Below are 121,896 nucleotides of genomic sequence, written 5' to 3' on the forward strand. Positions count from 1 at the left end.
TGTTTTCCAGCCATATGGTGCCAGTCTCAAAAATTCATGTCTGAATCATTTATTTTTAATAAGTAAATATCTTCCTTCTATCTCTCCTTTATTCCTTAGTGGGACAAGAACCAATTTTTTTTTTTTTTTTTTTTGTAATAGAGAATGAGCTTCCCTGTCTGGCTCCCTTGGATTTCTGGAAGTTTTTCCTTGAGAAGTCTTGCCAGAAGGGGAAGGCAGCCATGCTTGTCCCATCCCATGGGGTGGCTCAAGGAAGTGCCACTCTCACCTCATATGCAACACAGGGCTGCTGACAAATATCCCTGCTGAAGCGAGGAAGTCCCTCAGAAACTTCATTTATGTGATAACATACTTTTGTTACAATATATGTGTCCAGCTCCTTTTACAAAGTTCACTGTGGTTTTCTTTCTGCTGCTGTATTGCAGCACCTTGGAAGACACACTTCATCATCACTTCAGCGGCCCTGCTGTTCTCCAGGTTATCTGCCACCATCTCTTACAAGCTGGAAATGAAACCTTTTATGTCATGGAAGGCAATACACAGATGGTGTATGTGCCTGGATGGGTGTGGGTTTAAGTGCGTCTCCTGTTTGGGTGCCTTAAACTCACCAGCTACACGAGAAAACCAGCACTGCATCTGCCCTCCCCTGGCTCCTCTCACTGGGCTTCACCATCTTAGTGCTAAAATATTCTCCCAACAGTAGGCTGAAAGCAGTGGTGGGAAGGTGCTTTCACGTCCAACCTGATGCACTGAGTCTGGGCAATAAAAGGGCCCGAATTACACCCTGCAGCTGGGTTGTTAACTGCAGCGATTAGATATGCACCTGCATGTGTGAGCAAGTGGATGTATCCAACTTTGGGAGAGATTTTAAATAGGCAGCTCTGGCAATCCTCTCAGTTTCTCTCAACATGAGGATATTCTGCTTTACTGGTTTATTTTTGGACATGCAGGCTGCAGAAAAAGGAATTTTGTTAATAGAGGCATGCAGCCTCATTTGTGAAAATAACTTCATAAGTATGGGAGAACATTGTGCTGTTTTACTTAAATCTGCACATGTTTTGCTGACTTAGAAGTTGGTACTGCATTTCAAAGACTAACTCACTAAGCCTGATTGGTGTCCTTTATCTTTTGATGTTTAAGAAGTTTTTCTTTCCAAAGTCTTCTTTTCTTTCAAGGCACTTCAATGAAAAGTCTTCTTTCACCCACCTTCAGAACTGCACGTAGCATCCTTCAATTCTCCCTGATTTATCTTCTGTATTCTCTTGACTCAAGACAGATCATAAATTTACCCTAATTTATGATCTGGTATATATATATATATATATATATATATTTGTGGTTTTTTTCCAATTCTGCATTTTCTGAGACATTTATTTCACCCTAATGAAAATAATGTATCTACTTGGGTATGCTTGTCCCTCTGAAAGTAAACTGTGGTGGCCTACCATGGCCACAGGGACAATAAATGCATCAGCTGGAAGCTGAATCAACTGATTCCTTGCTGATATTTCATCAAGCATCTGGACCTTTTTATTTTTCCCTTGAACTACTACTACTTACATGTTCAAGTGCAAAAAAGTGTGTTTAAAAATAAAGCGAAGGGTCAAACTCTGACCTTGTCTTCTGTGGGAACTGCACTGACTTGGTGCTCAAGACCATGTTCTGGTCAGAATTCCAGAGTAGAAAGAAGAGTCTTTTTTATTTTCTTTTGATGCTTTTTTTGGTGCAGCAATAGCTACAGGCTAAAAGATCCACTTATGACTTGTTTGAAGGCTTTAAAACAAACCACAGTTTTCAGTGACAGTTCTGGGACTTGTACATCACTTCATTTTTCTACTTTTCTTCTAGCTTTTTGTCACCAAAGGTTTTGGCAGGAAAAGAGGATTATTATTACTATTAACTTTAAAGAGGTCATCTGCTCCTGCTTCATGTGTCTCTCTCCTGAAACCATTATTTGCTGTTTGTGACATCAAGTTGTTGCTGTGGTAGCAACTCAAAAATAGAAGAACATGACATCATGCAGGGAAATAACAGCTTATCTGAGGAACTTTTATAGGTGTCCTCATTTTCACTTTTTGTTTTCCCAAACCCTGATTTTAATCTGTTTGCCTGAAAAAATAATTTTGCAGACAATAAGCATCCTACCTACCTACCTACCTACCTACCTACCGTGTCCCTTGCTGACGTGTATGGCTACCCCGAGTTTTCCTGTTTCAATATGAGATGTTCAACACTGGCTAAAGGTTTAAGCTCCCAAATCAGTGTTCATCACAAAAATGCAACTAGATCCTGAGCCACAGATTCCCTGGCAAAATGCTCCACTGATTGTGACTTCTGCCAGGGTGGGATAAAGATTAGTTAATTCCATTGTAGGACCCAGGGTGCATTCTGTCTTCCCATAATTCTCAGTTTATCTGAATATGGGGAATAGGGAAAGTTTGGACAAGATGCTGTGCTTGGTGTTTCTCCTCCGTCGGGGTGTCAGAGACTGGCTACAGCAGGAGGGGCAGAGGTGGATAAGAGGCAAAGCTTCTTCATGTAGGACCAAGAAACCTCATGAGTGATTGGTCATCTCTCTGGTCCTCAAACTCTGAACTGAGATGATCACCAGGTTAGAAACAAGAAGCAAATCAAGAGCCAATGAGTTCCCTCCAAAGGTGTCATCTGGGCTTTTTCTGCTGACATGCTTCTTACTCTGGCACTGTCCTAAGCCATTAGGACCCTCATTGCTACCTTTCTGTGGTCTTTTGGGGTGGCTGTACCATACTTTATTTCTGCACCAAAGATTTTGATTTTCTCATGGATTAATGAAGTGTTTTGTGGCAAAGCAAGGAAAGGGTGTAGGTCCTTCCTTTATATGGTTGCCTGTGACTGCCAAAAACTGGATTGAATCACTCAACAGGCTTCTTCCAGTTGTATTACTGATACTAGTAGTTCAGGCTGAGCTTGTAGGAGAATCGAGTTTATTGCCCTGACAGTGCTTTACTCGCTTTCAGACCTGGGTTGGGAGCAGGACTCTTGTAATGGGTTCTGAAAGTTGCAAGTGACCCAGAGGAAGAAGCTGAAGGGAGCAGTCTACTACCTGAAGTCCACAGACATTGGGGATTTGAAGCCTTTTGACTTTGCATCCCAAATTCTTCTTCTGAATTTGCTTTTTTAGAGAAACACTTTCTCATTCTCCATGCAGCAATGGAGTCCCTTTGCATATCACAGTCTTAAACTTGGCTGAGGCCTCTCAACACTTTAATCATGAAACAGAAATTCAAGAATCAACAGTGAAGACTTTTGGCAGCCACCACAATCCTGCAGATACAGTCCCTTCCTTATTTTCTCTATGAATTTGCTGTGGAATTTGGCTGAATTGGCTGTAGGATTATTCCTTCATGCTTTCTTTTCTACTGAGGTTTTAGAGACATCATCACAGTTCTACTTATCACCGCCTCCATGCCCCTGCTCCTCTGTTCATCATGTCTCTTTCATCACCTTTCATCAGGCAGGATCATGCAGTCTCTCAGACACTGGACATGTAGAGGCATCCTCACCCCACAGACATTTAACAGGTCTGCAGGGCTGCATTACTATTCTGGCCAGGAGGCATTACCCTGGCATGGGAACTGGAGAGCAAACAATCAGGGCACATGAAGGGACTGAGGGAGAGTTACCAAAGCTGCTCTTCAGTGCCTCATCATGGATTCACATGGCCAAATGGGTCTGAATGCAGCATCAACTATGACAGACCAGGGGTACCACCTGCACTGCATCCTCAGTGCCTCTGAGTGTCTCAGTAGCTTTTCTAAAGGGGAAAGCACAGGGAACTGTGGTGCAGTCTTCTCAAGGTAGCCCCATGGAAGGTCTATGGGAGATGGTAAGATCCATGCTGGTCCTGTGGTAGTGAGCCCTGGCTTCTGGAATGACTTATAAGGAAGGAAGCCACCTCTGTCTACAAAACAAGAGAAGAAAATATGAGTCAAAGTGTTACCACAGCAATTTTACAGGCCTGCCTTAGAGATAGCTTGATAGAAAAAGCAGGAACTAAAAACACACACTATAATGGGAAATAGAAGGTTTAGAAAACATCAATTGGGCTGCAGAGATAAAGAGATGCCAGTGAATGTATTTTAAAGATGGGAGCTTTATCCTCATCTTTTTTATCTAATAGAAAAGCTGATTGCATTTTCTTTCATATGAAAAATCATAGAATCATAGAATGGTTCAGGTTGGAAAGGACATTAAAGATTATCTCATTCCAACACCCTCCCCACCATGGGCAGGGACACCTTCCTCTAAAACAGGTTGCTCAGAGCTCCATCCAACCTGGCCTTGAACACTTCCAGGAATGGGGCATCCACAGTTTCTCTGAGCAAGCTGTTCCAGTGCCTCACCGACCCCACAGTAAAGAACTTCTTCCTAATATCTAATCTACACTTGCTGTCCTTCAGTTTAAAGCCATTATCCCTTGTCCTGTTACTACATGCTCTTGTAAGAAGTCCCTCTCCACCTGTCCTGTATGCTCCCTTTAGGTACTGGAAGGCTTTTATAAAGTCTCCCTGGGGGCTTCTCTTCTCAAGGCTGAACAACCTCAATCTCTCTCAGCCTGTCTTCACAGGAGAGATGTTCCAACCCTGTTATCATCTTTGTGGCCCTTCTCTGGACTCATGTCAGCAGGACCACACCCTTCTTATGTTGGGCCCCCAGAGCTGGATGCAGCACTCCAGATGGGGTCTCGCCAGAGTGGAGGAGTGGGGCAGAATCCCCTCCCTCGCCCTGCTGGCCACACTGGTTTTGATGCAGCTCAGGACACAGTTGGTTTTCTGGGCTGCAAGTGCACATTGCCAGCTCATGTCCAGCATTTCATTCACCATTACCTCTAAATCCTTCTCCTCAGAGCTGTTCTCAATCCATTCTCTGCCCAGCCTGTATTTGTGCTTGACTTACCCCAGCCCAGGTGCAGGACCTTGGCACTTGGCCTTGTTGAACTCCCTGAGGATGGGTTCACATGGTCCCACCTCTCATGCCTGTCCAGATCCCTCTGGATGCCATCCCTTCCCTCCAGCATGTTGACCACACCACAGAGTTTGGTGTTGCCAGCAAACTTGCTGAGGGTGCACTCGATCCCACTGTCCATGTCACTGACAAAGGCGTTAAACAGCACTGGTCCCAGAATTGGCTCCTGAGGAACACCACTAGTCACTCTTCTCCACTTGGGCATAGAGCCATTGACCACAACTCCTGGAGTATGACCATCCACCCAATTTCTTATCCATCCAGTTGTCTATCCATCAAATCCATGTCTTCACAGGCTACCTGTTCTTGTTTCCACCCACTCTAGGCTTCCTTTTTGTGTTTGAGTTTGTCCAGGAGCTCCTTGTTCATCCACACAGGTCTCTCTCTGGTGTTTCTGCCTGACTTCCTCCTTGTTGGAATGCACTGCTTCTGAGCTTGAAGGAGGTGATTCTTGAATATCAACCAGCCTTCTCGTGCTCCTCTTCCCTACAGTGCCTTATTGCATGGTACTTTATCAACCAGATCCCTGAACTGCCAAAATCTCTCCTGAAGTCCAGGATAGCAGGAGTATTACATGCCCTCCTCACTGCTTTGAGGATCTTGAGTGACTTTCATGGTCACTGCAGCCCAGGCTACCCTTGGGCATCACATTTCCCACGAGCCTCACCTTGCTGGTGAGAACCAGGTCCAGTATAATATCTGTCCTCGTTGGGTGCTTATTAAATTTTCTTGTTTCGTTTCTTTTCTTCTTTGCCTCTGCCTTTGGAGCTCCTTTACTCAGAGTTTGGATTAAAATGCAGGAGTTGCAGAGTTGTTCTTCAGACTCAGATGTTTATTATTTCTTATCTATGGTACAGCTGCATGGAATGTGCCTCTAAGTTAACAAGATGGAAATGGCCTCTGAGTGCTACCTTCCAAGGTCTTTTAAATCCCTAACTGTCCAAATATGGAATGCCAACTCATTTATTTTTACTTATAATCCAGTAACTAATCATTTATATTCCACATTGCAGTTTTTTTGAACCAATACCAGATCACGCAGGCATGTGGAGAAGAAGGAAGAAGAACGAAGAAGAACTAACCTACACCCGAAATCCTCCATCTTGTTACGTTATCCCAGAAACCTAAATGTCCTACATCTCTACATATTCCACCCAGTTATATAACTTTAATTAGACAGCAACAACCTCAGTGCTATCACATAAAAAGGGAAGCCTTTCCCAAGGCCCCAGGTCAAATGCATTGTGCTTCTGAGGATCGCTGCCTGTCAGCACTGAAATTCTCTGAACTCAAGGTTCCAACAGGTGCTCTGTCACTTGGAGGAGGAAGTTATCATCAGTGCATTCAGGAACCATCTGAATTGCTCACACCCTGCTGTGTTTTCTCTCCAACAGATATCAGGGTGGTCAGAGTCCCCCATGAGGACCAGTTCTTGTGAACATGAGGCTGCTCCTATCTGTCTATAGAGGGCTGGGTCTTCTAGGTCAGGTGGCCTGTAGCAGACCTCCACCGTACTGTCACCTGTCCCTGCCCTCCCTTTGTTCCTGACCCATAATTTCTTGATCAGCTCTTCATCCATCCCCAGGTGGAGCACCATTCCCTCCAGCTGGTCACTGACAGAGAGCAACACCTGCTCCTTCATGTCCCCTGCCTGTTCCTCCTGAGGAGCCTGTATCCTCCCATTCCAGCACTCCAGTCACAGGAGCCATGTCTCCATGGTGCTGATAAGGCCGTAGCTCTGCAGGCACGCACACAACTCTAACTCCTCTCATTTATTCCCCGTGCTGTGTGTTTGAACAGAGGCATTTAAGCTGGGCCCCCTTATGAACATGACTTACTGGCTGGGGCGGCAAGAATTCCTTTGTGCTGCCCTTCAGGTGCTCACCTGATGACTTGTGATCCTTTTCCAGGCTTTGGGCATCTCTTGCTGGCCCTGGCATCAAACTGGAAGGGATGCATTGAGGTTCTCCTCCCTGAGAAACTTTATTTTGACAAACTTTTAAAACTTTGTTTAACTTCAAGTTTAATGAACATTTTAGTTTAAATAAAACAAACAAGTGAAAAGGAGGGAGTAGTAAACTGTTAGCTGCCTATTTAAAAACAAGGAAGCTGCAAACAGTTATTCCAAAGGCATTTGCTTCATCCTGCTCACTAACTTGTAACTCAAGTGGAATAATTAATTAATTTGAGGCACTCTGAAACATGCAAATGCGTTTCTCAGCATCTCCTGTAATCAATCACTCTACAGGGAGACAATTAATTTATCAAAATTAGGAATTCCTGATAAGGCTGTTTCACAGTTCCCCTACCTTTAGAGAGGAAAACAAAACAATAATTAAATAAAAGGGAGAATTTCTCCAAAGCAATGACTCCCCAGCCAAATAAAATTGAACCTCTTGTGGTAATGAGTTTATTTTGGACTTGGTGAGGAAGGTGGTGATCTCCAAAGGCAAGCAGCTTCCACAGACACCAGTGCCCAGAAACTGTATGAGCTCTCAAACTGCAGTGTTGTTGCTGGGTGTCAGCACTTTCTCCTAAGCCGTTTAGCAACACTTTGAAACACCAGCTTAATTTTAAACTCACTTGCTCACTGATTGTGGAGGTGGCCGCAGCTACATCTGGGCAGCTGCTCCCTCCGCCCGTTGGTGTCACCCCCAGGACGTGCTGGAGGTCACAGTCCCCGCAGCAGCCCTTGTTGAAGACATGCCTTTTTCCTTGGCCCTGGCAGAGGGGGAGCCACCAAGCCTGAGGCTGCTGAGGATGGCTGCAGGGCTCTGCCGTCTCATAGGCTCCAGCAGCTCTTAGGTGCACATTCACTTACAAAATTTGATGTCTTCATGGATGCTTATCTGCATCTCAGCTCAATGGAACCCCCAGTCTGGGGCTTTTGAGTAATCCTACTCAAAATTTTAGATAACAATTTATAAAAGTAAGAATAGGAAAATGAACTAATCAAATGCTTGCCTTAAATTCGGTTGAAATCAGTAAGGCTTTTCCTTTGAAGCCGTTAGGATTTTGATTTGGTTCTTGAGAAAATTGGTTTTTCCATGAAAGAAACACTGGAAGTGTGTTTATTGCTCCTGCATTCATGTATGGGATTCTTCCACATTTTCTCTGCATAATGAAGAATTATAGACTTATTCCTAATCAGTTAGCAGCAAGGAGGGAACATCCTACAGACTAGGCTGTATCAGAGAGATAATGAAACCCACATGACATTTCAGGGCAAGCTTTGAAAGCCTTTTCCTTAGATAAGCTATCATGCTCTTTAAGCAAAATTGTTGTGACTATGGGTTTCCCCCCACCTTGATTTTCATTAACATAACCATTTGCATAAAAAGCAAAATTCTTGTTTCTGAAAAATCCATATTCTCCTGCTGCTTGTTTCCCTCCGCGCCCCCAAAGTTTCCATTCTCTGTTGGCAACTTGATAAATCACTTCCACTAAACTCAATTATGGTATCACCAACACAGCTTTATCACTTCAGGTGATAAGGAATAACCAGCAAGCACAGCCACAAAACCTGCAAGAATACAGATTATGTTTCCATGTCATTTGCTCCATTAACAGCTTGTATGGAGTGTTTGGAAAAAAAAAAAGGAACAAAAAGAAGACATGATAGAAAGAGATTATATTCTTTACATATCTCAGATGTTTACAGCCGAGGTAATGCATAAATTATGAGCCTCAGGTAGGGCCTTCTGAGAGCAGTGGAAGGACTTTCATCAGCTTCAGTGAGTTTCAGATAGAACAACGCATTTAGAGTGAAGCAGAGTACCATTATATAATGACAAAAATTGGAAAGAGAAAAAAAAAAAAGCAGCAAGTGAGAGGAGAAAAAAGGCTGCAGGCATTTTTGCTGACTTGGATATGAAGGTTCACAGCAGAAGCCGAAAGATCCATATCTAAATGGAAATGAGGAAACCACTACATCTGAATGAGATTTTGCTGATCCAGTCTAATTAACCTGGTAATGTTCAGATACTTTAGTAATTAAACTTTAACTTTAGAAGGTAAATTGCTTCTTAATAAGTTCCTGGGATTTACTTTTGGCATGGAGAACAACAGTATTCTTGTCTTCTACACTACAAGAGTCTGGAGCATGATTCTGACAGACATCATTATAGTCCAAGCCACCACCATGAACAGATTTCAAGAGGAAGAGACCCCTCTTTAACTATAGCCAAGAAGACCTGTGCAAAAAGAAAAACATTAAAGAATTGTAACTAGCAAAATTTCATCTAGTATTTCAATCATTAAGTGCTACAATCAACTTGTGCTATAAAGTAAAATGCATTGTGGGAAAGTTAGGGGATGAAACTACAGAGATAATGACAGGTTACTGAGAAAGAATAATGTGTTGTTAATAATTGCCATCCAAACATGTTTAAATATTTCTAAAATAGAGGCACATTGCAGTTTGGAAAATATAGGGATTACCTGTAAGACAGGAGAACCTGTCCCAGGCAGGCTGTGAGAGTGATTATGAATAGCCTCCTCAACACAGCTTCCCAGGGCAAGGTTGCACTAGAAGAGGAGCATCAAAGAGAAGCAGTCACATTGCTGTTTGTCTGTGCAGCATGCACAAGACCAGTCTGGAGAGAGATATCCACTTATGAAGTCCATGCTGCCTGAAGAATGAGGAAATGAGTCCACGGAAAAACAATCCAGGTGACCCTCAGCCTGGAGACCAAGCCTTCCCAGGTATGACTTGAGGGAGAAAGGCTCTTGTTCTCACCTAGGAGGAATCTTAGCAGCCTTATGTTCTTGCAGACCAAAAAATCTATGATAAGATAATGGTGGGATGGTATAAAGTTACAGACAAGGGGATAACAAGATCCCGTGGGTAGAAATTTAAGTCAGATGAATTCAACCTTAACACAAGAAGTAATCTCCTACTGCTAAAGTTAATGGGATGTTGCAGTGTCTGAACAGGAAAGAAGGTGGGTGCTTCTGTCAGTTTGTGATAACACATGCCCTTTACAACATGCTGCTCTCTTTGGATCAACTGCACATAATCCATACAGAGTCACAGAGGGGCGAGTAGGCGGGAGGGACCATGGCACAGGTGTCTTGGGGCGACTTTATGATGTTGTATCCCCTATCTCTGCTCTATGCCCAGAAATTAACTTTGTGCCTTTCTGTGCCTTTAAACTGAGCCTGAGAGTGGGGAGAGCAGATGTTCACGGACACAGATACACACTCCTCTGCGTTCTGCTGCAGCAGCAAGAGTGGAGGAAGCGCCCTGCTTGCTTTCCAGCCAGCTTTCAGCTCCTCTTCTCCGGAGGGAGACAGAGAGTTGAACTTTGTTTTCCTGGGACTTCGGTTTTTCCCTTCTTCTCTTCTGGACTGTTTCAACATCAGAACACACTGGGAGGATTTTCCACCGAGGCCCCGGCAGTGGGCCCACACCGACCCAGCTCCAAGGAGGAGGAGAGAGACCACATCTACAGAAGGACTCTGAAATCTTCCCAGGTTTCTCTCAACAGCAAGAGGTTTTTTTATTTAGCATTATTATCCTTTTCCTGTGTGTTTGTTAAATAAATAGGTTTTTTATCTCTTTCACTTTCCTCCAATGAATTTTTTTTTTTCCTGAACCTGATGGGGGAGGGATGGTTGTAACCTGCCTTCTATCAGGGGATATTTTCCTCCAAATTTGCCCAAGTCGGCACAACAGGGCATCAGGTGCAGAGGGGATATTGGGGCAGATGAGATCTGGTACAGGCACATACTTGTTATTTGTACTGCTGCAGGTGGCTGCATGGATGAAAATGCACTGATTGCTCTCTCTGGTGCCTCCTTGCTGCATGGATGAAAATGCAGTGATTCCTCTCTCTGGTGCCTCCTTGCTCCACAGAGAGGCTGGGAAAGGCTGCAAGTCAAGGCAGTGCCAGCATGTGCTGATAGAGCCATTAGTGCAGTGATACTCCCTGCATCCAGGCTTCGTGCAGTTGCCTAGGGGGTTCTGGGGGGATATTTTTATCCTGCCAACGTTTGCCCATTATATATGTATTTCAGAGAAAGGCAGAAAGAGGAAATTTAACTCCAATGGGGCACAGCAAATCCAAACAGGGTGGATCATAGCACACCAAGGCAATCATTTGGTGCTGGGAGATGATATCAAGACCTCTTTTGCATTTTATTTAGCCCATTGACAGATACAGAACTGGGTCAGAAGAAACCTTTGGGTAACATCTGCTGGTGTTCAGCATTCTGAGGAGAGGCCACCATGGGCATGTTGACTCCTGCTACCCACTCCTGTCTGGCGCCACCACAGCATCCTTGGCTGATGGAGCCCAGGCTTTGCTTTTGTCTCCAAAGAGGAGCGGGCCAATGGGAGGCAGTGCCATGAAGGGAGTCATCTTGGGTTTCCTGCCCTTTGGGTACCTGAATGCTGAACAGAAATGTTTTCAGTTGAGAACTGGACTCATCCGGCTTCCTGCTGAGCCTGGGTGCAGCCCTTTAATTAGTGGGAAATAATTGCATTCAGCAGAGGAAGAGGCTGTCAAGTAGCATGGGAAAAAATATTTTTGATTTAGCAGAAGTCATTTTAACCTGAGGTGTCCTATAGGAAGTAGATGAAGATATGAAGCCAGCATTTCTGAGAGCAGGATATGTTGTCTTTTCAAAAACATTCCCCCTTCACTGGGGATGTGTCCTATTGGGACACTGGCTGAAAGACAAAAGATGAAAGGCTGCTGAGTCTGAGGTTTCCTACCAGCTGGCACCACTCCACCTTCCTGCTGCATCAGATGGGTGGCAGCAGCCAGTGGGGTGGGATCTGTCAGGGCATGTTTAGGCTGGTGTTGGACCTGAAGAAGGCTCAGGATGTGCAAAACCTCTTGACTTACTTGCTTATCAAAGCATTTAGGCTGAGCTTTCTAGAAGAAGCTGGCACAGACTGAGCTCTGCTCAGCCCCACCAATATCCAGGAGGAACTGGGCTCCTCATTTCCTGGACCTCTTTGAAAATCCCAAACTTCCTCTCCCCTCCTGTCCCTGGGGGCTGGGACCATCTCGGAGTGCTTACTTATGACTTATTTCATAATGTAGCAAAATAATAATGATATGGCAGATCTTAAACTCACTAAACTCCAACAACTAGTGTAATGTGGAGTTTGAAGAGCTGGCGATCGTAAATGGTTAACTAACAAGTGTTTACAGTGCCTCATGATAGTTGCTGGCACTAAGACAAGGGCAGTAAAAAGTGGATTAGATGAAGATAAATGTGAGACACAGGCAGAAACAAGTACTCTAGCAGATGTGTGTGGAAATTAATGGGGTGGTGATAATAACAAATTCTGATTCGCCACACAGTAAATGTGTCTCTTGATAATCGGTTTCCAGCCGAATACCAACCAGGCATGCAAGAGACAGAAACCTAAATGGGGTGACATCTCCACATTGCCAATGCATTGGATGGACACAGAAAACCTCAAAAAAGATAGCTGGAAAAGTTGAGTTTGTTTGGTTCCCTGCAGTCTTCAAGATTTTTTTTTCTGGGTCTGTGACCAAGTCTCTTGACAAATAAATCCCCAGGGCTACCAGAGAAAGATTTCTCCCAACTCAAGCTGAGATCTTGGCCATGCTCCAGCTACTGCTACAGATGTCCTGTCTGACGTGGGGCAGGCAGTCACCACTGACTCCACGTCTGCTCATCTACCAAACTGGGATGTGAAAGCTCCCACACAGCACAATGCTTTGCCAGATGTGTTGTTGAACTTCATGTGTTTATGTTTGCAAAGAGAACATAGGATGAAAGGCATTGCAGAAATGCAAGACATGATTTGTTATGATTTAAAAGCCATTCTGGTTTAGCAATGCTGCTTTCAAATATTTGCATCCTGCAGGCATTTCCAGATAAGAACTTAAGGCCAGCTTTTCTTTTCCAGTACCAATTTTTTTAAAAAGCAGAGTGGCTTTGGAAACGGAACTTTGAGCTTGCCTGCTGCAGCCCGTGTGACCACAGGGACCAGACTGTGACTCCACAGGCATGGAGGCATGGAAAGCAGTCCCTGCTCTTGCCTCTCTTCCCATGTGAACAGACCCTGTTCCTCCCCCAGCTTCACCATGCACACCCATCCTTGCAGGCTTTGCAATGAAGGTAACACAAACCGAGCTGGGACATTTTCCCAATGTGTGGAGCTGGGGCTGTAGCAGGGCAGGGAGGGGAGGAGGGCAGGAAGCCCTGAGACTGGTGTCACCATGGTGGAACTGTAAAAAGGACCCACCTCATCACTGGTACTTGGAATTTCTTCCCACTCACCTGAAGTTTGGGTGAATGTGAGAATAAATCCTGTGGGATGTCTATGAGCCCCTGCTAAAATCCAGTAATTTGAATAAGTACAGGGGACTAAAGACAAACACAATGGAATTAACAGGTTTCTGTCCTACATCCTAAAATAAATGACATTTTCCATTCCCAGTGAAGGTAGCAAGTACCTCCTTGCTCAGTGTCTTCCTGCTGAGAACCCTCTGGCCACATGTGATGGTGCTGCTCAGATACTCTGGCTCCTGGCCTCTTTTTCCTGGTGTCCCCATCTTCAGGCACATCAGTCCTGGGCCTCCTTGCCTCGGGCTTGGATAGTGAGGGGTCAGCAGCTGAATGCAGTGCCCAAAAAATCCCTGAAAGCAGTGAGTGGGGACCTGCTGACTCCAGGCTACCAACAATGCAGCCCAATCAAATGCATCTAATTTCCCAGTCAGTGCTTCTTGCACACATGACCTGTTAAAAGGATTAAATTAAAAGAATTCCCAGAGCTAATCTAGAGATGATATGATGAGAGACAGGAGCTCAGGCACATCCCAGAGGTGACTGATCAGGTTTCCTAGGATGTATTATTTATGGGGCCATCTGCTTTAGACAAGCGTTGAAGTCTGAAGGGGAGGAGGATTTTGACAGAATTCACTCATTTAACTGGGACAGGGTGATGGTGGAAAAGATGCTGTGGTTTCTCACCACTCCACCACCCCTCTCCAAAAAATGATATTGTAGTTATTTATTCAATAAAGCTGGCAGCAGGATACCTGTGTGTCGATGCCTTCAACAAAATGCTGCTGAGCTCTGAGAGCTCACCCGTGTCCTCACAGAAGGGGCCATTCCTAGCAGGGGCCATTCCTAGCAAGGTCCATTAGCATAAGGGAGAGAGGTGCAAGTATGCTCCAGTCTGAGCTACTGGTACTGTGAAAAGTACTGGAGTATAAACAGAGCCATGACTGGAATGTGAGGAGGCAGGGGGGCAGCCAAAAAGAGGCAAAGTCAGCAGGAGAACAGGAAGAATTTCCCCAAAATAGACTATTTAGTTACTATATAGCTCAGTAACTGCAGGATCTGTTTACAGCAATTACAGACAACACAAAGCAAAATCTCAAGTGTAAAAAAGGAAACTGTCTTTCTTTCTGATTTAGGCTGATGTGCTATTTAAATAATATGGGTCAAGCAATCTGAAATAAAATATCTTCATGAACAGAATTCCCTTCTGTCCATCTCCCACAGTGCTAAAAGTAGCCACCTTCTGCTGACATTTCCCCATCACATGTGCATTACCAGATTTCTAAATATCGATGCTTCCTCAGGGTAATGTCTAAGCCTTTCTTAGTGATCAGGAGTGAAAGTCATCTCAAAGCTTTGGTTGGGAAAGTTCTACTAAACCTTTACACAGAAATTTGCTGGAAGCTACCTGTCAGTTTGCTGCCCACTTTCCAGTAATTCAGACTAATGACTCGTCAACACCCCCTTTTTTCCCCCTTTGCATCTGTCTAGAAGGAGCTTTCTGCTCCAGTTACTGGTTTAATAACACAAGGCTATGTACTGGGGCAAAATTCTCACACAGTCTTACTAGATTTGTCTCATGACTATTTTCCTAATCCTTATTTTTTAGTTTTTGAAAAACATTATCTGAGTGATTGGTTCTAGCTTATAAAGATTTGTTCTTCTGAATTGGGGTATTGCTTCAGAGCTGTTCTTCTGGCCACTGGGCTTATGCAGGAAAGTTTTGATTACAAAAAAATGCTGACTTAGAGTAATAGGCTATAAGAAAGGTGGCTGTGAGTAACATCAGAAATCCTTTTATGCAAAGTTTTTGCTTAGCTGAAATTTAGGTTTCTGTATTATGGAAGGTTTCTCCCAGAGTTGCTACCTATCAGTGTTTTACCCAGACAGACAGGGAACTAGACTTCTGTCTGATATCAGCCACATGCTGAATGTTCCGGCTGAAAAACGCAGCCTGCAGAAGGAGCCTGGATTAGGCCATGTGGCAGGGTTGCTCTTGCTCATGAGCTTCACTGAGGTGCCTTTCTGGTGTAGCTTCCATCTCACTTCACCCCTGGCAGTGGCACACTGGGGCATCATCAGGCTCTTCTGGCTGGGACAGTCATGAATCATGGGAAGAGGGAGCAGCAAAGCGCCCCCATGAGTTGCCTTCAGCCACAAGCGTAACATCAGCTACACCTCCATGAGGGCCTGTGGCAAAGGGCTGGGTGCCCTCAGCATCCCCTGCTCTGTGGCACCTGGACAATGAGGGTCAGGGTGCTACGAGCTGGGTGTGTACAGTACAGGGAGTCGCATGAAGCCCCATCCGTGGGGCCATGCAGGCACGTGTCCCCTGCGTACTGCCAGAGGTCCATGAAGGCAGCTCCTTGGCACATGCTTCAGTCTAAATAGCCAGCAAGGTGTGTGCAGACAGAAACCTGCATGAGGATGAGTGCCTGGGAACAAGCAAGGGCATGCACTATCTTCTGGCTGCAAAAGTTGGAGTCAGCAAGGTGATAAAAAGCAACCAAGCCACTGAAGTCCCTTTTTGTTCCCATTGCTGTAAAAATAATACTAGTAGCAGATTTGTGTCCCCATCTCCCAGCCCAAAAGTGTCCCAAGGACTGGATTCCTCTCCCAAACTACTCTGGTTGGCAGCCCTTCATCTACTTCAGGGAAATTACTCACAAAAGACAAGACTTTTGGGCCAGACAGAGGGCCAGGGATTTTAAAGCCCTTGCAGGACAAAATACTGGAGGGGCTTATCTTCTGTGTGGCTTTTGAGCAGGTGTCTCTGCAGAGGCTTCTTCATTGTCCAGGAAAATAGGCTGAAATGTTATGAGAGCTTCTTAAGGAATACCTACAGCAAGTGAGCCTCCCTGTGTGCTGGTACAGCCCTTACCACAAAGCGTCTTGCTGCTGCCACTGTGCAGTTAAAGCAGGGGTGAATCTTCCATTACTGCTCAGTTAGTTTTTGCTGGATTATTCTTCTTCCAGCTTATTTTTCTGATGATCTAGTGAGTTAAACTGTGCAGGTGAAGACACGTGGTGCTGGAGTCAAGGTGGTATAGGTGGTGAGAGTAGCTCCTGGAAGGGATGAAGGGAGGACAGAGGCTGTTCTTGGTGGTGAGACATCACAGTGTGTCTCAGTCTCATCTGACTTGGCTCTCAACACTGCATGGTGTTTTCCTGTCCCCTGTACTGTCAATGAGAGGGTGAATCAGGGGATTGAGTGAAATGATGGGAAGGTTGTTTCTACCTTTTCCCTTGGGGTATTTGCTGCCAAAGCTCCTTCCCTGATCCGGACCACTGCATGGCTCTGTGAAGAGCTGTGTGGGCAAACACAGCAATGTGGGGAAAAGCAGGGCAGAGTTTGCTTAACCCACCTTTGCTGTTAAAAATGCATTCACCGCATCGGAGCTTCACAGATCAGCCCTGAAGCTAAATTTTATTTTTCTAAGAAGGCATCTCCTCGAGTAAGCACTGATGTTTTCTGTGGAGTCAGCAAAGAAAAGAAAAGGCTTTTAGTGGCTTCCAGGTGCTGTTCATTTAGGTTTAAAAATCTGTGCCAGGTGGACTGGGTTTTGCTGAGTAAACAGCAAGCCCCTGTGGTGGTACTTTTGAGGTCTGCATGATCATGTTATTTCCAAGTGGTGGCAGTAAGTAGAGCCTCTCCTCCCAGTACTCCAACATAAATGTGGACATGTGGCAGGCTGCCTGGAGGTGAGCCCCACGTGCAGTGTCTGGGCCCTTATGGACTGCATACAGCTGCTTTGCCACTGTATGTGATGGTATGTCCCATAAGCATGAATATTCACCCTAATGTGGCCAGACATCCTGAAGTATGATCCAAAGGGTACGTCCATTTCCACTGAATGTCTGGCTATGTGTCCTGTCTTAACCATTCTAAAAATACATAATGTGCCTCTAAAATACAGCTGTAACTTCATCAAATGTTTGTTTAAATTGATTGCAATTTCCTTGGGCCATTTGCAACATTACTGAGATGTCCCACTAAAAAGAAGAGCTTTTTAATGTACAGATGCCACACTCATTGTCTGTTCCTTGTTAGTTACATATTCAGATAAGTTAATTTGATATTATTGACGTCCATCTTGTTTATTCCTCCTGGATCATCCACAACAAGAGGTTAAAACCACTGCACTTGTGGTAAAACACAGTTTTGCTGCTGCAGCCTTGTGAAGTTTTGAGCGAAAATGGGTCTTTATGAATCTCAGCCTTGTTCCCTGAAGTAAGGTGAGCTTGCTGGTCATGCCTTTGGCCTCTGACCCTCCTGCTGACCCCAGGTGTGCCATCCCTTCTGGGTCTCAGCTCTGCTGCACCAGCACATACTGGTTCCCAGCACCTGCAAGGAATTAAAGAGCACTAAAATACTCCCTGGAGCTGGGCGCTCATCGTATAGTACAGCCGACACAAAAGCTGAAATTCCTTTCACATGAGAACATGGGTACATCTGCTTGCAATCATCTTCCTCCAGGCAGCCGGCCTGATCAAGGAGAAATGTGATTCTCCACACTTGGTCCAAGGAGTGCTGGGTAGACGCCTACAGCCAAGGGGCTGGGATTTGGGAGACAAATAAACTCGCCTTTCACACCCGGCATCCCCAGCAGTCCCGTGGCTCCCGCGCTCACAGCCTTGGCCGCTTCTTGCCCTGCTTGCAGGAGGCAAGGCATGCTGAAATAAAGAGAAACTTGTTCTGTGGCAGGAAAGGTCGTTTCTTCTGGCCAGGCATTCCCATCCTGGGAAGGAGACAGGAAGCATATTACATTAAAGGTAAACTGATAAAATATTTGTCTGCTGGAGGAAGGGGAGGAATGTAAAAAAAACATGTTAGTGTTCTTTCGAAAAAATTATTGTGGCATCTTACTCCTTCCCTGACAACAACTGTGGGTGTCATGAAATGTTTCAGCCTTCAGTGATGTGTAGGCTTATGCAGGGCATTTTCCTTGCTGCAAGGATGCTCTTTGTCTGTGCATGCCTGCATGTGTACACACCGGGGTGTGAATGTGCTCCCTGCAGCGGAGGAAACAACTGAAAGTGTTAGAAATGAGTGGACATAGAGGGCATATTAGCAGAGTCTCTGGGAAATCTATTGTTTGTTATTACTTTCTTTGTTGCAGCTGACCAATGAGAAAACAACTAAAAAAATCACTTCTTTGATGAAATGTGCAGTTTGTAGCACAAATGTCTTATGGCTTGTGTACTTCTGTAGATTTGTCACATTCCATGTTAAAACTTGTTTTTCATGCTGCTACACAAGAGGACTGAAGAAGTAATTTATAGGTACAATTAAGAATGCCATGTTTGGGGAATAAAGGAAGAGTATTTGCAACAAAAGCAAGTTTGACAATTGAGTGGCTCAGCTTCACTCTGATTCCTGAAAGCAAGCTGAAGGCAGCAGCCACAGTGTACTTTTAATTTTCAAATCTGATCATCCGTTAATATGTTTGTAAAGGCTTGGTTGCCCCACCTCCTCAGGCTGGTTTTTACCAGCTCAATAGCCCAGGTAGCCTGCAGACCTGAGCCAGGTTTTCAGAAGACATTAAAAACTCAGTGATGCAGTTGTAGCTGCAGTGCTCCAAGGACACGTGCGTCCCAACCCAGCCACAGCATCCCTACAGCTGGACTGATTAAAATGGTCAGAAGTGACAATTCACCACAACCCTGCAGGAAAATGCTGTGCTGCAAGCTGGGCAAGAGGACCTGGGGCAAGGCAGCCTGCTCTGTGTATGCTGTTTGGAGGCATGTGGTTAAATCAGGCATGGTGTGCTCCCAAACTCTTTGAACCGAACTGTTGCTAAGACCTGCTAAGGTCTTGGTTTCAGACAAGCTATATTCTTGGCACCAAACAAGTGCCTAATAAAGAGGACAGTTCTCATGAATGAGTCTTACTTTGTACATTTTTAAGAATCTATCTTGTTTAGGGAAGTTTTGGTTGGGTGGAAGAACATCACCCCTTAGCAAATGCAGAGAACGGTGATGGACAGATAATGTTTTAAAAAAAAAAATTGGCTAGCAGAGGTTCTGCATATTTGACCATTTCAGTTTATTCACATACATTCATGTACACATGCAGAGTTTTAAGGTGACCGTAGAATGATCTGTGCTAGTGCATGAAAATTCAAAGGGAAACATCTGTCATTAAAAACAATAGGAAAAAGCATTTATTTAGCGCAGGCTGAAATGCAGAAATGTTTGCATGCTGTGTTTGGCTTGATTTACTATAGGGAAGAGTTAATGATGTACAGAAGTGTTGTCTGTAAGAAACTGTGCAGGGCCTGCTCTTTTCTGGGGCTTCTCACGTGAATGTTCATTGGGTATTGCAACACACTGACACTCTGTAATAAATCCACCATGTTTTTTAAAGGCCTCACACTCAATGTATTTTTTAAATACGGTTTCGTTCCCTGTGAATACTAATGTGCCTATACAGAGATGAGGAGCTTTCCAGCGACAGACACAGATGGGATGCCTTTAAGGCTGTGTCAGTGGCCTCTGAAAATATTGATTACCAAGTGCGGTTACTGAGACAAGATGCTGAAGCCTTTGGAAGTGAACAGTTAACAGAGCGTGCATCAAACCTGGATTTTCAGTTATAGGAGGATAAGCCCTTATGTCAGTCCTTCCCTGTGTCAGCCACTAACTGATGGTTGGGTCTCAGTGTAGCTAAGGGAAAAGGCACATCTGTGTTCCTTTGCTTTGTGAAGGCTGTGCTTACAGAGAACATTCTTACCACTCACCACACAGATTTCATCCTCAGCAGGAGGCACAAGTGCAAGTCTTCAACTTTGGGGACTAAATGGAATTTGTCAAAGCCTTGAAGAATCAGGTCTCATTCTTGCCTGTTGGTCTTTCTAATGTTATGCCACTGCTTTTGTCTCCTCTGCCTCTTACTTGCAGCCTCTGTTCCTCATAGCACTGTCATCAGCTGCCATCCTGTTTCAGGTATTGCCTGAAGCCACTGCTGAGCAATTGATGGGAAAACAATAATGGTTAGATTGGAGGAAAGTTTGCTTCAGCAGGCATTTTTGTATAAATTCAGAGAAATCAATTTTGTAGGTGACTTGTAAATGTACAAACCCTACACTACCACCTGTCTTTTCCTTCCTTTTACATCCAAGAGAGATGCATTGATTTTAAGGCTAGAAGACATCACTCTGGGCTGACCATGTGCAAAATTCAGGTACTCTGACATCCCTGTATAAAATTATGTTTCAGGATCAAGAAGAGTACCTGTGACAGAGACTGTCTTTTGACAAGGAGAAAAAACTCTCCTTGATTTAGAAAGATCGTGTAGTCCAAGGCAATTCTTTTGAAGTTGTTCCGGTGTTGTTAACATCCGTCTGATATTTCCCCTTAGACTCTGAGCCCATTACACATCCAATTAGGCTAAAAGTGCTTCAGAAGGGAGGCTGCTCCACTACCTGCAAATTCATTGTCCATGCACAGAATTCAAATATCAGTAAGCAAAATGCATTTGTTTCATAATTGTAATTGTTCTTGTCATAAACTCAGCCTCAGATTATTTTGGATAATTTGTCCCTGAAGCTGCCTACATAGTCTGGGAAGGAAATAGGAAGATACATTTTCCAACATATTTGCTATGCAGAAAATGTGCTTAGACCTTTGATTAATATTCCTAGTTTGTATTGTTTATTTACACATAAGAGTTTAGTTGTCTGTAATGAGAGCTTATTTTTAAAAGAAAATATATGATGTTTAAGTGGAAACTGCAGATGAATTGGAGAGAGACACCTCAGATGAAATAATAAGAGGTGGAATTTGTTGAAACCAAAATGAAGGAATTCTGTCAGCCTTTGTTTTAATCTGTTCCTTTTTTTAGCCTTGCCTGGAGTTGCCTGTGCGCTCGCAGGGAAATAAATCTATGCCTTGGGCAGTGGGATCTCTCCATGGCTAGGGAGACTGATTGATTGTTTCATATATTGAGACTGTAGGTTTGATGGGAACTCTATAGGAATGGTGACAGCAGTGGAGATTTGAGGGTTTCGGCTTCTTTATTAAAATACATGCCTTACAACATGTGTTCCTTCTTATAAGATAAAAAGTCCTCTCTCCACTGTGTAGTTCTGTCTTCTTTCTGCTGTGTGTTTCTCTTCTCTTTTGTGTATTTCTCTCCTTCCTCTCCAAACATCTCAGTATGGATTAAGTGCAAAATAAAATTAGTAACTCATGTAAGATTAGTATTATGGAAAAGCTTTTCCATGGGCATATTTAGTGGCTTTGTAATGATTCAGTGATTTGGTTGTATTTGGTGCTTTTTTTTCTAAGTGCAAAATAATTTCTCATAACATGGCCTTCTCAAACCCCATGACAAAAATTTCACATGAAATTATCAAGGGTAAAATGTTGGTTTTACTAAACCCAAGGACTCTTAGATTTAAATCAACAGAACCAGGACTTTTCTTATCCAGGTGCCTAAAATTTGCACAGTGGCCAACCAGGCTCAATCTCTGAAGAATGCACTCCCATGATGGGTACAGTGTTTGATTTCAAAGTATGGCTAATCTGTCATTTTCTCTTCATTGAAAAAAAACAAACAGCAGAAAGCTTCCTATCTGCTCCTATCTCCTCCCTGCTGTCCAGGGAAGCATTGGAGTCACCATCCCTGAAGGCTTTTAAAAGATGCATGGATTTGGCACTTAGAGACATGGTTTAGTGGTGGACTCAACAGTGGAAAGTTTGTAACTGGACTCCATGATCTTAAAGGTCTTTCCCTACTAAATGTTTCTATGATGTGGTGATCTTCCCATCTCTGGTTAACAAGTGATTATCAACAACTGAAATTCAGAAAGAACTTCACAGAAAGGGTTGTTAAACACTGGAATGGGCTGCCTATGGAGATGGTGGAGTCACCATCCCTGGAGGTGTTCAAGAAACAACTGGACGTGGCACTGCATGGTTTAGTTGACCAGGTGGTGATTGGCCAGTGGTTGGACTTGCTGATTTTGGATCTAAGGACAATATAACATCAAAGTTATATTGCTGTCCCTGCATCTACATTAACCAACATAAAAATGAGAAGTTTAAGTGACCATCTTTAAGAAGATGTTTGTATTCCAATTATAACTTGAGTAAAAATAAACAGTCTAATACCACTGTGTGGCCTCTCCCAATCTATTATAGAGTCATTACTGTGCTTGTGCCATTTCTGCAAGGTACAAGAGGTTCTCAAAGGTTTGTCTGTGTGTTTACTCACTGCTGTATGGCTAAACCCTAACCCGGACACACACGTGAAAGAAAGACATTGGTGGCATCAGGGCATTACCCAGCTCAGGTCCTCCCCAGTTCCAAATACTGTTCAGGAATATGTAGTAGACTTGCAGCCCATTTTAATAAATAGTTACCAGGTGAAAGCATCTTTTCATTGTAGCCATTAGGTGGTAACATTACCTAATAAAAAGGCAGTCACTGTCCTTCACTCAGGGACAGTACTACAGATCTGCCATGCGGGATGTGAAAATGCATTAAACCAGGACAACATTCTTTAAAGCAAAAATCACTGTGGTCCCCTTTAAAATAAAAAAGGAGTCGAACACAAAGATTTATAATGGCAGGTCTTGAGAGAAGAGGAGGGGAAAGAATTTTGTGTTGGTTTTGGTAAAAGTAAGTGTTTGAATTGCTCATTCCAACTTGAAGAATGACATCCTCAGAAATCCTCTTTCTGAAGCTGATTAACTTTCAGATTAAAATTGATATCTGATGCAGCCCAGAAAGTGAGAGATCTCACCCAGACCATGGCTGTCTTGCCTACCAGGACATTTTTGATGGAAGGGAAACAGCATGCTGGAGATAGATGGCAGCATCTTAGCTCCTCTGTGCCATCCTGCATGGCAGGAGTTCCAGGGCAAAAGAGCAATTATGCCGATGCCTTGAGGAGTGAGCAGGAACTCCGGAGGCCTGTCTACACTAACAAGTGCAGGCAGGTTCTTCTGCTTGGTTGATGAAGAGCCAGCATGAGTTCAGGAGTTGTGCAGTCCTATTAGCATGAGGAGAGCTAATGTGAGCTGGGCCAGGCTCCATGCTGTGATTCGGGATCAGAGACCAGCAGCCTTCCCTTCTGTCGCTCACCAAACACAGGCCCAGGAGAGCAAAGAGATGGGGATGAAATGCCCACCTTTCCAGGGGAGCCATGTTTTTGTACAACAGTGTTTTGTGATATCCAGACGTGGAGTGGGATTTAATCTTCCTGACATAAATGGCATTCCGTGGGGCTCTTGTGATTAAAAATGCATGTGTGCATGAATACTTGCAGGGAGAGTGCCTAAATGATCACAACAGGCAAAAAAACCTCCCCTCGAATTTCCATACCCTGCAGCCACCCACCCTTTGAAGTCACTGGCATCCAGGGACAGCTGGGTGCAGTGAGGCTTCATGGGGGAAGATTAAAGATGTCATGATCTCTTACTCAGCAGCAGCAGAGAGAGAGTACAGAGAGTGCATTCTCGTGGAAACAAACCGAACAGTAAATCAAAGAAGTAATCCAACATCAGATGAGCAGAGGCACAAGCTTGTTCACAGGCAGGCCATTGGTGAAACTGGGATGCACAAACATAAAGCAGAGCCAGCAAGAGTGGCCACAGAGCAGATCAAGAGAGGTGTAAGGTCATATGTGATAAAGTCAGGAAGACAAGTGAGGTTTCTGCTCTGATAACCTGAGAATGACGCTCTAAGCTGGGATGCACTGCATGTTACTAAGTCGCCCAAGGGCTCATGTTTGACCCGAGGAGAGAGCAGTCACCTGCCCTCTGTTGCAGGTGACTCTGCTGTATTTCATATTTCAGCCTCAGGCAGGCTGGCAGTGCTGCTGAAAACTGCAGCCCGTGTGATTCTTACCTGCCTGAGAACACAGGCAGGGGAAAACAGGTTGTTTTGTTTATGCTGAAAATGCCTGCATACTCCAGGCGATGTTCCAGCTCCTCTGCTTTGAAACGTGGGCTTCACACTGAGCCAAGAGTGGCAGCAGCTCTCTGGGGTGTTCCCCTTTTCCTTCCCCATCAAAATGCACCCACTTTCTACCATTTCAAATAAACCCCCATATTTTTATAGCACATACTCAGCAGGCACATGCTGTGTCCCTGCAGGTCTCTGAGGCTCCTGGCCATGCTGGCGAGGTTGCAGTGGAGATGCACAGGGCTTGCCAGAACATTGCTGCAGGCTCCTGGTGCTGTGGGGATTGAGGCACAGGGAGGGAAAGCTTGGGCAGACCTATCACAAATTAACCTGTTACTGTGTCAGGCTCTTTGCTCCTCAGAAGGCAAACCTGTTCTGCTAGTAAACTTCCCTGCACAAGCTGAAATCCACTCCGGAACATGCCCACATTTAACCAGTGTCATCACTAAGGGGTCATGAAGATACTGATTTGTCCTGCAGGGACCAGTTTTAGACACTGCAAAAGCCTCAAAATGCATGACAGGAGAAGGAAGAAATCAGGTGGGATGGGATCTGTGCAAGTCAGATTGCCTCTCTTTCTGCAGCCATCTGCTCTGGGAACAGTGCTTACCAAGCAGCGAGCTTCGCCAAACCAGCTTCCTGGTGAAGCCTGAGGAAGGAAGTAATGCTGTCATGATGAGGATTTGGTTGAGGGCCCAGGAAGACAGGGCAACCAGAACGGAGCTTCTGGGATTAGTGTTGGACACTCTTCAGGGAAGGGCTGGATCACTGGGAACAGTGGCACGGGTGACATGATGTAGTACAAGGTCAGACAGCTTTTTTTATTATATGAATAACACCCACACCCTGAGAAAGCCCAGAGTTTTGGGGAAAGAAGAGAAACATGTACAAACCATTAGGACAGCAATGATGTATAGGGATGCTAACACCAAATTGTTACATTTAAGATTTTTGAGACTTTGCATTTCCTAATCTTTGAGTAGGTGCAGCTTGTTTGTTGGGTGGGTCTGTCTTTTTGTTTGTTTGTTCAGGGTTTTTTTTAAGAAAGTGTGTGTGCATCCTGGATGTGAATAATAAAATAAGGCAATGAACACAAGTAAAAAAATATCTCAAAAATGAGAGTTCAGAAAAAAAGTTTTGAAGCATGAAAAATAGGTATCCCAAATGACAGCAGTAAAGGAAAGAATGATTTGAATGAAATCAGGCCATGTCAAAAAGACAGGTATTAATGTACTAGAGTCCCTTTCCATCTCCCTTCCTGTTAAATCTGACACGCAGACTTGCTATATGCTACCAGCTTTATCCTAAAAGTATGCTGGAGGCAATGAAAGAGAAAAAGGAGAAGGATTTCTTAGAGAGAGAATGTTTTTATCCCTCTGTGGAAAGGAAGCAGCCATGATCTGATAACATTGCTGAACTAATCTGCTTCTCACTGAGTTTATCACCAGAGGAATAAGGTTAATTCTGCAGTGAGGGCAGCGAAGTGCTGTCAGTCAGTGAAGGAAGGAGGATGGACAGACCAACAGACACCATTTCTTACGTGGCAGGCTGTGACAGAAGCTGAGAAACATATCAGCAGTAGCCAAGCAGGAGAAAAAAATCCCAACAACTTTATTTTAAGCTGTTTTCTATGGAAAATATGAGCTCTAATATTCATTACTAAAATGGACCAAAGAAACAGTGCAACCAGTTGAGATGCAATGGCTGAAATGTGTCCCAAACCATGTGCCAAGGTCAATGAGACTCACAGCTGACAACAAATAAACTTTTCCTGAAGAAAAGGTGTTTGCCCTGGGACTTTGGGCTGGTCCTGTCACTGTCAGTACATCTCTGGGGCAGAGATGAAACTCAAAATATTTTGGAAAGAACTGACTGATGATTTAAATATTCTTCCTTCTGTTTGGAAAGAAAACAGGACTCCTGCACTTTTCTTGGAATAGTGTGCAGAAAATGATTCAGAGTGCCAAGTGCCTCTACCCTAAGGCAAGCGACCAGGACAATATGGCTGTGAGATTTGTAAAAACCTTATTAGCAGAAAGTAATCATTTTCTGGGTGTTAGGAACACTGTTAAAGGCTGCTGTGTTCTTGATCAAAGGGATGATTTTAGTGGATTGTTAAAATCTGCATGGTGCTTCTTTGCAAAGGATGAAGTGTCATCTCCTGCACTCCCTGGCCAATTTCCAACTCATCTATTTTCCTACTAAGTTATGCTGATGTTGAGCCTCATTATTTTGTCTTAAGTCTCACTATATTTGGTGGTGGGGTTTTCTTGGAAATCCAGCTTTGGTAGTCCTGTGATTATATAAGCATTTAATCTACACTGTATTCAATAACATTATTGTGTTGAAACATTTAAAATCATGAAGTCTAATAAAGAAAGAGGGAAAGAAACCAAGATCAATCTTTTTAATGCATTTTTTTTGTGCTTGGAATTACTGAATACCCTTGAATAGCCATTACTGACACTCTCTCTTACATTTTAATGAATAAACCACAGTTCTCTCAACAGCTGCTGTGATGAGAGGCAAAAGCAGAGGAATCTCTGCTATTCAGGGATTTCTTTGTACTTAATTTTAGGCAAAATGTAGTATAATAATAATAGTAATAGTAATGGTAAAAAAAACTCGGAATGCTTTGAGCCAGAGATTGCCCCCCTCTCCGCCCCCCCATTTAAATCAGATCACTTAAAGAGCCACACATGCCCACACCATTTCAGCTAGCTTAAGTTTAAACTGCTGGGCTTTAAACCAATGTGCATAAACTCAGAGATCACACAGATGAAATGGGGTTGCCTGAGTAGTCAGCAAACCTGCTGCAAGTTGAAAAGCTGTTTAAAAATCTAGGGCCTTCTTTGCTTACCCCAAAAGAACACACTAAGTCCTGCAGGCTCCAAAGACAAAGCTGGCCAGTAGCAGACTCGGCTATCAGAATTTCTTTAGTGAGCTCCTTGCCTTGCTCCTGACTAGTTTCTCAAAGTCAGGTTCAGAGTGGTTTCCACTGGATTGCTCCCAAATTTTTGCCTCAGTCTTGCAAGACCGTAGTCCTCAGTCAAACCCCATGCCATGAAAGTAATGATCCTGCCAGCTCCATCCTGCTGTCCTGTCGCAGGCGTCCCTCCAATTCGTGATCTTTGTTATGCTGAGGGCTTGATGGAGTTTACACCATGTGTGAAAGGGGCCCTGCTCACTGCTCCTCATTCCAGAGCTGTCTGGGGAACAGTCCTGCTGACAGCATTAATTAACATCTTTCAATAAAATTTTGACATCAAGGGTCTACTACTGTCACCAGTGGTGATGAAAGACCTTTAACCGAATGACATCATTAGTGCAGACTTGCTTACCTAACGCCCTTGGGAATGCTGCCCAACCATGCCAGCAGAGAGCTTCCAGCACTGGTGTGCCAGTGGAGGCAAATCAAGCCCTAAGACAAGCCTTAAACTCCTTCAAGCTGAAGAAAGGGAGGTTTTAAAGAGAGCAATGTCACTGCTGATGGAGACATCCAAGGAAAACACTGCAGTTTCCAAGCTGTACACACAGCAACTGTGGTTTTCATGGCAAATAACAGAAAGGGGTACTGCAGGCATGTCAATAAGCTTGGATATTCACTTGGGGGTAAATACTTGGAATAACAATGCAGTAGTTGCAAGCTCAGCAGAAAAATATGTCTTACTACAATACCAGGGCAACACTGCCTTAGTCCTTAAAACAACCTGAAAATAAAGAGATTGCTACTGGGAAAACACCAGTCACCTTTCACCCTTGCCTTTGAAAAGAAGTGCTGTTATATTTTTCTTTACTTTATGTCAAAAACTTGTGTCCCCTGAGCTGAGAAAGTGACCTCTTCTCAAAGACACTGCACTCAGTTTAAACCTGAGCATTATAGTCATCTGTCAATCACTTCTTCCATCACTAGAGCAATGAATTTCTACAATAACCTTGTACTTGAGTCAATCCATTCTCTGGGTTTCACAAGATTGCATTTTATCCCAGCAGTTTCTTGAGTCATTATGATGTACTTGGTATCCAGAGGAGGTTGTGTGCTTTGTATTTCCCTGGACCAGAGCCACAAAGCACCTGAAGTTCTACTGAGCCCCAGCTCCCACACAAGGCTTGTTACAAACCAACCAGCTGAACACAACACCCTTTGCCATTACCAGTATAGCAGTAAACCATGAATATTCATGACTAATTCCCCTAGTTTTATAAATTAACTCCATCATAGCTTTTTCATGTAGCCTTGCATATGTGTTCTTCACTTCTGTCCCTTCTAGCTATACTCTGCAAGTAACTATCCCAAAAGCTCTGGTGGTTTTAGCAAACAGGCTGTCAGCGTTAAGCTGATGAAAGAGCGCATTGATTCAGGAGAAAGGGCATTTGCTCCAACACACGGTGTTGTCTGCTGACACTTGAAGCATGGGGCTACAGGGAAAAACCACTCAAAAACAGTGACAGAAAAGACAAACTAGTTCTGGTTCACATTTGCATGGGAGTTGAGCTGGGACCCCAGCCTCCAATGGAAGTTCTTCCATTACAAGGATCGGGATGGTGCTGCTCCCTCCTGCTCTGCCTCTGTGGGAGGATGTGGCTCGTGCAGAGAGCCAGAGGCACTTTGGTTGAAGCTGTTGTTGCTGCCACTTGGGTTGGGATAACAGAATCATAAAATGGTTTGGGTTGGAAGAGACATTAAAGATGATCTCATTCTAATCCCTCCCCACCATCAGCAGGGACACATTTCCAAAGATCAGGTTGCTCAGAGAACCCCATCTAACCTGGCCTTGAACACTTGCAGGGATGGGGCATCCACAGCTTCTCTGGGCAAGGAGTTCCAGGGTCTCACCACCCACACAGCAAAGAATTTCTTCCTAATATGTAATCTAAACCTATCCTCTTTCAGTTTGAAGCCATTATTCCTTGTCTTGTCATTACATGTCCTTGTAACAAGTCTTTATGAAAAGGATGAGCAGAGTTGCCTCAGCTTTAGCTCAAGGGTGCTGGGGGATGAAGGGCAGCAAGGGAAAAACTTTGAGCACAGATCCAAGTAATTTGTTTCAGAAGAGGAAAGACGTGTGGGGCAAACAGGAGTGATTTCCTGGAGCGATTTCCTGGAGCAGCATTCAGGCTGGGGCTGGGGCACTGCTGAGGGACCAGCCCATGCTGGTGATCCTTCTGCATTTTACAGTGAGTGTAAAAAGCCAGCCATGGGATCTGGTCCCACCCCCACAATCAGCTGTACCCGTATGGCTCCCTCACCATGCGCTCGTGGCTATGTATATGTACACACATCCATATTCAGTATATGTATTTATATACAGTTGCAATATATAGACTGTGTGCTCTGTGTGTGTGTGTATTCATCTGCAACTGATCTGGAACCGATCCTTCTATCAGGGAGCCAAGGCCCCAGCACTTGCCAGATTTCTCACAAGTAGTTTACAGAGGAAGCTCAGCTCTCCCTTGCTCTAGGCTGGCACAGGTTCAGCAAGAAGGTGAGATGCTCATTATGGTCTCCTGAGTGCTGTGGGTCTCTGCTGCGAGGGAAGAGAGAGGTTTGTGTCTAAGGATGGGTAAGGAATTCATTAGGAATTCATCTGGGGTGTTTCTGGCATCTGCAGGGGAAGGAACTGATAGAAGATTAATTCATGGAGGGAAGGTTTAAGTCTGAATCGGGAAAAGGCAAGAGTATGTTTAGACACCATTAGAGTTATGAAACTGCCGAGCAAGGGCTCTTAGATTGTGAGTTTAGCTTTTGGTCCCTGAGTTCTTACAATAAACTAAAACTGTCCGTATGCAGAAAAAAAATTTCCAAATTATTTTTTAAAGCTAATCAGTTAAAATACATTGAGATTTTCTGGGGGTTTGGATGGTGGGAGAAAGGGGGACAGAGAAAACCCTGAACTAAGTTACCTTTGGTTGATTCTGTTTAGTTTTTCCATCAAGGCAATCTCTCAATTTCCCTGTGCTGTTCCAAGGATCTGACAAACGGGGTTTATATCGAGAACGATGTGCAGTGACATGCCACAGCCATTTAAATTTTTTTTTAACTCCCCTGTCAGAAAAGCCTGCATGAACTGCTGGAAGGTCTTTACCAGTCTCACTGGATTGATTGTGTGTAACTCCAAAAAAAAAGTGCTTCTGGGAAGCGGCCGAGCACCCGGGTGGGTGCCTGGTCCTGCCCGCAGGAATCTCGCCCCGCTCCGAGCGCAGGGTGCGCATTCCCACGGGATCCCGGGCTGGCTGCCGGTGCGGGGAGCGCTGCCCTCACCCCCCCGGCCCGGCCGCATCCCCGCCCCTCCCCGCCCGTCGGACGGGCCCTTCCCTTCCCTCCGCTCCCGCTCCTCCGTCCCTCCCTCCACCTCCGTCCTCTCCGTCTCCTCCCGCACAGGTGGGACTCCTCTCCTGGCCGCCCCTGCCGCGATGCCGCCGCCGTGTCCCCGCGGGGCCCTGCCCGGGGCCTCCCTCCTCCTCCTCCTCCTCCTCCTCCTCCCGCTGCTCTGCGCGGCCCCCGGTGAGTGAGCGCGGCGTGCGGGATGCGGGACACAGGGAAAGCATCACCCGGCACGTCCTGGGGAGCGGCAAAAAGCCTTCCCCCGGCCTCCCGCGTGGGTGAGAGCCTTGGGACGCTGCAAATCTTGTGCAAGTTGGGCATCTTTTTAAAAAGGTGCTTGTTTGCCAGTGACTGAAGCACTTCGGAACAGCCGAGCACTTGTAGGTCTTCTGTTGGTGCTGCCCGTCTGGGGATCAGCCGGATGACTGCTTCGATGTGCTTTGGGGCAGGATGCCAGGCACAATTTTGGGGCAGCCTGATTGTTAGCACAGCCCTCACCCAGTGACCAGGGACTTCCAGCATTATCATGTTGCTCTGGGTGCTGGTACTGGCACCAGCTGCAGTCTTCTGATGGAAAATATAATAATTTACTTGGTGAAGAAGGCCATAATTGGGTTTCTCTTGCCAAGAGAGCTGGGGAGAGGATGCTGGAGTGTCAGAAGCTTCCCTGCAGTGTATATTGTGCTCAACTGTGGAAAGGGGAGCAAAGAGAGCAAGTTTCTCCTGGCAGAAACTTGTCTGCTTTGCCTGTTGAGCTGACACTATAACAAAAATACTTCTGGCAGTTGTTGAGAAATAATCTTTTGTTGTTGTTATTTCCTCCTTAGTAAATGTATGTGTTTTATTTGTCTAGATGTTTCAAGGGGCAATAAGCTTAAACTGATGCTTCAGAAACGAGAAGGTAAGTAAAGAGACAGCAAAGTGCTTTCCTTTGTTTTCCTCTGACTCGGTTGCTGTCAGCCGAAGCTGCTGATGAGCTGTCCCTGTACCCCCAGCTCCTAGACTGCCGACAGAGCAGGAAGCTGCAAGCACAGGGACACTCTCACCACGGGCCACACAAAAACCTCCTGCTCAGGCAGAGCCTGTGCCTGCGTGCCCGTTTGGGACGTTGGGCTGGAGGCTCTGCTTCCCACAGCTCCCTCTGAAATCTGGGGTTCCCAGCCTCAGGCAGCATGCCTGCCTTTAGCTCTGCACAGCGTGCAGCACCAACCTTTTCCAGTGTATGCATGGCAGACGTGGCATTTATCTGGTTTATTCTAGGAAGTCACAAACTCTTCCAAGGAATTATAATGCATGGAAATACTGCTGGCTCAGGCACAGAGAAGAAAATGCGCAAACCTGGATTGCCTATGATGCCTTGACTTGCTCTTTTTATCTTGGCCCTATGTGTGCTTCCTTTTTGGAAGACTGCTCTCTTACAGGAGAGATGATGGCCAAGGGCCCAGCAGTCAGAAGCATGGAATGGCTCACTGGTTGAGGGAAGGTGGTGGAAACTAAGCCAGCTGGGAACAAGCTGCACCATGGCAGATGAAACATCCCAGAAGTTTTGGCCAGCTCCCCTCAGCCTGCTCTATGGCTGAAGCAAAGAATTTACATCCCCACAGAGGGGACTCCTACTTTCTGCAAGGCTTTCTAATTTCTTACTGAGTTTTTTTTTCTGGCATCACTCCACACCTCTTACCAGCACTAAAATATAAATCCCACCCACCTCTCTTGTGTGCGGGTTCCTTGCATCACCATTCTGCAGTGCTTGTGTGCAGATAGGAATGACCTTCCTGCACCACAGCAGTGGCCACTTGTTTGTTCAGGTCCCCTGGGGAGAGGGACTGCCTGGGAAAGGCTCTTGGAGCATGCAGACAACATGGCTTAGAAAGGAAAATCTGCAAAATTGATGATGGAGGGAACATGCAGCCCCTTTAATTCCAGCCTTGCTCCCCTTCTCTGGTTGGTTTCTAAAGCGAGCAGGCCAAGTGCACAGAACTGCTTCCCTTGCTGGCAGCATCCCTTGTGCAAGGGCTCATTCATGGGACATTTGCTCAGCTATCCCTCTTCCCAGTAGTAACACCCAGTTCAAGCTCATGGTGAGTTATCAGTTTCCAGCTCATCATTGCAGGACAGCCTACTATTTCCCACTTACTGCAACACTCATCTATCACTTTTATCTCCAGAATCTCCTTCTCTCTGTAGTCCTTTTCCTTCCTCTGTGAGTCTGCCCAGCTCCTATTTCAGTGGTTTTCACATCTCCACTTGACGTCTCTGTCTACCCCAGCCTCTTCCCTCACGTCCTCCAAAATTCCCATGCACACCCGTGTTCCTGATTTCTCCCTCATTGTAATGAACCATCTGAAGCCAAGACTCCTCCTACTCCTACACACTTCTTGTTTCACAGCCAGATAACAGCCATGTTTTATCATTTCTGTGTGTGGCCTGAGGCTGGCCAGTCACAGAATCATAGAATTGCTAGATTGGAAAAGATCTCTAAGCTTAAGTTCAACCATTTACCCAGCACAGTCATGTTCACCACTAAACCATGTCCCTAAGTGCCACATCTATGTGTTTTTAGAACACTAGCAGGGATGGCAATTCCCACCACTTCCCTAGACAGCTCATTTGAAAGCTTGACCACTCTTTAAGTGAAGGAATTTTTCCTAACATCCAATCTAAACCTTCCCTGGCACAAATTGAGGCCATTTCTTCTCATCCTGTGTAGTCCTCTCATCCATGCCTTTGGGAGGTGCATCGATTTGTCCAGCAGCCACGGCAAGCTGCTCTTAGGCATGGAGCAAGCCAGATGGCATGTCTGTGTCTGGCAAGGTGAGGGCATTTCCATGCATCCCCCACACAGGGTGCTATGAAAACTTGATGGGCTTTTATTTTCAGGCATACAGGGCATTTAGTAGCACTCATTTAAATGCTACTTTTTTACACATCAGATTCAAAAATCCATCTTTTTATGGGTTTCTGCCTTCACTCTGTTAGCAGTGTTTCTCCAGCTTCCTCAGTCTTTTTATCTTCTTATCTTTATCCCAATTACTGCAACTCCAGCACTTACGGCCAGTCTCCTGTTCTCTCCTGAAAGCAAAACACATTATGTATATGCTCATTGAGTCTGGGTGTTTTTATTTAAGTTCTTCAGTATGCTGCTGTACTTGTGCTCAGAAATGCTTTTCGAGAGTCCAGGAGAACGAGGGTAGCTGAGAAATCCTATTACATTGGTGATTCCTGGGTTTATTACTGTTGCTCTGCTACAGGCACTGCACTGGCAAGCACAAAGGTAATGGCATGATGTGAGAATAATTTTCTTACTTGCTGCAAGCAGTATGCTTCAGGCTGACCAAAAATTTCCTGGCATGCCTTTTGTGGGGGGAATTAATTTCAGCCCCTGCTGCTGTGAAGCCTGAGGTGTCAGCAAAAGCAGCCAAGGAGTTCCTGAGCAGCCTGAGACGCCAGAGGCGCCAGCTGTGGGACAGAAGCCAGCCCGACGTGCAGCAGTGGTACCAGCAGTTCCTGTACCTGGGCTTCGATGAGCAGGTATGAAATGGAGAGCAGCATGGAGAGAAGGCGGCTTATAAAAAAAAGAGGGATAATAGACAGGGATAGAACAAAGGGGATTGGGTTTAAATGAAAAAAGAAGAGATTTAGATTAGATGTTAGGAAGAAATTCTTTACTGTGAGGCACAAGACCAGGATGCCCAGAGACGTGGTTGATGCCCCAGTCCTCTAAGCGTTGAAGGCCAAGTTGGATGGGGCTTTGAGCAACCTGGTCTAGTAGAAGGTGTCCCTGCCCAGATTTCTTCTCTTAAAGTGGCAAATGTCACACAGAAATATAAGCTCTGTTACTTGTTCGAGATCCTTGCATTATTACATTAAGATCCTGTATGGAGTTCCTGCCTGCTATCAAACTTAAGCTTAATAAATTGCAGCTGGACACATGAACATAGTTTGCTTTGTGAAATAGGTGGCCAGACTCGAAGCAATCACTCGCATTTCAGGAAAGTAATTTGTCAGCCTCAACCTAATCAGCTTCTAAGCATGCTGAGAAATCCAAACCAAGCTGGCTGTGATTGGCACTCCTCAGTGAAATGGCACTGACATTACGCACCCAACGCAGGCTTGTGCCTCCACAGCGTGGGCAGCTCCTGACCATCATGAACACTGGCAGCTGTGCCTCCACTCTACATGTGAAAGGAAAACCACTGGATAATGTTCAGCCAACCTCCCTTCAAGTGAGAAGGATACATTTTTTAAAAACAGTTTATTTGTAAAAACACTGGAGTGGAATCAAACTCTGCACAAAGCTCTACTAAATAGATGCTGGAATAGGGCAAATAAAGTGCATTTGGTTGCGGTCCCACATGCAGAATCATTTCTGCTTTTAATAAGAGGTAAAAATAGTTATAGATGTTGAATTCTTGGCTTCCATCAGCTGCATGAATATGTTTAATGAGATTGCATTGGCACAGGCAAGCTGGAATATATTTTGGACCTTCATGCTATGTGGATTGCTTGGAAGATGAATGCATTCATTTTCAAAGCTGCAACAATTAGAAAAATAATCCTTTGCTTGAGTTGAAAATAATGAAGGGTACTTTTTTCTAAATTCTCCTGGATATTCTGTGGATAAAAGTCATTTCTTAACAGCATGGCTATATCCCCCTTCACTAATAGGAATAGGAAAAATAGGAAAAGTGGTTTTATACATCAGAAACTGAAGACTGGGGGCAAATACCAAAAGTAACAAGGACAAACCATGCAGATAAAGTGAATTCTCCTCTGAGTTCCTGTATACATTTCAAAATCTGAAATGAGGCCTGTTGTGGGATACAATGAATCCACTTAGTAGCTTTTCTTGAGTATTAAGACACAGTTTTAACAATGAAATAACTGTTTGTTCCAGCAAAGGACTTGGTCCATACTTATCCATTGTGTATTTTGCAAAACTTTTTTTTTTCCCCAAACCTCAGCCAAAAATATTTCCAAAGAGTAATTCAGATGGAAAGGCTTTGGCTTGGCAAGTATTTGATATCCTTGCACACTATTTTTCCTCTGCTGTTGGGAGCAGAACTGAAGTGCTTATTGCATTTCCATAGCTGGAAGGCTGCACTGTACCTTCGTTTTCACCCGTGCAAGGTGGGAGTGAGAGATCATAGACAGAAAGCAAAAGCCTGTTGTACCCCAGTCAGGGACATTGTGACTAAAGGCACAGGACAAGGGAGAATGGAACCTTTAGATTTTTAATTGTAAAACACTGACATAATTCTGCAGTCCACCATTGACAAGGTAATATAAATGTTAAAGGTGCTTAGTTCATGTTTCAGGTGACAGCGCTCTCAGTTTCAGCACTTTGCAGTGGGCAGGGGATGTAGGGCTGGGTCCCAGGTGGGGCTAGGCAGGACAATTCCTGCACACAGGGTCCTGATAATCCCATAGAGAAGGTGAGTACAAGTCATAAAACCCCTTAGATCTAAAGATTTCCTTTATGACAATGTGCAAAGGATTATAATTTCTGAAAGAGGCTCTTGCACCACTTCTGTTCCATCTTATCACTGTAGTTTCAGGCTGGAAAACAAACGTTCTCTTTTTTTTCTGGCAGAAATTTGAAGATGACATCTCCTACTGGACAAACTTGGGGCGTGCCCGTAATGAGTACTATGGTGGGTACTACCAGCACCATTACGATGAGGATTCTCCCATTGGCCCACGAAACCCACACTCCTTCAGGCACGGAGCAGGCGTCAACTACGATGATTACTAATGCCATTTATCCTACTATAGCTGTGCCTGTAGGGCTGCACTGGGTGAGGCTGAGCCCTCCCTCAGCCAGAGTGACCCCGCTTTTTCTTCTATTCATGTCAAACAGCAAGAGTAAAGGAACAGCCAGACTTTGATGAAAGCAACATGACTTTTTAAAACTATCATTACTTAGTAGTACACTATATATGAAAAGTGTTAGAGAAATAAAGCTTTTTTGATAAAATAAACAGGTTGCCATTATTTAGTAGACTTCATAACAGCAAGTTTAATCCTAACTGTATTACTACAGATTCCTTTTTAAAGGGCTTTTTCATTTGCTGTCCTACAATCAATTGCAAAATTACATTGTATCATCTACTTTGGCATATATAATACATAATATAAGCCAGTACATTTAAGATGTGCCTGCCCATTCACATTCCTATTAACAAATAAACCAAATTATTCTTGGGAGAAAAGAAAAAAAGGATTCCTGTCAATTGAAGTGCTGCCTTGTTGCCTCCTCTGCCGTTGCCATACCTACAGAGTGCAGCCCTCCAAGCCTGACGAGGCACTCCTGCAGCTCCTGTTGGGTCAAGGACATAGATATTTACAAAAGCTAAATTCAGTGCAGAGGAGCTTGCCTACCTACAAAACCTGTGAAAGGATTCTCCAGGGAATGGGCTCAAGGCAGGAACTTGACTTCAGCAGTAATTGCTGAGGCGCAGAGCATCCAACTCGAGCGGCCCCAACCCCTCCCAGGCATGATAACCCAAAGGTTATCTTTGCTGAATACTCCCCTTTGTGTCCATTCCACTTAGTGTCAAGCTTTCAGCCTAGCTCAAAATAGGGAATAAAACAACAAAGTAAGCTATTTAAAATGAAGTTAGTGTCAGACAGCATCCAACACAATTCCCTGACATCATAATTTCCTACTGCAAAATTCCCTCTGCACCAATTCAGACTGGGACATGCACATTAGGCTGAGCATCAAAATATATCAGAGACTGGGTATCTGTTAGTGAAACACAGTGGATTAAAGGGGGATTTTTGGTGGTACCATGTACGTTAAGAATCCCAAAACATAACCCATTTTTGTATCACAGCAATATCAGCATAGGAAGGAGATTTCAGCTGTCAGGGGCTTCAGGAGGAGCTCAGCAGAGGAAAGCACTGCTGGCACTTGACAAATGTAGAGGACAGGGAAGGGGCAGGTGAGGAAGGCTGCCTCCTCCATGACTTCTGGAACTGAAGAATCAGGATAAAGAGATTAAATATGTTCTACCAACTATAGCAGTCAGAGAAGGCAGCATGGATGCTTTAGCAGTCTCTCATCTAAAGCTTACAGGAAATTTCCAAAGCATGGATCATGGCAACACCACTCTTTACACTTCACTTCTTTCTTTCATAACTCAGAGTGTATTTCCCAATCTTTTGCTGAAAACCCTTGTTTTGTGACGGACTGGTGTCTAGGAGATGCAGCCCAACACTATCCAGCTCCCTGCAGGAACACTTCCCAGGAGACAGCTCTTTGCTGAGAGAACCAAACTGAACAAACACAGTTACTTCTCTGCACACACGCATCCACGCTAGTCTAACATGCTCCAAACCCTCAGCCTTCCCTAGGCTTAATCTTGGCAGAATCCTTGCCAGTTTAATTGGCTTAAATTGGTGTGTTTCCTCACTACGAGAGCCTTTATTCCAAATATGGAATAATCACATTCTGAGTCAAGCACAGACTCTTTTGCACAGTTGGAAAACACCTATTCCTAGAAGAATATTTTCATTTTGTGTATTATCAAAAAAGTACGCTGAATTTGGCAACGTTTGAACCACACTGACAATTTCCATCATTTCCCAGAATTTACAACTGGGAACTCAGACCTGCTGAATAAGGAAGAATAAAAAAAGTGCTGTAAATAAAGACCATCCCTCCCTAGGCCTTTGTAAACTCTGTCCATTCCTGCAGGCTGACTCAGTCTAGTCATCTGTGCCTTTCAGGCTCACAACCAAGTCTACGGTCTCTGTCTTCTGAATTCTCCAAGAGAAAAAATAAAAAAAAAAAGGTCTTTTCCATTATATTGTGTTGCAGGGTTCAGGAGTGGGACAGAGTTAACTTTCCCTGTAAGAACATGTACGATACCATGTTCTAGATTTGTGACTAAACCAGTGTAGGCAGGACACAAATGTTTTTGCTTTTGGGTGAACAGTGCCTGCACAGCCTGTTTTTCACACTGTTCCCCAGCAGGCAGGCTAGGAGTGGGTGAGGGGCTGGGAGGGGACATGGGTGGGAGAGCTGACCCAAACATTTGGCCAATTCCAAATGATATAATGACTTGCTCAACACTAAAAGCTGGGAAGAAGACTAAGAGGGTGGGGGCTTTACCTTCCAGGGAAGCCATTCCTGAAAGATGGGGTGAGCACCAGTCTTGCTTAGGAGAGATGGTGAGTGGCCTTTGCATCACCTGGGTTTCCCACTTCTTTGCTTCACTCATTAAAGTACTCTTACCTCAGCCCTCAAGAGTAGTCATTCCTGAGTGTCTAATTCTCTCCTGTTGGGGCAGGGGGAGGGAGTGGCTGTGAGGGCACTTTGCTGCTGGCAGGGGTCACCCACCACAAGGCAATAGCTCTGAAGTGAAGGCACCATCCTTCTTGCAGAGGGGTGCACCTGCTTGCAGTGCACCAGTTGCAATGATGGAAAACAAGCAAGGATGAGCCATCAGGCTTGGGCAAAAGGAAGAAGACTACTGGGGAAAATATTTCATCAGATATGCATGGAGTACTTCAAAGTTTAATTTCCTTTGACTACTTCTGTCCCAAAACATAGACAGAACTGTGCACCTCCTCTCAGCACTTCCATTCTGCTATGCAGGCAGCACAGAGCCCTTCACGTCACCATCACCCTCAGCCATCCCAGCACTGACATCATGTAACATCTCCAGCAAGACAGAAGAGCAGCAATTGTTCATTGTGGCTCCCTACAGAGCAGGAACAGCTTGGCCATGCTCCAGTGCTTCATGTTTCAAAGCCTGATGCTGCAACATCCCCAGGTTTGCTGGTGTCAGCCAGGCAGATCCATCAGACTCACAGGGCAGTGCTGCCTCCTTTGCTGGTAACGCCTGCCAGCAAACCCTTCTGCCAAAGCATGGAAGCATTGCTGCTGTGTCCCCATAGCCACTCTCATACACTTCCCCAAGCCCAGACCGAGATCGTTCTCTCCAAATTCAGTGTCTTCAGCAGCAGCCTCTTTTTTTTTTTTTTTTTTTTTTCTTTCTTTTTTGGAGGGTGACAGGTCATCATTCCCTTTAAGTTCTTACTTGTGACACAAACTTGTTTGGGTTGGGGGATTGAGGACTGTTTCCCAGGTGGAAGATGTCACCTTCTGTGCTTAAAGCAGCTTTCTCTGCAGTGGGGTGGACAGAGCCCAGACTGCTGTGCATGGCCTGGACAGCACTTAAGGACACTGTTCCCTGTGGCTTTGTGCTTTGGACCTTCCAGCTGCTTCACCTGTGGTATGGACCACGGCATTCAGAGGATCCTGCTCCTTGCTGAAGAGCATGTCAGCATCTAGGGAAAACACTGCAAGAATAAACAAGCTGGTGCTTGTCCCAGGCTGTAAATGGCAACAAACCAAGATGTAGTAGGGTCCCTGTTCAGGCACCAACTTGCCACACCCATGCTCATGAATCAGATGCCGAGGCAGCGCAGCTGATCCCCGAGTGTCCCACAAGGAGTCTGCTTAGGGCAGAGCACGGATAGCTCTTGTGTCCTCGCTCAGCACCCGAGGCAGGTGTACACGCACACACACACAGGCAATCAGCAGGCAGTACTGGAGGCAAAGAAGTCAGATGGGCTCTTTGTGTAGAATTCCATAAGCAGGGTTTATTCTGAGCATAAAGGGATCCAGGGACAAAGAGCCCAGATTATGGAGGGTCCAGGGATTAAATACAGGGAGGAGTAGGGGCGGAAAAAGGGCCAGGGCCCAATGGGACAAGGATCCAGGGGAGGAGCGTAGGCAGGACCAGGATGCATAAACCAATGGGAGAACACAAAGGGAGGGGTTGGAATACAAGGCCAATGGGGTGTCAAGGAAAGGAGAACGTTCTGGAACTGGAACTATGTAAGGCAGAAAGAGGTGGAGGGCCAATGGGCCAACCATCAAAGGATAATCTGCATAACAAAGGGTAATCTACATAACAAGAAAGGAGGCCTAAGGGAAGTCACCCTAACCACGGAGGCACCTCTATACACTGACATCTGCCCACCAGGGTACTGCCGCTGTTTTAGGGCCTTGTGGCTCCTTGGTCAACTCAGTGGTAGCCTGGACCACTGCAACAGACAAAGACTTGTCAGATTTGCTATTATGAAACAAACGAGAGGACTGAGACAAGGAACAGAGAACCAAAATCTGGGTTTTTTGCAAGAAATAGTTAGTGTTATTTTAGCAAAGCCTCCCTGTTGCTACAGAGTTGCACTCAGGAGCCTCCTGCCATACAGAAGGAGCCCTGCTTTGCTTCAGAACTATTGCTGCTCTTCCTGGTAGCTCTAAGGAGTCAAGAGCTGCAAATAAGGCATTCTCTTTGGTCACCTGAAATCCCTGCACAGGGAAACGCTCACATCAGAGGAACTACGGCTTTGTGGCGGCTACATTCCCAGCAACTTCAGGGAAGGGATGTATGGTTGCTAGGGCTAGCAGTGTCGAGTATACAGTTCCCTTGCTGTTAACAAAGCATCTTCTTCCTGTGGACAAGTGGCCCCTGACCAGCCCCTAACAACCCTCAGGGACTTCCTGGCCTCAAGTAGCACTAAACTCAATACCAGTAAGGCTGGGGACTGGCTCAATCCATCAAACTAATCGAAGCCTCATTTTGTCCTCTGTAGCCTGTTCTCTAAGGCAATTATGCCTCTTTCAACTTTGAAACTCAATTCAAACCCTGACAAAAAGTGAAGTTTTTTTCCCAATATACTACATTTCTAAAAACTTATTGAAAAAAATAGATTAAGACAATTTAATACCCAGATGGCACTGAACTCACTGGCTACTAAACCCACCAGAGTCTGTACAGGTTAGGAGAAGCTACAAACACCTTAGACACAGAAACTATCAGATCATTACTTCCCCATATAGCAAAAAGATAGGCATGAGGCTTCTCTACACATTCATGGAATGACTTAAAATAAATTAGGTCTGCAAGCCCCTCTGTAGCTTGTCTGTAGACTAGCAATGTAACTGACAATACCCCTTAGCAGCCTACATAGAGAAATAAAGGAAAAGTACATCATGCACAAAAAAAAAAAAAAATCAAAAAAAAATCCAACTGTGGATCTCATGCTGTAGTAACCTCCAGAAGCAGGAGTGGTCCTCCTTGTGAGGATCAAAGAACACACAGCAGTGGGTGCCTTGCACACCTTTCCTTCTGGAAAGCTGGTCTCACTCACCAGCACCAAGCTGGCCAGTTCCCTCTGCTGCATTGTGTATTTCCCACTGAGAGGGAGGACTTGTACCTAACAGCAGCTGAGCTGCCCACTTGTACAGATCACTGTGAGAAAACAGGCACCTCAAGTTTGGTCATGTCAGTTTTACTGTGTCTGCCAGACCAGATGACAGCAGAAAATTCCAATTCTCAAGTTTTCGGGGGAGGGGGGGGGGAAGCATATCTCAGCTTCATACACTCCCAAATCCTCTATTTCCAAGCTTTCAGAGCTGTATTCTACCGTCCTCCATCAAAAGTGGCTCTTCTGGAGAGGCAGCAGCTCTTTCGTTCCCAATACACTTGATGCCTCTTTCTGCTGCTGAGATGTCTAACCCCAGATGGGAGCAGAGCCCCAACATGCAAAACTTCATCTGCCTTCTTGAAGACTCAGTTCAGACCAGACAAAACTTCAAAGTACCCCAGACTTTCAGTCTAAAGCACCAGCAGACTCTTGTTTTAACATGATTCATGCCTTTCGCATCAGCCCCAAGGCCAGTCACTGGCTTCAAAGCCCAAGGGCAACACCTGCCTCAGCTGCTATTGTTGGAAGACACTATTTAGAAAGAGTATGGGAGTTGACCCAGTAACCTCTGAAACAGTATATGAGGAAAGTAGCAAACCCACAGTCTCGTCCTTCGGGCCCAGTGGGAGGCATCACACACACCCACAGATGGGTTGTACTGGTACCAGCCACTTGGCTCTCTTCAATTTGCTCCTTTTATGAAGGAAGTCAGCCTGTGAAAAATTCTAAAGAGCTTTTAAATCCTTCTTGGTTGTATCTAAAGGTTCAGACTTCCTGGGAGATTATTTTTCTTGAACATACACATCTTGTGCTAGTTTGTAGCAGCACGCTTGTGCCTGTAACAAGTTCACATACTTAGTACTGAAGTCACTGGATTAAATAAAAAACAGCCCTGGAAGTAACACGGCAGCCAGAGCTCCCATTTACTCTCCAAGGTTGCACTGAATGTTGGACCAGGGTTGCACCTGTGTCTCATCTCCTCACAGTTTGGTGTTCAATGGCACAATTTGCACGAGGAATGAAATCTGAGGAGAAAGAGCATAATCCCCCAAATATAATCTCCACCTTAAGGGTTTTAAAGGTTAAAACCACCATGCTGGGAGCTGATTAACAGTTCTCTCCACAGAACTGCTAAAGAAGCCAGAGCTCCCATTTACTCTCCAAGGTTGCACTGAATGTTGGACCAGGGTTGCACCTGTGTCTCATCTCCTCACAGTTTGGTGTTCAATGGCACAATTTGCACGAGGAATGAAATCTGAGGAGAAAGAGCATAATCCCCCAAATATAATCTCCACCTTAAGGGTTTTAAAGGTTAAAACCACCATGCTGGGAGCTGATTAACAGTTCTCTCCACAGAACTGCTAAAGAAGTGGGCACTACTTTCACACATGTCCAGCTGTGGCTTCGAGTACAGGGAGAGGCTGTGCTTTGTGAGGGTTTCAGTAATGACAGGTTACAGGCACATTTGGAGCAGCACACCATGGTGTACTTTTCAGGCAATTTAGTATGGAATAAAGGCCCAGATCAAGTACCTAGAAAAAGGCTTCAAACAAAAAAAGCAGATCTCAAGCTGCTCGGCTGTGAAAAGATAGAGGTAATGTGTAATATCTGAATTCTACCTCTGAATCCAGACAGAAAAATGCACCCTGGCTCCCCATCTCAGCTGCATGGGAGACTTCCAATGGAACAAAACGTGCACTTGTGAGCAAGAAAAACCCATTTTGTCTTAAAAGAATCCCTGCAGCCCCACTCCAGGCAGGGCACTGCAATGAATGCAGCAACCCCACCATTGCTGGATTCACCAGGCACTTTACCAGACAGACTGGATGAGACTCCAAGCCATGCAAGCACCATGAGACTCTGGCAGACAGCTCAGACAAAGGGGCCTAAATGCCACACTGCTCTCAGGGTCTTCCCAAGGCTGGGCATAACATCACCACTACTGGTAACTCCCAATTTACCATCAACCTAAAGATACTCAAAGGCTAATAAAAACATCAAGCTTTAATGAGATAAAGTCAAGTCACTTTGCTTGATGAGATTTCGGATTTTCAATTTTGAGTGGCACTATACCAAAATACGTTTTAAAAACTAGGAGCATTATTAAAAATAAGGGGAATTGGAGGGGGCTTTTTGTTTGACTGGTTTGGTTGTGGGCTTTTTTGTTTTTTCCTAAGATGACAGGCACAGTTACCAAAGCTGAAAGCATTTACTGGAAATTTAGTAATTGCTTAAAATAGAAACACTTCCTCAGTGTTTCCTCAGGAAGGCTGAAGTTAGGCTCCATGGTTCAAAGAAAATATTACACTCCTGCATCACTATCAACTACCTGAATTAGAGTAAATGAGGATGGTTTTGTCCAATCTATTTCAACAGACATCCTGCAGCCCTTACTATACATCTGTTAAGAGACAAACAATGCAAGACCAAAGTTAGTAACTTTGAGTGGATTATTTACAGGCTGCTACTTTATAATTAATACACAAAAAATCCACAGATGTGCAAATCCAGAGAAATGCCCACAGTGAAACCTTGAAACTAGTAAACAGAAGTTTCAGTATTTTATTAAAATAGCATATTCAACCACTGTAACCAATAATACATTAACTTTATTCCCAGAGTACGCACAACACAGTAGTGATTCAAAATATCCTTATCCATGGCAATCAATGAAAATATCTCAAATTCAAGTGTACAACTAAAACTAAACCTTTGAAAAAATCTCTCCTTTAAAGAATACATAAAGCTCTCATACAGAATTCTTTTAAACTCTTCTATATGCAGATGTCAGTGTCTCTCACCTGACAATACCACTAGTTTTTTCTTATGCATAGTAGAACATCTCATATTTTATAGTACCCATTTTATAAATAAATTGGCATTTTCCATCCCGTTTGTGTTTATCATCAGCTTCACAAAGAAACCAGTAAATAAAACTGTCAAGGACAGTCACAACAAAATGATCTCACATCAAGATATAAAACTTGAAGATACTAAAAGATGCTTCTACTCTATTTTACATAAAAAGACAGATTTAAAAAGTGCAAGGCAAGATTTGCAGGGAAAGGGAATATTTATGTTATTTTTAGGCACATCCACTTCTTTAAAGCAAGCTTCAGAATGAAATTCCAGTTCGTTCTTCATGATACCTGTTTTAAAGTCTTTCTCTTGCAAAAAGAAAAAAAAATTAAAAAAAATTACATCCGTCAAATGTCAAGCAGGAAATTTCCTGTCCAACTAATAGTCTTCAGTTATGTCTTGTTCTTCCTTTTTTCATCCTTGCAGGTTTTGGTTTGGGAATATACTGATTGTTCGCTTGATACTCAAGTTCTTTACGGAAGTAATGAATTGCTTTATTCAAACCTTCTTCCAATGGGACCTGTTCCCAAAAGTGAGGAGAGAATTGTATCACTCTAGGTTCACATCAGGTTATTTCACAACAGTATCTTTTATAGAACAGTTATCACAAGGGAGCCAGGGAGTTCCAGTCTTAGCCAATCTAAGTATTAACAGCACCACATGCTGGTTACATCTCCTCACTGCTGATGCAGCTGCCCTTAAAACAGCACATACATTTTCTGACATAGTAAGTCAAAAAACCCAACAAATTTAAATCTCACACATGGTTATGATTAGTGTGTTTAGTATCAAAACAGACATGCATAATTCTACTTTCAATTCCTAATGCATTGAAAGAGACAAACACCCAGCATTTAAGCCCCTTCTGTTTGTAAGGATTAAAGATCCTCTTTTGCAGCATGGTATAAAGCTGGCATCCAGTATCTCATTTGATATTCTTAAATCCTCTACAAATAATTGTAACCCTACAAATTGCAGTGTTTAAATACAGGCATAGAATACAAAGACAGGAACAACAGAGGAGTTGTTTTCTCAGGAGCCATATGCTCTGACATGCTTGCTGACACCATCACCAGTATAGGAGATAAAAACAGCAGCACAGAAACTGTTGGCCTTGCTGTACCAACACTGTACTGCTACTTTGGAGCACGTTTTGTTACTGTCTGTGCCAAACACAGAAGGCCAGAAATACAAAAGTTAAACCTTTTATGTTTGCAACACTTTGCTATCACCCTTGTGCTGTCAGACATGGTCTATTAATATCAGATGCCCCTGTGAACCCTTTCAGAAGGGTCTGGATCCAATTTCTATTATGAGGCTTACATTTACTAGGTAGGTTCACATGTTTCCTGGAATGATTTTTGTCTGCAAATTTAAAAAAGGCTATAAACCACTGTGCTAGTTAGAATGGGGAGCTGGCAAAGAAAGCCACACCTTTTCCTGGGATTAGGCAGATCTTTCCTCTCCAAGCAAACCAACTCCTGTTGCCAGCTACAGGAGTAATGATTGCAGCAACACCAGCAAACCCATTAGCTATGGGCTTGGTAACGTAAGTAACTATGTGCCATATACTTCAAAGGATTTATCAGGCTTACAGAAAGGTAAAATCTCATAATATGCAAGTGAAAAACTTAAAATGTTAAAACTGCTCTGGAGAGGGCGTTAGGCAGATATTCCAGTAAGGGAAATTCTTGTTATTATGTGACTCTCCCTCAAGCCCCTTATGTTTCCTGGCGTTTTCTCACACAACAGTAATTCATCTGTACATACCACGGGTTCCCAGCCAAGCAGTAACTTGGCTTTTCTGATGTCAGGTTTTCGTTTTTGAGGGTCATCCTGTGCTTCTGAGAGAAACTGGATTTCACTCCCACTGCCTGTCAAACAATACACTGTGATTTATCATCTGCAATTCACTATGATTTCCATTTACATCTTTTCTGCCAACTGGAGCAGCAGGTCTTTCTGCAGCTCTCTGCTTCATAATTCAACCACTGAAATGCTTTGCACAGACACAGGAGCACTGCATGCAACAGCTGGGTGATCTACCTGTCCCACAGCAACAAGTGTTCACAAAGCATTTCACAAAGATTTCAGCAGGGACTCATAAAAATTAAGCTACGCTCATAGACCAGTCTATTAACCTTCTATGAGGAAATTACTGTTTCAGTAGCCAAGGGCAGAGAAGTGGGTATCACCTGCTTTGACTTCAGTGATGCTTTTGACACTGTCTTTGACACCCTCACTGAGTACTGGATGAGCAGTGAGGAGGACTGAAAACTGCACGGCCAGGCCCAGAGGGTGGTGATCAGTGAGAGACTGGTAACTGGTGCTATACCCCAAGGGTCAACACTGGATCAATACTGAACTGCTGATACACCAGAGTACTGTGCTGCCATCCTGACCTCGAGAATGGAGGCTGGAGAAAGGCCTCACAGGAACCTCATGAAATTGAACAAGTTCAAAGTCCTGAATCTGGGAAGGTACAGGCTGAGGACCAACCAGCTGGAACACAACTTGGCAGGAAAGGACTGGGGGTCCTGGTGGACACCAAGCTGAGTATGAACCAGTCATACATACTTGCCACAAAGAAGGCAAATGATATCCTGGGCTGTAGAAGTGCTGCCAGAGGACAAGGGAGATCAGCTTTCCCACTCACCAGCACTGATGAGATCCGTATCGAGGACTGGATCCAGTTCTAGGCTCCCCAGTACAAGAGAGACAGGGACATACAGAGAGAGCAACAAAAGGGCCATGGTGGTGATGAAGGGACTGGAGTATGAGGAGAGGCTTAAAGACCTGGGGCCCTTCAGCCTGGAGAAGAGAAGGCTATGGGGAATTTCATCCATGTGTACAAATACCAGATAGGGGGATTAAGAAGAGGGACCCAGGCTCTTTCCAGTAGTGCCCAGCGACAGGACCAGAGACAGTGGGCACAAACTGAAACACATATGGCCCAAGAGGATGTGGAGTCTCTACCCTTGGAGATACTTAAAAGCCATCTGGACATGGCCCCAGGCCACTGCTGGTTGTAGGTTGCCCTGCCTGAGCTGAGGGGTTGGACCAAGGAACCTCCAGAGGTCCTTTCCAACCTCAACCATTCCATGATTGTCTGCACTTCGGCATTACAAAAGGGCTTCAGTTTCTCTTTGCCCCTAATCTCCATTGTGATTTAAATAACCAAGCACTTGCCTTTCCTCAGAATAATACAAAGAAAGGGGCCAATTCTTCTAGCCAAATCTAGCAAATAGTTTACATGTCATTTTAGAACTAAACCACCTCCCTGGATGGACTGGAACACATCAAGTTGTTTGTGAACAGACAGAGGTGACAATTACTCTGTGTGTCTGATGGGTTTGGTGCTGTGATTTTTTCATTTCCTTCCCTGATCTGTGGATTCACAAACATTTTCCAGAGGGAACAGTCTTTTATTAGGAACACCACATGCATCAGCTTCTGTGTTGTATGTTTGAACTCATCTTTTTTAGATCTGTCAGAAGCACTTCTGGAATGTACAGACTAAAAGCTCTCCGCTAATGGCAGCAGGATGTTTCATCTCATTAGGGTGCCACACTAGAAGACTAAGCACAACCATTTGCTTCCATTTTTGAGAGCTCTGATTTGCTACAGGCATCAGAGCAAGAATGAAGAGGAAGCCACAGTGTTTTGTTCTCAGGTGCTGTCAACCCTTTCAAGAATCACTGTTAGAAACAGTGAAAAGAACAGATAAAGACTGTTGCCACAGCATGAGGTTTTTCATGGTAGTTGAAGGACCACAGCCTGCACAACTGTGAAGAACCACCTTCCTGAAGTATCCCTATTGCAGCTAAGATACTATGCAGGACATTTGCATTCACATGTTTTACATTTCATTTATGTATTGTCCTTATGCCAAAACAAACCTAAAAAATTGCCTAAACATTATACAAATTAATGGGTATAGATTGCACAGATACACAGAAAATTTATTCATTCTACTCTTCATGCAACAGTTTACAGACAATTGAGAGCATTTGGATTATCTTATTAATATTTAATGATACGATTAAATGCCTTTGATAAAATTATTAAGAAATCCAAAGACTAATTAAATTATCCACATATTACACACACTAATCAAGTAATAATTATCTAACGACAATAAGTACTTCATAAACTTTACAAAGAATTACTAATCATACTCACCAACAAGTTTTTTAATTAACTGGGCAAACTCTAGGATAGTGTGTTCTTCTGGGTTTCCCTACAAACATAAGAGATGCTCATTTCAATAATGATTAAACACCTTACAACATGCTAGACAAGAGATGGTTCCAACAGGGACATGTTAAACTCTGAAAAAGCTAAGCATAAAGATTTATTCTACTTAGTTGAAAAAAGAAAAACAACTTTGACAAGCTCCTTACTCATTAGAGAATTTGTCTTTCATTATATTTGCTTTGGTAATTCAGTGTATGTAGGGAGGTGTCGTCATCCTCCAAAAAAGTCAGTCTGTAAAGAGTTGGCAATCACAGTAAAGGCCTATGTCACTGAGCAGCCCACACAGCCACATCAGCTGGAAATCTGGATTCAAGGACTGTGCCCAGTTGAGGACAGATATCATGAAGAAGTATGGTAAGTTCTTGGTTCATGCAAAGTTAGGAAACCAAACTCATTTATCTGCAAACAACTGCTTCTACATTTACTACAGCTTACATATCAGTACATAAGGGCTACTTGCTTTCCTATACAATATTCCTTTTCTTTTTTTTTAACCAACCTGCAAATAATCTCCTGATCAACATTTCAGAATAAAATGCTGAACACTTTCTGCTAGCATTAGCTCACCTTCATCAGACTCAATTCCCTCCATCCCTAGCTTTCCTCGTTTCAAAACTCTTCTTTATCACATCTCATTTGACCTAAAGCTGAGCACTTAAGATACATATAGATTTAAATACTGAATTTTCTGAAGACAAAGCATGTGATAGAGTTTAACATTATTAGCCTTTGGATAGAAACACTGAAATTAACTCATGGCCACAGGAGAAAAGGAAAATTAGTGAACAACTGCCCTGCAGAGTTGAGTATCTAATTTGGCAAAAGCTGGCATACTCAAGAAATTACTTGGGATATGCATTCTTTTTCTGTTCTTAAATTCACTGCTAAGAGTAACCTGACAACAAACAGGATGGAACAAAAATCTTACTAGACAAGTTAAGTTTGAAGCATTTTAAACAATATTAGAGAACTATACCATAAAATACTATCACATTTTCCTCTAATCCAGAGTAGTATGAAACGATTTCTAATTATCTAGAGCTAAGTATTCCTTCAGTGCTTTTTTCCCACTAAAATCAGTCTTCAGTCATTTTCTTGGTGCGTTTTGCATGTGTCCCCCACACATTTTTTTCCTTCGTATTCTAATTACATACATCTTCTTGCTAAAACAAATTAAAAACTCCAGCAGATTTATCCTGTTCTTGGAACTGGAAGATCTCAACACCTAGGGGCTTAGTCTACTTATTTATAAAGAGAGTACATAGGAGAATACGTTCTTCATAATAGAAAGACCTTTTTTGTTCCATTTATTTTTTCTAGAAATCAGTATCAGTGACAAGGAGGAAAACAGAGGTGATGTTGACCAGTGCACAGTAACTCAGTAAAGCGGAGCACTCATACTCACCAAGTTGACAGGACTGCTGACATTGCTGTTCATCAATGCCACCAACCCGTTCACAAGATCACTGTAAAAGAAGGAAGAACAGATTGATGCAATTTCCACTTCTCTGTAAAAAGTATTCTTGTCTAAAAAGACAGCGGACTCCTAAGAGCTCCAGTAAAGCAGACCAGGCAGCTGTGGAATGGTGAAACCAGATTTCAATGGGCACATGTTTTCTTGAGTGCTTGTATTAAAAAATGATTAATATTTCCTCTTCTCTCCAGCATCCAAGCATATTTGGAGGCTGATTTCCAATGCATTTCGAACAGAATAGAGCAAGTTGTAATACAGAGGGACAAAACACTACCACCTGCTTTGCAGCCTGTTGTTTGAATTCGTCTTCTTGTTTTCAAAAAGTCTTAAACTAAGTTTGTTAAAAACAGTATTTTGGTGTTACTTTCCCCCAGCAATATAACCCAAAGTTATTTTGGATTATTAGCCACAAACTAAGCACCTTGGCCCTTGACACAGAAATCCAGATCCTTTTCATTATGATTATAATTGGGAAAGGAATCAGTAAGACCTGATGGGGTTTCTTCAACATCTACTACCACTGATACTACTTTCAGCAGAGGGAAAGAACATTTCCAAGCAAAGAATGATTAAAATAACCCAGAAGTCCATCATGGGTTTTCTTAGCTTTTTTCTTGTGCATAGTTTGCACACCAACCACAGCAGTCCCAAAGACACGAGGTGGCAGCATTGCATTAAAATGCAAGGAGTGACGAACTGCTCAGCTCTAAAAACTCATCTGTTACTTGCCATTTCTGGAAGGGAAGAGCACGTTAGTATCTCAAGTAAAATTCTAAACCAATTAATGTTTTTCTTCTTGGTACTTTTAAAAACTTCTGTGTCTCCCTTCTGAAAGTAAAGTTGGCTCCTAAGAGCTCCAGTGAAGAAGATCAGGCAGCTGAGAAATGCTGAAATCAGATTTCAATGGGTGTATGTTTTTTTGAGAGTTTGTATTAAAAAATGATTAAAAAAAGTAAAGCAAATGCACATACATACAAAGCTGACCAGGCTAACAGAACCATGAAGTAAATTATCAGCCAGTACAAACAAGCCTTACCTGACATACTGGAAAGCTCTTGTCTGAGTTCCAGGTCCATAGACCTAAAATCGTATGAAAAATAGGAAAGTTAATAAATACAGAAGTCCTCTCTACCCTAATTATCTTTTCTTTACCTTTCTAGAAAAGTGGCCCAAGGAGAAACACTTGAGACACAAGCTCAATGTTACAGGAATGGAAAAAATTGTGCTTGCAGAGCCTTTGGCAAAGTATCAGTTCTTTGAAGGTCATCTTCCTCTTGGGTCTGTCTCCAGTAAACATATCCCTAGACATTTTGTTAACTAGAATTCTGCATGAAGGAAACATTCTCAGGGGTGTAGGACAGAGTGATGCTTTATCCTCTCCTGGAACACTGAAAGAAAGTGCAGCCTGCACTCAGCCAGGAAAGAGTGCCAAATATTTAAAGCAAACTTCAGGCTACTAAGATGTGGTTACGATGAGCAATTTTGATTTGCTCATTAACAACAGCCAGCTTCAAAGAGAGCACTAAATGTTAGTGGTCTCTAAGAAAATTGTCAAGAGAAACAGCACTGTGTTTAAAGCAATCAGGACAGAAAAAAACCAAAACCACGTGGCTCTAAATATTACTATCTAGGAAAATGGAAAGCAGAGTAACTTCTAGATTATATGACTCCTAAAGTCACCTGTACAGATTTGTATCAAAACCGTTGAGGGGAAAAAAAGTGTCCGCAGGTAACATGCTGATACTTTGGAGCAAGTTGCTGAAGTTCAAACAGACATTAATTTATACTTAAAATGTACAGAATGGTATTTGATACCATTACATTTTTCACAGTTTAACTGAGTGCAGTACTGAAGTCTCTAGAACATGAATACTTATATTCTGAAAGCTATGAGCAGGTACATTTAAGTGGTGAAAACAGTTTAACTGGGGACACACACATCTTATCAACCTGCTACAACAAAAAGGCTTTTGGAAGGACAGATAGAAAGCATGCTTGTTTTCCTTGAGGACAGAAAGGACAGTACAATTGGTACACAGGCCATCTGTTACTTGGTAAGCCTTGTGCTCTCTGAGGCTGATTCAGAGCCCAAAAGAATTCACATTTCAGTACGCATTTGCTAAGATCAGGGGTCTAAGAGTTTACCCAAAAACTGATTTGGAGAGGAATGCACCAGGAGCACACTGACAGCCTGATGAACTCCCAAACAAACAGGAAGCAGATTTATGTATTTATATAGAGCTTCCTGCATTTAGCTTTACTTTTAGCTTGTGGGATAAGTTTTACAGAACTAAGTATTTGTACATGATTTTTGCAGAGTCACCCATGTGGTTATCTTTCCCACATACAAGCAATAGCTGGAAAGTACAATATCGTTTCCGTATCTCAATTTTTCTTTAAAAAAAAAAAAAAAAAAAAAAAAAATCATCTTTCTTTTACAGTAACAAAACAACAATTGTCATGTTTCCATAGGCCACAATTTCTACAAATCAGTGACACGGGTCTCTCAAGAGATTATTTACTCCTTTTGAATAAGTACTCTGAACTGAGAGACTGAAGACAGAGTTTCTAAAGAGATCACACGCTTGGTATTCCTGTCAGCCAAATTCTGTGATGATACAGGAGTTAATTTTTTGTAGGTCTCAGCCACTGCTCATTGCTGATAATTCATTTTATTTGACCTGGTCAGCTAAAGAACTCTCCCCTTCTTTTCTCAGATTCAGTAATTTTCAACATCAGACAGTTATTCCCTACAGAACAGTGATGTTGGGCAAAACACTTTATTTTAACCCCTATTACAATTACATTCTTGCTAGATTTTAGACAGCATGCCAATTACAGAAATAAAATAAGAGCTTCCAGTGTTGCCTCCCACAGAAGAACACAGACTCCAGACCCCTCTTATTGATGCTCTAAAATATCCCATGGATTGTATGTTTTAAAATAAGGTAAGTCCTTCATATTTTGTAAGGCTTCACAAAACTTCCAGTTAGTGTTCTCCCTCTGTTCTTATAAAAGATTACAGCACTACTGCCAATAAAAGTTGAGAAACTATGCATGAAATAAAAAACATTTGACAGGCCAAATATGGCAATAGCTTGCTATATGCACTGGGGACCAAACCTAAAAAATGGAAATACCTTCTGATCCTCTATAAGCCAGTAAATTTTCTAAACAGCATTCAGAGGCTCAGACTTTATGCCCAAGGATCCTATCCTGGGAACATTGACACTGACTAATCAGCACATGGCTGATAACTCATATTTCGATACAAGCAAGGCCTACAAGGATCCAAAGTGTCAAACCAAGAAGCTCCACCTTCTCGTTTGCTACTATTTGTTTAGTCTCTTCCAATAAGCAAGTCTGGGGAGACACCTGGGTAAGAAAATTAAACTCTTTCTGCAGGAATTTAAGTTCCCTTTTTTTTTATGTGTTGACAGGAAAAAAGCACTGACCCACATGGCTGCGTTGTCTATGTAGTGCTGAAGGGACTCCTATCAGGGACTAGGCAAGCTGGGCTCGTTCAGTCAGCTACCCAAGACTAAGCCCCGAGATCTGTACTCTTAATGCTGATTTATATGGCAGCCTAAATGTCATATGCCCCAGTAAACACTGGCCAGTAAGTTACAGTCAGCATCACACAATAGCTACCATACATCGAGCACTAACAGTGATTTCTACAAAAGCAGTAAATCTCTGGGGGGAAAAAAGAAATCTTTAGGAGAGGTGGCAAACACAGCATGACTGCAGGCTTGTTACTCTGAAATAACCACAAGCCTAAACCAGAAATTTAGCAAAGGCTATGAACAGAGTAGCCAAATTCGTAACTGATGACATTAAAAAATAGTAACAAATTGCCTAAGTGACCAATCATTGTTAAATTGCAAGCAAGTAAGCAAATGCTGACCTCCAGAGAAGACCAGTCTTTCAAGAATTATCAGTGTACTTAAGTCAGGTGATGTGCATTGCTTTGCAGAACATACATAATTTGAACTCCTTAAATTTTCTTTCTTTGTAAAGAGTTCTCGATTTCAGTCTGACAGTAGGGTAGTATCTACCACCAAAGTTTTGCAGGGGGTAGCCATACTTTAACACACTATTTTAAAAATATTAAAGTTAGAAGAGATCTATCACAGGACACCAAGCTTCATCATGCTTGGGTGCAACTTATTCCCTGACCTAAACTCTTCGATGCTCTGTCCAGTTTCAGATTTTGGTCTGCAAGAATTACAGTAGTGGGCGTTGCCATAAAACTTTAATTCTTTTTCTCCTTGGATTGTCTGCTGCTTCTTACAGAAATCCCTGACTGAACTCTGGATTTTGCTTATATCTCCAATACAAAGAATGCTGAAATGCTTGTGCAGATTGCAACTGATACCCTTGTTTCTTTCTGTGAAAGAAAGATCAACCCCATCAACAGAGCACATCTTCCCATATGTTATTCCATACATTTACGTTTGGTATACTGGAACACTACATTTTGAAGAGGGGAACATCAATATTTTCTAAAATCTATCCTCATCTGCAACACGTGAGGAGAGGATATGAAGATGAATGGCTCTTCATATCACCAGGAGGTCATCACTTACTGTTAGTGGTTCTCCCTGGAGAGCTTGTAGGATAAAATTACTGACAACTCTTCCATCATTCATATGCATTCGAGGACCAAAGGTATTGAATATTCTGGCAACCCTCACTTCAACTCCTTCCTGTAGCCAAAGAAAAAAGAATCGTTACTTTCTTAATAAAAGTGTCTTTATCCCTAAAAGTGTAAACTCTCCCCTGTCCAAGTGCTTTTTAAGAATCTCTCTTTCAGCTTTAAAATGCATCGTTTCTAATAATGAAACACTTCAAATCTCTCCTCAGCCCTCCCGAAAAATGTAGTGCATACACCAAAGTAATTTATACTAGTTCTCAGTATTTGTAATGCAAATCTAAATTAGTGCTAGAACAGCTCATGATTTTGGCACATGAATTTTCTTCCACAAAGAACTTCAAGATTTTTCAGTAATATCCTTCCAATAACATCTTATTTCACCTGGGACTTAACTACTTTTTTTGCACATAGGCAAAGTCTCACAATCACCAGATATAGTACCAAGGTAGCATTTCCATAGATCACAAACGTCCATAGTTTAGAAAAGCTTAACATGTCAGAGAAGTATCTTTTACAAAAGCCATAAAGTAGTTTTGTAACCACAGCCACAATGTTTTCTAGTGTCCTTATTAGCCTGTGTAAATGCATGCATTACAATCAAACTCTTCAATGGCATAGTTTTTTCCAAGAAACATTTTTATCATTTCCATAAGTCCTTCTACAGAATATTTTGCAAATCTTCAAGGAAAATGTAACAAATATGTGAAATTGGAACCTTTATGGACAAAGCATTTTAACAGTTAGAGACTGCAAACTGAAGTCATCTCTCGAGTTGTTTTGATTGACCCATTCATTTGGACAAGCCACAATTTATGATAAAGCCTGTGAGAAGGATGTTTGGCCCTTGTGAGCTAAAACAGGATACTGCTGAGCTGAGTTCAGGGCAACATGGTATGCTGCAAGCAGACAGATGTTACCATCTGAGAGTGACAGTCACAAGGTAGGGGAGAAGGTGTGAACCTCAGTGCAGGCCTATGTATCCTCCTCTTATTACCTGGTCCTCCCACCTCCCAGAAAAAGACATCCTTGTATCAGTTACAGGAAAAAATTTGTCTGAAGCAAACTCTGGGTGCTCTGATTCGACTGAAGTCACAACCACAATGTTCTGGAGCTGCAAACATTCCTTCCATAACTATTCTTTCAGAAGACACACAGAACATCTTGTATTTTCCATGTATTTTACTAAAGCTTAGACCAATGCTTGCTGTTGACCTGGAAGAGGGTGTATGTGGAAGAAGTGTACGGTTGGTACATCCGTGGCTGAAAGCTCAGCTCACATACACTTCATTCAGAAGAGACCTGGAAACACATTTTTCTTGGAAATAAATGTAGCTTCACGTACAAGAGACACGTGCAGGAAAATGTGATGTTTTCTCTTAGGTCTCCACGTGATTCATGAACAAATGTATCCTCAAAGAAGTTTTGTGAAAGCAGTAGGACTAGCTTTTTCCAGGTAAGAGACAGGCAAAAGGGACATTTAATATATCACCTTGGTGATATATTGGTGTTGCGAAATCAGAAACACCAAGTAGTACAAGTAAAGCCCAACACCTCCCAGCAAAGAGAAAGCCAAACAATGTTCAATATAATTTAGCGGCAGGTAAGGTTTCATTTGTCCTGATCAAACCTTGTTTGCAATTGCAACTACATGGTAAACTAACAGTAACAAGGGAGGTAACTATTGTGCCACAGGAAAAGATACAGTCTTTATCCAACGAGCTTGTATCCACAACAGAGCCAAAAAAATAACCTCACAACATCCACTGGGTCCTGCTGAAAGAGACTCCGGAAAGAGCAGAAGTCCCTTTCCATGCAAAATGCATCAGCTGGGAACATACTCTATTTCTTGGTAGCTAAAAAAGTACAGCAGTGTAACATTTCAAATATACACTTCCAGCAGCACATTACAGAACCATTCCCAAAGCCTTCACTGCATTTGGAAAGACATAGAAAGCTTCTCCTTCCTTTGTTTTGCCCAGCACTTTATCTTAAAAAGGACACTGACCCCTTCAGGAAGGGACTGTATTTCATGTGAGCTTTCCAGATACTGCCACTAATAACAAGTGCAGAAAATAAGGCACTTGGAAGCTAGTATTCAAGATAAAAATAACTCATTCAACAATGCTGACCAAAAAGACACTCTTGTACTGCACAAGCTACAGCAGCAGCCTTGTTTTCCAGTATTGGTTGGAAACTAGCAAGGGATCTAGAAAAGAAAAAACAACACAGGCACTTACTCACAGTCACAATGAATCCATTATTTCTTCTCCCTTCTATTTACTCACCTCACCCCACTGTAATGTTGTCTTTTAAAATGAGTAACTTTTTATTTATAGTGTCATCCAGCAAAGCTTTTCTCTGCAGCCTACTGCTTTGAAAAATCTATTTTCTATGCAGTTAAATTTTCATTTGGCCCTTTAAAAATGGAATCTGTCTTCTCAAAAGAAACTCTTCCACAGACGAGATTTTGGAGCCAGTAACTTAAAAACTGTCACAAGTCTCCTTTCGCTGTTTCATGAACACCTCATTTGAACACCATCCTTTTTACATATTGAGTAACTCTATTCCTTTTTGTATTAATTGTCTATGTCTTAGCTACATCCTGTTACTCTGAAATTATCAACAACATGTAGTAATGACTGACTACCTCTACCATATTCCCATTATCAAAGTCAATTACTCCCCCAGGTTTGCAGCAGTAAGTCATGTACGGTATTTTATTACATCCTAGAGAAAGGAGAAAACCTCTTTGGCTCACATTTATACTGCTAAACAAAACAGAGCTTGAGATTTATCCCTAATGCTGAGATCAAATGTGATAAACTGCCTTCTGTCCTCACAGTTTAAGACAGTGCCTTCCTACAGCAGGTTGATGAGAAAGAAAATTCCTTGAGCAATTCAAAAAAGAGCCTGAGACCAAGATCATACAATGCAGGATTGTGGGCTAGCAAAACACTTCAGCTCACTCTATTATTTATCAGTATGAATTTCTTCACAGAGACTGTGCTTGTACAGATGAAAAGAAACAGTAAAGAAGCAGGAAAGATTGTTATGGCTTATGGAAATACCTCCTGTGAATAAGTACTCAAGACTATTCTACAGCTGTCAGGCAAAATGTAGCATTAGTTATCCAGTCTCCTCTGCAAAACAAAGCTGTCCTGGTTTTCAGCATGAGTCTTTGCCAGTGCTTTAGTTCTAGAGATCCCAGTTCCAGAAAGTATCAACGGTATTAAGGATGCTACAATAACTTCTTAATTTAAAAAGACGTATTTTAATTTTATAAGCATTTTAAGAAAAGGTATCTCCTTGTGTTGACTGTCTTCGAAAACAGATCAATACAATTCAAATGCCAAAAGTTTCTTTAACCAAAACAACTTGAACATGGTATGTTGTGGCTGTAATTCACAAGGGTATCAGGCAAGCTTCTCCTATTAATTACTAGTCCTTCTTTCTTTTGCAAAGTCTGTGGATCTATCTGAACAGCAAATATGAGTCAGACCTCCCTGCATACAAAATCAGGAAAGGAAAAGCTACAACAAATGTCTGCTCTCCAGCAGACAACCAGAATTTAAAAAATCTGCCGGGGAAGTCCAGACAGTGACATGGGTATCACTGTGACCTGATACAGATCTTTACCAACGTCTCAGCTAAAATTATTTGAGATTGTTCCCTGCATTCCTTGCTCTAATAGTCACTTTCTTACTGATTCATATTCTTTCCCACGTGTTTCGGAGACCATTAACTCTCAAAATTGTTCCCAAACCCCTGAATTGCAATCACAGCAGAATTACTAGCACCGTGTTCACTGGATCCATCTATGATGTGTTTAAGCTACAATACTCTACAATGAGGCTGGGTCCAAGGAATTTTATTTACATGCACTGTCAATTGTATAAACAAAATGCCATTAGTACTCAGTTACTAATAGCTTTTTAGTATTATTTTGCAAAAACAGAGATGGTGAGATCTGAATTTTGTAAGCACTAAAGCTCCTAAACAAGCTAGGAAGGACGGCCTCAATCGTCTGACTCTTCACTTTGGGCATAATGCAAGTCCCTGAATACAACCTACAATTTTATGGTGGAAACATTACCATGCCTATAGCTCAACACTTCAGCTATTCTAAGGTAATTCCAAAACTATCACTTAATGTGATAGTTGTATCACAACAAGCCCATTTGTTACCACCGAAGCTTTCAGAGTCGCATAGCTGGTACGAAAAAAATGGATGAAGAAAGTGGAAGGAGAAGAAAAATTTTCCTGTAACATTCCCTAATGACCTGAAGTGTTGCTTCAGCTCTGGAGAATTTCCTTACAGGTCAGTGGCATAAGGAAAGAAGGAAATTTAGTTCACAAAACACCCTTAATATGCACAGCATTTAAAATGCTGTGTATTTGTATTTACAACACACCTATGCAGATGATGTAAATCCCTGCCATGAAGGTAGTATCAGATTCTGGTCAGTATTTAAATTAATCCAGAGTATTGGAGCAAACATTAATACCTAGATTTCCAAATAGCTCCAGAAGGCCAGATGTAATTTTTTAAAGGTTGAACAGATAACTGAATGGCAAGTCCTGAATAAAGCACAAACGTAACACTGCGATACTATATGCTGAAACTGCCTTCCCACTGCTTTCTCAGGTGATAAAGTCAAGAAATGCTTAATTCATAGGGTCAAAGTAAGTGAACAAAACAACACTGCCAGCAGAAAAGAAGGCACCAAAAATGCCTCGGTCAGGCCAGGCTACTGAGGAACTCTGACAACAGCAAACAGTCAGCTTTGACCAGATTCAAAAACCGTTTGGATTCAAACAGGCTGTCTGGAAGTGTAAAATGTAGAAGTTTAGTTTCACTTCACATTTTTGGAAACACTATTAGGTGTCTAAGGTACCTAGCAATGTGCATAAAGATGGAAATCTTTGTAAGAAATGACCAAAAAATGCAAAATAACTTTGCCTGTTTCTTCTTTTTATTGAAGCTGAGAGATTCTGGAAATATTTTAGCCTGAAATACTGCAAATGCTACTGTTTAGAGCTAGGTCACTCCTACTGAAAATCCTCTTAAAAACACAATGCTTATTTGCATAGAGGAAATCAGACCTTCCCACTAGCAAAAGATTTACTCCACTAATAACGGCATATCATCTAAACACTACCCACCCCTCTCTTCCCCCACACCAGCTCAACAGTATTTCAAAATATATCTGAACATGGGACAAGCTTCATGAACACGGGCAGACTTCACTAACCCATAATAAAGTACAGGAAATATGTCACAGAGCTGCCCCTAGGACAGAGAGCTCATTTGCATTATGAGCTTTTACTTAATGCATGTGTGCACTGCAGTTCCACCTTACAAACCTTAACTATTCATTGCAAATCCTGCATAAAATTTATGAGATGCTATCATGACTCATCCTGTGGTTTTAAGATACAGCCCATGATTTTAAAAATTACCTGCTCATGCCCTTCTAAAAGAATACTGCAGTGTGTACCACAAACCTGCAAAAAAATGCAACACCCCACAGCACGAGAATTTCTCATAAAAACTGCAATCTTCAACTGCAAATGCATTTCCAGACTGACAAGGAATATTCTGCTACAGTGAAATATTGAGTAGCCTGGACAAGAGCACTATCACCATGTTGGACCTTAAATGATTTAAAAGAGAACAAAGGAGACAGAATCTCTGCCTTCTCTGTCTGGTAGAAGAGATAAGACAAAATTACTACAATCTCTATACTAAAATACCATCTCTAAAGTCTTATCACTTCAGCTTGATTCTGTTTTCAAGGTTTATAAAAGCACTTAGAATTTTATAATTTAAAGGTTTAAAATTCTATAGAATATCCTATGTTTGATTTACAGTTTTGTACATTAAGGCTGCAAATAACAAGAAATACTGATACTATTTTCTTTAGTGTGCCACATTTGTTAATTAAATAGTCTCTCAGAGCCTAACTGAACCACAATTAAGCAAGATTTACATACAGGTAAAGAGTCAATGCTATGTTAGTTAATGATGACTTTCTACTTGCTGGTTATGAAACCCAAGGAAACTGGCATGTATAATTTCCCAAACATATTTTAAATTGCATTTTTATCTTCATGTTACTGTCTTTGTAAACAGGCATTACATAGCTAGGTATTCGTATCTTTCATTAAGTTCTGTGTTTATACCTACATAATTTTAAGGCCTTTCTAAAGTGCTTAAAATACATTGCTTCTATATAAATACTCATTAAAGACCTTCCATATTCTTACCTGTACATTCTGATTTTGATTATGCTTCTTCAACATTCCACATTTATCAGTAATAGCCCTATTCAGCCCCATTGACTTCTCAGCACAGTAAGGTCACCTCAGTTTAATCTGTCTGAAAAGTATTTACTATCCTGAAAGACATATTATACCTACAAAGGAGACTAAAGCACATTTTCTACAAGAAGACTGCTCATCTGAAAACACACAATAGATAGGAGCAATAAAACCTTCCCATTAAAGAAAACAGATTTTGCCACAACAGAGTAAGTGTTCCTACTCAATATGTTCTCTTTTGCCCTCCTACCCCTAAATACACATATTCCAGTTTTGCCATACACTGGCCTTCAATAATTACAGGAAAACCACCAAATCTGATTCAAGCTTAATACCTGCTTCATGTATGCATAGCACATGGTCTCTGCAACCCGCTTTCCTTCATCATAGCAGGCTCTTGGACCTATTGGATTCACATGGCCCCAGTAATCCTCATTTTGAGGGTGAACTTCAGGATCTACGGGAGAAAAAAACCACCTTAGATTATGATATGTCAAAAGATGACTATATATGACGAAACTTTCAACAGAGCATTTGTGTTATAGAAGTCAGCACGGCTTGTCTCTGAATTCTGGATTTAAAAAAAATCTTAAATTTGACCACAATTTCTTAAAAGTGCAATCACTGGAACCATGAAAATGGCAGTAACAGAAGATGAAAGCTCTTTGAGTACAAGCAAACAACAGCCAGCAACTGCTTTCCCTAAGAGTGTGTGAACAGAGGGTTAAATTCAACTCCTCTCTGCAAAGACAGACTACCTCAAGGGCATAAATATGATTTTTACCTAATGTGCTTCAGAGGAAACATTGCAGGTTATGTAGGCAGCAGTCATGTAGGAGGCATAATAGGTTACGTACGAAAGTAAAGCATATTCAAATTTCATAAAATAGGAAGCAAGGAAAGAAAAATGGAGAAAATAGAGATGTACTGCATTTCTTAAAAAGACATGAGTGATGTACCACAAGGCACTTACATTTCTTCTGTTTCACCCAAAGCATTTTTACTAGCTATCACTGTGCTATCAATCATCAGGCTAGACAATCCTTTGGTTTGATCCAGTATCGAAGTTCTTGATTATAAAAAACAAACAACCAAACAACAGCCACCTAGGAAGCTTGATGGTGTATGCTTTATATGCTTGAAAAAATACAAACACTTGGTTAAATTTCCCCCTTTGCTGTCTTTAGGATGGTATAATTTCTACCAGGTTTGAAGTTTGTACACATTACTACAGAACTTCCTAGTATTGAAAGCTAATTTTTGAAACAACTTTGACAGTCAGTTCTGATTAAACCTTCCTGATTTTATGCTGCTCAGATGTGATAATGGATGCATTTGTGCCATATGAAAGCCACAGAGCAATGGTAAATGCATAGAAGTTTTACATGATTATGAAAGCCCATAGCGATCTGAAAAGGGCCTGAAAAGATGCTGTGGGAAGGGAAATACTCCAGAAGAGAGCTTGTTCAGTTACAGAAGAGTCCTTGGGGCTACCATTTTTCTCTGTAGAGCCTGACAGTGGATAATTTAAGGCTCGGGAGGCAGTAGGAACACTGTATATGCTCAAGCCACTTTGGCTGGCCAATCATCTGAGTGATGATTGCTTGGGCATTTACTTTGAATCTTCTTGACTGAAGTTGCTCCACCAAAAGTGCACACCTGGAGGTGTGTTCTTTGTCCTTCCTCACATTTTGCTTACAAAGCTTTGTGTCTTGTAATACAGGTGACCATTTTTTGTTCACTTGTTTGTTCTTTATAGCCAAGACTCTCAAATCTATTCCCCTTAAGCAGGGTACTGTGCTTGTGCATCTCAAATAATCTTGCAAGACTGCTATTATCAATTATGCAATAGTTCAGAACAGAAGGAAGTTTCTCTAGCAGGCACAGGGTCTGTTACACACCCAAGGAAATACTAAGGAGTCTTGCTGCATCCAATCACCATTCTACCCATCATTCTTTCACTCCTTCACTTCTACCAGTAAGAGGAAGACAGAGCACTGCTGAATATTACATTTTAAGAGACACCAGAAGAATCTGCATGCACAACCAATATTTTCTTAGCTTAGAGGTTATATCCTCGTCTCTTACACACCAGGGCAATTACTAAATCTTAACAATACAATTCCTGTGTGATGGGAAAAAGATACACATATTTACTATTGAAATGATCTTTCTTCTCAGGTTTTCATTATGGCATCTGGACTTTAAAGTACAACACTCAATTTCCCACAAGCCCTTTGGAAAAAGAGACCTAAACCATGACATGGGAAAGGTACAGACAACAACCCAAGTCTCCAGCTACCACTCCTGACTAGAAACATAAAGCACTGTAAATGCCTTTCTCACATTTTAAACTGTAAGAAGAACATCTCATAAAAAAGCAAGCTAAGACAGTGATGAAAATCTATCATTCTGGTATCTGACAAAAGATGTGTAAATACCCTTTTACACAGTCATATCTGAATAGCTCTAATTATTGTTTTATTCTTCTTACCTCCATAAACCTCTGATGTAGAGGCCAGCAACAGCCGTGCTCCAACACGTTTAGCTAAACCTAGATTTTGGGCAATGGGGAAAGAAGAACATAATTACAGCAAGTGCAAGAATCCTTCACTCATGTTAGCTGTTTCAGTGTGATCCTGTTTTACATGTTTTTAAAGAGAATTTGATTTTTCTCACTAGGCAAATTTAGCTGTAAACCACATCCATAGCTCCCACTTCCAAACTAGAAAACTTAAGAAACAGCAGAGTGGCCCCTGCATGTGATGTGCTTGCTTCTGGGACTAGCAGTTACACTGAATCAAGATCCAAGAACTTAATTTATTACAACCTAAATAAAGGCCAAGGAAGCATTCCACTCAGGAAAGCAGGATTGTCAAACAACACAGTATATTATGATTACCAAATCCTTCTTTACATAGATTAAAGACAAGCTATTTAAAAAAACTTATACAGACTAACATGTTATAGGACAAAAATCAATCATTTCTCCTTTATTATGTCCTTTTAAACTGCTTGGATGGTCCTACCTACCACTGGAGATCATTTTGTATTCCATTTCAGAGGCTTTCTGGTCTTCAAGTTGGCATGGCAAATCAAACAAATCTCTCACCTATGCCATTCTGGTACCTCTATAGCTTCTGAATCACTTAATTCTCTGAAATGTACTCACTAGAGCATCACTCAAGAAACTCAGCTGTGCTAATGCCCAGGAGTTTTTCAGACTCACAACTCTTAGGATCACTGAGACACAGATCAGTCTGCATCATATACCAAATGGCACAAAGATGGGAGGAAAAAGTAGCAAAGGCTTGAGGTCTTCTTTTCACAGATCCATTCCCAGCATCAAAACTAACAGACAAAGCTGAAAACATTGCCATGTAATTATTCACCACGAAGCTAGACATTAAACACTCTTTCAGAATTTGCCAGCCAAGGCATGCACAAGAGGGTGCAGTACTCCTGATGTATGCAGTTTACAGAACCAGCGCAGTTCCACCTAGTTCAATGTTTGCTGAGGTGCAAAGGAACAGTCACTTATGGTAACCGCGGGAATGTTCCACAGTCACCAAAGTGAAAACTGCAGTCATGAGCACAAATGTGCTATAAAATCCCATGCTCTTAATTGTTCTGATGACTTCTGTAATTACTGCACACTCCATAGCCAAATTACAGGCACAAAGTTCTTGTGCTTTGACAGCCATGTTGCCAGTGTTCACCTGCAGACATATTTATAGGAAAAGGAAAAAAACCTTCAAAGAGGGTAAAAATAACCCCAACCTTATTTTGCTTAAAGAAACGACTTTTTAAAATGTACAACTCATTTGCTTCATCCTCCCCTCTCCCCAGCAACTCAGTTGGGATTATATGATGACTAACCAAGTTAAGCAATAAAAAAAATTCCACTTACCCAGCATGTTTAATGTCCCAATAGTGTTGGTCTTCAATGTTTTAATAGGATTATACATGTAATTTGGAGGAGAAGCAGGAGATGCTAGATGATAGATCTGGTCCACTACAGAAAAATGGAAGGGACAGAATTATTATTTTCCCACATAACATATTAAATGAGAAAGCATTAAAGCCAATAAACAAGTATTCCTTTGTGCATTTCCTAGCACTGGAACTCAGCACTTCCTGTATTGATACCTACAGATGATATGTACACAAACCTGTTGTAACTGTAAGAAAAACTTAATTTTTAGTAAAAAAAACCCTAGAGCATAATGTAATATATCAACACTGTTGACACGGATATAGATGTCTGCGTTGGTGTTCACGCTTTCCACTTATACTTCAGAAATGTTTAGAAGCTGCAAAAGTATTTGCAACATTCTGTTACCCTCAGGTTTTTAAGTGGCTACAAGCTTCAGAGTATTTTTCTAAATAGACTGTGAAGCAAAAATGGTAGAAACATTTTTTCAATATGATGAAAGACTTTTTGGGAAAATTAAATACTGTATTTTTATTTCTAGACCATCTGTCAACAAAACATTAATGGACATTCATATATTAAACATATATGGCAAGATACAAGTATGCAACTTTTGTGGGGTTTTTTCCTGTTACTTTTATTATGTATATGCAATGCTTTGGATAATACAGCATTTTAGCTTTAATTAAAAAAACAAACACACAAACCAAAACCCAGTACAGAGATTTCAGCACACTCCTCCACTCCCTGTCATGAAATACAATTAGCACTAGTTGAAACTCATTGTCTGATATGATTGAAGGTTGGAGGTATTAGAAACAAAAGACTGTTGGAAACAAAGATATTTTTGTTAAATTATAATAAAAACAAAGCAATGAAAACTGGATTCATTTTCGTAGGCAGTATCTGATATTCAAAGGCTCAACCTGAAAGCCTTTCATAATCTGACTGTTGTAAATATGTAAATGGCTTTCTGTCTTCTGTGTAACTTCAATCACAGCAAGCCAGAACTATGTAAAAAACCCCACCCATAGATAAGTAACTGCAAAAGAAAAATTTAAATGTAAGCTCAAATGAGAGATGTGATGTTTAAGAAAGAATAAATCCCCCACACCAAGGTCATTCAAGAAAGGTAATCAAAAGGTAATGAAATAATTAGAATAGCCCAACAAATGAAAGGGAAAACAACTCCTTTGTGTTTCAAAAGAAAAGTTTGTTTCTTTTGTTTATTTTTTTAAGAAGACTCGACATTGAAATCAGAAAGAAGCTGGGGAAGTCAAGGCTAGCTGCTATTCCGACAGAAGAAAATATTGTGTGGCATAAGACTGTCTTGCCCTAGAACAGAACACTACTGGTAAAACAAATGTTTTCCTTTTAACTACTTCCTTAGGTGTTTTATTATTAAAAAGCAGTAGCAAATCACACCATTAAAAAATATTTTTATTTTGACCACATATTGATTTCTCTTAGCCCTCTGCTGGGGGCTTTAACTTTCACAGTATCTGTGACATAATGAACTTCTTCCTCCAGTTTGAAATTACTTTTTGTACTTAAAACAGGGTAGAAGCATCCCTGACTTTCAAAGAAAAAAAAACCAGAAACAAAATAAAATTTTCTTTTTCTCCATTTAAATACAACTATACTTGCTTAAACAGCACAAGCTGTGAATTCTATCTAGTAGGGAAAAACGAATTCAGAATGGTTTGAGTTGGAAGACACCTTAAAGAACACCTAGTTCCCACCACCCTGCCATGGGCAGGGACACATTCCACTAGACCAGGCTGATCAAAGCCCCATCCAGCCACTTTCACAGATGAAGCATTCACAATTTCTCTGGGCAACCTGTTCCAGTGCCTCACCACCCTCACAGTAGAGATTCTGTTTCCTACTTCTAACCTAAACCTACCCTTTTACAACTTAAAGCCATTTACCCTTGTCCTACCACTATATGAAAAAATAAAATATCAACTATGAAGTTATCACCTGCTTTCAGTGATAGAGTGTGAGAACACTGAAATATTAGAGGAATGTGCTTCCTGTTGAAGACTTCCCTTCCTTCCCAATTATCAAACTTCATTTGATAAAGCAAGTACACAAACCTTTGCTTTCCGACTTCTAATATATATTAAGAAAAAGAAGAGTAATAGGGCAAGAGCATATATAAGTGGCTTGAATTACCCATGTGAAATCATCCCTTACTTTCCAACAGTCTATTGAGCAATGAAAAAATGAAAAGTAGGTAAGTCTTCAAAGCACAAGCATTTCCTTTACATTAAAACATTACATCCTTTTTAAGATGTGTTCTGGTAATAACACTTTGAAAGTATCAGCAACACTGGCATGGTAAAATACTCAACCTACTTTCTTTCTGAATCCCTAATGAAGTGTGCTTGTATATAAGTTAAGTTTTTCTAGATTAATTGTTGTGTCTCTTGTCTACTGGGCAAGCTCAGCTCCTGACTTCTGTGTAACATAGCTTGGATAAGCACACACTGGATCATCTGTAGGAAGCTTTTCAAAGTTTGCCCCATACTGCAGCCTGGCATTATTGCTGCAACACAACAAAGCCTGCAAAATAATTTATGGTTACATTTTATTCACTGATTAAGCTCACAATGTCAGTAGTGACCAAAATAAGGAGAAATTATTTCAAGTCATATCTCACCCAATTAGCTATCAACGTGAAGATACAATAAACACCTAAGGCAACCTGCATGACTATCACTCTAAGTTTTACTGTCTTGACAGAGTAATGATATTTGACAGTATGCTCACGGAGATGCCACAAAATGCATCTACTTGTATGTTGCCATGCTCTCTTTGATCTACAGCTGTTTATCTCCAGAGCAGGGATAAATAGCTGCCTAGAAGATGTCAAAACAGCCCAGAAAGCTAGAGAGAGACAGTTTTGGCAGATGTGTAATGTTGGTGAGTATTTATTCTCACATAAAAAGGTGCAGCGAAGTAAAATTTTCTTGAATGATCAGGAAGTAGTATATCCAACTGCTATCAACTCTGGTGCAGCACTGAGAGAGTTCGTCACACAAGGCACCTGTAATAGCAACACAAATAGCACCCAAAGATTGCCTGATGCAGCAAGAGCTGGAGGAAGAAAACTCCCAGCTCATGCTCGATTCCAAGCCCTGCCTGCATTGCTAATGCAGCTGAAACTTTTAGGAGTCTGTCTGCAACATGAAGCTAGTTAATTGTTCTGCATGATGAAGTGTGACATAGAATAACTACTCCTTACTTAGGTCCCAGTTGACACTGTAAGCTTAAGCAGTGAGTAAAACTGGAATCAAACTTTGTGCTGGGGAAATAATGCAAAAATGTAGCATGGGGTAAATTTTAACTGGGTTGTTGAACTTTCACACACTTCCTATAGATGAGTTTTGAATATGAATAAAATATGTGACTGCCTCAAGTTTTGCTTCTGAATGTAAGTATCCCCCTCCCACAGCATGGTACTGTCATGAAACCAAAGACAAGGACTAGACTGGAAGCTGGCAAAAGGAATGCTCAGTGAAGATGCTGACTGATGCTTGCAAGCAGCAGATAACTCAAGCACAGTGGTGCACAAAAATGAACAAAGCAATACCTGAAGTCACCTATAGCTGACTCAAAGCTGAACTCTGATCTAAGTTTTATGCTGTTTCTTTCTACCTATTCCTTCACAAGCCTTTCTACATCTAGTTTTCAACCAGCTGTGGTGGAATTTTTGCAAAGAGAAAATGTCACTTCAAAAGCATTTTGGTCTGTTAGTAATTTTACTGCCCAATTCTAATCTGTCAAAGCAGAAAGGAACTCTTTCCTGCCTCCCTCTCCACCCACTTAATTTTATTTTGTTTTGTGGTTTCTTTGGGTTTTTTAAAATATTGCTAATTTTTGATACACAGCAGCTCATACAGGAATGGTTCCTTTAATGGCGTGTGGCAATTCAGATACAAAAGGTCAAAAATCTACCACTCCTTTTGCTCCACAAGAATACAGCTAGGCCTGTGATTATCCAAGTGGCCATATAACTGTTAGCTAGAAACAAATGCGTATAAAATACAAAACCCCAAAAGTTCCTTATAATCTTCAAGTTTATTCACTTATTTTTAAACATGAAACTAAGAGTACGATACAGTGAAAAAGAAAGCTAGAGAGCAAGAAAGAAAGCACTCTCCGCCTTTTAGTCCTTCATTCTTCCTTTTGTTTCCCAGCCAGCAATTGTTTTAAATGAAACAAAGAGAAGGAGCTGGGGGAAAAACAAGGTTTTCCTTTGCCAAAGGTACAGTCTTGCCTGTCTCATTTGTCTCAAGGTGCTTTTCCCCCATGCATAAAAGCAAAAATCTACCCCTGTATGGAAAAGGTTCAGCAAAAGCAGAATTGGCAGAGAGATAGAATATGGGCATTTGCCAAGAGTCAGATGGCTGTCTTCTGGATCAGAAGGATAGGCAACTAGGCAGCTACAAGACCTCCTTCTCTTGCCTGGGAAGGACTCTTTAGTATATCAAGCCTCAGACCAATGAAAAACATCAGTTTTTCCAAAACATTTAGAGAATGCTGGACATTTCAGTAGGATGAAAAGTTTCTACCACAAGCTTATCATATTTGATCCATCAAGATGACAATGCTGGAACAAGAACAATTATTTCTCATTCCACCTTCCCTCTATTTATTAACTGTCAGGTCTGAGAAATACACACTTTTTTTTCCCACCCCAGAATTTCAGCAGGCCAGCTAGACAAAGCCATCTACCCAGCTTGGTTGACAATCACGTGTCTTGTAGCATAAAGCTAACAGTTATTTAAGATAGCAGGCAACTTAACTCTTGTTTCAGCCAGAGCTGTGGAAAGCAATCCAAGCTACAGCTTTTTAAAGGATCAACTGTTTGGGTGCCTGGGACAGTATCTACTGAAGGACAGAAAGAAATACATCTAGTAATGGACCTCCACAACTCTTTCTTGTTACATGAAGTAAAGAAAGAAGTTTTACAACATTTAATAAGATGACTTGAGCTAGCTTTGCAATTAAAGCCATAGTGCAATTACTTGAAAATAACCGTGTGAACAGGTGTGCAAAGCGTTACATTAAGGACCACAACAGAAGAACAAATGATAACAATAAAATTCTGCAAGTTTTGTGTGTAACTCACATGGGGCACTAGAATTGTGTAAACCACTGTGAACATGGCAGCAAGTAGTTTACCAAGGACAAGATGGTAGACTAGTGATAAAGAAACATTAAACACATTTGTTATGTTACAATTTTACTGAAAAAAAAGGCAAAAACAAGGAATCAAATTCATTTCAAAATAGCACGGACACAGAAGCTGGCATAAACATTCAAGCCAGGTGCACAAGGTACACCGAGGCAAATACAGAAGACTGTGCTCAACATAAAGTTTAAGTAACATACTGCAAGATAAACAGCAACTAATGTTTGTCAATTATGCCCTTCTCTAAGTGAAAAGCTAAAAAAAAAAAAAACAACCTCCCTAAAATTTAGCATACATGGAATCTGCAACACCTAAATTTGGACACAAACATTCAATCTTGTGTTTTCCTTAATGCTAAACAAGAACAATCAGTAAAACCACTCCTACAAAATACTGCCATAAAACTACTTTCCTTCATACCATCTTTATTTTCTAGCCCTAATACTGCATGTGTTCTCCACGCTTCCTAAGTGAATGGTAAGGGAGAAATCTACCACCTTTCGTAGGACAGGAAAAGACCTTCATCTTCAATTTCTGCCTTCAACATGTGTCATGGTCCCAGAAAGGACTAAACAGGTCACTAAGTCCACTAAGCACCTGCATCCATCACTGTATTTGCTAGTCAGGAAGTACTGAGCAGAAAAGCTTTGATCAGAAGCATACAAATAAGTTTCTACAGCTTGAACATATGGACTTCTCTTGTAAAAACAGCAGCTGTGCCAATTTGATCACTGGAGGTCAGGCCAGAGAAGCTGACACAGTGAAGTGAGACATTTCTATTGCCCTAACTAAAAAGGACTACAAATACAAGTTCATTTCCCTGATGCTAAAAATGTTGTCTGTAATGTCAAGCAAACTGGAATAACTTCATAAAGATTTGTTGGGGTCCCTCCCCTGCCATGGAGCCCTGGGAGAGGGGCCCTGGGGGGGAGGCACGGGGTTTCCCTGCCCCTGGTCAGTCCCATTTCCCATTGGTTGGTTTGTGTTCCCCGGGGTGGCCAAGGACCCTCGGGTCCCGTGACCGGAGAGTTCCTGAGCCGAGCCCCGGCCATGCGGCTGGAGAAATAAACATCTCTGAAACATCTACCACGAATCTGTCCATATCTACTTCGGTTTCCACGGGACTCCTGGTTTGAAATATACTTGTTGCAGTAATCCCCGCTGCAACAAAGATTTACCATATTGCTCATACTGGAGAAGTTTTGGAGAGACCAAGATCAAGGCACCACTGCACTTGGCTCTGGACAAACAAAATAAAGTAGCATATGTTACCCTCTGCTTTGCCATAAACTTTCCTGACCATACAATTTAAAACCAGGAAGCAGAATGTGTTAAGCACCAAGAACAAAGTCTAGGAAGGGAAAAATCTGGGAAGTACGGAAGCAAAAAAAAAAAGCTTTAAGACACTCCTTCTGCTTGTATTTGTATGTGCTTTAAATTACCTGTGAGATGACTTGAAGACTGAACAATTCTGGGATACTGTAGAACACTGTTAAGTAAAATGTTACCATCCTGATTTCTGGAAGGATCTTAATCACAAGAAGGCTACAGACTATTCTTTTGACAAATTTTGTGAGACTGTTGGTCTTAGCCTTAAAAATCAACTCAGACCCACAAGCCATCCAAGTCTTTAAAAATAAAAGTTTTTTTTAGTCCCACTCAAGCAAATGATTTATTAAAATTCTATAAATGTTATTTTACTTACCTATGTGTGTAACTACCAACTACAACACCTCCTGAAAGCTCTGAAAGCCAGTATCCTTGTCACTATGTGTATCACATGCTTACAGCATGTCTCTCAACTTGCAAAATGCATTTTTATTAAATCATTTTAAAAGCCTTTTCAGTGGAAGTTGAAAGAGCCAAAACTACCTTTGTGTTCACAACAGTCACAGAAATTAGAGCCAGCATTTAAGAAATGTTTTTCCAGAAACTGGACTGCTGGCATTAAGAATTAAAACAAAACAATAAACCAAGACCAAAACCAAACAGCTTTAGTTAACTGAAGACCAGTTAATCTCAGAACATGAGTGATAAAATGGTTTACCTTTACCTACCACTTACACTTCTCTTTCATTTCATTTTATATTAGTTAGGCAGTACACATGCACTTGCTTTAAAAAGTTTCTGAGCATCAGAGTGGAACTACTCTTCACTACTCTGCCCAAAAAGAGTTTGGGCAGCAGTTTCAGCTGCCACAGACTGCAATTTTAGAAGTATTATACAGTATTTTTCAAAATATACTGTGCATTTCCCTGTGATTAAGGAAGTGAAATCAACTCAACTGACTCAACTGTTTCCACTATTGACTGTGAATCTGTGGCATTTTCAGGCCTGTGTTTGCTTCAAATTTGTGAAAGGTGTGGTAAAACCAAAACAAATCTACAAACAACACTACCAAGCAACCGAAAATAAATGCAAGGCCTAAGTGTGCTCCTGTGAATTGTGAAACAGTTCAGCTGAGGACATCTTTCAGATACAGGAGGTAGCTGAGTTTGAAGGAAATTTGCACCTATCACTTTACAGAAGATTAAGGCTTCCAAAAGTTGCTGAGGAAGCAGGAAGAAGAAATGCCAGTGGGAGAAGGATATGGACTACATATACCTGTCTGATGTTTTCTTCCAGATTTATTCAACTGCTGCGTGTGCCTAGGGGTAGTTGAAAACTGGACCTCAAGACTGAAAACTGAGATGCATTTTGTTCCTGTATAGGGGTTCAGCTTGTGGAATGATTGTGTGTCATCTTATGACATCACCTTGAAAGTGGATTGGTTTTTCATGTGTGTTTTTTGGGGGATTTGGTGGGCTGTGTATTTTTGGGGTTATTTTTGGTTTGTTTACATGTATCTATGTTTTTAGGTTGGGGTTCTTTTTGTTTGGTTGTTTTGGTTTCTGCTTTTTTTTTTTTTTTTTTAACACACGTATTCAAGTATAACAATATTTCATAGTAGAAATACAGATTTTGGTGGTTTGAAGTTATATAAAAATAAACCCTTACTTTATACTACAGAGTCAACTCTAACGCAAAGGTGGGTATAAACAAGACAGCACTAATGCTCAAGTCACTATGTAAACCAAGTGCATTACCAAGAACGTACATTTATTTAATACAAAATTTCCTTTGGCATTTTCTAATGCAGTTTTATCTATTACCCTAAAGTGGGGTAGATCACAGTAACACCAGATCAAGCATTCATTCTCATTTGTTCTCTAATTAACATCTATGTGTCTTTACACTATGGTTTGTATGAACGTGAGACACAGTGCTCTCAAGTGACTACTTTGGGGCACCTGTAATATTAATGAATGTAGAGAATGAGGCAGAAAAAGTAAAGGTGTAAGTGAAGGTGGGGTGCTGGGTTTTTTTTCCTGATAATACAAAAAGAAGAGTAAGAGATTCTTCTCTTTACAGACCAGCCTTCAGAAAAAAAATTGTCTTGCTGTACCAAAAAAGTGCCCATTTTATAGTGTATTAAAGCTCTACATAAGGGTTAGGCTGAAATGAAAATATCATTAAAAACACAGAAGTCAACTATAATAGGAAAAAAAGGGTTAATACAGCTATGTTTTTTTTTTTTTACTATTTTTCACCTTTCAAGGTTCCTGAATTACCTTTATTCCACTAAAGAATTCAAAACCCTTCTTCTTCTGCTTGAAGAAAACCACGTGAAAACTTGTGCTTTTCCCACTGACATTTCCAAATGCTAAAGCAAATGAAATCCTAGCAGAGGAGGAGAAAGACATTCAGCACTAGTTAACCATGGTTGTCCCAGGGCTAAAAAAAAAAAAAAGTGTGTTTAGGTGATTTATTATTGTCTCTGGCCAACCTAGATCAAGATCCAAGAATGCTGAGTGCCACTTCATGTCACGGATCAAAGATAATGACACAGCCAAGGCAGATTGTGCGTAGGCATCACTGTGAAGCTGACAGCTACACATCTTGAGACCAAATTCACTTTTCCATATCCAAAGTGAAAGCACTGTTCTTTCTAGACCAGAAATGAGGTCTCTTTCAGAAAAAAAGCACTGATTATTCTCTCTGGAATTCAACTGTCAAACAACCTTATATAACCTGGTTTAAACAGGACAGCAAATACAGAGAAATTCTTTAGACACAAACCTACTTTTTATTGCGACTTCACAGTCATTCCAACTTCTATTTACAAGTAAAAAGGAGAAACTGGGACTAAGAAAAGAAGTATCTGATCTATATGCCAACTTGCTGATCTGTTCCAAAAACTATCCCCCATTGCCTCACTGGACTATAAACTCTGCAATGAAATCAAATTTTATCATGTTCTTACTGTATGAAAGTTAATTTTATTTTAAAACTTAGCCATTCCAGCTTCAATTTACACTGTTGGAAGATGAAAAGACATTCAATGAACTACCCACTGAATAACATGTAATAATTAGTTGTCAGTACTAAACAGGGAATTGGTGTCTTAATTACAAAGGCCATAGGAAAGGTAGCTGAAGGATGTCAGAATTCCCATTCAGTAGTGCCTAGTTAGCTGGGCAACAGTATTAGCAATGATGGTAATTCTCTGAGAAAGTCTCGAGTGTAATCAGTCAGAAAGAAGGTAATGCATGGAAAAGATTAGAAAAGCTGACAAACTGAACCGGTTGAGGTATGAGCTACCAGCACCTGGAGTCAGTTAATAAGATCCTTGTTCTATTATCCTGTCAGTGGAAGGAGAAGTTTGAAGTAAAATAACACGCAGTAACTGAACCAGTGCATTGTCAGAACAGAGTAGGAGCATGTGTTTTTGCAGGACTGTTTCAGTAGTATTGCCAGGAATTCATCACAAGCAATAACACAAGAGATGCAACTACTAAAGATTTTTCCTGTGAAATTCCATCCACTAGAATTCAGCAGGAATTTAAAACAAACAAACTGAAAGCCAAACTGCTCAGCTATTTTTTTTTCCTTAAAATGAACAAGTACATTGCTACAGAGTTTTAAAAGGATGGAGCACACCCACCAGAACTGCAGCGTAATTTGAGCAATGCTTTCACTGACTCATTATATAGTTAGATACTCCCACAGAAGTCTATAAATGCATGTCTCTCTCAAATACAACAATGTTAAGGGTGCCTTAAAATCTGGTGTAATAGTTTGAGGTTTATGATACTTTAGATGCTGAGCCACTACTTTGAAGCAGAACATACTTTTGTTCGTTTGTTTGTTTGCTTCTTTCTTTAGAATTGGTGTATTTCTTTTTTTGTTTTTCCATTGAAAACTAGGGAAATTCTGTGCTGCTGAATTTCCAACTCTACAGGTTGAAGAATGTCTGTACCTAAAGTGGGAGCAATGTTTTCTACAGAAGACACTAAAGGCAACTAAGGAAAGTTAATCTCCTCTCAACTGACCATACACAGTTGCAGGATGCATGTCTAAGTAACTGCAGCCCAAAATTAAACTTCAGTTCATGAATTATCTGGACCACAGACTCTGTGTGTGTAAGCTTGTCCAGGCACACAGGAAAGTGCAACAACACGTGGGACAGCAGACCAACCCACTGCCATCTTGCATTCTCACAAAATCAGTCACATCAGGATGTTTCTAAGGTCTCTTTCCTCCCATCCACTTGGAAAAGAACTAATTTCCATGACAAAAGTACTCTGAACCTCTTACTCCATACTGATCACAGAAAATAGGCTAACTGTAAACAAAGCACACAGATATTAGATAGATCAACCCAGAACTCCGTGCATAAATTTCATTTCTTTACCGACACACACACTTAGAATGGAAAAGCACAAAAAAGTGCAAATACCAAAGCAGAGCCTACCTACCTTCAATGTACAGGGGCTCAACGACATCGTGATTTATCAGTTCGAAGTTCTCATGACCAATCCAGTGCTCCACATTTCTTTTCCTGCCCGTAAAGAAGTTGTCCACAACTGTAACCTCATGGCCATCCATCATTAGTTTGTCAGTAAGATGAGAACCCACAAACCCTGCTCCTCCAGTTATCTGCGTTAGGACAGTTGGTATGAATTTCTTTTTACAGAAACACTAGACAAAGTCTACAAACATGAAGACAGAACAGTAGGTTTCAGCTCTTTGCTTACTCCAGGGGAAGCAACTCCATTTCCATGTATATCTTTTTTCCAAGATTTACAGCTTTTAAAATTTTGAGAGACATACTTGACATATTTCATCACTGTCAGGCTAGAAGGTCAGCTACCTATTCACATCAACAAAATCTCTTTTTCAGATTACATTATTTTCCTTTTTTTCCTTCGAATTGGATTGTGCTCTTCTTTGTGACAGCGAAGTCTGAAAGATGCAGAAAGGCAATAGGAGAAATTTCTGCAAATCCCATTTCTCAGAAAAAAAAAAAGGTATGACAGAATGCCAGGTTATTTTCATGTCAGGCTTATCAGACATGTAAAATCCAGCTTTTGTCTGGTTTTAATGGAATACATGCTGGGTGTTCTAAGTAAATACTGCAAGTTTTCACCCAGAAAGGAAGAAGGGAATTCTTTGAAGACCTTTCATTTTATTTCCCTGCTTTCATTTTAAATCACTCCTTCTATGTTTTAATGCATCCATAGCTTACATCATTCTGGCCTGAGGAGGTCAGGCAGTTGGATTAGATGATCTTTGTAGGCCCCCTTCAACTGAAAAAACTCTGTTCTACACCATTAGCTCTGACAAGCAGCATTTGCCTGTCTTGGAACTCTGATGTTCTACTGCAGAAACAAGCAGAAATAAAATATTTAAAACCCTGTACGCCTGTTTTATTGAAGAAACAAGAAAGTTCATTAATTTTTCCCTTTTTGCACCACAGACTTTAACAGCAAACAAACTAACAAAAATCACTAATTCAGTACTGAAGCAGTCAGCACAATAAGTAGAACTGCAAGTTGTGTGACACATCCAGACCTATCTACAGAAGCAATTATTTTCTCTGCATTTCATAAACTGTTTTCAAGAACCAAGACACAACAGATCACAACTCTCAAAGAGTGGACTTGTAAAAGACCTCAGTGGCATCAGCTATATCATATAGCTGCATGATCAAATTCACATTTTGAAAGTGATTCAGCTGTTGATGCCCATTCTTCAGCTGTAGTGACAACTAACTAAGCAATGAAAGGACAAGGTGGAATCAAGCAGGAATCCAATGAATGGATGGTGTACTACAATAACAAACTGCTGTGTGGAAAAGGATGAGATGCCTTAAGTTCTTCCACTTTAGGTTAGTCCAAAGTTAACCATTTCTCCTGTCCACTACCCTGCCATAGGCAGGTTTTTTTTTTTTTTTTTTAACTACAAAAAAAGCAAAGGAAAACCTCCAAAGATTGAAAAGGAAAAAAACATACAAAAACAACATCTGTTTTCTTTTGTAAAAACTTCAATGTCCACTTCTTGTAGTCTCATGCTTCTTTTTCTTATTAAAAATTCAGGGACACTAGTGTGTCAAAGCAACTGTAAGTATCAGTTAATAAAAGAATCATTTAGTTGGTCTATTTAGTATTCTTCTGAGTTTGTCAGGGCTTCCTTGTAACAGATTCAACATTCCATTCCCTGACAAACCTGAAGGAGAACCATGATTTAGGAGAAAGACAGACAGACAGACAGACAGAATGAATGAACCTCGAGGCTCCCATTATGCTGCAAGAGAGAAGCAGCAAGAGCAGGATTTTGGCAGAATGCTGTGAATGAGGAAAGAAGAGCAGTAACTGAGGGAGAACAGCCCTTTGCCATGTCTCACCACTTAGCAGGGGGGCGGAAAATCCAACCCATGCATGGAAAACGTAATGCCATGAGTTTCTCCTGACTTTCAAGCAAGCTGCAGCCTTGCTGAATGTTACAAGGGTTTTGGCTTTTTTTTGGTGGTGACCAGGATAAAACTCTTCTATAGAAGAACCTACTCCTTCAACTGAGGCCCAAGGAAATCTCCTGCTACTATTTCTATTTCAAGATTCTAGAGAAGATAAAATCAATGCTTGCAATATATGTCTTTGGTGCAGTAAAAGGAAGTGTCTTCTTCCCAATATCCCTTTTGAAAAACAAACCATAACAAAACCAACCAAAAAAAGGGCAAAAACCACAAAAACCCAAAGGAAAATAGCATACAAAAAGAAGAAAAAAAGCACAAAAAAAAAAAGGCAAAAAAAAGAGCACAAACCAATTTTGTCTGGAAAGAAGTTTCCAACTGCCTTAAACCTACCAGCAGTTTTTATGATAAATCTAAGTTGGCTTTATTAACATATCGCTTCCATGGATGTTAGACAAAGAACTTAAGAAATCATTGAAAAAGGAGCTGAATTTCCCCTGGAAAAGTAAAAAACTGTGTAAATTATGTTTTTCATCATTACTTGAGGCAACATTTAAAAAAAGATGATTTATCACTGAAGTTCTTTGTACAACCTTCCTGTAATCACTCATAAATGCATAATTTCTAAATATTACTTCCTGCAAATCACAATGACATATTAATCTACATAATCATAAGTTGTACATGAATCATATCCACATCAGAACTGGAACACCAGCACTTGGGTCTTAAAACAAATTCTTTATTAAGGCAACATTAATAAAAATATTTAATGACTTAGTAGTTCAAGTATGCTTGGTAACTTCAGCAACCAATAAAAGGCACAAATATTACTGATAATTTTCTTCACTAGAGGCGCTTAAAAGTTTGTCTATTACACAAGTTCATTGCTGTTGTGTGCATTCAGATTCAAAACATCTTATGTCCTGTAAGGAAATTATATTAATTTTCTTGTTTTCTGCTTTTATCAGTTTACTATACATTCAATTCAGAAAAAACCCTACCCAGCAGACTGAACCAACGGCAACACTATCTTCCACAATAACATAATTCCTTCTCTTGCATGTGAAAGCCTCTGGTCCAGTCACTTCAGAGAACTCAGGAAATAGATAAATCATGCACAACAAGGTGAACATCTCTTTTCAATGAAAGTGACAGGACATCTAGTCTTAGCTGAGATATCACCACTACTAGAAATCATCTCCAAAGAGATGCAGTGTAATAGAAAATAACTGCTAGAACTGTTGTCTGATCAGGACAGTGCTGTGGAGATCTCCAGGATGGAGCTGGAGACTGCAGTCAGAACAAAAAAAAGTAAAATCAAATGAAGAATGAATTCTAGGAAAAGATTTAGTATTAAAAAAATACAAAGCACATGATCTAGCAAAATTCACTTGGCTGGCCAATTCTTGAGAATTTTCAAGTGTCATGCAAGGTTTTTATGGGAACTTCAGCTTCTTCAGAAGAACATGGATTATTTCCCCTAGGATTATGACAGCAATATTGTAACAGAAGGGAACTGTCCACATGGGCAGGAGGCCTATGAATGCCCATCTGAGTTGGCACAAAACTGGTCAGAACAACCTGCCACTCCTTTTGGCCAGCCTTCTCTTCAGTCATTTAAACTCTACAAAATATATGAGGAACCCAAAAGCTATTCACCTCCAGGTCAGCTGAAAATACTCCTAATTCCAACTACTTGCCATCTCTGTTGAAGCAACAGATTTCAACAAAATATACAGTATTTTTCAGTGGCAAAGTCTGGAAGTGAACATTAAGAGCTCCACAGCCCGTTAACAGCTTTCACTGACACTTTTCTTGAAAGTACATTCTCACTTACACAGAAAACATGACATTAAGGTTACTTTATCACCCTTGCAAATACATGAAGTACACAATTTAGGAAATTTTAGAATTAAACCTCTCTCTATTTTCCTCAGTTTATTTTCTATATTCAACAGGGGCACTGGGAGTCTACAGGTCTCCCTCCTTCAGACTGTCATAAAAATGACAGAACATCATTGCAGAACTAAACTAATTTGGTAACGCTTAATTCTTGGTGAAACTTCGCAATAGCAATGAAGACTATTGCCTAACAATGCAGTAAAATAACTTTATCTGCATGTTTTCAGTTTTTTCTTCAAAATCTTGAAGTCAAAGCAAACAAAAGCACCAGCTAATTTAGGCATGCTGCAGGGTTTTGTCCTAGACTTTACTTTTTACTAGAGAGGCAGAAGTTCATGCTCTATTTTACACATCTCAAGTAGCTATACTTTCTCTGCCTTCAAAACAGGGGGACAATCCCCCACCCCCCCACCCTGACAAACAGAAACAAGGAAAAATCTAGGTCACAGATAACTTCAAAAGTGTTTGCAGACAAAACTGTAAAGTTGATTTGCAGCACAATTCACTAAGTTTAAGAATGCCTTGGACAACTACTTGTCCTGACTTAACCTGCCATCCTCTTCCATCCTCATCTGCTTATGAGGCTTCAAAATAACAGGAAAAACAGAGAGATGACCATTCCCTCCATAGCAACTTCTCTTCTAGCCTTATGACTAGATTTTGCCCAGTTTGGCCAGACAAGGTTCCCGTCAAGATGTGCTTAAAAAGTTTCCTGGTCTCTGCAAGTTTAAGCCATCTGGGAGCACACACAGAGACTCTTTGGAAATGTGATCCTGAGAAGTTACAGGGAGAGCAGTTTAATCGGCAAGTCAGACTTCAAAAGCAGAGTCCAAGTCTACTGTTTATATGCTGAGTTTGAGAACATCAACACAAATAAGTGAAGCACTGCCCTAAAACCTGTGCAACACATATGACATCCAAGGTAATTCCCTTTATCCCGTCTTATGTCTTTAATCCTACAAAACAGATTACATTCCACAGACATTTTGGTATTTCCCCAAAACAACCTCCAAGTAAACACCAACTTACCAGGATTCTTTTACGATCCTTTTCTGATAAAAATTTCACTGGTGGGTATTTCTGGGTGAAACTATAAAACATTTCAAAACAAAGAAGAAAAACTAAGTAAGTTTCAGCCTTGTTTCTTCTTCCACATATTTGTCTTTGAAATGTGAGAAACTACTCTGAAAACCTCCTATTCTTGAAGTTCTGCTAAAAGTATATTTAGTCCTTTACTCTAAAAAAGGATCTGGATCAACACAAGACAATGCCTATGCATGGTGAAATATCAAAATCCATCTGCAAAGAATGCTTTTAAAATTTCTGCCTGATTTTATGTAATGAATCACTTGACTTCTACCTTTTGAGAGCAGAACTAGTGCCAGGCATGACATCACACGAGAATAAAACAATAAAACATGAGCAGTGATTGGACATCTCTTTTTAAAGTTTTAAAAGGCAAACAACCTTCTTAAAAGCTCTGGAGAAGAAAGCAAGTTGTATTGACTTACCGCATTGACTTCAAACACTTCTTAAAGTTTCAATGTGAAACTTACAACATGAAGTTTTAATTCTCCTTAAAGTTTTACAAAAACCAATATAAAGTTTACAATCAGAATGCTGAAAAATACATTTTAAGATACTTCAACAATTTCTATGAGAGAGCTTATTCAGCATGAAAACTGATCTTAATTTTCTTAGAAATAGCTAGACTGCCATTTATTTGATGGTCTTCAAGCTAATGTAATTTAATTTTTGCACCTTCTTTACAGGAACTTCAACCAAAACCACCATAAAATAAAATTATGTGACATATGAATCTTAAGTGCTCATCTCTTGATGCCTCAAACCTTAGATGAACTTCTCTTCCTCCCTGGCATGCATTCTGCATACAGCAACAAAGTCCTCTGAAAGAAGGTGTGAATCTTGTTTATTCATTTCAGTAATTAGCATCATAGTCTTGGCAATTTATTACCACAGATTTTTCTTAACTAAATATCAGCATGACACTGCACAAAAATCAAACTATGGTTACTCTTCTCCCCCAGTAAGTCCACAGGCTAGAGATGCAGCCTGATGTAGCACGCAGGAGCCAAAAATGACAAGAGTTATTACATCTTGTTATACTCACAAACAGACGGTGACTGAACTGACCCTACAACTGTGATCTTGAAGCACCTCCTCCTCTGCTTCTAACCTGCAGTACTGGCTCAACAGGAATTCTTCAGGGCCAGAGCACAGATGCTTTTGTACTTTATCCAATTTTCATCACAGCATGAAAGCTGCTTTCAGTTTCTTGGATAGGGGAAATATGGCAATGGAACCTTCCAACATTAGCCACACACGGAGACTCAAAAGAAAGCTACCTACACTTGTCTTACATTACATACAGGTCACTAACAATTTCTTTGATTTATGCTGAAGCAGTGAAAGACAGCAGTGCACAAGCACAATGCAGACATGTAAAACACATCCTTTCTGTGACAGAGAGGACAATTCACTCATAACAAGAGATTTATGGAGTTCAAAAAAAGTTTAAGTGCCAAATAACTAGATGCAAGGCAAGTCTCTCTCCTCCATTTCCAAGACCACTATTTTAAGGTTGCATTAATCCATCCTGGAGTCATATTGGTGCCACAGGGACCTCACAACCATTTTTGCTCCTTCCATTACGCCAGTAGCAGTTTACAGACAGCAGGATAGAGTTTGGCAGACAAATAATGAACTTTTGGCAACAAAATGGAGTTTATCTTGACTTAATGTTTGCTTTGATGATTACGTGGCAATGCTTTGGCTGTGTAAATTCTTAATAAAACTTTACAGCTCTAGCTTCAGTTAAACAACCTCTTGTCATGAGACTAGCATTAAGGAATTCTTGTCTTTCCTGCTTCTCAGAAGCATGAAGATGGATTGCTTTCAGGTTTTATCAGCTTATGAGGTAAGAAAACATTGACACTAGAGTAAGCTTTGCAAACTGGATCAGCTTTCAGGCATCTGACAGTGAGTAGTTATTTACTGTCACTTCACACAGATATAAAATTTAAAAAATATTAATTGCAACAACCCACATTCAGCTGAATCACCAGAGGTAAATGCCTACATTATTTTATACGTATATTTGAAAAATAATAATAAGACAATATTAAGAGCCCTCCCTTTTGTGAAAGTTATTTCCAGATTGGTTCACACAGAGGTAAAAAAATATTTTGATTCTTTCTCATTTTTTCCTAGAGGTCTGAAACAAGACTTATCAATACACATGAAAAGGCAAGAATATTTATATAGCTTCTGGGAGAAGTATTAACTTAATGGTTCTCCTCAACAACTCATTGTATTTTTTCAAATGAGCAACAATTATTAAATAAAAGAGCGCCAATCAGGATACCCTCCCACAAAGGTCCTCTGTGGATGGCAGAAGAAAATACCTGGATTACCCACAACTGAAGCTGAAGGTTTACTGGACTATCAACAAAGATTAAATAAATCAACTGAATGTTTTGTCAAGGTGGTGACACAATCTGCAATTTGTTTCATATTGCCAATATATGCCTAGTTCAAACTATGAAGTTCACATGCACATTGAGAGATGAGCAATCAGATCAGTATTCTCACTGAAATAAATGGCATGTGGCAGGTCACTGAACCTTTCAAATCAATTGTAAAAAACAGAACTGAAATTTTTTCTCCTTTTTTTTTCCCTTACAGCCCAGGAGGGGTGGGAGGAGGAGGGGCAGCTGCTCACTGACAAGACAAAACTCTGAACACCAAAGCACTGCAGGTGTCAAGCATATCTCTGGCCAGCCACAATGGTATTCTGTCCCCTCTCCAGAGGAGCAGCACACAACCACCAGTATGCAATACCCCATGAGGGTTACTGGTACTGCTTGGACAACCCAGCCTCGGCCCTTTGCAATGCAGCACTCTCTGCTTTGCCTGGGATACCAACAGTGTCACCTGCAAAACAGTACCACTGGCAAAAGAAACAAGTCCTTGTCAGAGCTGACAGTTCCCACCCCTATACCAGACCTTATTTTGTGATGAAAAGCATCTGTCCATGAGGATGCCCAGATAAGAGAACTGATCTGATACAAAGGCAAACAGGCAGGGTGAGGGATAACACATTCCCTTACAAATCCTGAGGGAAGCAGGTCAGTCAGGCTCATCCAAAGCATATACAGAGACTAAGATGCACAAGTGAATCACTGTACAGTAGCTGAACCACAGTAACTGATCACAAGTGTGGGAAAACTGTGGTAATGCATATTTTAAGTCTCTTGAAGATGAAACCAGAATGTCTTAGCAGACATAAACCACAGTAATCCATTCATCAGCTGGACTCCAAATAGCAAATTCCTCCACAGGATTTGAACTTTACAAGAGTACAGCACTCCCAGCTTGGTTCAGTAGGACCAATCAGACTGAATACCTTAACCATTACTGTCTTAGCATTCAATGCCCTGTCCTCACTTATATATGATAACAACTCAAAGGTGCTGAAGGTATATACAAAAATTTATTTCAAGCTTACAACTACAGAACTGACTGCTACAGAAAAGAAATTGTGCCTTTGAGCTGCTTCCCAAATTCAGCAGATGACATACCTTTTTTCTAGATCTTTGATTTTCTCCCTTAGAGGTGCAACAGCCTAAAATAAAGGAAAAACATTTAATCTTTGAAGAATTAAACAAGATCCACATCACAAAACATGCACATAGGAAGTTGCCTTAGAGCAAAAATCATAGCGAACAGTCTCCTATGCAGATCTTTACTGAAGACATTCCAGGAAACTTACATTTTAAAAGCCTCCTTTACATAAAAAAAATCTTGAACCCTTTCCACCAAAAATCAAATCACCTATAACAGTGTGAAATGAAACCCCTCAGCTTACCACTGAAAACAAAACATCTCAAGGCTACGAGTACCATAGTCTTGACAAGGACATTCAATGTTATGATTCCTATTTGGCAAACTGGAGTCATAAGTGACTTGTCTGAGGTTGTCAAAGGTAGTCTATATCCAGCAACAGCACAGTGGGACAGTAATTTAAACCTCAACTATTTAAATGGACAACAGGTAAGCACACAGAGGACACAGGCACAGAGAGAAGGACATTAGCTCCAGTGAAATGACTGTATTCTCTCAGAACATGCTATGCAAATTTTAAGATACATCGTGTTTAAATATCTAAATATGTTGTACATCATGATTTGAGGGTATATTTAGGCTTAAGAAAATACTCAAAGGAAATCTATTAGAAAATATGGTTCACCTACCAAGTTTTCATGGCTTTACAAGAGAGAATCACTTAAGCTGGCATCAGTTTCAGTTTCTTTATCACAGGACCCAAATTTCTAACAGGCCTGCTGAATTTCAACAGGAGTCCCTGAACTCTTGTTTTTAAGTTTACTAAAGCCTTGTCATAAAATTTAGCTTCTAGGGCTATACATAAGTCGAAAGCTGTCAGAGGTTCTAACTGGTACTAAGTGGCAGCACATCAGTAACCATCGCCAACTTGTTTTATACAAATACTTCTGACTAGAGCTAGACAATTCAGGAACTTCATAAACTGAATAAAGCTGCATATTTGTGTTAAAAGGAAATTATATGGTATTGTCATTTATATTCATTAAATATTTAGCTCTGGAGAACAGCAAATAGTTCCTGGAACAGTTATACTTATTCTGATAGTGTAAGACATTATACAAATACAGCTTTAAAATAAGATCCAGAAATGCCCAACTTCTCAGACCTTACAGTAACTCCGATCTACACATCGAATTTCAAGTATTTCACCATTCTTAAAACAACTGGAATTTTCACAATGCTTGTTGCAACACTTACCAGAATTAAAAAAAAAAAAACCCAAACAAAAAAACAAAGAGAGAAGAATGCAAAAGATAAACTAAGAATACAAGCTCTCCATTGATTTTAAGCAATTTCAGTGGGCTGCTCACTGTGTCCAGAGGAACAACTACTATATAAACCTGCTGGAATACAAGACACTAGGCAGACCAGACTAAACTAGTACAGGAACACACACCCACACAAGGGTAAGGGGTATCAACCTCAAGGACTTCTCTATCCATTTAATACTTTGTTTTACTGTTGACTGGAAGCCTAAAACATTTGGAGCAAGATCTGTTGCACACATTCTTAATATTTCACAACAAACTGAGGCTGAAATGGAAATTCAGAGGTATTGGTACAGAAGTTCAGAACCACTAATATGTTCAGTACCCATGTCTACTTCAGAAATTGCCAGGACTTGTGCTTAAAGCATTGGCACTGCACGCCCTTCCCCAGCCACAAACATTGCTATCTTTGATCATTTGATCATTAGCTAAGAACAAACCAAAGCAATTTTGGACACCTTCAAATTTGTACGGCACCTTATATATACTTCACATTTTGTAAGGGAGTCAGAGGAAAGAATGTGGGTACATCCTTTCAGTAACAAATAAAGCAGTTCTTGGGAGGATTCTACCATAGTCTCTACAGCAAATTCATCAGTAGAACGACCACTTTTAAGAAAAGTTTTAATGAAAATAAAGCAGAGTCACAGATCAGTGTTAGAAACTCCACTAGAGCAAAGAACAGTTAAAAAACTGAGGTACAGACAGAAACCTAATGCTTTGAATGGTTTTAGCATAATGAAGAGTAAGGAGAGAAAACTAAATATAGCCCTTCAATATGAAATGAGTGAAATGGAGTCCTCAAGATAAAACAGATTACAACTATTAGAAAACTAACCTCCTCTATTCTACTTTCCACCTTCTGATCCCCATTTTCTTGAAGAGACCTGTTGGCAAGAAAAGAAAAAAGTAATCCATACCTAAGCAATAACAGCTCCACTGCACCTGCATCATGCTAAAACAGCATCCTCAAAGCATCCCGAGTTAGTATTATTTCAAAGACATAATTAGAACGACTTAAAGTGGATGGTCTAATTTCCATTGAAATCCATCAGTTTGGCAGAAACTGAACCTAGCCCACAGGAAAGAACAGTAATAACAAAAATGACATTCATTTTACATAGAAAATTAACTTCATTTTAGAAAAGTGTCTAATTATTGGTTTTGAATGTAACTTTATTGTGGAAAGGCCCAAAATGTCTCTTTGAGGGTCTCTGCTTACTGTATGCTGACAAAACATTTTCCCTTAATGCCACTACAGTATCAAAGAGAGAAGGGCAAAAGTATCTCACTTTGACTTCGAACTTTTCCAAACACATGGGAAAAAACCCCCCAACTGCACTAAAATGTGTCTTCAGCAACCGCCTGATGGGCAATACTGACTTTTCACACCAATGTTACTCATTTGAAATGAGGCCAAGGATGAAGTATGTCGTGGTAACTTGTGAAAACAGAGTACTGTCTACAAGGCCAGTGTCTTGCACAGATCTGTGTGGTCTTTTTTAGCACCTGATTGTGTAAAGTGTCTCAGTTGTGTTCACTCTTGAGTAAACTTGTAGAAATGTAGAATATGTATTTTTAAATTCTACCTCTTGTATCAACGTTATGCAATTTTTCTTACACTTGTGTAATTATATATTTTTTTAAGTGAAACCTTCTGAAAGGGGAATTATTTATCTCACAGTAGTAAGTTTTTGCATACTAGAGGATTCATGGGTATCCAACATAAAATGGAGTTCTTTCAAGTGAAAAACAGAGGTCCTTTACTTGGGACCTGAACTCATTACACCTACAGAAACAGAAGATCCTTTGTTAAGCAGATATATTTATATATATACACCACACTGTTACAAGTAAGAGCAACGATTCCCTTCATAACCCTCTGTAAAACTCTCACCTTTTTAAAAAGTCAGCTCACTCTATTACTGAGGCAAAGACCTTACCAGCCAGATTTATTTTTATCTCTAAAGAATACAGTAAATTCCTACACTAAGACAAACATTCCCTGAACTATCTTTTCAAACCAAGTTGTCATTTGTTGCATTAGTGGCAAATAAAACCCCTGCAGCTTCCATAGAATGAATTTACTATAAGGAAGCAATATTAAGCTATCCTGGTGGATTTTGAAAATGTTTTCCCAAGTAACAGAAATTTACAAAAAACTATGCAAACAACTGTGGAACAGATAGCCTTTCCTATCTTCTAAGTGAGCATGGAAAATTTGGAAAAACCCTCAGAATTTTAAAAGGTCCCCTCAAAAATAGTTCCTACTATTTTTTATTCACAAATCCTGGAACTCGAGGACTGGCACTCTGCAGTTTATTTTTTAATGAGCATTTCTTCCTAACAAAGACAATCCTTGTTGGCTGAGGATCAACATCAGACCTTCAGAAATAATTTTCCCCCTCAACAGCTCTATAAAGGACATCTCAAATAATAATTCAGATGAAGGTAGTGGTGGAATTTGTAAGGATGGCTTATCAGGGAATAAACACCCTGGATCCCATACCCACCCGCCCTCCTCAAACCTCTCTCTGGGGTTCTTGTCCTTCGTTAAGAAATGCTCAGCTGCTCATGAAACAGCTGCTAAGCTGCCGTAGTTCGCTGGTCATGACAACATGGTAATCTAAATGATATCCCCATCTGCAAGCCACAGCAGCTCAGCAGCTGTTTGCCTGACAGCTGAGCACTCTTTGCAGCAACAGTGGGAAACTATAAGAGGAGCAGAGTGGACCACTTGGGATAGGAACAGACTCCAGGGTAAGCTGTCCTGGGTGAATTAGAGCCTAGAGAAAATTCATATTTTTTCTTATTTTGTCTCAAACTTTCCTTACTGTGTGCTGCTAAGCGTGGCAACAGAATACCAAAACTCTTTACTCACAGAACAGCATAGTAAAATATTTTGTCCTCTATATACAATGACTTCGCTGTAAGGAATAAGCTGTCCTCATACTCTTCAGTTTCTTTTGCAGCTGTGAATTTTCCTGGAGGACAAACTCACATGCAAGCAGAAATGTGAAAATCTGAATGTTTTGCAAACATATTGCTTGTCTTTCTATTTCTAAAAGAAAAAATTCTAGGGGACAATGCAGGATTTTCTGCTTTTCAGCAGTTAAACCACCAGATTCTCTACCAATTAACTGTGGAGGAGGAAAAAATCTCCAAAGCACATTTCTGATTCTAGGTACAGAAATATAATAATGGCAAGCAGTGGAGAATGTGCTGCTCTTCAATATTTAAGCCCCCATTATCACTGAGGTACAGTCACATTTGTGCTGAGGAAAAGCAGAATCCAAGCCCATGCAACCAGGTATGCCAACCAACTGGCCAAAATCAGAAGATGAATTTGTGCAAAAAAAGGCAGATGACGAAGTGTGAGTAAAATCCTGGGTGAGATCTATAGCAAACATTCAACCATTTTTGAGACAGAACACTTCGTATTTAAAAAAATGGTATCAGCTGCTTAGCAACCACCCAAACAACAGTGTCAGCTGCTGTTTTTCTCTCTACTTTGTATATATTGATAGAAAAGGTAAGTTAATTTTATTACACATAAGGATATTCAATACAAAAATTATATACATTACCTCATATTGACAAAGTTTCCCCATACAGCTGGAAAATAAGAGAAAAAACATTACAATGTCATATAGCAGTACATGAGGTCATTTTTTCCTATTATCATCAGAAAGCATTTAAGACAATATTAAGTATGTTAATCACAAATTATCTAAGTAAGTTACATTTACACACCCCCCAAGTGTCTAGAACACAGTTTTAGAGTATGGGTGGAATTCTGATGAGATTACACGAGACGGTAAAAAATATGCAGGAATTATCTAAACTTTAATTTGTCACTGCACAGATTAAATAAACCAGAACACTCAATTTATTTATTAGGGATGTTGGAAAAAATGACAAGAACACTAAAGAAGCCTTGTAGACCTGAACGACACAAATTGGAAACTGCAGAGTCACAAAAGACTGGCCACTACAGGTGAGAGCTGAACCAGTCCAAAGAGGTGCCACAAGAGTCCTGCATTAAAGGTAGCAAGTGCTTGTATGCACATATGTTCTTTTAAGCAATGCAACTTTTAAAATGCCTCAGTAAGCAAACAAAATTTCTTTATTACTGTTTGTATGGAAAAAGTTTTATAGAAAGATAAATCACAATACAAAATTGAAAACCAAAGATGTACCAGATGTTTTTAGGTTCACAAAAGATTCAGCTGCCCAAATTACTTTCTACTAGAAAAAAAAAAGTCTGAAACTGGTCAGGGTTTAGGTGATTATAAGACGACTATCAGAACATTGAGTTTCCTTTTAACTTTCAACTAAGACACAGAATACAGTTTAAAGTGAAAAAATGAGAAGCCATAAACCAGGCTACACTGCCAAGGAAGACTTGACAATTTCACATCATCAAGATAAAACAAGGTTAACATGGAACAGTTATGTAAGGGACTCTGCAAAACAAGCAACACAGGAAATATACCCCAAATATGTCCAGAAAAATCATTCTGGAGTTGCTCTTTAAGAGACGAGGCTCAAGCTAAGGAGCCAAATTACACTGGGTCTTAGGGACTAGCCTATATGCAGTATTAACATACATACAGAAAGCTTCTGAAGTGTCCACAGATTTTGCAAGCTGTATTGCAGGTCTCGAGTAGCAGCTAGTAAAGTATTTTGCCTACCTTTAGGCTCTGCACGTACATTTCCATCACTATTACCCAATGAGCTCAAGCAGAGGATGAGGTGTTACAGAAACAAAACAAAAACCACTGCTACAGTCACAGGTACCTTCCAGGCACGAGGAGAAATGAAACATTCTCAGGAAGGAGGAGTGGGGAGGACACAAATGAGGATTCAGTAATGCAGTTATTCTAGCCTTTAGGGGATGGCAAAGCTACTGAACTGTTCCTAAGTGCTGAGTGCTGCTGAGTAACTCAAAGAGTAATTCAAAGGAATCCATGACAGACTATGAAATTAAGCTGTAGGAGGGCCCTGTGATACCTGTAGTGATATCATAAAACCTCCTCTCATCTTCTGGGCAAAAGATAGGGAAGCTTTATATTAGAACAAATGATTCATAAAATCCAACTGAATTTTTAAAAAACCCTGTATTTTGTGTTAACTAGATAAAGTAAATTTAATGTGGGGGAAAAAGGGATACAGTGTTGAGCACAGTTAAATTCAAGTTATTTACCCTCTGGCTAGGATTTTAGAATTATGTATGATAACATTAACGGAAAAACACTTTTGTTTCTTTCAGTGAATGGTGACGATCTGGCAGTTACAGGTATAGAATTCTCCAGTTAAACACAACTGAGCTACACTTACAATGAATAATTTTTCTGGGCTAGAGAAACCCATACAAATAATCTAAGTGGTTATGCAGTGGCAGGAAGAATCTGGGTTTAGCTGGTAAAGTAGGAATTGATTGGGAAAAAAAAGAAAAAAAAAAGAACTGCCAGCTGCAACACAAATACCACCCTCCCAGTTTTGCTGCAAAGACAGTGCAGCCACACTGCATACAAGGAACTGGCTTCCTAAAGAAGACATGTGACTTGTGTGTACTCAGCGTCCACAGCAGGGAAGGGATTCATATCCTTCCAGAAACACTGTTTGATATCCTAGTTCTGTTGGAGTACATGACTAGTTGCATTAAACTTTTATGAAGCATATTTGGGTACCACTGGAAAAAAAAAAAAAATTAAAAATTGCAAAATTAACCACAGAGGAACTATCACACAGAGCTATCTGAAGAACCCTGAAGTCTCTCATGTGTAGAGAGACATTGCAAAAACTCCCTTCAACATACTGACTGTCCTCATAAAGGATTCTGAATGCACAGTTCTAAAAAGGATCTTTTTGGCTACTGGTGCTCACATGGAGCTTACACCAAGGTTGAAGGGATCAGAGCTAAGATTTCTGTACAAGAGTGGAAATAAGGTTTGGCTGTTTTTCTTCCAAATACACAGCTGTTTATATAACTAGCTTACCCAGCAGCAGAACCAGCAGCACAACTCTGGCTCACTGAGGATTTCCTTGCCCTAAAGGTTATGTCAAGGCCAGTCTGACATTCAGGCAAGAATGATGGAAACATAGAGGTAAGTAAGTCCAAATCAACAAGCAGAACGATGAAAATCCTTACAGGCATCACAAAACCACTTGACAGGCCCACCAACTTCAAGCCCCAAAAGCTGCCAACATGGATGGTTAAAAAAAAATCTTCCACATCAGCAAGGTTGTGAATTGGGCACTACACATAAACCCAAGTTTCCAAAAGCACAAGAGTCCTAACAGGGCATATTTGACCAAACACTAACAACCCAGAAGCTCACTGTAAAAAACAGTTTTAAAAATTCAAGTCTAAAGCCAAATCTTTTAAGCCAAAAAGTATTAATCCAGGATAATAGTCCTGTGCCAATTCTCAGATTGTAGAGATTTAACACCCTCACCTCGCACAGCCATACAGTAAATCCTCTATGAAGATCTTCCTACTCATCCAACTAGAGAGCATTCACAGTCTTCCTGCCATCTACTGAACCTCTGTGCAAGGGAAGAATTCATGATTCATTGGACTAGACAGAAGCTTGTAACCTAACAATTAAGACACTCACCTACAAGAAAAAGAGACAGAGGTTCCACTTATTCTTTCAAAAACTGATTGTAAACCTCACCCAGTGGCTGATTAAGGTCATAGTAAGTTGCCATTAGGGAAGTCGTCAGAATATCTGAATTGTGGTAAAACACATTAAAGCCTGGTTTAATGGCCTGTAGGAGGAGTCAAAATAGGACTACACCTATCTGTTTTGAGGTGTGTTTTCCCCTTTGCAACCTTTCCAAAAAATGAGAGAAATAATTTTTATTGAAGCATTTTTTAAAGGTTAAATTGCAAGTACCATGAAGAGCAAAATACATTAGTCATTAATCATTCCAACAGACATTACACTTTAAAGTGATAGCTTCCAGAGAAGAACAACACACCTTGAGTGAAATGATGAAGAACTCTCTAAAGAGCCTCTTTGAGAAAAAGGATTTGTTTCTTAATGCACTAATTGCAGTATTGTCATTAAAGAGGTATCTGACTAAACATTAATCACTCAGGGGTTTCAGAAAACCCCAATACTTTTCTGTTTCTTTCCCCAGCCTCTGAGGTTAAGCTGTAACTATTTGGTAGGCACAGCCTTACATTAAAATTGTTGTAGATTTTCCAGACTTTTCAAACCTACCTTAAACAAAAGACAATTAGTCACATATGAGTAAAGAATGCAGCTTGCTGCTTTTTTTTAACTGAATATATTTACATTCCTGGAAATTGAAAAGTTTGTTTAGTTTTTCTTGAGAAGCCTCTTTCTGAAATGATGCTGGATGCAGAGGAGTGCAATGACTGGGATACTGTCAGCAAAGGAATATTCCAGGAGCTATCCTTTGGATACAAACCAACCCTGCCTGCATTAAGTAAAAAAAAACCAACCAAACAAACAAAAAACCCAAACAAACCGAACTACAAAATCTGTTAAATCACACTTGAAAAATACAGCAGAAATCCCAAGCACCTGGCTGAAGTTTTGCTGAGTATCTAATATTAAATGGACAGTACCCTATCACAGTCAGACTTTTAACTCTGATCAGCTGCACTTCATAGCAGGCAAATGTTATCTTTCCAGATCCTCAGAACACAGGATAGGATGTATATTTTCACCTGAATGTCCTCTGCACCTGTCATCTGCAATAATACTTTTTGTATAGGTTTCTATAAAATACAGATTACTATGCTACAAGAACCTTGCATGTTGTATTTAACTCATCCACAATGGGTTGAGGAACCAGAAAAATAACACTGTCACAACCTGAAGGTGGGAAAAAACACAATCCTAAAAGAAGTCTATACCTTTGTCCCTCTTCTCTGAGTCTCTTTAAAAGACATTAAAATCAAGTCATAAACTATCACAGGTCCTCAACAGTACTACACACTCAATTTGAAATTATAAGTGACAACACTAGTTTCAGCATCACATATATTTTAAAACAGATGTTTTAAGAAGCAAAACTATGATGCCCATTAGAGAGCCAACTGTACCAAAACCAGATGCAATTTCTTTTAAAACCATTTTCTTTCCCAATTGCTTTGTTGTTTGCATTTTAAGGACACTCTGTTAAAGAAACTTTTACACACACTTTTTTCTAAGTAGATTAGCATTTTAGCTGAAAGCACTGGAATTTTTCCCTGTATTGCCCTCTTTTCAACTTCTGCTCCTCAGAATAAAAAGACTATAAAGTAATGTTTGTTACAAACAGATTTCGCTATCAACAGAAACAGCATGGAGAAATAATATGAATTGATATACAGTCATAATCTGAATTTCTAGAGCAAATTCATAAGCTCTGAACAGCCAAGGTGAATTGCTTCAGTCAAACTTTCCATTTCAGAGAGGTGCAATGGCATTCAAAAGAGTGGGGTTATTTTGCTTAAATATGACTCTCCACAGTCACTCAGCAACTTCAGTCTCCTAGAAAAAATAAGGTTTTTGTTTCCAGATAAAGTAAATAATGTAAAGAAAACAATTCTTTCCTTTAGGAAACTTACTTCCCACACAAGACCTTGTGGCTAAATTGGAGAAATATGAGTTTGATGGACTGCTCAAGAGATGGCTGCTGGGTGGCTGCATCCAGGGCTCAATGCCCAAAGGGAGATCAGTAACAACTGGTGTCCATCAGGGTTGTGTGTATTGAGTCCAGTACTGCTCAGCATCTTTATTAATGACACAGACATAGCAATTGAGTGCATCCTCAGCAAGTCTGCAGATAACACTGAGCTGCTAAGGGTATTGAGGGAAGAGATGCCATCCAGAGGGACAGTGACAAGCTTAAGGAGTGGGCAAACACGAACCTCATGAAGTTCATGGTGAAATGCAAGGTCCTGCACCTGGCTTGGAGCAACCACCAGTATCAGTACAGACTGGGTTACAACTGGACTGAGAGGAGCGCTGTCAAGAAGGTCTTGGGGGTACTGGTAGAAAATTTGGACATGAAAAGGCAACATGCACTTTCAGCTCAGAAAACAAATCATATGCTGGACTGCACCAAAAGAATTGTGGTCACCCCATCAACTGAGGTAATTTTTACCCTCTACTCTCATGAGACACCACCTGCATACAGCTCTAGGGCTCCCAGGACAAGAAACACATTGACCTGTTAAAGAGGGTCCAAAGGAGGGCCACAAAATATAGTCAGAGGGATGGAACACCTCTCTTATGAGGACAGGCTGAGAGAGTTGGCTGGGAGAGTCTGGAGAAGACAAGGCTCTGAAGAGACCTTACTGAGGCCTTACTTAAAAGGGGTTTATAAGAACAATGAAGAAAATCTTTCTACCAAGGCCTGTAGTTACAGGACCCTTAAGAGGCAATGGTGTTAGCCTGAAAGAGAGTAGGTTAAGATGCGAGGAAGCAATTCTTTACTTTGAGAGTGGGAAACCACTGGAACAGGTTGCCCAGAAAAGCTGTGGATGGCCCACACCTGGAAACAAGGTGAGGCTGGACAGGACTTTATGCAACCTGTTCTACTGAAAGATGTCCCTGCCCATGGCAGTGGGGGGCAAGACTAGATGATCTTTAAAGGTCCCATCAAATGCAAACCATTCTATGACTTGGCCAATGTATTTCATATAGTCTGTATTCCATAACAAAACCGTCTCAGTTGTATTCCATTTGTAATTCCAGCAGTATGTTAATTTGCTTTAGAAAATTATTTTACTGATGAGAGTATTTTGCAATATTAGTGGAGATAACAACATACAATTACTAATCATAACTTTGTATTAAGAAATGTCACCTTCCTGAGTGAAGTTTATGATTATGCCTTCGGGGAACATACAACAACTTGAATATTAAAAAAGATTAAAAAAAAATACACCTCTGGTAAGTCTACACAGATTTCTGTATGGAAAATAGTTCTTCTTGGTGTATTCCCTGAACTGATGCCTTGCTCAACAGTAACGTTCCTGGCCCAAATCAAAGACAGCAGATAGGAACTGCAGCTTTTCCCATGCAAGAAGTATCTTAGACGCAAGGACACAGGGTTTGCTAAGGGAAAGATGCTCTCTATCTTGGACAGGACCACCACCACTCTGTGTCAACCCTTCAGCTAGTCATCACCTAGCAAAACAAAGGCAACACAATCACCAGGAAGTTCCTCTACCCTCTCTTAAGAACAAACACTTAAACCTTGGCAAACCAATACCCTACTACAGCTGTGAGATATAACATTATGCAAATTTTCTTTCTTTACAAGAGTTAATGGAGCTTCATACTGGATGGGAAGGTAGCCAAGGATACTTTTTCTTACATTTTAATTAGCATCATCATTTTATGACTGAATTTTGCTCTTAGTTTCCCAGATTGAAAATTCTCTTGAAATTTTCTATTAAGTCTTTTTTCCAGCTCTCTGTTCACTGTTACTACTCCTTCCTGTTTTGTATCTTCAGCATATCATTCTTTACCACTGCTCCTCCACTGACCCATCTGTTGACTACTAAGATTGTCTTCAGTGGACTCACAGAATGTTCCAATGGTCAGCACTGTAACTGAAAGAAACTCACTTCTCCCACCCCCCTTTCACAAACCCCTTCAGGAAAGTTGGTGCAATAACCCCCACCTCTCCCTCTCTACTGTCCATAAACGAGATGCTGAAAACTACCAGTTTCAACCAAACTCTGCTTTGGTGAACCAACCTTAGAAAAAAAGAAACAAGCAATATAAATGTCAGGAAAATAGCTCCCTTTGCAAAAACAGAGAGTAAATATGGTGAAAGCTCTAAGAGTGTTCATCCTTGAGTAGAATGATGACAGCATTGTCTCCTGCACATGCTGCAGAAGAGACAAATACTAAGTGGAGATAAAAGATTAAAGACAAATATTAAATGGAGATAAGAGAGGAACTGTAAGATTAATTTCTCCAGGATGCCAAAAATTATTTTAAAACATCATGGCTAGCAAGGCATAGTCAGAGTCCATCTATTCCTGACAAACAACTGAAGCGTGAACAAATTTTCATATGCTACACAAGTACAGCTAGTTGCAAGCCTGATGAGCAGGGAACTGGAAGCTGTTACGACAGTGAACTTATTTACATAAACCCACAAATGAAAGGCAGCTCTGCAGGGCACAAACCCAGCCAGCAAATGTTTTGGGTTTGATTTTTTTTTTGGTGGAGAATCTATGGCATGCTGACACAAAAAGAAAGCAAGCCTGATGTCCTATACAACCATTTCTAACTCTTCCATGGCCAATCAATCCTGACATCTAGTTATAAAATGGCTGGGGAAGAAAAATTTCTGATGTTGAATAACATTGAGACAGCATGAAGCAATAGGACAGGGCCAACTTGATAACTGCTTTTCTATTACAAAAAGTGAAAGTAAAAGCTTATCAAAACAAAACATTAAGTAGCATTTAACCTTTGTTTTGAACATATGCAAGACGAGCAACGTGCGAGGGGCTGGTAAGATTCAAACTGAAAAGCTCACACACACCTTGATATTTTGAGAAGAGAACGTTGCGTTCTTCCTAGCTGATGAAAATCTGACAAAAACAAATGGCTAATCTTGTAAAGCGAAGGATAACAACCATGGAAACTAACAATGCTGTGAAAAGTCAAGCCACTATACTACAGGATGTACTTCCCTCACATTATTTTGACATTTCATTTTTAAGTTGTTCCAATAGTTGTGCTATAATTTATCTTACAAAGGAAATGAGGTCTTAAGCTTGGATCTCATGACAGCACCCTACTATTCCATTTTCCCCTTGGAAAAGGAACAAGGCTACTGATATACTTCCCGAGAACCATTTGATCTACAAATGAGTAAAAAGAACTGTTCTACTTTACCACAAATAGAGCTCTTAACTTTTTCATTAAGAACACACAACTGCTGTGTCATATGAAAACATCAGTAGATTATTTACAGTAGCATCAAGATTAAAGCAAACCATGCAGATTGATGAGCTCTGGTCTTTAAATCCCAGCTACAAGATTTCAAGTGTATTTCCAACAACTTAAATAAGCTCCTGATTCTGCAAAGACAGTACCACTGAAGCATGGTAGCATGTCCATATAAAGCTGAATAAACATCTAAAACTTCCAAGGGAGCTGAGTTTAAGGTATCTATGTATTGACATTCCAACACATGAACAGATGGGATTTTTAAAAACAAAAGAAAACTCCTGGCCTGTATATAAGTTATTCATATTGTGGTGACACTGAAGTTTTTTAACATTATCCATTTAATTGACTGCTATTTTATGATCTGTCTATATTTCCCATTACAGACAATAAAAATCAATTAAACCCACTTCACCTGTTTATAATCACCTCATGTTCTGAAGCCATGGTTTTACAACAGTTTTAAGTTGATGTAAGTGGAGCCCATGACTGAAAGAACTTGTTTCAGCCACCTCCACATGCCCCTCCACCCCACTTTGGTTAGCATTTGCACTCCTGCACTATTTTGCTGGGGGTTAAACCAGAGGAAAGTTGGAGCAGAACACTTTGTCCCTTTAAAAGGGCAATGCAAATTCAACCTCTGAGCAAGGTTTCCCACTATATGTAGTACAGTGTAGCCGTGCAATGTTCACAGAAGAAGACAGCACTGAAGGTGAGTCAACAAAGCTAATTATGAAGAGTATTAAAAAAAAAATTGAGCAGCAGTCTGACATTACAGAGTGATCCAGACAGCTTGTAGCTGCAGTATCTCCAAATTCATCACCTGGGCAATGGGGAACAACAAATCCCCTTTCACCCAGGGCCTACAGGAAAGGTAAAGTTAAATGCTAAACTTTATTCACTTCATTTTCCCAGGAAATAGTTGCTTAAGTTATAGCAGTTTTTAATTGCCTGCTGCATAGAAATGCTTCTTTTGACTTCTATTTTTATACATACAAAGCATGCACAGCACACTGTTTCAAGTGAATGATTTTTTAAAATTAATATAAGTTAGATTTACAGAAACGAGGCATCAAATGCTACCGTAATCCAAATTCAAATCCAAATCCAAAGCAAGGATCTTTCTGGCTCTAAGTGCTACCGGGGAAACCAGTGAAGTCCATAAAAGAGTTCTAAGGATCTTTAATATGATCCTGACTGTGTATCTCATGCCATGGCGGTACTTCCACCAAAGTAAACAAGACTCCTTCAGAGAGAGGCTCCTAACTGCAGACCTGCAAAGCACATGATGGCAACACTGCCAACAGCACTGCCAGCTTCCCATTCTACCACTGTGCATCACCTCCTCAAGGTGGGCCAAAACAGCTGTCAAATACCCACACTGTCAAATGGCTGTAACACAAAAGGGGGGTCTCAGTCCAGACCAGTTCCTTCATCTGGTCCACAACAAAGAAATTTATGTCATTGTATGATGTGGAGCAGAGATACCCAAGACAGCCCAGTCATCCACCAACTTGTGGGACATTACCAAGAGGGCCACTCAATGAGTCCTGAGAGTGAAACAGTTCACAGCCTTTCAACCGTCTGCAAAAAGTTCTTTCTCTGGTTTGCAAACTCACACAGAGAAGTTCTTCAGGCATCTTTGTAACAAATTTGCATTTAAAGGCAAAACATTCCTATGAAGTAAGACATTTTTCTAAATGATACTCCCAAAACATTTGCTCAGGGTTTCACACACAGGCTGACAAAATGGCACTATTTAAAAAGTCCTATCCTCTAGTTCACAAAAAAATAATGTACTTGCCAACTATTTCATTCCCTGTAAAATGTGCTCCCAGTCTGAATGCCCATGCCCTAATACTGAATGGAAATTCATGGAAAGGAGGCGCACAGCCTAAAAACACTTAGTCATTTGGAGAGTACTTCAGAAAGAAGGAATGTGAGAAGTGCCAGCACATACACCTACACCAGCAGCTCAGTTTTCTCAGATTCTATGCTATTTCAGTTGGGCATTATCTGACTGCAAGCAGAGCATAGTGATGATTCAGTAACATTGTGAGGAGTACTCTTTTAGGAAATGTGAATGGGATCATAAATAATCACTCCTGTAGAAAAGCAAACAAAAAATATTCTCTCTAGAATCTGACAGACCAGTGGCATCTGCTACCATATCATACTGTGTAGCTGACACCTAAGGATTCCACTACTTTTCATCTCTAGTCAAAATATGGAAAAGCACAGCACATTAGATTTGCAAAAAACACATTCCCATCAGACACCAACTTATTCCCTTTCCAAGCCATTTTTTTTGCCACGCTGACCTGCAGTCCCTCTCCTCCTCCACTTTTTTTCTGAATCCCAAAGAACAAGTAGTCTGAAGGCTTCTCCTTAAGGCTAACTTTTACTCACAAAGCTATAAAGCAAACACCAACTACTATCCACAGAATGTAATCAATAGCTAGGTCCCAATGAGCACATCAACTGCCACTCAAATCAGTATTTTCACAGCAGCCTATGAACTTCCGTTTTGAAAACTATCATTTTTAGCAAAACATGTAAGCCTTTCAAAGTAAAAACAGACACTAAGCTGTCAGGATGCAAGGGATCTGAAGTCACTTGGACAAACAAAGTGTCCTGAAAGTCAGAGCTGAAACATAACTTCAACGGTAACAGCAGTATCTAAATAGTAAGGTCCAGTAAAGACAATAACACATGGTAATAATGGGAATTGCTGTGTTTCTGTTAGGAAACACCACCCCTCTGACATTACTTGTGCTGTACCTCTCCACCTTCCCAAATCCAAAGGGAGGATCCTAAATGGCATGCGCACTCACCCCCAAAGCTAGCACACCTATATGTGCTTTCAAGCATCAAGAGAATCACTTGTTCCCTACCTAAACTGACAAGGCATCTACATAGAATCTACCTGAGTCTGAAAACAAAACAGGCTAAAATAAAATAAATTAAAAATACAACAGAAAAAAACAAGAAAGGGCAGAGAGTTGACAGGACAACGTTTTAAATCCTTTTAAAATCTATCTGACTCACTCCTAGTAAGTGAAGTCATAAACATCCCCGTCACTGGCTATTCTAAGATTTTCTCAAGTACCTCTGCGCCTCTCTCCCGGCTCTTAAGACTCCAGCTACGGGCTGAGTTAATAAACAAACATTTATTTAGCCCTCGAAGGACTTGGGAGGATTTTACAAAAACCAGACACGAGGCCTACCCTGGAAAAACTTCCCTGAGGGCTGCTCACCGCTACCAGGTCGCGATCGGGGCGGACAAAGCGCGGTCTGAGGAAAGAGCGGCTGCGGAAACACTCCCTGAGCCACGTCCCGCTCGCACCGTCCCCGCAAGCCCTCGGGACGGGGCAGGGGAGCGACGACTGACAGGGACGCCCGGCGCGGCTGCCCGCCGCACTCGGGAAAGTTTCGGCAGGGCAGGGAAAGGGGGAACCCAGAGCCTCGCCGCCCAGAGCCGCGGGGAGCCCCTGCCCCGCCGGGGCTTGAGCAGCCGCGCTGCGGCACCCCCGCAACCGGGCAGCGCAACGCGGTGCGGGAGGTGCCGCCGCCACATCTTCCTCCTCCTCCTCCTCCTCTCCCCCACGGCGGACGGGGAGCATGGGGGGCGCCGTGCCAGCGGGCAATGAACGGCCGGGCCAGATCCGCCCCCATCCCCGCTCACTCACAGGCGACGTAGGCGACGAAGGCGAGCCCCATGAGCAGCTTCATCCTCCTGCGGTTGATGGCGGTCAGCAGGCGCAGCAGCGGCCCCTTGCTCACCATGCCCCGCGGCAGCAGCACGCAGAGCGCCGGGCACGGCCGCGGCCACCCACGGCTCCGCTCGGCCCCGCTCCGCCCGCCCCGGAACCGCCCGCGCAGGCGCAGCGGCGGCGGCAGCGCGCGCTCGCTCCCCCGCCCGCCCCTTCCCTCGCTGGCCGCGGACGCGGCCGGAGCTGTGGCGGCGCATGCGCGCGGGCCGCGCTTCCCCGTAACCCCGTTCGCCGCCGGAGCGTGTTCCCTGCGGAGCGCCCGCTTCCCGCAGAGCGTGCCCGGGGAAAAGCAGCGCGCCCGCAGCCTCCCCGTGGCCCTTGTCTGGTCTTTCAGGGTGCTTCAGGGTCGGGCGGGCTTGGTCCCCTGTTGCCTCCCACTGTGGTGGTCCTTGGGTGGTGACCTGCTGGAATGAACAGGCAGACGAGGGCATATAAATAGACAACACGTGTGTCACGCTGGCACCTTCCGTGCCTGATCTTTTGAAAGCGCCATTTGCCTCGTCCCCGATGTGCTTTCCACATTTGCTCAGGTATCTGTATGGTCAGGAGAACCAGCTGGATGCAGTTCTGCAGAATCGCAGAGCACTCTTTTAAGTTGGAAGGGACCCACAAGGGTAATCAAGTCCAGCTCTTGATCCTGCACAGGACAGCCCCAAGAATTACGCCAAGCCTGAGAGCATTGTTCAAATGTTTCTGTCAGGCTTGGTGCTGTGACCACTTCCCTGGGGAGCCTGTTACAGTGCTTAACCACCCTCTGGGTGAAAAACCTTTTTGTGATATCCAACCTAAACCTCCCTGACATAACTTCAGGCTATTCCCTCGAGTCCTGTCATTGGCTGCCAGAGAAAGGAGGTTAGTGTGTGCCCCTCCACCATGTGAGAAGTTGTAGACTGTGATGAGATCTCCTCTCCAGGTACACTAGGATGACCCTGTTTGAGCATGGAGGTTGGACCAGATGACCCATTCTGGTGCCTTCCAACCTTGCCCTTTCTGTGATTCTGTAAATGAAAAATGTGAGGATTTTCCCCTTCTCCCCCACACCCCTGCCAAGTAATAGTTTATGAATTTGCTTCTGTTCAGGATAACAAGATTGCAGTTGCTTTAAAACAGCTTATATTTTTACTACAGCTTCTATCTGAAGTCCTTGTGACCTGTTGCAAACTGCAGATTGATATTTGCCTGGCATGGTAGGCACCTTCCTCATGTGTCAAAACATGTTCTCCTGCCAGTAGATACACTTAATCCAAAGAGAAATCTCCCTCCACAACCTGACCTTTGCCTTGAGTAGTATGGCCTCCACACAGTTTGTAAGAGATATTCTTTCTCACACTTGCCTCCCACAGGAGAACACTGTGAGAGCAAGTGCTCTTGAATTAAATTCTTATTTTTGGTGTAGAAATGCAGCTTGTTTACACCAAGAAACTATGACCTCAGTCAAAAAGAGGCTCACACAGTTAACAAGAGTTAACCGCTTCTTATTACAAGGAGTAAAGTCAGTGAAACAAATGTGTGAGTGTCAGAAGGATAAGTGAGTGATTGAGAATATCCCCCCTGTGTGACCCATGGAAGAAAAGGGACTTTTTCAGGAAGCCTTGAGAATTGAGATTTCCTAACCTTGGGCTCTGATTATAAAGCCAGTCCTTTCCTCTTGATTTTTGTTTCTTTGATTTGTGTTTGCTATACCTAAGTTGCAAGTTCATTCCACTGCTTCTTTCTACATGGAGTAAAGGGAATAATAGATCATAATTTAAAACATAATCTAGCTCCAAATTCATCTTGCATAGTAATCTCTCAAAAAGCAGCAGAGTTTTATAACAGCAGTAAATTTGGCCATCAAAAAGCTACAGCTGAACAGTGCTGCATGAAAGCTAGAGAATATTACAGGATATATACATATGCACAATACAAAATCCACGAGCCTGTAGGGGTACCCAAGACGCTTTTAACAGTTGCCCTGCCCTAAGCTGGGCTGCACAGTCTGTGACTCAATCACGCTGCCTGCGTAAGGCACCTTGCTTAGTCTTCAGGCCAGTTTTGCTGCAGAAACATGTTGAGACAGGCTGCAATTGTGATGTGAAAGATGTGAAAAGGAGAGCAAACAAGCAGGATGCACTGTGGAACTTCACGGTGGAGGAGACTTGAACTCCACAGGAGGCAGGCAGACCATGCTCTCTGCAGGGCCAGCTGTTTGTCGTGTGTGACACCAGGGCCAGCTGTGTTTATGTCACTCTGCAAGTGAGACAGAATGTGTCTAACTTAGCTGCAGAGGAATGACTGTAAGTCTGTCCCATCTCAACTATAACTGTAGACATGTACCTTAAAAGTACTATAAATTTCTCCACACTCATGATGGTCAACAGCAGGGGCATTTATTTCAGGGTACAGCTGGTTGTATTCACAGCCTTGTGCCAAGGACTGGCACCAATAGCAGAGGTTCTGGTATGCAGTGGCTGCTAGATATGCCAAGACAGGGATGATACAGTTTTGAGTGCTGAGTCTTAGTGTGCTATAAATCAGGTAGCAGGCATCCATCTGCCTTTGGGTCATTATCTTAGTCAGTCTGATTGCATGACATCAGCTAATGGCAGTCTTTACTGAGATGGTTTGCAGGCAGTACACCCTGTCTTTCACACTGCAGTTTTCAACTTCAGTGATGAAAGTGCTTTATGAGAGCATTTTGATTTTTTTTGTTCACTAAATCACAGCCTGTAACATAATGGGAGGTTTTAAATGATGGAATTTTAAAATAGCTTTCAATAATGATTAAAAATATGAATACACAGGTGTATCTACCTGAGCAACCAGTATGAGTTTAGAATTCACAGCACCCCTGCAGTGTACTTTTCTTTGATACCAGATCAAAGCTATGCAATTACCTAGCTGTTGTTCCAGAACCAGGGGAAAAAAAAAAAAAACAAAACACCAAACCAACTGCTGCAATTTGCAGGATTTTCACATGATGCCACATGAGGGACACTCTTCTGCCATGTGGAAATACAGGGAAAATATTTGCTTTCTGTCCCACTCGTGTTTCTGCAAGAGCTAACATTCCACCTCTTGATGTGAGAGACATAAGTGGACCCTGGGCGCTGAGACCTGAGCAGAGAGAATTGCTGTGTACAAGATAACAAAATGAGTTACAAAGCTCTGAAAAAAATGCAAGAATAAAAACAAACCATTACCAGCACACTACTTTCATCTCTTGTAACTTTGGTCTCTGCATTAGAAAGCTCAACATAGCCAAGAAAGTAAGATAGTGTTGCTCAGCTACTTGTATGCTTCCTCACCATTCAGCTGCATCCTGCAGCTAGTGATGCTTCCTGGGAGGAATTGTTCTGGTATCATTATCCTCCTCTAAAAACAGATGATTCTGTGGAGTTACACTGTTGTACTGCACAGGCATACCAACTCAGACCATACAAAGCCCAAGATAATCTTGAAGAACTAATGATGTTCATGCATGCACAAATTGTAAAATGTGATTTAAAAAACAAAAGAGAATTGGAATGTGATTATTTGTTTTGTTTTGGTTAGTTCTACTTTTAACAACAGATCATAGTGGGGAAGGGGACTCAGACAAAAGTGAGTTAAAACTAGCAGTGTTTCTTTTCAGGAAAAGTTAGAAGTTTGAGGGTTTGTGGTTTTTATAAAGGCTAATGAAAAGAGAACATGCAGTTCTGGGAAGGGAGTCAATTCTTTTAATATTAACATCTCTGAAGGAAAAGAAAGCTGCTAAGTGCTTCAGACAGTTATTATTTATTATTTGGATGGTAATAAATGGTTTAAAATACAACTGGATCGTAACAGTTCTAAGCAGAATTGAGACAATCCCAGCCATTGAAAACATACAAATTAAGAGACAGATCATCCAGCGAATGCAAGCAAACGAGTAAGTGTCAAAGCATGATATGAAAATGACTACTTAAATATGGATTTGCAGAAATTAGGTGAATCATTTAATGGTTTAGACAGTTACTTGCAAAGAATAAATTACAACGTATAAGGAAATAATTGTATTTCAGACTACAGTGGGGCCTGTCTATTTTGTTAAGCAGTTTCGTTCATATGGGAGTAGTCCTAGTATTTCAGTCTGTAAAATTTGAGGCTCTTTTTTTACATCAAGTCTATAGAAACCCAAGACACAACACTATTCAGAAAAGTTGCTTCAGGCTTGAAATTGATATACTGACTCAATTTAAAAAAAAAAAAAAATTAAACAGCATTCCTAAATTGACTGGTAGCATTACTTACACAAAGTAGTTGTTCTTCATGATGCATTTTCCCCCCGAGTTAACTGAAGGCGGCCCCATACATTTTCAAAGTTGGAAAAAGATTTTAAGGTTCTTTATCTATTCTGAAAGTGCAGAGGGCCACATGCAAGATCCTTTGGTAATTGGGTCAGAATGAAATAGTAGAGATAGTGGCTAAATTAATGATCATAAAAACTTGTGATCAGTTAAAACCACTGTTCCTCAAGGTTCTTTTATCCTCCATCAAACAAGTTTATTTGGCTGAGTCAGCAAGTTACTAATTCACTGCTGTTTTACATTTCATGATTTCCCAAGCCCTTTGGAACTTCTTAATTGGTGTCACTCTACCCTAGAGCACTTTGGAAGTAATGACTTAGAATGCATCCATTTTGGGTTGTATTCAATTCAGATCAAGATGGAATTAGTACTGAAGAAGCCCATGACTTCCTCTGATGGTATACAGCAGTCAAATCTGTATGCCCCTGTTTATATCACTGGCCCAGAAAGTGAACAAAAATAAACTTACCTTGGGGTGGGCGAGGGATGTATATGCATGTAATATGCATGTGACACAGTGGCTGAGGGCTGCTCCTTGTTAAGAAAAGCCACTTGGGGTTTATGCTGGAAGTCTGTGCTGGCCACTATAGCACTAGGAACAGGGAAACCCTTTTCCTTCAGCATCTTTACTTGCAGTAATATTAGCTGGATGGGCCTTTACCCATGTTAGTGGGTGCTTTGTAAAAGGTCCGCCTCTCCTTTCCTCATGCAAATCTCAGGCAGATGACTTACAAGCTAGTTACTGATAGTGTTTCTATGTCACAGCAATGTGAGGATTATCATCTTAATTTGGAATAAGGAGCTGATGCTAAGTAACTGCAGGAGCAGGACTGCAACATGCTGGAGAGTACATCTGCTCTGCAATCTAGATATATCTATTGGTGTGTTCTTCTCTGAGGCAAGGAAAGTTTTAGTGCTGTTCAACTTTTCACACTGTCAATAAAGCAGAAAGTAAACGAGGTCATTAAAGATGTTCAGGAACTTATACATTTGAATTTATAGAAAGGCATTACTGAGAAGTGTCTGTATCACAGTGCAGTTGAATTGCATTTGGAGTGCAAACATTCCTACTGCTGTTTGATGTCATTACTCTTCCACAAATTTCCCTAGCTGTAGTGTCAGAGAAGTTGGATGGATGACAGAGAGGACATGTACACACATACATTTCTGGAAATGTAGCACAGAAGCATTACTAAGTTTATGTAGTCCATAGCTATGACAGTCCATGACCTTATGAAGGGGACAGCTGCAAAGAGAAGAGCATCTTGTATCCGAGTGATGCTCTGAGCTTATCTGAGTGGTGGGGCATAGTGTATCCTCAACATATTTGCAGATGACACCAAAGTGGGGGAAGAGGCTGATATGCCCGAGAACTGTGCTGACATCCAGAGAAACCTTGCCAGGCTGGAGAAATGGGCTGACAGGAACCTCTAAAAGTTCAACAAGGAGAAGCACAAAGCACTGCGCCTTGGGAGAACAGCTCCAGGTGCCAGTACAGGCTGGGGGACAACCAGCTGGAGGTCCTGGTAGACACCAAGTTGAACATGAACTAGCCATGTGCCCATATGGGGAAGAAGGCTAATGGTATCTTGGGCTCCATTAGAAGGAGTCTTGCCAGCAGATCAAGGGAAGTGAGCTTTCCTCCCTCACTCAGCACTGGTGAGGCCATACCTTGAGTGTTGGGCGCAGTTCTGGGCTTCCCAACACCACAGAGATATGGGCATGCTGGAGAGAGCACAGTAAATGGTACCAAGATGCTTAACAGATGCTCCTAATATGGAGCATTTCTCACACTAGGAAAAGCTCAAAGAGCTGGGACTTTTCAGCCTGGAGAAGAGAAGGCTCAGGAGGGATCTCATCCATGTGTACAAATTACTGAAGGGAGAGTATAAAGAGGATGGAGCCAGGCTCTTTCCAGCCGTGCCCAGTGACCAGTGGTGCCCAGGACCAGAGACAGTGGGCACAAACTGACTCAGAGTAGGTTCCCTCTGACATTAATAAACACTTTTGTACTGTGAGAATGACTTAGCACTGGCACAGATTACCCGAGGAGGCTTTGAAATCTCCATCCCTGGAGACACTCAAAAGCTATCTGAACAGAAACCTAGGCAACTGGCTATAGGTAGCCCTGCTTGAGCAGGAAGACTGGACCAAGTGACCTCCACAAATGTCTGCCGACCCCAAACATATTGTGATTTGGTGTTTGCAAAGCAAACAGGAGCACAGATCCACATATTTTACTTAGATGTGGGGTTTTGTTCTTTTCCAGGATACAGCTGAATAGATACAAAACCAGGTGAGTGCCTACCTTTGCAAAAATTAGCTTTAGTTATCTCAGTAGAAATATTCCTGTGAGGATGGACAGTAATGAAGAGCCATGTGTATAACCTTACTCTTGTTTGCAGTTATAGGCTTTAGAATCATAGCCTATGGTCGAGGCTATTTACTGCATCAAATTTTTGTTTTGAAGTAAGGAGGATTAGGAATTTCCAGATAGGTTTTCCAGTAGCTAATGATATTGAACCAAATAAATTTTCATTGCTGCCTTCCAAAGTTAAATTATGGTCTTACATAAACAGTAAATTCTCCTGGTGAATACCAGTTAAATGAATTTGGAAATAGTTTTGCAGCCCAACAACCAACCAAACCTAGAAAAAGAACCTTTGAATTTTCTTGTTATACAGAGAATAAATTCAGTGCTGGTGAAAGCAATATCCCATAGATTTCCAAATCACCTAAAAGCAATGTGAACTTTTGAGTATGAAACCTACTCATAGAAAAAAATGACAATTCTTATGTGCACACCTTGTGCCTCTCATCGGCACTGAAGATTTATTACTGCAGTGCTTACTAAAAACAACCAGCAAAAGACCGCAAAGGTCTAATGTATACAGCATTCGCATTATTAGATAAAAAATAATTATGAGAAATTTATCTTTCCTTGTTATGCCAAGGCTTCCATGGGAAGGTTTAATAAATAAGCAAGTTTACATTTATCGTGGGCTCCACACTGGGCACTTAAATTAATTTGATTAGGCCAGGCTTGGACTAAGCATATGACCTTACTGGTTTATGCAACCTTCTGCTTTTAGCTATGGAAACCATACTGTGAGGTGAATAATGAATTGAGGAAGAAACACAGTGAAGGCAAAGCTGGAACATACACCTGGATGACACTTGGGAAGTATTCCTAGCTCCCAGAATTTCAACGTGTGCACTACGTTGAAGCATTCTGCAAAAGGTTCTGGAAAAAAATAATTCTATTGTCAGATTTACATCTGAAGTCTGGGGGAGGCTGTAGATCACAAGGGTTTGGAAACGTTTCTACTATGCACACATGATAGGCTGACTAGGTAGGAATAGGATCTCAAACTCTAGTGCACGTTGAAAGGAAAATCATTATGTTGAATCAAATTATTGGTAATTCCAACAAATACATGGCTCAGGAACTTGTCTACTGTATGTACAAAAGCATTTAGTATATACCTAATTGTTCTGGATAGTACTGGTTAGTTGCACTTCCAGATTGTACAAATGTGCCTGCATATATCATATTGGAAAACTACCCCCTTGCCAAGATGACTTAAACTAGTACCCTGAAAAGAATCAGGCAATATCAGTAAGATGAGCTGTTAATGTAGATTTTGCCCTAGTGGTTGTGCTGGTGATGGCTGTGATTTTTTTAGCCCGGGAACATGCCTGTATAAATGTATGTACGCATTCCTATGTCTCTTTATGTCCATCTTCCTGCTCTCCTGTCTCTCTGGTCCCTCAGTAATTTTTTAATCAACAGTTTGTTTCATCTGAAATAGCATAGGTCTTAGAGATGTTAATTTCCCCATACCTTTATTTGTGGTAGACAGATGGGAAGTATGTAAGTTATTCTTAAGTTTTGTTAAGCAGCAAAAAGTCTATGCAGGAGAAAGACATATGAACACTTTGACCATGAGAGTTTCAATCAGAGCTCACAATTTGTTAGATGTGAAACAATCCAACCACAAAACACAAATGCTTTGGAGACCAGGGTTAATTAACTTTCCTTTTCCTGGAGTTACTAATCCTTGTAGCAAAACTTAAGAGCAAAGTTCACAGTGACAGCTTCCTGGGAGAAAGGAATAAGCCCCCAGAAGAAGAGAAATCTACAGAAGATGGAAAGTACTGTGGAAGGAGGCAAAGGAAAAGAAAGCAGTCTGTTGAAACTGTGCCCAAATATCTTGAAATAAAAGCTTTAATTACCCGTGTTTCTCTCAATAGTTTTGAGAACAATGCCAGATGATAACAATCTAGATTTCTGATCCCTTTTTTTTCTCCCCACACTCAGTACTCCATGGCTTTACAAAAAGAAGAGTTTGTTCATGTGAGGAGAGTGGAATGAAGGATGTCATCCACATGAATGGCACTTGTGCGCCTTGGCTCAGCCCACCCACACTCACCCAAAATGAACTTGGCTGTAGAGACTCCAATTACTCTTTCATCTCACACAGCCTCCATTTGCTAAATCCAGCCAACTGGAGAGCAAGTGCAAGTAAAACCAGTTTTGTATTCTGTCTGTCAGGCCATTCATTTGTCTTCTGTATGGTTTTCACATGTCAATGGACGGTGCAAAAGAAAATGCATTTGAAGGCCTTGTTTTCCATTTTCATTTTTAAAGGAAATGACCGTACTGAAATATCACATCAAGAAGCTTTGTCTAGAAATTAGTGTGTTCTCCAGAAATTCCAGCAAGATATTCCTGACTACCTTTATAATTTATTTCAGTGTTTACAGCAAGGTAAACTTATGGTTTATAGCACCTAAATTAATCTTGTGAGACTATAAAGTCTGGAATACTCTTAGAGCTTCCACCCTTTACATTTGTCTAGCTTTAGAAAGGCTTTGCTCATACATTTATGGGCTGAGGTACTCCATGTGTTTGCTGAATGAAATAGCTACGCCTGAACAAGAAATTTATTGAAACCCCAGCTATTAAGGACCTCTGATGCCCTTCAACGTGGTCATGCACTTTGGGAAATAGTTGCACTTTATTACTGGGGGCAAGGAAACCTCTCTTCTTAGCTGTAGTTGCTGTCTGTGTCGCACCCTGCAATTAGGTAAGATGCTGTCTATGGGACTATTGTCCTCACTGGGAGCTGAAGTACCTTGTACCAAAATCCTGTTGTTGCTCACTGTTTTCATCTCAGACCACGCATAAAAGCATCATTAGAGTGCAACAGCTGTTAGAACAGCACAAAAATTTTTGTGCTCCCCAGCTTTCATGTGCTGTCTAGTATGTCCCACTGCTGGTCTTGATGACTCCTATGGGTTCAAATGCTCACAGATCTACCTGAAGGGCGGCCAAGTGCTGGTCCTGGGGACACCGTAGTCAAACCGTAGGGAATGGCAATAATCCAGAGACATAAACACCTGACATAAATTTTTATCTTCCCTACATAAAGCTAAGCTAAGATACTGAACAAAGTAAGTAAAAATGTAGACTCTTTATGAAGAGGGGTGCAGAGCTGTTGTGGTGTTGTGGGTTAATCATTGGAGATAGCTCAGCCCCATGCAGTTGTTCGCTCACTGCCGTCCCACCCTCCACCCCACCGCCTGTGAGAAGGGTGGAGAATCAGAAAGATAAAAATGGGAAAACTTGTAGATTGAAATAAAAATACTCAAATAGGTAAAGCAAAAGCTGCACATAAGCAAAGTAAAATAAGGAATTCATTCAATGCTTCTCATGGTCAGGCAGGTATTCAGCCATCTCCAGGAAAGCCAGACTCCATCACGCTAATGGTTACTTGCAAAGATGAATGCCATAACTCCTAATATTCCTTCGTCCCCCTTTCCCCCCTAGCTTTTATATCTGAGCAAAACATTATAAAGTCTGGGATATCCCTTTGGTCAGCTGGGGTCAGCTGACCCCGCTTCGTCCTCTCCCAATTCCTTGTGCACTCCCATACCCCTCACCAATGGTGTGGGGTGGGAAACAGAAAAGGCCTTGACACTGTGCAAGCCATGTAAGCAATAGCTAAAATACCCCTGAATTATCAACATTCTTTTGGTCACAAATCCGAAACACAATGCCATATGAACTGCTATGAAGAAAATTAACTGTGGCAGCCCAAACCAGTACACATGTGCAAACAAGTGCATGAAGAAGGGCCTAGGAAAGGTATGGGATGTTGACTGGGTTTGTAGCATAGGCATCATGGTGTAGTACGTTCCATGCTGTCTGTAGATGTGACTAGACCACTGAGAAAATGGGTCTGCAAAAGCATGCTCTGTGGTCTCGAGTGGGGCTTCCCAGCTGGGCTTTGTACACGGACATGGCAACAGCATCTAGCTGTTGGTTCACTTGGCCTGGAAACTGAGAAGGTCATTAATATTCATAAATTGAACAGGAAAAATGCAGGCTGAAAGGAGAGGGAGAGGATACTGGGAAGAGTTTTAGTGCAATAGCTTTCTGTACTTCAAATTTTTACTTTCATTGACTTTGTCTGCAAAACACTTCTTTCATCACTGAGCCTGTCCCTGAGTATTGTTTCTGCTTGAGATGATTTTTAGTTTTTCACTCTTCAGCTTTTCATGTGTTAATTTTCCTCTGAACACACAGACACTTCCTCAAGCATCTTTCTTTTTTAATATACCTGAACAGTGTGGAAAGACAGAACTCTGAAAACAGTGAAGTAAGCTAGGTAAGATTTTTACATCCCTGCAGTAAAGCCAGAGCAAGACTAGAGTTTACAGCTCATATCTTCGATTTACCCAGTGAGATACTTTGCCTTGAACCTGCTCAGGTTTATTATTGGAAATCAATCACTAAAAGTGAGGCAGGGGACTTTTTCATCCTTTTGATGTATATAGTATTTTCACTACCATAATGCAAATGATCATCCCAGTTTACAGATCAGACAATCTCAAGAAGGTAAGTAAAGCCTTTAGAACAATTAATGCAAGATGCTGAAAAACTGTTCATGCTTCCATTTCTTTTAGATTTCAGTAGTTTAATTGCCTCTTGAGCCTGATGAGGTGTTGGTCTCTGCTAGATTGCAATAGCTAAGCCTCTGCTGGCAGTAATTTAGAAATGCAAATGGGGTAATTATCATCTGACCATCCAGTTTCCAAATAAATCCTGGGGAAATGTTATTTAAAATCTCTTCCATCAGCAGAAGCAATCCTATGGTTTGTATAATTCCACTTCAATCTGATGAAATTAAGAAGGGTCTATTTATAATCTACCTACTTACTTGATTGGTTTGCAAAGAATATTTTTTTATTTATGTAACACTCTCTCACTCCAATCGTCTAGAAGCAAGCTAACTCAAGGAGAGGGAAGACAGCAGATAAGGGGCTGCTACTCAGAGGCTTCAATATGCTATATATATATATATATATATATATATATATAGCATTTATATGTCGCCCTTCTTCCAGAATACACTTTTCAAGAGTCCTTCTACTCCCTGTGAATTATGGGGGCTGTACATACAAAACATGCCTTTTATGAATGTGAGTCATTGAAAAGTCTGTAAAGACCCTCATACATGAAACCAGGTGAATTCCTTGAGGTACAAGTTAAAAGTAAGGAAGTAAGGAAAGCAGATTTCAAAAAGGTGAATCACTAAGTGATTTGTTGTAGACACAGAGTTAAACCACCTGTTTAATGACCATATCATAGAATGATTTAGATTGGAAAAGACCCTTAACATATCAAGTCCAATCATAAACCTAACACTGCCAAGCCTACCACTAAACCATGTCCCTAAGTGCCATATCCACATATTTTTTGAACATTCCCAGGGATGATGATTTCACCACTTCCCTGGGCAGACTGTTACAATGCTTGACAAACCTTTTGTCAAGAAATTTTTCCTAATATCCAATCTAAAAATCCCTTGGCTCTACTAGAGGCCATTTCATCTTGTCCTATTGCTTTTTACTCGAGGAGAGAGACTGCAGTTCCCTCAGCTGTTTATCATAGGACTTGTGTTCTAGACTTTCTGTCAGTTTTGTTGCTCTTCTTTGAATGCAGTGTAGGTTCCAAGCTAAACACTGGATTGGGAGATGGATAATAAAGGATCCCTGGAGGCTGAAGCAGAATCGTGTCTGGCTATTCTAAGAAAAACCGAATCACTTCTGTGCAGACCTTTTTCAAAATAAACTTTGAAATAGTAAACGCACTACCAAACATGAATTCCAGAAAACCCTAGTCTTCTTTACTTTCCACTGAAAAAATGCATTTGCAGAATGATGGTTCTGTTGTGTTTCCTAAACGCTGTATCTGCAATTCACATGTAAGCATGTGTTAAAATTGTGTTAAATCCTTTGTGACCCGACTTTAGCTGTAACTGTGTTGCAGAAGGTAATAGCATCTACTAAGTTGAAAAATCTGAGTGGACTTTTCACCCATCCAACACTATTATAGCAAAATGGTCCATATAATACAGGTGAACTCCTTGAAGGTCCTGAATCTACTGGGAACACAACTTACCTGAAACCAGGACCACGAGTCACTTTATAGTTCATTGTTTGGATGGACTTTACTCTGAGCTAGCCAATTCTCCTCATACATTATGCAGAGAATCCAAGGCACAGATGTATAGCTTCAATTTTGGGGTCAGATGTCTAAGCATTTGTCAATTGTGGGATTCAAGTTTCAGGTGATTAAGTCCTTTAGCAGCTCTAGCTCAAAATGTCTACCAGGTTCCCACAAGAACTAGTTCTCTTTTGAACATCCTTCCTTCCTTTTTGAACATCCTGAATGGCCCTTTCTTGCACCAGTTATCATCATGGGATATTCCCCCTTATTTATAGTGAGAAAGAAGAAAAATGGAGCAGCCTATAATACCCTGGGGCTGCAGGTTGGAGTAGTTGCACAAGAGCTAGCAAAATCAGTATTACATGATTGAAATAACAAAAGTGACCTCGCTAAGCTTGGAGGAATGCCTACTTAATCGATTCATGGGGGTTTTAAAAAGAACTTCATAACAAGGCTCTTATCTGAGTCTTTCACTGATTTTTCCATCTAAATTAATTTGGTGGTTCAGCTGTACTCAGCTAACTAGTTATTTAATTATAATCTCACATTCTGATTCAATGTTTATCATTGACAAGGAGTCTGAATTCAATACTAAGAATAAAGACTTGTCTGAGTTTGATTGTGTGAATATATATTCTTTTTCCATCTGTCACTGAGAAATAGGATGCATGTCACCTAAAATACAACAATCTCTATCCGTTTTTGAACACAACCAGATGGCAGTTTATTTTTCCATTTTCTGAAATTCAGTATCCTCAGATAGTGTGGTTTACAAGTCTTCTTACAGCCACGTCTTTTTTGAACATAGAGTGAACAGTAAGATTTGCTCTAAAAGTATATTACAGTCTTTCTAAAAATACATAATTCCACTTGAGCTCTGTTCTCATTTCTTTCAAGAGAGATCACCATTTAGAAGGAGAACCCACACTGAGTGCTTATGTTGGAAGTCCAGAGGGTATCAACACACTCCCCTCCTGAGAGTTTGCCTGCCTGGGCTTGTTGTCAAGAGTTTAGCTGTCTGTGGTCAAGGCTGGCTCATTGAGAAGACCTCTTGTGAAAAAAGAGATGGAAGATGCCTTGTCTGAGGGTCCCCATTCCTTTCCTTCAGAGTTGCTCTTAAGCTGAGTCTCTTGCCCTTGTCCCCACCTGAGCTACCTTGCAATTGTGCCACAGTCATGACCATCCCCAGCTGTGGACACTGCTGATCCAAACTCTGGTCTTGACATGTTGGCTTGACTCCATTACTTGATCGTTCTGCTTTGTCTCTATGATCTCGTCTCATGATCCGAGCTCTCAGCCTAAGCCAAGTACTGTCACCACACCTTCTCTGGTTTCCTCACTCAGATACTGTGGGACTTGACCCTTGCTGTCCTGGCTGCTCTGTCCACCAGCTGCTTCATCATGCTTGGTTTCCCACTGCTTTTTTCTTATGGCACAGTTGGACCTTGCTGCTCCCTGACAGGGAGATTCATGGCAGCAGGCGTATTTTTTTAGCAGTAGCCTGGGTATCATACCATGCAATGCCTGCCTGAAGAAAGAAGAGGCATTTGAGAGGTGAAAAGGGCTCTTGTGCAGGATAAGGAATAGTCATGCTAAGACCTTGTCTATACTTGACAATTTTTCCCTTTGTAATTGTGCCAGAAATAACGTTCTATCTTCCCCTATCACCCCACCCACCAAGATACACTCTCAGTAGGGTATAATGTTACTATCTGTCTTACTATGAAAGGCTGAGGAGTGTGTTCTGGAATGCACGAAATACGAAGACCTATAATTTTCTAACATGGCAAAAAAAAATCATACACCCTCTCACCACTCTACTTAAAAAAGGCAAAATTTTAAATATGCATTAGACTCCAATTTTTACTTTTGATGTGGTTTGGCTGGTATTTGAGTTACCCAAGCAGTGTTTCTGTGCTTCTTATCAGTAAAGTCAAATCCAGGCATGGGAGAAAGTTTGTCCTATAATGCTGTGCAAAGATGCTTAGAGGTACATATACAACTTCTTCTTTTTGTCTCTCCAAGTGGTTTTCAGTCACACTTTACACTGCATGAGTACAACTACCTAACATGCAGGTGATAAAATCACACTGGAGCCAATGTGATGGGGGGCAAGTGTGGATTACATATCTGATGATAAGTGAATAGTTGTGGGTTTACATCAGCCCACAATGCTATTTTCTGCCTATTTTCACCACTTCTATATGACCTTGACTACTACATTTTAGGATTGATCTTTTGGCCTTTTAGAGGTTTTTAGGCTTCTTCTATATCTTTCTCTCCTTTAAATTCTTTTTACCACTACATGTTCTTTTCCATGTTAAAAAACTTGTTTCTAGTAATACCTTCTTAAAGCTGAGAAGGACTCTAGCACATGCTATGTATGGCTTACTTTTAAAAGTCTAGACAGCTGTTTTCAAAAACAGTTTAGCTGCCCAGGGCTCAGTCTGTGTCAGACTTTATTTGGAAAAGACATATTAGTGATCCATCAACAGTTACTGGATTACATTTATAAACAAAATTATTCACAAAGAAAGTTTTGCTGTAGCAACTTCCCAGCAATATTCAGAATTCACACAGGCCACATCATCACAGTAACAAAGTACTGCAAGCAAACCAGCTCCACAGCGGAAATTTTGCTGTGAGACATTCACTCTAAATTATGCATTCTTTATATGTTCTGCATACAGAGCTGGTGTCAACCAGGGGGAAATAAAAACATTTGAGGCAAAAGCAGAAGGGTAGGAATTGCAGTGTGTGGAAAGAAAGAGACACCTTCCTCTGCTTTATTTGTTCTGTAAACAGTGTAATTTTGGCAAGATATTACAACACTACACAACAAGATCACTTCTGTGTTGCAACCCTTCCCCATCTGCCAAGAGGCTTCTGCCTCTGGGACTGTATTACACTAGGGCATTGGCATACTGTGTGTGTTTACATTTGTCTGGAGGATTTCCCACAACCACTGGAGTTCACTACTCTCATAACTATTCTAATAGCCTGCCTTCATGGTAGAGTTAACCCAATTGCAAACATAGTGAAAATATGGTATCGGACCACTCCGATTAAGAGTATGTTAGGTCTGGAGGTCTTCATCCTTGAGACACTGTAGTCCAGACCACTGTGACTATGCCCATAGAAACACTGTCCCAGCACAAATGTGTTGAAAAGGACTGTTCAATGAACTCATTCACAAGGTGCTCTCTCATCTGCCCAGAGATGCTGTCTATGGCAGTGACATGAAAACAATGCTTCTTTTTCCAAGCAGTTATTCATTATTAATGCAGACAGTTCTGACAGCAAAAGCAAACAGCATTTAGCAGCAAGAACTTGATAAGAATGTCATTAAGGAATTCAGCTTGCCAACCAGCAAGTGCTTTGTAGTGCAGTGAGCTAACTTCCCTGCCTCTTTGCCTCTTTTTTTGGCTGCTAATCATAAAAATGTCATTGTAAGTATATTTTCCCTCTTGATGTGTTTTACTGGTACCATACCACAGCTTACCAGAAGATTTATGTCAGCTCCTGGCAATCTGTATTCTCTGTTGGTGTCTCTGAGATGGAACAGAAATAAAATGAAAAATGCACAACACAGGAGAAATACAGCAAAGCAGTACAAACCTGATAATACAGGGGTTGGAACAGGAGGACTAGCGGTATCAACGTTTGTAGTTTCTCTGCATATTCACTGAATGTATTTGCAAACACAAGCCGTTATTTGTGTAGGTGCTTTGCAGGGTATTAACCTTTGACAAAGAGTAGCTGATACGAATGATTCGTGATGAAAACTGTTTATATTTGCTTTACTCATGCTTATTCAGTGTCACAGAAATGAAATGTGTTTAAGATTACGGGAATAAAGTAATTTTTAAAACTCCATGGCTCTGTCTTGACCTAGACAAAGTAAAACATTTTTATCAAATGGCTGGAACAAATTGATATATTAGTTGCTTTGGAAAGGTTAATCTGCAAAATTGGCATGTGGCACTGACTCTTGGCATGCCACATACCATCCTATGTGGCTGTACAGAGAGAAAATATAATTTAGCGCTCTGGTCTTGGTCCGAATTTGTCTGACTTTCGATCAACAAGTGAGCATGCATCTACTATTTCACTACAGGGGATCTGCAAAGAAGTGTATCAGTTCTCTTAAAAAAAAAAAAAAAAACCAAAAGAAGAACAATAAAAGGCCTCATGTTTGGAGAATTAGCAGCACTTTCTAGAGACCTTTTTCTGGCTTTATTTTATAGTGTTAGAAATCAGGAACAGTAATCTTGACCCTTATACTTTCGGTGAAAGATCTATTCAGGATTTAGTTAAAAGAGCAGAAATGTTGAGTGATTTACACAGATAGTATTTCTTGCGAATAGTTTAATTAATGTAAACTATCTCTAATTAAACCCCAACAAATTTCACCACTGAGGTGTTCCAAGCAGTCTGAGTAATGATCTCATTTGCTTTACCTGATGAGCCGGATTTTCTTGATATGTCATATCACAGCCCTGCCATTTCTCTCCATTTTTTTTAAAACCTATGGGTGCATCAGAATTGTGAACTTCTAGTTTCTGTGATTTTTGTTCTATGTATGTTTTTATGTCGACATATTGAGCAGTTAGATTAATAAATGGCAATTTATTACTGTATAGATGACCAATGACTATCTAGTCCAGAGAAGATACCTATTTTCTTCTGGAATATCCTGCCTATCCTACTGCATTAGATGCTTTAATTGAATTAACTAGTTTATATTGCACTTCTTTCAAGGATTCCTTATGGGCAACTGGATTCTAGCAATGCTAGTGAGAAGGCACTACTGCCAGTACCTTTGACACTTTTACACGTCTTCTCTGACTTTTTTTCCCTGTTGCTGAGAAGGTAAGGTTCATATTATTAAACTTCCTCCCACTTCCAAAAATTTTTTTCGCTCTAGCTCTTCCTTCACTGAATTTCCCATGTTTGTAGTTAGTGTAGTTTGAAGAATTTTCAGTTACTAACCCAGTTCCAACCCCACGGAAGGGCAGGGTGATTCTGTAGGAAAGAAGTGCTATCTGTACTAATAAGCATTAGTGACACTCAGGAAAACTGGGTGTTCTGAGGAAACTCTGCATGTTGCCAGTTCTTTCTGCCATTCAGCACTAATGAAAGAGTTGATGACCTTGCTGCAGCTAACAGATGCTGCAGGAAAGGTTGCAAGGCTATTAAATTAGGAACAGAAATACAGTACATTAAGACTAATTGAGCATGCTGGTTCCTGTTGCGACTGTGATGTTGCTGGTTTGATAATGACACCTCTGCTGACAGTTTCTGAAGCCTTCCAGAGTTCTGACAGAAGAGCAGATGAAAATTTAAGAATAGCAGCAGTTTCCAAAGTAATGTTAATGGCAGCACTGACAGTTCTGGTGACAATGAAACAGGGAAGAACAGTCTGCTAAGCGCTACCACAATCTCAGGTCTGCTCCGCTATGGAGAATGCTGGATTGCTGTCAGAGTAGTGTGACAAAGTGAGTTGGAAGGAACCTTTAGGATTCACCTACGCACTTGCCTAACCTTACATTTCTGGGAACTATTTGCTGAGTGCCTAGTGAGGACTCTGAGTTCTATATGGAATTGCTGCACTAGTCCCATTCCTTCAATGTAAGGGAAAAATTATGTCTCCAGTATGCTTGATTTTTCAAAACACTTTTTATTTCTACACCAAATTACATCAGGAAAGACAATGTTTCCCTTGAACCAACTGCTTTCCATAAAGATTGCTTTTCATGGAGGAAGGGCTGATTCAGAAACTTCGGGAATGGCAGTGATTCCATCAGCAGAAAATCAGTTGCACTAGGACAGCACAGCTGAGCTCACAGCATCTTGTGGTATTACACTTTTGGAAAGAAGAAGCAAAAATAAGTAACCCTACAAATCTCTAGTGGCAAGAATTTCAGAGACAAGGAATTGTTCTTTCAAAGCTATTTGAGTTTTGCTGCAGAGAAATACTTGAAAACTGGGTCTTCTCTCCATACTCTGTTTTATGGGCAAATTAGGAATACCCACTCACTAAGAAGTTCTCAGTTGCTGAGGGGCAAGTTAATGACACAGGTCACCAGGACCATGGCAAAAAAATGATGTAGTGCACCACGACTCTTCTCTGCCCTCTGCCCTCCCCTGAGCCCTCTCTCACAGACATCTAGAACATAGAGAGCTGTTGCATATACTACAGTTTGGCAATTATTTCTTATTTACTGACTTGGTCTAGTCATTACAGACTGGAGAACATCTCACTGCTGGGTGGCACTTGAGTAGGTCTTGTCTTTTCAGAATTCGTTGTCACACAGCAATTATTTTGATATTACAAATTCTCTACAAGAGGCATTGGCTCTTTCTTTAAAAATTGAACGAAGGTTATTTTTTAACAAATTTACCACCATAGGGAAGCTAATATCTCATTCACAGGTTGCAGCTCTGTATTTCTCAAAACTTTTCAAACTGTAGCATCAGTGAAGTGGACAAGGTCAGTCAAAAATGATGGAGAAGGTAACATTAAAATATTCAATAGCCCCATCCTTTTGCAGGCTGTCCATCATTTCTTCTCCACCATGAGGCATTTCCCTCAGCAGATGTCTTCTTTCCAGCCATTACTGGCAGAAAATGTGGTATGTGTAAGCATACCATAAGCAACATGCCTTGTAGCAGGCTCTGTAATTTACCAGAATTTAAGATACTGCCTTCACAACAACAGAGAAGAGAATATTTGTCAAGGAAAATGGTTCTTGTGCTGCAGAACACACACATTGTTCATTTGCTGTTTTGTCTCTTTTAAACTTCGTTATGAAACTGCACCACTAAAAGCTGAAACCACGGTAGATTAACTTCTCTGGAATTTATGTATGTCTACTTGATACTGTGAACTCAATGAATCCTTGAAGACATTTAACTTTGTTTCCTATCATTTAATGCCAATGTTTTTAGGGGTTTTTTTAATTATGGAAGAATTAGACAAAAATTCAGAAATTCAATAAAAAGTCTCTAAGATTACTTCAGAGGTACTCAAAGGAACTGTTGTTAGGTTTCTCATGGCATGCTTTTCTGTATAGGTGAGGTTCCTTGATTCAGATAAAGCCCCATCTGCGTTTTCTGTTTTTCTATCTTGGTAAATCATCCGAGGTTACACTGAGAGTAGCCACATGAAATCCATACTGGGAAATTGAATCATGCTTGGGATTTCGACCTAAGGAAAACAAGGACACTTGAGACAATGAATTCTCATGAGGTTTAATGATAGGAATTCTTAAATAAGATCCTTTTGATTACAGAAAT

At 41.2% G+C, this 121,896-nt stretch overlaps 2 protein-coding genes across 3 annotated transcripts; one reads left to right on the plus strand and one right to left on the minus strand.

Moving 5' to 3' along the window:
- Positions 1–30,600: 30,600 nt before the first annotated feature.
- Positions 30,601–36,266, plus strand: ECRG4 (ECRG4 augurin precursor; the record flags this gene model as incomplete). The annotated part of the gene is made up of 4 exons (XM_082279508.1): positions 30,601–30,691; positions 31,365–31,412; positions 33,891–34,042; positions 36,105–36,266. 4 exons carry the CDS (start codon positions 30,601–30,603, stop codon positions 36,264–36,266), a joined length of 453 nt encoding a protein of 150 aa, XP_082135634.1.
- An 8,065-nt stretch (positions 36,267–44,331) lies between these two features.
- Positions 44,332–101,839, minus strand: UXS1 (UDP-glucuronate decarboxylase 1). 2 transcript variants are annotated; one of them, XM_082278439.1, is made up of 15 exons: positions 101,689–101,839; positions 89,642–89,669; positions 86,893–86,941; positions 84,744–84,787; positions 81,172–81,232; positions 76,244–76,424; positions 65,219–65,323; positions 63,803–63,862; positions 61,644–61,765; positions 54,920–55,039; positions 51,367–51,410; positions 50,262–50,322; positions 48,782–48,839; positions 46,370–46,473; positions 44,332–45,119 (listed from the first exon to the last, which is right to left on the minus strand). In XM_082278439.1, the coding sequence occupies exons 1-15, from the start codon at positions 101,783–101,785 to the stop codon at positions 44,988–44,990; spliced, it is 1,266 nt and encodes a 421-aa protein (XP_082134565.1). In that variant the 5' UTR covers positions 101,786–101,839; the 3' UTR covers positions 44,332–44,987. The 2 variants fall into 2 exon arrangements, with proteins under 2 accessions (XP_082134565.1, XP_082134566.1); XM_082278440.1 differs by lacking the exons at positions 89,642–89,669; positions 101,689–101,839 and adding an exon at positions 88,936–88,975.
- Between the last annotated feature and the right edge of the window lie 20,057 nt (positions 101,840–121,896).

The sequence above is a fragment of the Coloeus monedula genome (genome assembly GCF_965178545.1).
Source record: "Coloeus monedula genome assembly, chromosome: 3".
NCBI lineage: Eukaryota > Metazoa > Chordata > Aves > Passeriformes > Corvidae > Coloeus > Coloeus monedula.

Coding starts and splice junctions, on each gene's coding strand:
- UXS1 (XM_082278439.1), bottom strand. CDS start 101,785: ATGGTGAGCAAGGGGCCGCTGCTGCGCCTGCTGACCGCCATCAACCGC. Junction 86,942..89,641: donor GGAAACTTTGTCAATATGAG/GTAATGTATATA, acceptor TCTTGCCAACAG/GTCTCTTCAAGAAAATGGGG. Junction 65,324..76,243: donor TGAGCCCCTGTACATTGAAG/GTAGGTAGGCTC, acceptor ATTTTTCTGTAG/TGGACCAGATCTATCATCTA.